Here is a 141,170-nt window from a genome sequence, read left to right as displayed (position 1 = left end):
ACTTGAAACATTATTATCTATATAGATAGATATATTTAAAAAAAAAGCGCCAGACACTCACTGCCAATGTCCTGCTGGAAGACACGCTATCTGAAAAGCACCTGAAGTGAGGAGTATATGCAGTTTAAAAGGATGTGAAATTCATTTGACAGAAATGTAGTTATGGCAGAGACTGATTATTGTATAAAACTGATGACAGTAATTTAAAGAAAGTAACAGCATGCCTTAGTTTTGGTAACTGGAGATCACACCTATAGTGGTGATTAAATAAGACAGACTTGTTAGTACTTGCTAGTGAGCGCACACACGCATCTCACCTTGGTCTTTTCTCTACACTATATAGTAACATGACAGTGATGCCATTCTGGGTAAAAGTTAATTCTCAGTCTTAGCCCTTAGTACAAACCTTAGCCCTTTTGCCTAACCACTCCAGCCCTCTCAGTGTGCTTTGAAAACCTCTGCAAACACAGCAGTAAACACCCTGTTCAAATAACTTAAGGACCAGAAATCAACACGTCTATGGAAATTGGAAATCCTAGCCCCGAGATCGCACTGATTATCAACTCCCCATGAATTCTCTTAAAGAGATAAATGAGTGCATGCTATTTCAAGGGAGGAGCAAGATGCAAGACAAACACTGCTGCCATCCTCAACGTTTATTTTGAGCTTTGAAACATAGTAAATCCTGTACTGACTGAAGTGGAAGCACAGGTGAATCCCAACCAAAACACATTCAAAACCATGAGGACAACATCTCAAGCTCAAACACAAGTAAAGGTTTTGCCCCTTTGGTGCATGAAGAGGTGGTTGTTAGTCTGCCCAAAAGATACTGAGATGAGTAAAAACTAAGGATGCGGTCTGGCTTGAGCACTACATTTTCTGAGCAGCAAGTTATTTCAAAAGCCATAACAGCACTCCCTTCCCAGTCATGTCTTCTTTTTAATTCATGTGTGTTTTAGGGTGGTTTCAAGGATTCCCGAGAAGGCGAACACACACACACTGACTATAAGGGGAAAAAGCAAGCGTTTATTAACTACAGATGTGCCTTATGCTAAGGGAATCTTGTAAAGCAAATTAACGTACCGGCCCAAGGACTGTGAGGAAGACGGACCATCCATACATTCTTGTGCCATCTTGCACCGCGAGCTCAGCCCAGCAATCGGTAGGTGTCAGCTTTACGTGGGCGTCCCCACAGAGGCAACGGTGGCCTCGCCGTACACTAGCCCCGATGCTCTTTGGAAAAATCCTGGTATTTATACATTTGCAGAAGAATGGGTTTCAGCACACATGACCAGTGGGTGCCAAAACACGCCTCAATTGTAACATACGGAGCCCATGACACATGGGCTCGCTGGCCAGGCGCGCTGCATGAGCCATAGCCACCCTGTCCATCGGTTCTTGGGCTTTGTACATGCAGCACATTGTCATCATCCAGCAGTCACGCACTGACCATGCTCACAGCCCGTCCTCCCCCAGTATTGCTCAGCTCTCATCTCTGTGGTCAACATTCCAAGCAACAGGCAACAAACCATCCATTTTCTGTGCTGACTGCATTTTCCTCAGCTATCTACCTCTCCCCCAGTGTTCATCCACAGACCAAAATCTCATCTTTTAACCCATCCGTATACCATGCATTATATTTATTTTCACAGAACTAGTCCGAGCCCATGCTACTGCTGAACTTATTAAGGTTGAAGACTTACATTTGGGCGCTACCTTTCTCAAGGTGTCAGGGACAATTTCCAAAGATCTTTTGGCACCTGAAGATTAAGATACAAGGTTTTTAGGCATCCCAAGACAGCATCTAATACCCACCAGGCACTTACCAACCCTAGAAGCCTAAGTATATGCTCCCTCACTCCCCAAGCCCTCCCCAAAACACCAGGCAAAATTATTTTTTTACCCTAAGCCAGCCTGGCTAAATAAAGAGGTGGGTTTGGGACTTCAGCTGATCACTGGTTTCTTCATATGGCTAACTTAGGGATTCATTACCTCCTGAACAAGATTATTCCTCTCCCTCCCCAACAGGTATCGTCATTATTATTGAGCAAGACAAGGAAGAATTTTCTTCTGCTGACAATAGACCATGCTTCTGAATTCCCATCCCTTTCCCTAAGCACGCACCCAGCATTAGAGTGCATGAGTGGAAGTTTGATTGCAATTGTTGGAAAGGATTAATCCTTGCCCAGGCAGCCGACTTCCCCAGTGCAATAATTAAGTGGAACCGTTGCGCAAGATGAAGCATGAGGAAGAAAATTAGAGTATGCCATGCAAGGGTTGTTTTGTGCTAGAGCTGTCCCCACATGGGTTTGCACTCCATCACGCTCACTTTATGCAATGCTGTCAAGCATCTGGACTAATCCATTATCCTAGGACGAAGTGAGGAGAACACAGGGCCAATCTCTTCATTCTTCTATGTAACTAATTGCAGGAGACAGTGACTTGCTATTGTATGGGAATGGAGGTAGAGAGACAGAGCCCACAGGCAATCAACATGAGAAAATCAAACCTGAAAGTACATAGAGACATCATTCTTCGGTGACAAAACCTGTGCCTTCCTTTCAGAAAAAAAAAAATCAGGCATGAAATTGCACAGCCAGAGAACATTTAAAAAAAACAACAAACAACTAGGTTACAACAAACGCATGACAAAAAAGTATGGAAAGGTGGGAAGCCCTGATGAGCAAAGCACACATAAAATCCTGCCACTGTTCAGTAAAGCTCTGAGTTAGGTCAACAAGTCCTTTCAGAAGCAGGAAGTCTTGGCATGTCTAGCCTAACGCTGACACAGGGCCCCAAACTGTAGGTGGAGTGCACTGGTAAGAACCCCCTTTACTTGAAAACTCCAAGAGCATCGAGGAAGACTTGTAAAAGGCATGAGTCCCCCGCTCTCATCCTAACTCAGCACCAGTTCATCCCAAAAGCCCTCTTCACTACCCAAAGCAAGAACATTTCCACTGTTTGGTAGAAAGATAAGGTTATAAGGTACCCCCCAGCCAATTCATTGCACAAGGATGTAACTGGGGGGGGGGGGGGGGGCAGCAAACCACAAAACCCAATAAACCTTCATGCAGTCGTCCCTTAAAGACGGGACTGCTTAGCAAGGAAGTCTCTTTCCTGCAATGTATTCAGTATGTGGCTGGATTAAGGCAACAGCCTCAAGGTTCCAGAGCAAATTTCCTTTAGATTTCTGTGCAACTTACTTTTACATGACACAGCTCTGGAATTAGCAGGACTTAAAATCTTAAGTACTAAGACAAGACTCATATTCAAGGTATAGCTAAAAACCTCACTCTTGAGATCCATTCTTGTTTTAAACTGACATGACTCCAGTAAAATGAACCAAGTTACACTGGGGGAATAGCATCAAGACATCACATGGCAGAGCAATTCGCAGAAGTTAAGGGTTATTAATCTCTCACAGTCTTTCTGAAATTAAAATCCCTTCAAAGTTAGGTCCCCAAGACATGCTGTGCACACAGAACATCATCTGGTGCATGAAAAAAAAAACCCAAACAACTGGATGTAGTCCAGCCCATGAGTTGTACACTACCATGGCATAAGGACATGACAGTCACTGCTGCTGATGGGAGCACTGGAAATGTCCTGGAATTCAGTGGGGCCAGGTCCAGGCCAGGTGGCCCTTCTCACCATGCAGATGCACAAACTGCAACCCAGCTACTGCTAGCAGAGTTTCCACCCCTGTGCCATGCCTGGCCTACAGAGGAGAGGTAGGAAGCTGGCAGGGAGATTTCTCTCTACCTCACCATTTTGTGGGGCAGCTCCACACTCCCTTATCCCAAATGTGGTCTCATCACCAGTTGGAAAACTGAGCCAAGCACTTGCCCGTCCCATGGTATTTAACAGAAGTATCAGTCTTATCTATGGAACTATCATATCTTGCGTCTGTCTTGTATTTAAAAACAGTATCATTTTTCTTATTAGCTAAAGGGTAAGAAGAGGTCACACAAACTGTTATAGAGCCTAAAAGCCTGATATTAATTTTGAAAGACTGTAATAGCTTCATGATCTGTGCAAAAAAAAATTTAAAAATCACCATCATTCCAGATGATGTCTTACATGCACTGACTTCTCTGTAAAATGCATTTACCTTTTCATTATTATTTACTGACTGTGCTTGTATTTCATTTGTATGGATTTTATCCAGCAAATTAGGGGAAAAAAAACAGCCTCAGAAAATCTAATAAAAAGATGGAGACAGTGAACAATCATTGGAGTCTGTATCTTGACTCTTGAGGTCACATTTCTGCTTTTTTTATTACGTTCATTTTGGGGAAACAAAAAAAAACATGCTGGATGAGAACAAATCAGAGCTGGTAATGGCATGGACACATTCTTCTGGAGCAGCAGTTCCAAAAGGCACAGCTGTGACAAAATCAAGACCTCACTGTCACTGTAAGGCTTGAACAGCTAGTGTGTCATCCAAATCAATATTAAGTGTCCCCAAGACTTTTTAGCAGCTTCCTAGTCCAACTACATACGTTTACACATGGCTGAGTCAAGATCCATGTTTTGCAGCACATACTGGCCTACATCTATGCTCCAAGTGGTGTCCCTCAGGGGGCTGTATTAGGACCAGTACTGTTTAATATCTTCATCAATGACATAGTGGGATCAAGTGCACTCTCAGCAAGTTTGAGACAACACTAAGCTGAGTGGTGCTGTTCACATGACTGATGGGACAGGTTGCCATCCAGAGGGACCTAGACAAGCTCAAGAAGTGGGCCCATGTGAACTTCATGAGGTTCAACAAGGCCAAGTGCAAGGTCCCACACCTGGGTCAGGACAACCCCTGGTATCAATACAGGCTGGGGGACAAAGGGATTGAGAGCAGCCCTGCAGAGAAGGGCTTGGGGGTACTGGTGGATGAAAAGCCGGACATGAGCCATGAATGCACGGTCACAGGCCAGAAAGGCAATTGCATCGTGGGCTGCATCAAAAGAAGCATGGCCAGCAGGACAAGGGAAGCAATTCGGCCTCTCTACTCTGCTTTGGTGAGACCCCACCTGGAGTACTGCATCCAGCTCTGTGGCCCTCAGAATAGGAAGGACATGGACCAGGTGTCCATAAGCTGGAGCAGGTCCAGAAGAGGGCCACAAAAATGATCATAGGAGAGGTGTTCCATCTCTCTGAACAGGCTGAGTCAGGGTTGTTCAGCCTCAAGAAGGCTCTGGGGAGACCTTATAGCAGCCCTCTGGTACTTAAAGGGGGCTTATAAGAAATGAGACAGACCTTTTACTATGGCCTGTTACAATAGGACAAGTGGTAATGATTTTAAACTAGAAGGTAGATTCAGACTAGATATAAGGAAGAATTTTTATGATGTGGGTGGTAAAACACAAACAAGTTGCCTATAGAGGTGGTAGATGCCCCATCCCTGGAAACATTCAAGGTCAGGTTGGACAGGTCTCTAAGCAATGTGATCTACTTGAAGATGTCCCTGGTTACTGCAAGGGAGTTGGACTAGATGACCTTTAAATGTCCCTTCCAACTCAAGCTATTCCATAAATCTATGAAAACACCATATTATACCACAACTTCAATTAGAACTTGCAGTCTAAGTTGAGGCACAACTGCATATAAAATCAGGATTCCTTAGCACTAGTACTGATAAATTTTTTGTTTATCCAACAACTACTTACATCCAACATCCACCAAAAAAACAATGACTAGGAACCTCCTTCTAGGACATTAGTACTGGTACCTTGGACAAGGCTTCATAGCTGAAGTCTACTTTCATCTTAGTTACGTGTCTTTAGGGTGTTCTTTGGCCCCTTCTCTAAATACCTCAACGCCGATTAAATCCTTTCCATTCCTCAAGGAAGAATTTGCAGACTGGGTAACATCTGGACTATCCAATTCTTGAGAAGTACTAGTCAAAACAAAGAACAGCAGGAATACATCACATTTGCCAGCCTGGTGCTTAAAGTCTTCTACAAGTTATATTAAATATGGGGGGGGGGGGGGGGGCGGGGGCAAAGACCTAAATCTTAACCAGAAACCTGTATCAATCTGCTCAGTAGTGGAGAGGACAAGGACATTAAGTACCTTACATCTCAGGGTAAAACAGTTTAGATTTTGGTCAAGGAGCTTTCAGAGTCAATACTGAGATTTTTGTAACAAGATTCCAAGGACTCTCAATTTGAGTATTTTCATTAGTCTTCAATGTCAAGCATGAGTTTTCTATAATGACAGCCTGCATATGTTTAATGTATTTGAGGCAGAGCAACTTAACAGGATACAAACAGAACCCTTGGCTATACCCACTGTGCTCAAGGTAGAAATAGCATGAAGACTTCAACAATAGGAAAATAATTAATGACATTTGAATTGGACTCCACCATCCTTAAAACCAACTACCTGTTTTTTTGCCAAAGCCACTGAGGAACATACATGTTTTGTCAGACCTTGAAAGGGGCCACCCCTTCTCTAAACTCGAAGGTCTTCCTCTAAATCTAAACAAAAATAGTATGTACTTAGGTCCTTAAATAAGAATCAATGTTTTATGTGCCCAGCACTAGGAACTAAGACTTCAGCTGCTGCATGGATTTCTTGAGCTGTCTCTACTGATCCAACCCAATTCAGCTGCAGTATCTCCACATCTGTCAGGGGAAAAGGAAGAAATTGTACCAAAAAAGCTTTCCAAAGGCAGTAGAGAGTAGCTTAACTGGCACTGAGCCAAGTGGTATCTTCTATTCACTGTCCTTCTGTTATTAGCCATTGTGGTTCACATTGCTGCTCTATAAAAATACTTCTCCAAAGTTAATAGACTCATTTCCAAACCACTCAAAGAATGCAGATCTTGCATCTAATTTGGAACATGGTCCAGAGTCATCTATTAGTAGTCACCACTGCTCACACAACCTCCCTAAACACAACTTTTTCAGAGATATGAGAAGTCTAGGGACACAATGCCAAAAACCTATCAAGTCTTGCCAGGAATAGAGTCAAAGAACAAGCATGACAACATTTTGCTTAGTAAAGATGTATGAGCAACTGCAGCTTCAAGAAGCCTCATCAGCTTATTCATTCACCCACATCTCCTCCACTCATGCAGCAATTAACTGACTGAACACTGCCTCTTCTCATGGCCATACAGATATACTCAAGCAGTCCTTAGCACCACTCATACAGCTAATCTACATGTTTTCTTGATAAATTCTCTCCAAAATAGGGCAGATTTTGTTTGACAATGAGTTCAGTAGAGACTATTTGTAAATCTGTTGAAGTCACAGATTCTAAAAAAGTCACAAAACTCCATTTGGCTTGCCAGACAACATTTCATTACAATGTCATTGTATTACCTTATTGTCATCATCCTTTGACTTAGCAGGGCTTTTTGCCTTAAAATCCAGTTTTGCCCTAAGCAAGAAGCAAACTGTAGTTTTTGGCACTTCTCCCCAAGCTCACAATCCTGTTGCTGTAAACATGTGTGCCTAACAGGGCATCCCAGTGAGCAGCTGAGATTTCAAAAACCACTGCAATTCAATTACTGATGATCAACTCCAAAAGCAGGAAGAAAGTAGACAGACATCAGTGCATAAATTGACTGTGAAAATACTCTTGGGAATCATATTTAAGCCTTCACAAAAACAATTCTGCTCCATCTACAGAAGATTACATCACAATCTATACCTTAGAAGAAATATTCTATACATATATACACACACCAATATTTATACATAATAGATTTTTAAATGTGCTACCTGAATTGTATTTTATGCATGTATGCATGTGTGCACATGCATGCATGTTTTTAAAAAGATAAGTTGTCCTTACAAAGCTTCCTACCATGAGTGCAATCCAGGAAAGCTCAGGCTTGCAGCTAATATCCATAAATTACAACAAACACATTACTTAGCCAAAAGTTTGCATACCAGTTCATCTTAATAGCAATAATATAACTCGGTTCAAAGTTGAACTAGGTTCACATTAAGCAAAAAACCTTTGCTGTGTCTCACTTGTCTTACCACTCTAACCCTTTTAATATAATCAATTTTTTTCTTAAAGGCCTGCTATGCTAAGCCTGAAAACATTTCTCTAAGCACTCCTTCCCAATGTTTCCTTCTAAGGTCGCATACCTCCAGCAGGCTTCACAACCAGATTTCCAAGACAAAGTATGATAGGCTGCATGCCTATATAATATTCAATGAATAAATCTATTTGTCCTTGTGTAAGTGCATGGACTGAGGAATAATGGAAAACAGATCAGAAGCCATTTTTTTGGGACACAATGTTCTAACACATTTTTAAACTTGATTATCAGCTGTGGAACAGTACTTCTTTTTTGTCAGCATTAAATTGACAATATCTTTGCTACAGGAAAAGACTACTTACAAATGAACTCAGTTATAAATTTAGCAGCTTATAATTATTTTCCAGTTAATTAGAGATTCATTAGTTGAGTCTCCCTGATGTGACATCATGTTGTAATTTCAAGTTCAGAAGTTCAGTCTGCATGAGTCACTCCTACTCTAGAAAGGATAAACACTAAGCCATATATATTCCTTAGAGTCAGGGGGCGGCACAGAAAAAAGTCCAGTTAGAAATCACTAAGAGCTCAACTACAATTGGTCCTTAATGTCACAGTGACTGAAGTTTCCACAACCCTAATTTTAAGTTTTCAGGAACTATAACTGTTTTATTTACACACATTTAGAGAACAATATAAATGTCACACAAGACCCATTAGAAATATAGAATTTATTTCTCTTTACATTCAGACAGCAATATATTGTAGATTTGAACATGCCACGTCTTGTATCATAGGTGACTTACAGATCCTATGTTTATAGTTGTGACAGCTACTGCTAGCCCAGATCAACACAAAATGTGTTTCTGGAGTGGCTCTCTTGAGACCTTTAAGCCATTAGCAGCAATTTTTGCAGAAGGGTAGTCTTGAAAAAACACTTCATAACTCATCTGTCATAGTCTACATTATCCAGCTGCTTACCATATCTTACCTTTACAGCTGCAGATCTCAAGAAAGCAATTTCAACAGTAGCAGCGGACAGGGAGATTGAGGACTTGCCCCTTATCTTCCCTCAGGTAGCAGTTCTCAGTAAAGGCAATACCATGTTATAAGGCCACCAAATTCCTCATGTTCCGTGAACTGTGCTTTTAGCAGGGCAGCTCCTTTCCCATCCTTTAGGGACTGCAGCAGCCCTTGCTTCCCTTCCCTCCTTGCACATCCAGGTGCAAGCTAACCAAAAGAGTAAGTCTTGCAGTTTTGATAATATCCTAAAACATGTTAAGTCATCTACAACTAAAAGTCTGCGAGCAACAGAAAAAAGACAAAATTTTGTTATGTTTAAAGCCTCAAAGTACCATGAACAAGAGGTATCTTCACAACCAGTGTCCTGAGAGCAGCTGTTCAGTGTACTTCCCTTCATCCTTACGAACACAGAAAAATCATGGTGCTTTTTTCCTTTTGTCTCTTAACTCTCCACACATTCAGCTCAAGAACACCAGGAGCTACAGTGCATCATCTCATGAAGATGGGGAGGGGCAGGAGAGTGAGAAGAGTAAAAAGGGAAGGAGAGATACAGAGACACTGCTCTTGGCAGGCTCTGCACCAGCCATACAGAGAATATGCATACACATGAGAGATTTTGTTGCTCCAGTTTTTGTGGGTTTTGGGGTTTGTTTTGTTTTGTTTTTGTTTTTTTAATTAAAAACCATTATTCCTGCTAAGGCTGGTTGTGCAAAATTAATTCTCAAGAACCACCATTCAGTCTGACTCTGTTCCTGTAGACAGACTCCCTATTGATCCATTTCTCACTAGCATCTTGCTGTAGTTTTTTTGCTGTTCTTCTCTGAAAGTATCTTTGACTTTTGCTCGTTTCAGACCTCCATCCCTGGAACAGAGCAAGAGAGAAAAGTAACCCATCATGATTGTTAGTACTATTGTTATCGAACTATGTATTATATTAGCTATCTTGGTCAACTCTAGAGTCTTAGCCTAAAAGTGGTTTTTCTTCAGAACTTCTAGAACATCCAAGTTTAAGCATGTTTATTAAAACATTTACCTTAAGCCATAATGCTTATGCAGTCCAAATTTTGAGTTTAGCCCATTAAAGCAGCCTACTCATGTTGGTAACAGGTTGCACCTACCACAGAAATCTTTGCCAATCTGGGATGCTATTTCCCTAGACTGTAGAGGCAGTCAATCTTGTGCACCACCATAGTTGTCTCCTGCCTTACGTCATTCAGAGGGCCAGCTGGGCATCATAGTTGAATCTGTTTGCCCATTCTCTTCATCAGAATCTTGCTCTCAAGTTTGTTTCAGACAGTCCTACGAAATCTAGGCTTTATGCTGTTACTTACTGAGGTAGGACATGAGAAAGTTGGAGTAGAAAGCCTCAAGCCCTGTGTTTTTTGCCAAATAACTTCACTTCTGCTCCTTAATCTCAGCATGACTCTCAACATGAGAAACAACCATGAAGGGACCCTCTTCAAAAGCATCAAGTCTTTAGGTGAAACTCACTGCATGAGAGCTACATACTCCAAAGACTTTATGCATGTTTTTTATTTTTACTTTCACATACACATATGTGCTCCCTCATTTTCTCCTGCGTGGAATAAAGTTATGTAGAATGTTATCTGTCACAAAGCTAAGGGAGAAAGCACCTCTCAAACTAACAACAGATAGTCCATGAAGCCTAACAAGGATGGCATCACTCACCAGGGAAGTTCAGTCAGTCCTCCTTGGCGAGCAATGGCTGACTTCACTCTGTTGGCAAACTGAACAGCATCTTCACCTTCCTTCAAGGGTCATAAATTCAACGTAATCAAAGCAGAGAGAAGTGCATTGAACAGACTTCCATAACACTTTTCATCTGCTTCCTCATTAAATTCACTCACTGCCAAACAATCCACCCCTTATCATGCCAACACAATCTGATGTTCCAGTGTGATGATAATTTAGCTCATTTTTCCCCTAAAGTGATGAAATTAGGGGAAAATTTTGCTCCCACAGGATGGAACATTAACAGCATTGCTACTATAGTTACTGCTATCCTTTACATATTTGATGCACTATTGATGGTACCAAGCTGCATCAGAAACAGCTAAGTCCAGTCATACAAAGTCAACACTAACAAAAGTCCAGTATAAAACTCTGATTTGGAGACATGGGGGTGGGTAGGGGTTGGGGCGGGGGGGGGGGGAGTAAAAAGAGGCACTTGCAGACACAGTCAGGTTCTTCAATAGCAATCAGTCAAACAGATGCTAGATTACCTTTCTAACCATTGGTGGCATGTACCACACATTGCAAACAATGGCCCAGCTGGTCATTAATCGCAGTAGATAGCTCACAATGTTATACTTGCTGCTGTTCCAGAATGCATCTCCAAACTGAGGATCATACTGTAAGGGATCACAACAAACAACTGATAAAACCCTTTCCCCACAGCCCATCACAGCCTGCCTCAGATCTGAGGTAGATGCTTTCAGTCACATGTCAGAGTAAGAAAAAATTCACAACTGACATGTTTGCTTAGAATGAGGCTTTAGAAAAAGTAGCCTGTGCTTATTAGCACTGCTTGTGATTACATGACAGAAGCAGCAGCAGATGTCACCCATTTGCCTGAACAGCCAAAAGAGCTACATCTGGTGCAAGCTCCATGCTTCTCTTCCCTTCAGCACTGGGAAGGACTAGCTGGATCTCCCTTCCTTCCAGCTTTCTGGAAGAAGCAACTGACCCCACCAAGGTCCTACCAACCAGGCTCTATAGGCTGAAGGACTTCACTTTCTCATTTTGGCTGGTTATACTCTACAGCATGTAGCCAACTGCCAGAGCTACTGTGCTTTTGTTAGCAGCTGTGCTGAGACAGCTTCCTACCACCTTGACAAAAAATGGATCCCAAACTTTGAAATTCAGCAGCCAGCTATTTCCACTTACTTTGATTGCAACAGGATAGATTGTCCCTCCTATTTCAAAGCTCCCCTTCTTGAACATCATCACAGATGTGTTGTTTATGCAGGTGCCTGTCAAGAAGAAAAACTGTAGTCATTACTTCACACAGCCTACCACATTTCAGTAGCAATACTACATCACTGTACATGTCTTACGCTCACTGAGGAGCAAACACAGGCCCTTTATGGGTAAGTTAAACATTTCTCCCCTGCTTACTTTCATTCTTTGTCCTGTGACTGACTCCCTGAATGAAGCCAGAACATGTATGAGACAAAAAGCACAAGGCTGAAGTTACATCTGTAGGACAGTGAATTGATATTCACAGGGGAAAAGAAACAATCTTCCCATTCTTCTGTCTTCAGCTTCTGCCAGGAGACCCAACAGCCAGGGACAATATTGTGTTGTCTTTGTGTAATCTCATATAAAAGATGAAAAACAGGAATGCCCTAATAAAATCTAAGCCAGAGGTGAAGATACATTTAAGCACCAGAAGCTATGAAAAGAGAACAGGGATGACATCTACGCTGAATGGACATAAGGAGCAGTTCAGCTTCTTACCTTCTGGAAAAATTAAGATCGGGAGTTTGCTTTTATCTGCCACATGTTCCCTGAGCCTGTGGAAGCAGAAGGAAAGCTTAAAAAACAGCTCCTTTCCACTCTTCTTCAGGCAGATGCATTAAAATATCTTTATGCATAACACATTTGTTTGAAATCAAAACCTTTTACTAGACACTGATTTGTACTTGCTTTTCTGTTTCTGACAAACCTGAAGCTTTGTGCAAGCCATCCCTTAGGCCCTTGGTGCATTACACTGAAGCAACATCCTGTTCCCTTTCCTCCATATTATTTTATTAATGACTGTCAGGGAAGTCAACAAATGTATGCCGTTAAGTCAGTCCAACTAACTATGATCAACTCAGCCTGCAAGAAATTGCCTACATAAGAAAAAAAAAAAAAAAGTCTTGTGTAGTGGTCCATCCAGACTCTGCTTACTTAACATTTCTTAAAAAGAGGACTCCTAAATGCCCACAGCTTACACTACTTGAGTAACACTTGGATGACTTGGCAGAGCTGTCCTGCTGGGCAGAGGCCAATGAGGTGGTATAAAGAAGTTAACCTGACAAAATTAGCCTAAAAGTTTTTTAAAAATTAGGAAGAATTAAATTTTAAAGAATTAATTTTAAAAATAAGGAAGTACAGAATACTGTACTACAGTATTCATGGGTATGCCTTTGGTGATATTCTGCAAAAAACTACCTTTGTAAGCAGCTCAGTTTTATAATTAGACACATTTTTGCCCCTCACCCAAACAAAGCTTGTTATTTCTAGTGGCTCACAATTTCAAATGAAGTCGAAACAGTTCATGTCACAGAAAGCCCATTTTTTCATCAGTACTTCTCTTCAGGAGAAAATCCCAGAATTTGAAATATCTTCACATCCTTTCAAAAAGTATACCTGAATTCACCAGACATTCATTATTATGCTGATGGATACCCAAATGAGATGTTTTGTGACAGTCTGCTGCAATCCAGACCTTACCAGGACCTTTGGTCTGAACCATTTCACCCTGTACAAACTTTTCAAGCCTTCCTTGGTAACATGGGAACCTGACATTTTGACCACAGTCTACTGTACCAAAGCCCACACAAGCAACCATATTCAAGTCATTCTGAACGATCTGATTTGCTGCATACCACCCCTCCAACTCACTCCAAGATCTGCTGTTGAGCCACTACCATACTGACTGCTTCTATTCCCACCTACATCTTTGCAATACCCTGCATCATTCCAGCCTACAGTAATGTGGAATTACAGATAACTCGTAACCCTGTGATTAGCATTTATAAGCAGCAGTCATCATTTGGAATAAGACAACTAGATATAGCTCCTGCTAAAAGAAGATGCTTTTGCAAGTCAGCCTTTTGCCCTCTTGAGATCCCAATGTTCGAAGTTCCCCGTTTCGCATTGCAACCTCATCAGCTTCTTGGGCTTCTGTCTTTCCAAAGCTATAATTCTCATCAGGGTCTTTGATTGTTCAATGACTCTTTGGAGATTACATACCCAGGCGTGACCTCTCAGACACTAGTAGGTACTGGAGTTACATTTGCACTGCAATCCCCTGCTCCAACCCACTCCTCACCTTTTTGTCACTAGATGGCGATCTTTGATTTCCGAGCGTTCAAACCAGACATGAGGACAGGCCTTGACTGTGGCTCTCTGAATAACTCCCATTAGTCCACCGTGAACCTGGCCAACCTGCAAGCCCAATAAGGTACGTCAGCATATGAGACACCTGAAAAGCAAAACTTCCTCTTCTGCATTCCCCTCAAAAAAGATCCAAACATACCGGAGACTGCAAACCAGGATTGGGCAGTGCCCACAAAAACTGTTAAAACGCATTCACTTGAAAGGATCGAGACACATGCATGGAAGCATATCTCAAGCATATGGAAGCAAATATCTGTATTTCACCAGATGAAGAGCCTAGCATTGACACTACCAGGACAACTTCACCAGCATGTAACTTGTCAATCAACTTCAACACAATTTATACTTTTCCCCACTGACTAGTGCTCAAGTTTACTTTCACAGTAGAGATGTCGAGTACTCCAGAATAACCAATACCCCACAATCTTTCCTTTTCCTGGCCTCTCCCCCTCTGCTGTGGTCATCATGGATCTCCTCATACCATTGCATAGCATCCATCATTTGTCAAAATGATCGCATCTATCGGTGATGTGTGGTTGGCAACACAAATTCCTCCTTTCTGAGGTTTGTTTTCCCTGCAATTACATTAATTTTTTGTTAGACTACTAGTGCACTACATACCACATTACACACACAACAGTTCCATAAAGCTGTCAGGGGAGTCAGCGTCTAGTGTGACATTAACCTGCAGGTCAGGAAAGAGCTGCCCCATTTCAAATGGCATACTCACAACATGGAGAAGAATACACGGGCTTTTGCTATCATAACATCAGGTCACTCACTTGTTATGGTAATGGATAGTACCAGACAGAGCTCTGACAAGGATGCGGGAGCATGTGAGGTGGACCACTTCACTCAGATAGTTTTTCACACTGAAAGAAATCACAGGCATCTGGAGCATCCTGGAAAGCAGCTAGACACACATGCAATATTCTCCAGCCTACTCAACACAACTCAGGGCTGAAATTTTCCTGGTACTCTGGAGCACAGAGGGATATACCCAGCTCTACAACTCACTTGCTGCAGCAGCTCAGCCAAGACATGTCACAGCCTTGGTCTCACTTACCTAGACAAGGCTGTCATCTCCTCACTAAGTATTTTTTATCCCAGCACCATTATCTCCCATCCAACACTCCCTTTGAGTCTCTCATGACAGCAAGAGGAGCCCATGCAAAATCACCAACCTCAGTGCCAAGCCTGGCAAGAAGCCAACCTCAGCCCAAGTTCAAAATGCCACTAAAAGCAAGGGCCCAGGTTTGTGGGTGGAGTGGACTATCAGTAGTCTATCACTTGTAAAAACTGTCCAGTCCTAATCTTGAGCTGTTTGCACTGATGCAAGTTGGCAAGTTCATTCCTCACACACCACATACAGTACCTACCTGCTGTTTGGCAGCTGTCCTACCATTGTTGTCCCCACAATCATTGAGGTAATCCCAATGGCAGCAAGGGTAATGCTACAGAAGAAATAGATGTTATATCAGACTAAGTTTTGCTCATTTTAATATCACTTTCCCCTTTAAAATGGAAAGGGATTGCAGGAATTCAATTATTCCTCAGATACTTGAAATACCCAGCTCTCTAACAGTAATTCCCTGACACATCGCTCAAAATCATGGTCTAGCAAAGGCAGCAGATTCAGATACCCCAATGCATATAGTTTTAGAGCTCACCCAACTTACACTAACGCTGTCAATAGACATGACTTAGGGGAAGAATTCACAGAACAGATGACCACTAGCCCTAATCTACTCTCCACAGTAAATGGCAAGATAAAAGTGTTCTGAATGGCTTCTTAACTATTGAAAGGAGAGTTTAAGCAGGTTCATCTTCTGTATCTCCTAATGCTGCTTTTGGGTTAAAAAAGCTGAGATGGCATTTCCCAAGAAAACACAGCATGTTCCCAGACTGACAAAATCCCTCAGCACCCATAAGCTTACCGTAGGGGCAGCAGGAAGCAGTACCGCACTATAACCCCAATGACCCACACAACAGTCAGCCTCAGGCTGATGTAGTGGAAATTGACATTAGTCCGTGTGAGGAGATTCCAGGAGACCAGCTCTTCAGAGGAAAACCTTTGGGTGACTTCATCTTCCACAATGGCCTCAAACCCTTTTCTGCAGAAGTAGAATATGTCAGAGAATTCAAAGTCCACTCGATGCAGATGGGCAATTTCTTTCTCCATAGGCGTTTCATCTCTTTCAATGATACCTTGGGACAGAAGGGGTAACCATATGAGGAAATTACTCTATACAGTAACAGTCATCTTCTAAATCTCTCGCCGCTCTGCATTACTCGAGGAGACAAATTTACTGTCAGAGCCCCTCCTACAGGTAGGAGATGGGTAGTTGAACATAGCATACTCTTCAGTAGGCCAGTTCTAGCTCCCCTTCCTCACATAAACACCTTGAGCAGCAAATATGTCAAGTTCTGTTCCTACTGAAGGTGAAACAAGAAGGCAAACCCTTTCCCACCATCTGACAAGTCCTCAACTCAGCAACTTTATCCAAGACCATCTTATGCTTCCAGAGGAAACCAAGTGAGACCTTGGCCTTCCACTCCCCTCTCCTGCTGCTCTGTGTATTTAAGAGCATTCGGTCTCCTCCATGAAGGCTTCCCTGTTCCCTAGGCCCATCTCTTGTCAGACATTATGGTGTCCCACAGCCACATTGAACTGAGACATGCTCTACTGCTACCTGCCAAAGCCCCAGACCGCAACAGCTACCTGACATCTGTGCATGGACCTTTGAACCAAATGCACCTCCCTCCCTTCACAGCACAAGTCTTTTCTATAAGCACAGACTGGAACACACTATTGTTTTATTTTAGTTTAAATCAAAGAAAGAAAAACCCTCCAAAAAAACACAAAGAAAGTTGTGCCTAGACAAAATTTAGTTCACCACTAAGAGTTGTGTTTCAGTTGAACTCTGCCCACATAATGCCTGGCACTAGAAAAGAAGCCTGGAGAGTTCAGAATTGCAGTACAAATAGCAAGTATTCCCTCTCCTCCCCCCTTTTCATTTCTTATACTTATGGTCTGATAAGCACCAATTTCTCACTAGAGCTTTCAAAGGCAAGGACAAATTGTGTAAGCTAAATATAAAGATCAAGTAGCTGCTTTCTGGTAAGCAAGTCTGGCTTCAGAAATTGATGACTGAAGAAATCTAGAATAACATTTAACCAGAACCATCCCCTGAGACACTCAACTAGGATTACAGAGGTCCAAGTTCAGATTGCCACTCTGTCAGACACCCTCTGACAAATTGCATAATCTCTGTGCTTCCATGTTGAGATAAAATGAGAAAGGAGGAAGCACTCAACTGTTTCAAGCTATTAGGCACTTTCCCACAAATACACATCCCACAATGTGGAAATATGCATCCCAAAGAAGTCTTGCCAGCAGAAAAACTCTGTGAATGTATTTGCTGTGCAAATCACGTGCAACATTTAAATTACAAATGACATGGAAAATCTTTGTATTGCACTGTACCATACATACAGGATAACACAAGAAGCTCCAAGATACAACTCCTTCAAATCACTGAGGTAAACACTAAAGAACAACATGCAAGAGATGTCACACTGCAACAAGACCTATTAGCACCTTCAGCTCTGAACTTGGCAGCCAGGACTTGTAATTCCACTAGCAGACCATCTCAATACATTGTCCCATCACAAGCCTAGAAATATAAATGGTTAATATGGCACACCCAAACACCTGCATGCCCTTCGGGATCTAAATTGTACAAACATGCATCACATCAATCATCTAGCAGGATGGACTACACTTGTGTCATATTTTAAACCCAAACCAGAGCTCCAGTTTGTGGTTCAATTTTTCTCTCAGTCAGTCCCTTAAACCTCTAAGCTGTGAAACATCCAGCCCACCTGTCTGCTCCATGCTGCTGCTGGGGTGGGAGACAGGTTGTAGCCAAGAAATTGGCCAGGGGAATTCTCCAGCACCCATCACACAAGTACCACTCTTCTCTCCAGTTCCCAGGAGAACTGGGAACACTTCCTCCTTATCCAGCCCCCAGTTCAGCATCACCCAAGCAGTTGGCTTCCCTGGCTCCTACTTCTTGGCTGAAACCAGCCCAGGGTTCAAATTTAACACACTGCTGGCACAGGCTAGATAGCACAGGTGTAATGTCTTGCCTCACCAGCCTGCACTGTCATTGTCACATGACACCCCCATGGACAAGCTGCCCTGCAAGCCTGGGACAAGCTACTCCAAGCCAAGATCTCAGCAGCACCTGAAGGTATTACAAACAGAATTAAAACACATGCTGCTCAGGTGATGTACTTAGCCTTGTAATCAGAAGGAACATTCAATGGTCTTTAATCCCTTGGCCATGGGCAGACCTGAGTTTGCCAAAGATAGCTAAAAGGCAGCATTATGCAGGAGCACAACAAATATCACTCTTAACCAAAAAAGCTGTAGCCACTGCTTTACTCAGTGTCACAGCACAAGCCCAAAGCCTTCAAGCTCACATACTCTAGTCAGCTAATCATACCAGGCTCAAATTTGACACTATCTATTTACAGTCACATTATTTGCATAAGCTTTTCTTTTAGTGGATGTCACTTTCAAAACTCTGACTACACAGCATTTTTGTGTTTTTTAAACCCACCAACTTGAAGAGGACTGCCTTTTGACACAGCTAACACCCACAATGACAGCTGAGAGCTGGTTATTCAGCTGCAATGAGATAGACATCTAGCCTCCAAGTATCTGCTGAGCCAAGAGCTAGCATTGGGCCCAGCACATAAACATGCTGCCCTCTAACACAGAAGGACCTTGAGGTGACAGCACCAGCTAATTCCCCACATAGCAACTACACCACCCAACATTTTTCTTGGGTCTACTCCTTATCATACAACCAATGCAGGGGCACTGGCTGCCATTTCTGCCAACAGATGTGAAATACACTGGATTTAGTACTGCAGAGAAAGGTGGTGTCTCCTCAGTCATGCTCCCTCTTGTCTTTCATATTGAGGGACACTGGATTAAGGTCTTTGGAGAGGACTATTTTTGCTCTGCCTAGGACAGGAAAACTTGCCCATGCACATGCATCTGCAATGCTCCCTCCTATCCTGACCTACCTACTAGCGAGGACTGGATGGTCAAGAAAGATGGAAGAAGTGCTACACATTCCCTTTCAGCACTTAACACATATGTGTATACACATATAGACACTTAACCTTTAGCCTGTTTTAATCAGCTACTCCATAATTCATTATCACTGTGAACTTCTCCCTCAGTAAATATTGTGTAATACAGTTGGGCCTCTCCACCTGCTCATGTTTGGTCACCTCAGGGGATGCCAACTTACACACTGGACTGTTAGACCTACACCTGCCTTGGCCCTCAAGTACTTTCACCTGCATACAGGAACCCACACTCCTAATCACAAGTCAGTCCTATGCTTAAAAAGCTCCCAAGAGCAATATACAGAGCACAGCTTGGCACTGCAGACACCACATTTCCCCTGCTCCCATACTTTCTCAAGTAAGGAATAGTTAGACTCCAGCTTACTGCAGTAAGAGTCACCTACAGTGGGGAAAGGTTTTAATTTTAAATATAAAAAGGACATTAAAAAGTGTGCTTCAGGCTACCATTGTGATTGTGTATCCCTATCCACAAGACTGCTTGGACATAGCCTGCATGCAATCATCTATATGAATTTACCTCAGGCCATTTTTACTATCACTAATGCTCCAGACAGTACAGCACACTCAGATTAGTCCAGGTTTGAACTACAGCACGTATTAGCAGTGTACACCCCTCAGTCACACGTACAGGGGAATAGGTACTTGTAGTTTTATGGAAAGATAGCTCATAGATCATGATCTACCAGCCAGGCCCTCTCTCCCTTTACCTTTCTTTTCTAGAGAACAAAAAACTACATGCCAGAACAATCAGACATCTAGGAAGACAAGAGCTCCTACTGTGCAGCTAAAGCAGCATAGTTGGATCTCTTGCCCTCTCACTGACCCATGACATGATAGGACACTATCAGTCTTACAGGAAGAAAAAGAATATCTTGCTGCATCACTGACAACCTGTGAAACATAGACAGCAGGGCACTGATATGATTTGGAAGGATCACTCACTTTGCCTTCCCCCCACCCCCAAAAGAAAACCCCACAACTTTCAGGACACTGGTGAGTGATACGGGACATACTTTCTCAGCCACTTTAAAATCAGCAATTAAATAAGACAAATTTTAACCTGTTTTAAGAGCTGCTGTGCAGTAACTCCAGTTTATTATTACAGATGTTAACCGACAGTTGGATCTGCTACCATCAGAGCCTGTTTCATGCCTGGTCTGCAGATAGTACAATGCCAAAGTTTACAGTATTTTTAAAGATACTCCTTTGGAGGTGAAATGTACACGACCAGTTCAGCAGTTCATTCCCCATTACCGTATCATGTTCACATGAGCTAATTCATAGAATTAGGAAACAATTGACTTGTCTACTAACTGGCAAGCTAGTCCTGTTTCCAGCTGTGCTGCCTAATGAGGGAGCACACAGAAAACACTGACACTGCTGTCCATTGCTGACAAAACCAAACAAATCAACAGCAATACCGAGGCAGTCAGGAACCAGGAGAAAACAGAGCACTAGCTGCAGCACCTTGTCAGCCTTCTCCTATTTCCTGGGCAAACTCATACTGCTCTCACTGCACTTACAGCTCCAAAGTCTTACAGCCAACTCTGACCTAGTACAGCTTATCACGACATATGCACAATATGGGTTAAGATATAGTAAAAGAACTAATTTCAAAATTAGGCTAAAGGAAGAAATATGAAGCAACTCTTCAGCTGTCATTCTACAGATGAGTGTAAGAAGTTCATCTGGCAAACACTGAGGTAGCCGCAGGGGGCAAAAGGTGAATAGCAGCGGACTGAAAAAAAGCAACAAGTATAACACCACACACTTCCACCCAGCAGTCCTACAACAGAAAAAGCACCAAGCTTGGGAAAGAAAAGTGCCATCCACTAAACATTCAGACCTCCTCAGAGATTATTAAGTGTACTCTGATGCTGTTAGGACTGAGACAGTTGGCCAGAGCCCTGCAAGCAGGGACCTAAAGACAGATTTCAAGACAAAAATCAAGCTCATAGTGTAACTCAAAAATTTCCCTCAACTGAGGATAGTCTCCATTTTAAGCTCTACTTTGTTTTGTTAAACTTAATGTTATTTCATACCCTTCATTTAATTTCATTTTCCCGATATTTCAACCATTCAGTACAAACCAGTAAAAGCAGCATGTCAGGAACAGTTCTTGTGCCAGTAGCATCGCAAAACAACTAGATGTAACAGTTAGCTTGTAACCACCTCACCTCTTCTCCTGTTCTCTCATGCATACATCTAACTTCTCCATTTGAAAAGGACTCAGTTCCCCTACTTCGGAACATTAGTCTTATCAATTTGACTTCATCCCAAGCTCTCACCATTAGCAGCAGGAGACTTTAGCATCTGTGGCTGTGGCTTTTTGACACCTTTTTCTATCCGTATAGTGGCCCACTGTTGAAGAGAAAGAAAACATTAATTTCACAAATGTAGTATTAACTTAAGAAAAAATTCACCTAAAAAAAAGCAACAGGTAATCAGACAGGTTGTGATTTTAAAAGAATATCTTCACCAGGTAATCATCACTCATATTCCTCAGATGTGTCCACAAACCCATACACAGTTCCTCTAAGGAAACACTGCCTCAGCGTATCTAATAACCAAAAGAGCCACTCAGGGCTAGTCAGTCTTTCCTAACTCTGCTTGCCAGTCTTCAGAGAGCCAATTCAGTGCTTCACAGATGTTTCAGTTCCAGTTCAGATACACAGCTACCAAGAGCCTGATAGGCCTCCATCAGACTTGCTACTTGCACACCAGCCACTGAGTCATGGCTGCATGGGAAGCTCCAGGAGCTGAGGTAGACAACAGCCCCTGAGCACACAGCACATGTTCACAGAGCCAACAGACACATCACAACTCAGCTTGTGTTCTTTCAGAGTAGTTTCATCATACTGAAGCAAAAAAAAGTCCTAACTGGGTTAAGTCAAACTGAGGCCTGCACACAGCTAACTCCAGTAAAAACCAAAACAGCATTTGCAGTCATGGGAAGTCTCATTTAAGTTCAGCCTCAGTCCAAAGAGGATTGCACACAAGATTTTTCCAAGCTGAACAAAACTGAAATTTGCCTTGACTCTGCAATTGCTCATTCTTGGCATTTCAGAGCTCTGAGCAGGAAACAGGCTAAATCACTGGCTCTAGTGTACTGCTGTAGAAAGCCCCTTCCCCTGCCCTTGGGAAGGGCTGCCAGCTCACTGGGGTTAACCTGCTCTTTTCTAGTGGGTGGGCTGGGAGAATGAGATTGAAATAGGTGATAAAGTAAGCTTTGCTCTCCGACAAGTGCCAAAGCTTCCCAGCAGCTCTGCTCCCTGCAAACCACAGTGGCAGAACAAGAGGAGACTTCCTCTCATTTCCAGCCCCAATGGGACTGGAGCCAGTTTCACATGTTCTTGGGCCAAAAGGCCTTCTTGACCTTCAGCTGACTCAGTTCCACGCAGTGCTTTTAAATAGCCTTTCTACCTCCTACATCAGGCTTCATTTTTACTGGGTTAACAATTACAACTCCTTTGCCACCCCAAAACCTGCCTGTGATGACAGTATAGCCCTTTTGGCCTGGATCCTTCCTCTCCCTATGTGGCAGCTTTGCAAAGGGATTGAAAGCTCAGCCAAAGAGGACTGACTTCGTGGCTCCCCATTATGCACATTAATTCCTCCCCCACAAGATTTAATCCTATTTCTAGGAATACTGTTATAACAGGCATTTCCAAGACAGACAGGTGACCTGGCAGAAATGAGCTCATATCAAAAGATCAGGATATTACCCTTTTCAAACCTTAACAACTTAAGAAGTATCAAAGGCATACTTTGTTTTAACAGAATATAGATGGTCCTCGCTGGTCTGCACTGAACGGACCCAGACCAATGCTAAACCATGCACTTTCCTCCTCTCCCCTCCAACAGAGCTGTGGGGCAATCAGGGATGCAGTTCCCTTTTGAAGGGTCAGTATCCTGACTCATGGCATTATCTCCACCACACAACTTCCCAGAAACAGCTGGGACTGCTTACTGTATCAGGTCTTGCTGAATCACAGCCTACCCTGCCAATATATTCACTTGTTTTCTCAGTTCTGCTGCTGCTAAGGCAATAGCTGTTCCAGGAACTAATTTTACCTGTAGGAGTAACTCAGTACTTTCTGGCTACACATCATCCTCAGCAGTTCTATAGCCATAAGAGTTCTGGGAAATACCAAAACAAAACATTGTTCAAGGAAGAAACTATTCACAATACCTCAATTTCTTCTACTAAATTGTTTTGGGGGTACATGCAGACCAGCAAATACATTGACACAATCATTCTCTGACCAGACTTGAACCACTGTATTCAATGAATTAAAATGTCCGTAAGCAGGTAAGTCACTTATTACATGGAAGAGTAAGAACATACTTGGCTAACGGTCTCAGCCACATACACTAGCTGAGAAAGTAAGTTTTAATCTTCCAAATCCTCTCAAACAGGTAATCAAAACCTAGCATTGCCATGCTTTGCAGAACCTGGAAGAAGAGTTTCTGTTTGGTGCACAGAAAGAGCATGCAACACTCCCTTCACAATGCTCTTGCTACAGAAATCCTGCAGTTTCAAGTTCATGCTAGACAGTGTCAACAAGTTTAAGCCTCAGCACAAGCCATGAGGACACAGGCTATTGAGACATGCCTTTGTAATGCTCAGAAACTTGCAACATCCTACTGTATCTTTTGACACTTTGCTATGCAAAGGAGGCAGTGGACTCTTCCCAAAGCAGCCAAATTGCAGGGTTGTGTAACCCAAGTAAGTTTCTACTGCTTAGATGATCTAGTCTATTCAGAAAAGTACATTCCTGCTTCCAAAGTAGTCTGACCATTGGTCCACAGGTTCATCTAACTCCAGAAAGCTGCAGTACCCCACCTGGGGGATGGAGAAGCAGGGGCAAAGTAGGATAGTTCACTTTGCCCTCTACCCATGCCTTCCCAGGAGATGGGAGCACAGCCACAAGCTTGACACCAGTGTGGCATCTTGTACAAAGGTTGCACAAAGCATTCCAGGGAACAGCTGACTTGTTTTACTTTTAGTGCCAGATCTCCCAGGGGAGTTAAGCATGCTTCATAACAGCAGCAACGATGAGACCAGCTCCTCCTCTTGCTCCCCTCTTCGCCAGGAGCCTTTGGGCATTCAAAAGGGCCAATGTCTACCAGATGCTACAGCAAACCAGTTTTAAATCCTGTATGTCAGCTTTCTTCTTCCCTCAATCCATCATATTTTCAAAAACTATGCATGTTCCAGCAACCAAGCAGCAAGACATTTTTACTTAACTTTACTTAATCTAATCCTTCTACTTACTCTCAGACACCTGAAATAAAGGCACTATCATCAAAGCCAAAACTTGAACTTTGATCAAGTGAAAATCTTGTTTATATTCAGTTTGGAAAACAAAAAAGCCACCACATGCAGCAATGTGAGTCATTTCCCTTCCTTCCTGCTAGCTAAGGATTTGCACCATCCATCACCATTTCAGCTGGTTCCCATGCTAAAGAACACCTTTATGCTACAAAGAGCTATCACAAGGTAAGCTGATCCATCCCACAGAGGGGAAAATAATGTGTTTGTGTATTAGAGATCAAAAAGCATGAAACAAAATTATAAGCCATACCCTCCGTTCTACTCAGAAGATGAACAAAAAGCAGACTGGCAGGTCTTTTGGATTTATCACTTATCAGTAACACTGACACAAATCTAAGTGGCTTCTCCCAGCTTGCAAGCTGGTGCTGAGCAGGCAGCCTCGAGTACCTTGGTGCAGACCTAAGTCTTTAACAGGGATTCCTGAAGCAGTTTTGGGGAATCAGTATAAAACACCAGGCTCCTGAACAGATTAAAAATAGTTCTCCAGCTGGGGCTATCCACTGAACTAACATGTAAAGTTAGAAAGCAGCATGATCACAGAAACTACACAAACACCATCACAGGTCTGATTTTGAAATGTTGGTATTCCAACTGGTCAAGACAAAATAGCTTGGATGCTTCAATCACACAACGTACAATCTGAAGATACCACACTTTACTAGGCAATGAAAACATATCAACCTTTCCCTGAGGTTTCCCTCCTCATCCTCATATGAAAGACTTCTAATTTGTCAGCACATTAAAAAAAAACTAAACACACAGCAAGTCAACAGCCTATACAAAATGGCCAAAAGATCAATTTCAGTTATGCATCACTAAGCAATGCCCACATATATAGGACCTATGCAGTACTTGAGAAAGATCCTGTTAGACTTCAGAGGCAAAAAAAAAAAAATCACACATTATTTACAAGATTTAAATGTCAAAAAAACTTCTTATCTCCAGATATCTCCAAAGCCAAGCTTGACATGTTGTTTCATGAAAGCACATCTTTGTTAGGATCAATGACAAGTCAAGTTATTTGCAACAGTTCAGGGACTTGCCCTGTCTTCCTAACAGAGCTTTGTGTTTCACACCATTTATCACCTTTACATCACTTCTGGCTTAATAGCAATGCTTGACAATTATTCAGAAGAGGAGAGAACTACTGACAATGACTGAAATCTGCAGTGATATGGAGTTAGATCACTGGTGTTCCCCTATTTAAAGGCACTGCCAGGTCATGTTCAAAGCAAAAGTTTATATACTTGTGCAGGTGAGCACTCCTCCTTGGAGGCTCTCCAAACCTCAGTAACAACAGAAAGATTTCATAGCACCTGCCATGCAATGCTACATTGTTAACACAGCAAAATCTGCATGCCAATTATTTGGTGGTTTTATGCAAGGAGGAGAGGAAAATACAACCAACAAGAGAAGCAACCATTACCAAGTGAGGGCAAAAGGTCCCCTAGTCTCCCATGCCATCTTTTCATCATTCTGATGGGATATCCTTGTCACTGCCTCCAAGCAGCTTTCCAAATTCTTCTGCACACATGAGTTGTATAGCAAGTCCTTCCTGGTGGACAGGTATCCAAAGAACAACAAAGAGTCCAGCTTTACAGGAAAACACCAAGGGCACCAGCAACAGAAATGCCAAGCAGCTTCTTTTACACCAGCTTCACAAACTGTTACTTTAAGGCAAGCTCTGAATACACCTGCTGTTATTTAACAGCATTTGCTTATCAACAGTATCACAAATCCCAGTGTTCACATGCTGCAAAGTTGAGAGCAGTTTCAAATCAGAGTTGTTGACCAGAAAGGTGCTGTGTTAATTAGTGATGCAACCCCAGCAGTGGGTAACCACCAGTTCTTCCAACCTTACCTATGTGCAATGAGCCTTGATTATTAAATCTGTGGAAAACATACATAATAGCCTTTATAGCACTGGGGTCTAGGTGGATACAACCCAGGGATTTACTTCAAGATTATGCAGCAGATTTGCTAAAACACTATTCCAAAAGTCAGTCCAAGCCCTGTAAACAACAGTACGCCATTCACATCAGGCACATCTCCAAGACATGCTTCTTGTTAACATCTGAGCTGGCAGTCTTCAGAGTTACTCTCTCACTTCAGAGCTCTCAGTTTTTCCTCTGCCCAGCAGTCCTTGAAGGACACCAGTTACACAGATAGAGGCCTTTGCTGACTAATGTCGTTGTGCAGTGTCAGTGAAGCTTGCTTCAGAGGGCAGTGACTTAAAGAGGAAACAGTCAAAAACCCACAATGATTCACCTATTTATTAGCACGCACAGTCTCCTTCTCCCTTCCCTGCCCTTATACCCAGCACCACATGCAATCCTGATGGTGGCTCAGGGGAAGAAGCTGCAGCCTGGCATACTTGGGACAGGACACAATAGCCCATCCCACCTACCCTGCACAGCCACCACCTACAGTTTGACCACAGGCACCAAAAGGTCCTTTCTCCCCCACAGGTATATTATTCTCAAGTTTAGGTCCATTCACATTGTCAGGATCATCTGCAATGCAAGTAACTTCAGCTTCACCTCCTAGCTACTGAATAATGTTACACCCTTGTCTAGCAAAAGCACATTCACTGCAGGGTAACATAATAAGCCATTAGAAATTGCTTCTGTTACAAGGGGCCGCTATTCACCCCAGATGGATCAGTTACAGAATGTGAAAAAAACGTATGACTTCAAGCATCTGTTGTGCATTACAGCACAACCGGCAAAACCAAGAAATGCTTTCTCTGCTAACTGCAAGCCCCACAATCAAAGAGCCTCAAGAGATCCGGGGTGGGGCAGGGGGCATGCATTCAAAGAGCTTGCAGGCATCAACAAACCATTAGCCCAAAAATATGGAGTAACATGATGTTAGTTTATAGCCGGGCTGCTTCTTAACACAAGTGTGACTTAGTAACTTTACTTCCCTCAGGCTAGCTCATTTCTTAAATATTTCACAAGTAACACGCACCACACAGTTTAAAAATACAAAAAAAGTTTTCCCATTAGAAAGAGCAAGCAGGACAGTCTGTACAAGCGTTGCTGACAAATCAAGCCTACTGTCTCGGGGAGCTAGGCACATCCCAAAAAACCCCAGCAGACTGGGAAAAAAAAACCACAGAGTATTGGAATTAGTTCTTAACAAGGTGAGCTACCATCTGTCAAGAAGAGATCATGACTCAAGGGGGCTCATCCCTACTGCCAAATGTATAGGCACACAGTCTAAAGTAGTCCTCCAGACTTTCTACAAATTTATGGAAATAAACAGATTGCTCTGTGGTAGTGGCTGCTCTGTGGGCCTTAATGAAAGACAAACCACCTTCTGAAAGGCTGGATTTCTCTGCTGCTTGGAAAGAAAGCTCAAATGGCATGCTTGCAGGGGCCTTATCAGTCCCAAATCATAGTAGAGCTTATAAAAGAGGCAACAGACTAAGACAGAGGAAAAGTGAGACCAAGAGGTAAAGATGCACTAAGTTTAAAATTGGAAGCCACCTGATGATGTTTCAAAACAAACAGGGAGAAATGCAGCACACTGATCATTGCAAGAGGCAGTCCCCAGCATTCCAGCAATAGGAAAGATTTCTGTGGCAAGTGATTTCACAAGCATTAGCATGGCAGGTGACTAGCCCAGACTAGTTCCTTGTAGGAGCAAACAGCTGCTGGAGATGCTTTTGTAGCAGTAATCCAACATTTAAAAATCCATGCTAACATGGTGCCAGGGATCCTTCTATTAACACTAAAAGGGAAGCCACAGGCAGAAGTGAGCAGTTTCCTGAAAGTTTGCTTAGTTTGGTACAGCAATTCAGAAGCAATTACTTTAAGGAATACCTACGTGATAGGGGATGCAGGTTTTGTAATAGCAAGTAGTCTGCCTGGTGTACTGCATTCCTCTGGTATTAGCATAGCTGGTCATGCTTTTTTGCTCTTTTTCCCCTTAGCACAGAGGAAAAAAATATAATCACATAGGAAAAAAATATGCTTACATACTCCATATAAAGCTGGTGATCCCTAGTGCAGTACTTAAGGGTCAAATGCAACCCACAACGCAAGCCAACAGAAGGATATCGTCAACACTGCTGTCTGTACATGCAGCATTTTGCTCAGAAGCATGCGCCTTTCTGAGGCAGACCAGCATAGAGAAAAAGCTATTGTGCACCAACTAACCTCCCTTGTCAGTGATGTCAGGTAGTCAAAGTACAAGAACATTTTGTTCCTAAAAGGAGCTTTTCCCCTCCCTTTTCTCGGGCCATGCTTGCAGCACTGGAAAGAAGCTTCTGCCCTCCTGAAACAAGTGGGAACAAATTTATTTTTATTGGCAGGAAGAAATTCAAGCACAAGTCCAGTATCATCTGCAACTTGCTCCATACCACAGCCTAGATGACAAGTGAACACCACAGACTCATTTTTATATGCCTTGTTTCATCTGACATGACAGCGGACCAGCAGACGTACCACAGCAAACTGTAGACTCTCCATCTACTTAGTCCTTGGACTATGGGTGCCCAAGTTGACAGATTTGGACCCTCACAAACAGGTTAGCTTTAATAAAACACATGTTATTACCTGACAATATATGCTGTGTAGGAAACAAACCTCATAGCCACTGTGTCCTCCCACTATCCAACATGTGGGATATAAACAGGCAAAGCCAAAGAGCAACTTGGTATTCTGCTGGGGTGCTCAAACACTGCCACTTTGCAGACAGTTCCTGTGATCTAGCCCATCAAAGAGGCAACCAAAGCAGCAGCAGCACCATCCTGACCGAGCACTCTGCAGGCCAAAGAGCCTACCTGCCTGCAAAGAGGCAAGGGAGACTGCCTGGAAGATCCAGAGTGGGAAGCCAAAGAGGAAGCTCCAACGAAGCTATTAAGCCAGCCACTGTGCTGAAAAAGGTCACAGACATCAGAGACTGCAGCATCCTGTGATTCAACAGAGCCACAAAAGAGACTACTGCTTCTCAGGAGAAAGCCTGCATACTCAGGAAGTTTCAGACACCCGGGCAACTGCACAAGGCTAGCAGCTATGTATTTAACATTTCCCATTGTTAGCATGATTTCTGACAGAGAAAAGTCAGGTGCGACAACACATATCTTCAGGGGCTCTTGCATGTGCTGCTTGGAACTGACTGGCAGACTATCAGCCTGTCTGTCTCAGGCTGCTAACCAAGACAGACCTGTAAGCCAAAGAACAGGAGACATTTCACAACAAAACACTTTCTTTTGGGGATTCTCCCCATGAAGGTATTCTGAGGGCATAAAGAATTCACAGACAAAGCAAGGCCAAATTGAGATAAGTAGATTACCTAGGTGGCTTGAGCTTCTTCACTCACCTGCAGCAAGCCCAACTTAGCAGACTCTTTTCCTCAGAACACTTCCCAATTTGTCACTGCCTTTTCTTTTTTATATATATAATATTTTATATATATAATATTTATGTACAATATAATTGTGTATTAATAACATATATTTTAAATATAATTAATGGCATGTAATTCCAGAAAGTATTTCAGGCAAAAGTAATGGCACCTCTCAAGACAAGTCATTATTTCCTCCCTTCTGCATCAGAAGAGCTCTTACAAGTCACCATCATCGATATGTCATCAGCTGCTTCTCCATATTTCTGCCCAAGACATTTTGAGTCACTTCTTGTCACAACACTTGATGACACTAAAAAATAATGATTAATGATCTAAGAATAAAGAATGTAAATTGTGGTTAAGCACAGGTGAAAGCAAGTCATCCAAACAAGACTATCTCACTAGGCCATCTGGATTGCTCCCTCAGGCCAGTGTGACCTTTACCTCCTCAGCTTCTGCTATCCAAAAATTTTTTTCTAGCAACAACTACATCTTCTACCCTTAACAGTTATCCTGATACCATTCAGGACCCCAGAAAGTACTTCAAGCAGGTTCATTCTCATCAAAAGCCTTAAAACACTTAAGATGCACTTAACAGATACCGGTTTTATTAGGTGGCTGGTGGTTTGGTTTTTTTAGCCGAGCATCAAAGAACTTGAAGGTATTACAGTACATAAGCCAGGTTTGACTGAAAACCTCATAGAACAAAATGAAATTAGACAAAACCTACTTTCCATAGTCACATACTGATGTATATTGCATTGCCACAGACTATGCCTTGCATCATTTTACTTTTCCTCCATACAACTGTTTTGTTGGTTTGGGTTCCCCTCCTCCTTGCAAAAAGCATAATAAAGAGTTAAACCAAATCCTTTCCACCAGCCATTTTAAAACGCTCTTCCTCACCACCACTATAAGCTTCAAAGAGAGTGTTTTCACACACACACACGAGCTATGCCCCATCCAGACAGCAGTTCCTTTGTGAGAAACTTGCTTTCCCAGATAATTTGGGGGAAGATGGCAACTGAGGTTGACTCAGATGGGAGTCCACATCTCTGAGCATCAGCACTCCTGGCACTTGCCATCGCAGGCACTGGGCATGCTGCCAGACATTTATACCCTCCAAGAGCGTGACCCAGCACCATTTCTCTCAGGTGGGGAACAGCTGACACCAAGCAGAGACAACCGCGCCCAGGACACGGTACAGCCACAAGTAACAAGGTTTATTTTGCGCTCCTGCAGGTTCAAGGAGGGCACACCAGTCTGCACAACCGCTAAATTCACACAGATCCAGGTTTCTGCCTGAAGGCTTGAACTCCAAAACTACAAACGGACACAAATGATGCCAAACAGGACGTAACCTACCCCCTTTCCTCCACAGCCCTCGCTCCCCAAGGCGGGTGGGGGGCACAGACGCTTCTCTGGGCTCCCCAGCCCTGGACAGGGCCTCAGGGGCCCGAAAGACCGTCCCCATCCCCTCACACCTGCCTGCGGGAACTTGCCGCCCGCGCCGAGGGCCCGCCACCGCCCCGGGCGCGGCTGGAGGCGGCGGAGCGGTTACGCTTCCCCCGGCCGCAGCGAGCCCTGCCCGGCCAGCGGAGCCCGCCAGGTCTCCCCCGGACGTGGCACAAATGCGCCGGCGCCACCGGGCTGAGGGGCGCCGCCGGAGAGGAGCAGCCCAGGCCGGAGGAAGGGGAGGCGGGCCCAGGCCCCCGAGGGTGCCCCCCGCCTCACGCCGGCCCCCGGGCGACACCTCACCGGGGGCGCCATTTTGGAGTCCCCCGCGGCGGCGGGACGGGCCCCGCGGGCCGCCCCCACGCCCCGCGCGGCGCGACCCGGCGTGTGAGAGAGGACACCGGGCTGAGGGGACGGCGGCCCCCGCCTACCTCCAGCGTCTTCACCAGGACCCACATGTAGGCCTCGGAGATGCCCAGCGACACGCCCAGCGCCGAGGGCAGGACGATGAGGGCGAGCACCAGCGCTAGCCACACTGCGCCTACCCACGCCACAGCCGACCCCACGTCCTCCATCGCGGGCAGGGCCGGCCGCTGATACCGACTCCGCCACTGAGAGGGCAAGCGCCACCTCCCGCCGCCCTAAAGCCCCGCGGCCGTCCCCCGCCCGCCCCCGGCCCGCCCCGCTCCGCCCGCCCGGGGCCGGGCAAGGGCAGCGGCGGGGGTGGCAGCACCGCCCCGCCCCGGCACTGCGGGAAGTTGGAGGGGGCTACGGGCATTGAATTCAGGAGATGTTTCGACAGCGAGTGTCTTCTTGTAAAGGGGAACAGGGGGTGCTCCTTACCGCACACGTCCTTTTGGAAGCACAGGGCTAAGGAGATGGGGCTTCGCCTTGGGAGGCGGTGATGCTTGGAGTACGGAAAGCAGCTAAAAAGAGGCTACGTCCACACCAAAAACTCCTCGTGTGGGAAAAACGGCTCCAGCGGAGCTGGACGGGAGGACGGCAGCAGGGCCACAGCGACCGTTGTTCTTCGTGGCAGGTGCATGGGTGTCGCGGTTTAACCCCAGCCGGCAACTAAGGCCCACCCAGACACTTGCTCACTCCCCCCCTGGTGGGATGGGGGAGAGAATCGGAAGAGAGAAAGTGAGGAAACTTTGTGGGCTGAGGTAAAGACAGTTTAATAGCTAAAGCAAAAGCCAAGCGCGCAAGCAAAGCCAAAAAAGGAATTAATTCACCACTTCCCATCGGCAGGCTGGTGTTCGGCCATCTCCAGGAAAGCAGGGCTCCATCATGCGTAACGCTTACTTGGGAAGACAAACGCCATCACCCCAAACGTCCCCCCCTTCCTTCTTCTTCCCCCAGGTTTATATGCTGAGCATGACATCATACGGTATGGAATATCCCTTTGGTCAGTTGGGGTCAGCTGTCCCGGTTCTGTCCCCTCCCAGCTTCTTGTGCACCCCCAGCCTACTTGCTAGTGGGGTGGTGTGAGGAGCAGAAAAGGCCTTGGCTCTGTGTAAGCACTGCTCAGCGATAATTAAAACATCCCTGAATTCTCAACACTGTTTTCAGCACAAATCCAAAACATAGCTCCATACTAGCTACTATGAAGAAAATTAACTCTATCCCAGCCAAAACCAGCACAATGGACAGGAAAGCCATAGGAAGCCCAAAAATAGCAGCTCGGGAATTAAAAGAGAAAAGGAAAATTGGGGAAAGTTCCTGGATCTGTGAATAGTACAGTAGATAATGACAGCTAAAAAAGCAAAAAGGGACAAGGTCTGCACTTCAGCCAGCAGCACGCTGGCCCATCCGTGTTGTCTCTTATGCCTTGAGCTGGGAAGAGAAGGGATTCACTGAGGGACCAGCCTGAGGGTACCCAACCAGGCACTAGACACATGCCAAGAGAAATGAAACTTCATGGAAAACAGCTAAAGGAGGGTTTATCTGCCTGGGCCTGTACATGGCAGTCATATAGCACTTGATACGATACAATCTATACCAAGAAAGCGGTGTTAGCAGAAAGAGGCTGAAGTGGAAGAAGGGTGGCCAAAGCATCCTTGGGGAAAGGAAGAACATTTTCCTCCAGGAAAAAGGCCTTCAACCTAATGTCCACATGCATCTTTCATAGGTGTTTCCTAGAAAAGGGACATTTGATTTGCCTCCATAATCGAGAGGTCAGAAATATATCTATGACCCAAGTGCCTAGGATCCAAGGAAAAACTTGAATTAGACTCCAAGGTCTTAAGAACTATTTCCAGGAGAGTCATGTGGACAAGGACATTGCATTCTGGCTCCTATTTTTGGCTCTGGCACTGCGTCATCTTGGACAAGTCTTCTCTGCTCTCAGCGTCTCACCTCTCCTCCCACTCTTTGCCTCATCTAGTTAGATAATTTCTCTGAGGCAGAGAGAGGATGATCCCTGATGAAGCCACTGGGCACAAGAACCACAGAAACAATGATCCAGCTAGATCTGAGGTTGCCAACCAGCACTTCAGTGTTTTCATCCCTGTAAGTGTTTAATTGTGATCCTGCCCAAAAGGCCCAGTTAGGACTGAAGGCCATAGTGTTGTGGTTTAAGCCGAGCTAGCAACAAAGCACCACTCACTCCTCACCACTTCCCCCTCCAACTCTTCGGTGGGATGATGGTGAGAAAATATAAAGAAATGTTTGTGGATCAAGACAAGGACAGGGAGGGATCACTCACCACTTATGGTCACGGGCAAGAGACAGGCTCAGCTTGGGGAAGAAACAAAATCAATTTAATTTGTTACCAATCAAATCAAAACAAGAATAATGAGAAGTAAAACCAAATCCTAAAACACCTTCCACCCAGCACACCCTCCTTCCCAGGCTCAACTCTACACCCGATTTTTCTCTACCTCCTCCCCCCCAGCAGCACAGGGGGACAGGGGATGGGGGTTGCGGTCAGTTCATCACACCTTGTCTCTGCTGTTCCTTCCTCCTCAGGGGGAGGACTCCTCACTCTTCCCCTGCTCCAGTGTGGGGTCTCTCCCATGGGAGACAGTTCTCCACGAACTTCTCTGGTGCGAGTCCTTTCTGTGGGCTGCAGTGCCTCAGGAACAGATTGCTTCAGCGCGGGCTTTCCCATGGAGTCACGGCCATCTTCAGGGGCATCTGACTGCTCCGGCATGGGGTCCTCCACAGGCTGCAGGTGGGCATCTGCTCCATCGTTCACCTCCATGGGCTGGGGGGGGACAGCCTGACATCTCACCATGAGCTGCAGGGGCATCACCTCCTCCAGTGCACTTCCTCCCCCTCCTTCTTCACTGACTTTGGTCTCTGAATATGTGTTTCTCTCACATTCCAATCTCCTCCCCCGCTGCAGGTTCCACTTCTTAAATCTGTTCTCCCAGAGGCTCTACCACCGTCACTGTTTGGGTCGGCCTGGGCCAGAGGCAGGTCCGACTTGGAGCTGGGGAAGCTTCTAGCAGCTTCTCACAGGAACTACCCCTGCAGTCCCCTCCCCCGCTACCAAAACCCCATGACACAAACCCAAAACAAGTAGCCCATCAGTGCCATACACACATTAATGTAAGAGTCCCTACTCCAAAGAGCTGTACTACAAGTGGTTTTCAAATGTTGCAGGGGTGTGGTTCCAAGTCAATTAAAAGTGCCCAAAGTCTGGAACAGAAGCAAGAGAACATTACTTTCTAAACTGGGCAATATTCACAACACATCCACCCGTGGGTGGCTTATTTTAAATTTGTCTTTTGTCCATTGTTTCACAAGCAGAAAGTGATACAGGGCATTTAGTACTTGCTCATGAATTTTTATCTGGGGTGCAAATGGCAGAGGCCAAAGGCTTGGTTGGTTTGTTTGTTTTTACCTGGCATTAAGAAGCAGAAATCTCCATACAAAGGACAGATGTAGCCCAGGTAGCAACAGTGGATGCTGTTTAGCTCCTGAAGAAAACAATACGGCGTTCACAGTAACTTGTCATACAGATTTCATCTCCATTACAATTCAAAATCTTCATTTAGATAGTAACATCTAAAATTGACATCTGAAGCAAGAATTGCAATACAGATAATCCTGTGCAAGGCAAAGCTTTTTGTGTTTGTTGACAAAGCCTTGAAAACTGAAAATAAAAAAATTGTTTGACTTAGTCCACGTGCTTCTGCTTTAGTTAAATGCAAAAAAGTCTGACTCAGCACAGCATATGTCAAATTTGGTGGCATACGGCAGATTCCTGAGTCTCAGAGGGCTGAAATCTATCAGTGTCCCTGAAGCATCAAAAGAAAATTCTGGAGACCTCTACTTGTAATATTCATCATGTGGAATTAAGGCATTGCTTTTCTGCTGCAATAGGGTGGCTATTAGACCTACTGCCCGTGTCCACAGCCTCCTTAAACAAATAGTAGGAAATGAGCCGTCTCTACCAACACTGGTTTTTCAGAGCAGGGGAAGGTGACTGGTTTGATCCTTGCTGTCATTACACACCAGTGGGGCAAAAACACTGGTGAAAAGGTATTTTGAGAGGAGGCAGTTTTAAGCACAGATGGCCATTCTGTATGAGCTGAATAGAAGCAGGACAGAGACAAGACTCACATGTAAACAGAAACTCTTATTTTATTGCATCCAGGTTTCCCCTCCACACTTGCATGAATAATTCACAAAGCCATTAATTTTTCTATGTTAAATTGGAAAAAAATATCAATTCTGTTCTTGAGCTGCTTGAAGAACCACCTTCTCTGCATGGTACAGCAGGGAGGAAACATGCCTGCTAACCTGACAGCCTCCTCCTAGTGATAGAGCTGCTGGCAAAGTCCTATCATGAACATGCTGAAGTTCATCCTTTGCAAGTATCTTGCACTCTCATCAAAGAATAGCTGGCTGTTAACTGCAAAAACTGTTGACTTGTCTAAAAAAAACAACAAACAGCTTGCTCTCTTTGCCAAGTGGCCTTTGTCTTTTAAAAACATGTAGATGTTATAAACCACTGATCGCCTATCTACTGATAAATTTGTTTCAAATTAACACCATCATTACATTTTGTTTGCTTACTTTGTAGTCTGCGAGAACATACAATTTCTCTGCCTCCCTTTACCAGTAAGCCTGTTTTCCTGAGAGGAGGACTTTTTTCTTTCAAGCACTAGGACCATACTTCCAGAACAGGTAAGAGTATGATTCCACTGAAGACATGGAAAGAGTGCTAGTTTTAACAATTTTCCATGCTTTCGTTTTTTGAAGGCCTATTTTATGTAGAAAGGCTATGAGTAGTCATGCTTTCTAGTGGAGTATTTTCCAGTTAAAAGTGCAAACCATGAGAAAGAAACATCCCATGAGAATGTATCAGAGTTGATAAACTTGGAAGAAAACATTTTCATATATCCTTATTTTTCAATTTATTTCACAAAGTACTGTGCACACAAAAAAGCTTCAGTTGAAATTATACGCTTCAAGTTTATCTAAACCAGGTGCTCCAAATGGATCCAAAATTTTTGGTTTGTTTTTTAACATCATGAGAAGTTACCAAGATTCTTAATTTTTGTTTTATCAACACCAGTAATAATGTATTTTTATGTCTGTAGTAAGAATACATTTACATTTATTGCCTTAATATGCATGGCTATGTAATGTAATGCATGATTTTAACAGGGGGTTGGATTGAATAAAAGACTGAGAAACAGCATGTGTAAAATTCTCATCAGTCTTACCACACTGCTTTTCTGAATGATTTATTTTTACGTTCCTTTGGCTATACTTATTTTATCCTGCCTAATTATCGGAGCATATCAAGTTTTGATGGTGTGGAGCATGGCTGCAAAGTTGGTTTCCAGGATGAAGGAAATCTTGTTGAATGGACTCAGGAAGAGAGCCTGGATGGTGTCACCTCGTGGCAGTCACACTCTTCCTTTGCTAGGTTTTCATTTGTCTCCTCTCACTGGAGCCAGGCAGCTTCAGAATGTCAAACAGTTTCACCTCATGTAAATATCTGTATTTTATTTGCAATAAATAGGGTCAGGGTAGTTATCCTAGTACTGCCTTTTATCTTCTGCCGTTGAGGAATGGCAGGTAGCCAGCAAACCACTTGGGGGAATTCTGCACTCTCTCGTCTGTCTTCTGGCTGCAGGCAGGTCATGATTTCTCTCCACCACTGTATTTGCTATAACTCACTGTAAAAATTGATACCCTTTATACAAGGAGTCAGATGTTTTCAGCTTCACTTTGTATCTGGGAACCTAAGTGGAATTTTACCTTCTGCTGTCAGAGACCTCCAGTTCTTATTACACTAAAAATAAACAGGAGTAGCCTGGCTTCCACATACCCTTTAAACCTAGCAGTATGTATTGACAGAGCTGCAGCCTTGTATGTTGTCTCCAGCAAGGATGAGGGCTCATAAGCACTATGTGCTTCATAAACACAGCACCCAGGTGTGCCTCACCTCAAAAAATTTAACTTCTGTAATTTAGAAATTTAGGTTTCTAGGAGTTCAGCAATCCAGCTACGACTAAAACCCCATTAAAAGCCCCAAGCTTACTTTCTCCTTACACTGACTGGGCAAATGTGAACACCTGAGAAGGACATTAACAGAAGCAGGCAGAAACAGGGGGGATTTTAGCCAGAACAGCTAACAAGGAAACACACTGCAGTGAAGACAACTGCAGGCCGCAGAAACTGCACGTGTTCCACACAACCTTAAGTGTCTCAGAGGTGCATATGCTGAGGTGACCTGGTGAGAAACTGAGTTTTTAATGCTGGAGGGGGAAGAGGGAGGAGAGAGATATTCTCTAATGCAATGGTCATATGAATAAATCCTAGAGGCAAATGTTCCCAGGTATTCAGCATCCAGCACTTCATTTCAATACCATAAGCACAGGCTTTGTGGTCATGTGGCCTCCCATCTACAGCAGGATTTTATCACTTGGAGCATAACAGCTGAGGCTCCCTGTTAGTCTTGGAAACAGGACCTTGAGACCTTTCTAGCAAGCAATACACTTGCACATTTTCAGGGAGACGTCTCAGTGCTTGTTCCTGCAAGTTGCTAAATATGCTGGCCTTTATACAACAAAAAAAAAACCCAAAACTTAAGTGCATAATTAAAGCTTGGTTCCGTAGTAATAGAGGAGCATCAGAAGGCAATTCAGCAATGGTCTTCCCTTCATGACCTTAAAAGCATCTGTGCGCAACTGACCAAACCACCTAGAAACCTTTACCACTGTGGTAACATGGAAGGGGTTTTGTGAGTATCTGAGTGGTTCTATATATCAAGCACAGGAGGACATGCAGATACCATCTTCGGAGTAAAAATGCCACAGACAACTTGGCAGACATGCAAGCATCTGCGGCATCAACGCGAAGAGCACACCACAAGGATGGCACCTCCTTTTACTGTCTACCATGACCTAAGGCCTGGCAGCCTGGCTTTCTACTACACTTGGAGAGGAGAAACAGTGAAGAAAAAACACATATGTATTACTCCAGAACTTTATGATCTCTTTAATGACCTAATCTTCCAATATAACAAAATTACCACTTAAAATTACACTGTACTTTTCTGTTCATGCCAGTATTTTAAGGAAGGACAAAACATGCTGTTGTCCAGTAAATAAACTTACCTTTTAATCTTTTTTTTTCTTAAGTGATATTAAGGCTTGTACTTCCCAAAACAGCATTAATAAGGTTCTAGCTGCCACCTCCTGGTCCCACAGCAAGAGCCACCCGTCCCCATTTGACACATGAAGCAGACTATGCAGTGTAATGTATGCACTTGATGCACCCACCAGATTCCCATGTCACACGTACAATGCAAAGGGTCAGGGTGCAACATGCAAAGAATAACTTAAAAGGCCAAATGTGCAAGACAGTATTTGGCTAGAAATCAGCCTCAGCTCAAATCTAACATAAATGTATTTTTAACATAGGTATCTCTCCTTATAACCCCTTGTAGGTATATTTCATAAAATGATATTAATAAAAAACAAACTGAATGGAGCAGTTATTTGAAGTATAACATAGAGTTTATTTTATTGAACATGTGTACATACTTACATCTTATGTAAAGTTATAAATTATATGAGTAAAGGTGGCAGTCCATAGCCATATATGATGAGCAAGTTTTTTACAAATCTATTATATAATTGATAAACACAGTATTTAATGTATGAACAAATGAATGCTTATGATGTAGTTACAAAATAAGCTGTTTAATAGATGTCTGTATAAACTTAAAAGGTAGTATTTAATAGCTATCCCATATAAAAAGAAGAAAAATACCTTTCTAAATTATGTAATAACCTATTTCTTAAAAGTCTGATATGCAAGGATATATTATTTTGCCCAATATTATTCTATTTAATATCCACCATGTAGATATAAACTGTTTCACCACATGTGTCTTTCATATAGTCAAATACAAATACCAAGGGATATCAACTGATGTCAATAATCTGCAACTGCACACAAATCATGACTACTGATTAGTAAAGCAATTATCATATTAAAAGAGTTCAACAGGGCTCAACATACTGTAAAATTAGAAATCAGTCAATACCACGGCCATTATATAGAACATCATTGATTGGATGTACTAAAAGCTAGCCTTGATGGCCATTGATCACGATGAACCCTGCTCTCAAAGGGGTCTGGTACACTAATTGAGGAGCCATCGTTAAATAGAATAATGAATATAAGAGGAGGAGGGGAGAGGAGAAATGGCTACAAAGCTAAGGACCTTCCTGTCTGTACAACAACAACAAAAAAAGCAAAGAGCCAGGAAGGCCTCTGTCTCTGCTGTATGCCCACTAACTTCTAATCCTATTTTTCCAAAACCAAATGAATCTGTGAACCCCTTGCAGGTCATCTCCACAATCTGCACCACAGCTGGGGAACATGCTCAAAAGAGCCTGAGCAACAGGTATTTCACGTCAGCAGAAATATTTCCAAAAGCAAATCCCACAGAGAGGCTAGAAAGCCCAGAGGTGCCATCTGTAACACATCTGTGACCTGTCTCCATTGGCCTGCTTGAAATCAAGCCTCAAACTGAACACATAACCAAAATATGTTCCTTAGAGTGCCTTGAGGCTAAAACAAAACATCAGGTGAAGAGCTGCCCAAGCTGCTTTCCTCACTTTCATTCAGGGCAGGCTGCACAAGGAAGAGTTTGAGTAAAATGCTGGGTCATCAAACTCGGCACTAACTGCTCGCTGATCTTACTACAGCTCAAGGAAACGTGCCAGTAGAAGACAAGTTCAGAACATCTCCTTTATCTTCTGAAAATATATTTTCTTCTGAAAGTGTCCCCAAGTCCCAGATCAGGAGCAAAGAGTGTCAAGGTACTGAAGAAACTCATCACAGCAAATGCAAGTGTCATACTGCCTTCAGAAACATACCAGGCTTGCTGTGTCTACTGAATTTTAAAATACAAATAAAAGCTCAGGGGTTGGACCCATACCTGATTTTGAAGCAACTAAAGGACAGAAGTATTTCTGATTTTGGTTTGTCACAGGGAAGAGACAGTCTAGGGAAACCCCACACAACACAGGCTGCTGAAACTTAAATCGAACACAAACTTTGCTGGTAAGTACACCATGACTGATAATCAAAGATCCGGTGTTTGGTGTGCAGAGTTATTTCTACGTTTTCATGGTTTCCTAGAAATGTAGGAGAAATAACAGGTTCATTCATCGGAATTCAGGGCAACTCTGCGTTAAATGAAACGTTGAGGCAGCTGTGCAAGGAAGAGTTTGCTACCACTAACTAGATGCCACTAGATGGCAATCTTTGCACAGCTCTCATAGTACATGGCTATACAATTAATGCAACACGTCTTCAAACAACAGCTAGTCCGGAAAAAAAGAGGCGCCTCCCAAGAACGCAGAGCAGGTCAGCAGAAGTCGGAGAGAGAAGAGCATTTTAGACATCCCCAAAGATAAGACACAGCTGTAGAAAAAGACACTTGGAGTCAAGAGAATAAAGGACTCTAGCTACATCAGTCTTAACATGCAGGTACATTACAGTGAAAGACTCTTAAATGTTTTAGCAAACTCCGATTCAGTTCTCACAGAGTGCAAGAGGTCACTATGTTGCTTATCACTACATCTTCTAATAATCTGTAACGTTCCTATTGTGATAATTAACTCCTTTCTGATGTCTGTGCTATGCTTCTAATAGGTGGTAGGCACTTGGGCATCCCTTTATAAACATACAAATTGTGTGTGTGCATATATACACACACTCCGAGAGAAAAAGATATATATATTTAAAAAGAGACCTCAAAACTTTTGGTCCCATCTTGTATTGGAGTCAAATAAGTTCTTGGAGGCCCAGGAAATTCAGAGAACCTGTCTAAAAAAGCTGGCTCAAAAACATTAAGGCAGTGACAGTCATCTACACAGAAGTTCACCTTACCCTGCTTTAACACTGCATAGTTACAACCTGTTTCAGGTTACTTTACCCTTTTAGCAGAGCAGCACAATATACTTTAAACTTGAATAGTGATAATGTCCAAATAACCTCTTCTTAGGCCAGAGATGAAAATCCAGAAATATGAGCCAGATGTTGAAGCTATCTCAGCCTGTGCATTTAGCTTAAAGGGGCCAAAGCATAAATCATCTTTACAAGTTCTACTCCCAGCCAAGGAAAACTTAGGTAATAGTAATGCAAACATCCAAAAACATGCTTTCAGAGGACTCCTTCTCAAGCTCCGATTTTGGAAGCCTGCCTGAGGAAGGAGAGGCACATTAGAGTGACCCAGTCTTTATGGGATTCTGAGAGCTGCCCTTACTTATTCAAGGCGTCAGGACGCTAACTACAGGGGATGTGGCTCCAGCCTTCAGCCCAGTGCAGAAGCAGGATAGTGCCCAAGTGGCTTAAGGTCCTGGACCACCCCAGGACCCATGCTGTGCACAAAGCTTCTGCACTGCACCTTGGACATGCTGTGTGAGTTTTATTAAGGACTTAAAGGTAGAATTTAATAAATATATCTGGTTTTCCATCCACACAGCTGATCAAACAGTGATGTCATCAAGTTAGCATAAGCAGCTGTTTTGCTTCTCTGTCTCTGACTCTCCCACATAGCAAGAGGGCCTGATTTTATTCACCATTCCAACATACACTTATTTTCAACTCATGGCCCACTGCCTTAGGTATCGCAGAAGTTCGGGATGAATGCACCTAGGACCGCTTTGGTTTGTTTCAGTTTCATCAACATGACACAGTAGTGCCACAGCAACAGTTAGCATCAACTTAGATGCTTCATACATAGGTAGTAGCCAGCAGCGCCAAATTACAAAGCAAGGCTATGATTTACAATGTAGGTCTTCCTGATGCTGATTAGCTGTACCAGAAAGCCCTCATACTTTATTTGGAGAAGAGGCCACCCAGTCAATTAAAAGTGCAAGGCTCATTGGGTAAGGAGCTGAAGGGCAAATACATTAAATAGTAAACAATAGAGGAAGTTTGTGCTCTTGAGGAAGACAGAGCTGCAGGCTTCTCCAGGATGATGATTTATCTTGTCTGTGTAGCTTGCACAGCCAGCAAGTAAGAAAAATAGAAAAAGAAAAAACATTACTTACACTGACAGATTTTTTTTTTTAAAGTTTTTGTTTGTTGTTTTTTTTTTGTTGGGGTTGTTTTTTGGGTTGTTTTTTTTTGAGTGCCTGGTCCACTGAAATATTACTTCTTTTCTATCCAAGCCTACCTATTGGCACAAGCTAGCACAAGACTGTGCTGCATTTGATCCTGCAAAGGTATGGAATGAAAAAGGAGCTCAAACAGTTTAGAAGCCTGGTTCCTGCAAGGCCAGTGGATGATAAGCAAAGAGGAAGTGTAACACAAGTGTGAGTTCTTTGATTGTGAAAAATAAGCTGTAGTTTACCAGCTTCCCACTCACATGTTATCATGAGAATGTGTTCTTTTTACTGTTACCATGCCCTCCTGCTGGAGGAGGAAGACACACGTATCTGTGGTGTCCTTTTGGAAAACAATAAATTTTTCCACAACCTCAGCACTCTAGGGGCAATATACCATTTCAGTTAAAAGCAATTGCCAAGGCCACTGCTGATAAATGCAAACAAAATACAGAATATCAAGAGAAAGGGGGACATGGAAGGTAGGTAAAGAAAGTGCCACCAAAAACCAGAAACATTACTTCAAAGCAGAGCAAGACAAAGTAGTCTCTATTTCAAGTCAGGTTGGCATTTTTACCAGCAGCTAACAAAGCACACCTCACTCTTGTCATTGACAAGTTTGTGGGTTCATCATTTGCTTTAAATTTCCCTATTCCATACATGTAACTACTTACTTCACAGTTTTTAGCTTTTGTCAAAACAGCCAAAAAACGGCAGATAAAATACAGACAACCATTCCCCCCACAGCTCAACAGGTGACATGTAATACTCATACATTCAGAGGTCTGAGCTATATACTTTTACAAGACTTGGAGTCATAACTATAACGAGGATCATGCATCCAAGGGCTCTTCTCTTGGTGAGCTGGGGAACTGTTGCAGGACAGGAAAAAAGGCATATCATCTCCTAATCTCTTACAGAAGCAGACCCCAAATGAGAAAATTTCTGTTCCAACAGTTCTTCATCTTCCCATCTTTTCCTGTCTCTGGCCCTTCTTGCCTGTTCTGTCTCCCCTTTTACCACTAAGCAGGAAGAAGTCACAGAGTAGTGTGGGAAGGATGCTTCCAACACTTGTCTTAACCCCTTGCATACAACTGCAGTCTCCATTAGCAACTCTCAGACATCAGTCACACAGAAAGAAAAACTCCCAATTTTAAACTCTGGCACACTGAAGAGAATTAACAGTTATCAGGATAGTCTGTCACATTTCTTCAGATTTTTATACTGAGAAACTACATCAACAGCTTCAACAGACATGGAAGTACAGCTTGCAACAGTCAGGAGCAAGCAGACCTCTTTCACAACAGGAGAGCCTGAAGCAATTTTCCTCTGTAGACATACTGCTAGCACTCTCCCTACCTGGGTGGCTCATAGCTTTTTAAAAGGGCAGTTTCTCCTACTGCTTACCTATGACACCAAAATTTGGACTGACTGATCCACCAAGAGAATTCACATACCTGTAGCAACTAAACCAAGGGATGATACACCAGGCCAGGCCACAGAAGGAGAGCTCAGTTCTATGCTACTTCTGTGCCATGCAGCCTCAGGGCAGTTATCACTTCTGTTAGCCCTTCCCCTGAATATTAGTTTTCTAGACTCTCCAGGATAGGCAGTGTTATATCTGCGCACATGTCTTTCTGCACGGTGTATCTGTGCTCACCACGACAGGTCCTCCATCTCTGCTGAGAACTCAGTCAACAGGCTGCTGTCATGTTGTTGTGGTTTAAACCTAGCCAGTAACAAAGCACCACGCAGCCGCTCGCTCACTCCTCATCCCTGGCCACAGTGGGATGAGGAGAAAATATAAAGAAAGGCTCGTGGGTCGAGACAAGGACTGGGAGGGATCACTCACCACTTATGGTCACGGGCAAGAGACAGGCTCAGCTTGGGGAAGAAACAAAATCAATTTAATTTACTACAAGTCAAATCAAAGCAAGGATATTAGGAAGTAAAAACAAAATCTTAAAACACCTTACCCCCACTTCTCCCTCCTTCCCAGGCTCAACTCTGCTCCTGGTTCTCTCTACCTCCTCTCCCCCCCGGCGGCACAGGGGAACAGGGGATGGGGGTTGGGGTCAGCTCCCCACACCTTGTCTCTGCTGCTCCTTCCTCCTCAGGAGGAGGACTCCTCACTCTTCCCCTGCTCCACCGTGGGGTCCCTCCCACAGCAGACAGTCCTTCACAAACTTCTCCAACATGGGTCCCTTCCACGGGCTGCAGTCCTTCAGGAACACACTGCTCCAGCACGGGCTTTCCCATGGAGTCACGGCCATCTTTGGGGGCATCCACCTGCTCCAGCATGGGGTCCTCCACGGGCTGCAGGTGGGCATCTGCTCCATCATTCACCTCCATGGGCTGGGGGGGACAGCCTGACATCTCACCATGGGCTGCAGAGGCATCCCCTCCTCTGGCGCACCTCCTCCCCCCCCCCCCCACTTCTTCACTGACCTTGGTATCTGCATAAGTGTTCCTCACATTCCAATCCTGCTACTCACTGCAGGTTCCCCTTCTTAAATCTGTTCTCCCAGAGGGGCTACCACTGTCACTGATGCGCTCAGCCTGGGCCAGAGGCGGGTCCAATTTGGAGCTGGGGAAGCTTCTAGCAGCTTCTCACAGGAGCCACCCCTGCAGTCCCCTCCCCCACTGCCACCCCCCCCAACCCAAAACACATGTAAACCTTGTTAACTGTCCTAACAGACTCATCTGTCTTAAAGCAACTTGGGCAAAATAACAACTATTTGTGTGTGCTTCATTAGTGACATTCAGATCATTAAAGAAGCGAGATTCTTCCATGTGTGAGCTACTTAACAGGACCGCAAATATTTTATACAAAGAAATACTATAGGTGACAGAAATATTGCCATCTTAGATTCTTTAAGTGCACTTGCTCTATTTATTTTTGGAGGGTGGGCTTGTCAAGAGGGCAAATCAGTAGCCTTCATATCAAGTGGTAACACAATCAGGTGGCTATCCAGAAATAATTGCAACAGAGGATAACAGAGGTCGTGTCATAGGTTTTCTTTAATTTGTGTAACGCATTCAAACAGACACAGGAAGGGATATAGCAAAATCAGAAGACACAACATAATTTAAAAATATGATATATTTTTCTATGACATTGTCCTTGGCTGTAACTAATTTATCCCAGCATCACATGCTCAGGCATCAGGGATGTGCTGCCCTGGACACTGTTCTGCTGTTTGTCAGTGGGACCCTGGAAAACTTCCTATGTTGCCGTCCCTGGTCTTCTGACATGGAGAGGAAAGTCAGCAACTGCCTCTTTCCCTCTGACATCCAACACTTCCTCTCCAACTTGCAATTTGGAAAATGTATTTTGGTGAACTGCTTAATGTCTGTTGACATCAGATCTATCTCTACAGCAACACAGTGACTGTGGCTCACAGGAAAACTGCTAGTCCAAGCCATTGACAGAGGCTAGGAGTACAGAATTGTCTTATTATGAGTTAAGAAGTTACCATTTAAGTCCTCAGGGTAACTCAAAGATTTAAAAAAACAGTGCTTTAATGAGCCTGAGTATTTTTATTGCAGATTCTTCTCACTCAACATCAGAGAGAATTTTACTAGCATATTGTAAATCTTCCTATTTATAAAATGATATCCTTATTTAATAAAAAATACTATCTCTTTATAGTTTCCCTGCTGTGTCATATGCAAAATATCTTACAGGGACAGAAGGAAAATATGTTGGGTTTAGTATAAAAAATAGCCCATTTTCTGGTGGGGATACATCATGGAAAAATGAGATAAAATAAATACTATCTAACAAACATTTCCATTTCCCACAGTTCCACTTTCTATTACTATCTGGCAATATTTATTCTGTTGCTCTTCCTTGAAAGACTCTTTGATCTTTTTCCTTTTCAGTCCCCCATCCCTGAAAGATACAGAAGAGAAACAGCCTTGAGCTCACTTCAGGGTCAAGGCAGAAAAACATTACAATATTTAGACTACATATTCAAAGCAGTTTTCACCCTAAATGGTGGCTTTTGCAATACAATGCTAAATGATCTGTACTGCCAAGACTTAGCACACAACAAAAGTAATGCCTTTCCTTTAATCCAGCATTTAACAGGCAAATAATTCATTTTCACCAAATAATACCTGCTGGCTAGATCCACCTGTCAGCTCCATTTCTCTTTTTATACTATATTAGTCTATTTATTCTAGTAGAACTGTCCAAGGAATAAAGTAGTATTTTCTGACTCAGAGTCAGTAAGGGTGATGGACTACAACCCAAGCAAAGCAGATCTGGAGGAAGTTTTAAAAGATTCCAGGTTAATGTCTCAGAATACAGAACACCTAAACATGCTTTAAACTCAACCTCAAAGGTGCTGCTTCTCACCAAGGAAGCACAGACATTCCTCCCTGAGCAGCAATGACAGCCTTGACTCTGTTGGCAAAGTGAACAGCATCTTCCTCTTCCTGAAAAAAATATATGAATGATTTGCTTTACAACTTAAACATTTTCTCGATGTCTCACTTAAAGACGTACTTTTTGTCAGACAGCAGGCACTTGGGTTTATGCCAGGCCTACAAGCCAAATGTGACCTGCAGAGCAGTTCCAGCTGGTCCTGGGGAATGCTGCCCCGTTTACCACCATTCAGTGCCAAAAAGAACTATGTGGGAGGCTCTGTGGTTTCTGGGGCAATCTCAGACAACATGCAGCATGAGGCCACAGGTCTGGCCAGAGCAGGGGATGCATCTGCTCCCAGTACTTCAGTATCAGTCTGAGGCTGGGAACACACTGACAGGATCACCTTGGAGGAGATGGGGTCCCTTGAGCAGGGTTGGGGCCTGGTGTATTTAGGATCAGTGAATTATTGTGAGTTCGAAGAAGACTGCCTGAACTGCAGAGGACTAAAGATACACACACTACAGCAGCTTCCCTGCCAAGACTAGGGCTGAGCAAAGACTGGGGTAGGCAGTACCAAACTGGGGCATTGCTGGAGCAAAGGCCTCAACCACTTTGCCAGCATCAGGTCAGTATCCAGGGGCAGTGGGCTGAGAGGTTGTGCCAAGTTGTGGGGTAAAGCTGCTGGGCAAAGGATTAGCTGGATATTCTGCAGGGCTGAGAAACAAGGAGGTGGGTGGAAGCTGTGCAGATGGAGGTAAAGGGGGGACACAGAAGGCAGAAGCACCCCGGTATGGAGTGAAGAGAAGGACTAAATCTATATATCCCTTCTGGAGTAAAAAAGGGAGGTCGGTGCCAGGCTGAGAGGCAGGAATCCTGCAGCATAAAACCACATTTTAACATCTCTTCTAGTCTCCGGGACCAGAGGAAAGCAAGGCAGCTGTACCCAAGTAAAGAAGCTGTTTGGGAACAACAGGGAACATCGTGCAGAAATGTCTGAACCTCTGCAAGTGTAGTTCTTACTTGAAGATAACTAACCCACATAAATCCATGCTCAATTAATTTTGAGGTTACAGTATTGCTTTCTGGCCTTTGTCCATAAAGTTGTCAATAAAGATTCACAAACGTAATGGCAACACGCCGTGCGCAGTAACGCAGACTTCCTCCCAGACAATGTTTTATGAGCATTTGCAAAACATGAAAGCACAAATAACTCTTTGACCATTGGTGGCAGGTACCACACATTACAGACAATAGCCCAGCTGGTCATCATGTTAAAAATATAGGTCATCGTGGAATACTTTGTGCTGTTCCAGAACACATCTCCAAAGCAGGGGTCATATGGGAAGACAAGAATAAGTGAAAGGGCATGATCTGCTACTTTAGTTTAAATCACGAAAGCTGCTCTTTTTTTGGCCACAAAGTCACAGTTCAACTTGTTAAATCAGGGTCAAATCTAATCACACCTCCTAAAAGCAGCAGTAAATTCAGAGTAAAGCTCCACATTTCAACATTTATTAGAAGTTTATAACAGTTAACCTTTACAATCAATGCAGGACCCCAAACTGTGACATCTCTACTATAATCAGATAGATCTACTCAAAATGTAAAGACTTGTCATCTACGGATGTGCTGACTACAAAGGTTTCCTTGAAAACGCTCAAACCAGTTTTAACTTCCGTAAGATCAGGCAACATTATAGTTCCAGAAAAAGTAACTAACATATCTAGAGCTAGGGTGACTTGGCAAAAGCTACTCAGAAAGCTTTGGCAGTGCCAAGAAAAGTGCCTTTATCCCCAGAGCACACAGGAGCCAGGACCCCTAGGACAGAAAGAGCTGGCAGGACTGAACACACAGTATAGCAATTGCCAACTGTGCTTTTCAGGTTGCTCCTAACCAGTTGTAAAAACACTCAGTGAAACACTGCCCATACTGTACTGAACTGCAAGACAGTGTGCACCACGAAAAGATTCCATTTTCTCAGGGCTTATTCAGTACCTTATTCACACAGAACAAACCCCTTTTTAAGGTTTACACATGAATAGCTTCTCTGACATGAGAAGCTTCTGCAAATAATCCTTCCACATTTGGAAAACTGCAGATACATTACCTTGATTGCTACTGGATGGATGGTCCCTCCTACCTCAAAGCTTCCCTTCTCAAACATCATTACTGATGTGTTGTTTATTCAGGTACCCGGCCAGAATTAAAACAGATGAAGAGTTTAATCCACTCTAAGAAAAGTATCACCAAATGGATCCTAAACTGTCTTAAGGAGACTTAAGTTGCTAAGGGAGAAAGTAAGCTATAGTTCTGAAACAATCCCAGAGCCTGTTCTCTCTTCCATTATGCTATATGCTAAAGCAAACAGACTGTCATAAAACTGTTGTAAAATATTAGAATCTGATTTTTAATATCTCACAAGAGCTAATTAATTCTACAGAGTAAAAACAAACACCTCACTTGTAAAGACTGGGTATAATAAACCGCACTCAGTGGCAAGAAGTGAGAAGAGCAATAAAATCAATATAGTTGTTTCCTACCTTCCAGGAAAATTAAAATGGGTAATTTGGCCTTATCTGCAATGTGTTCTCTAATTCTGTGGAGAGAAAATAAAACTTCAGTGTATACTTCATTTTCATAGAAGACTCATATTTGTATTTGGCCAAGAATCTAAACATCCATTATCTCTTACATAGGACAAGAAAAGCACTTGCCCAATTGCCCCTTGCCAGTCAGTAGCCTCAGCCAGGATATGTGCTAGTTTCAGGCCTTTATCTCAGAGGTTATCTCTTGCTAATTGCAAAAGTAGGTTTTCTACAAATCGGTATACAGTTTTATTTCACCATTTTAACCCAATTAACACAAAGCCAGAGAAAGTGGTACTTGAATCATGTAAAAATCACTTCCCATTTATCTTTGGCAGGTTCCAGCTATGAACACAGTCAAACTTTTGACTGAAGTATCTTCCATATTTCAAGTTTTCATGCCTTCTAGGTTCATAATATCATTTTTATATATATCTAATGATTCTCCACACCTAGTTAAGAGATAGGCCACTATTTCATTACATTTGCTGTATCACTTAAAAACAAATTTATTACCACTAAGCAGATTACTGACACACAAAATCTGTTGTTTCATGAGACACTTGTCTTTCCTACGATTCAAGAGCATGCAGTTCCTCTTCAGTCTGCATTAAAGAACAAAAACAAAACATCGGATACCAAAAAAAGGTAAGAATGATCCAGCATGGGGGGACCTTCTCCATTTTTCTAAGGACAAACTGTCATAGACACTTACTTAATGTTAGCTGCATTGCACCCTATTTCATGAAGATTTAGGATGACTAAGAGCAGTCTCTGTAAACACCTGAGAATATAAGAACTGCCATACTGAGTCAATCCTGTTCATGTCCCTAAAGTCCAACATGCTGCCTCTGCCAGGAATCAATACTGCAGGCCTGGAGAGCACTATAGGCATTAAGCAAATGGGACACTTCTCCAGGACGCTCTTTCAGCTTCTAGCAGCTAGGTGGTACCTTAGTAATTTTTTTTTTTTTCCCTACTATCAGCGTCCCTTTATCCTGTACTCACAACAGATACAACCAGCTTCGATGCTTGGTGCTGATGAAAACTGTACCAGGGGAAGGCATGATCTGGGAAGCAGATGTGCTGACAGAACTCCGATTTCTGTCCTGACATCCCTGAATCATCAGCCTCAAAACTAAATGAACAGGCTCCTGCCTGTGGCAGGCAGGGTGATTGTGGCAATGCGGAAGTTCCCAGAGGTTACAGGGCAAATGATCAAAAGTTCAGTAGATGATTGCTACACCCTGCACCTTCATTGATGGAGCAGTTCCAAACCTTACACTGATGACAACCTACAGCTGCCCACCAGAGATGCAGAGTGAGAACAGTCTCAACCCACACTTGGACCTCACAATTACTAGACCTGAAGGACAATTAAGCAAACACCTCACTACCTTACTTCTTCCTCACCAGATGACGGTCTTTCATTTCTGAGCATTCAAAAAAAACATGCTGACTGGTTTGCATGCAAGATTTTTGAATAAGCCCCAAAAGCCCTCCGTGTGCTTGGCCAACCTGCAAGCCCAAAAGAAACTGGTTACTATGCAAACAGACACCCACACTTAAATGATAAGATTCTTGTCCTGGTTTCAGCTGGGATAGAGTTAACTGTCTTCCTAATAGCTGGTACAGTGCTGTGTTTTGAGTTCAGTATGCAAAGAATGTTGATAACACTGATGTTTTCAGTTGTTGCTAAGTAGTGTTTAGACTAAAGTCAAGGATTTTTCAGTTTCTCATGCCCAGCCAGCGAGAAAGCTGGAGGGGCACAAGAAGCTGGCACAGGACACAGCCAGGGCACCTGACCCAAACTGGCCAATGGGGTATTCCATACCATGGGACATTCCATCTAGTTTAGGAACTGGGGAGTGGGGTGGGGAATTGCTGCTCGGGGACTAGCTGGGTGTTGGTCGGCGGGTGATGAGCAATTGCACGGCACATCATTTGTACATTCCAATCCTTTTATTATTGCTGTTGTCATTTTATTAGTGTTATCATTATTAGTTTCTTCTTTTCTGTTCTATTAAACCATTCTTATCTCAACCCACGGGTTTTGCTTCTTTTTCCGATTTTCTCCCCATCCCACTGGGTGGGGGGGTAGTGAGTGAGCAGCTGTGTGGTGCTTAGTTGCTGGCTGGGGTTAAACCACAACAATTCTGAAGACAGACACATCTGTTTCTAAGCTCATTCACAAATTATACCAATCCTCTTGATCAAAAGTGTGCCTGTGTCTATTATTTTGCAGTCCTAAACACGAGTTTGAATGCTATCAAATCCCACTTTTTCTACCAGTAAGTTTATCCTCTTACCCAACACTACATCTACGGACATCTCAACATTACCAATATTTACCAACTCTCTTGTTCATACCAAGGAATAGCATCCATCACTGGCCAGGATTAGAACATCTAATGGAGATGCATGGTTGGCTACACAGATGCCTCCTTCCTGCGGTCTGTTTTCCCTGCAGTGACAACCATAAAAGTAATTACTTAATGTTTATCCTCCAGACTACAGGCCCCAACAGGTCACCCATCCAGTGAACATACATCCACAACTGAGACTTTCAGTGACAAAAGCATTTCAGGCACACAGCTCATCTGCAGATCTGCAGAAAGTAGAACACCACAAAACATTTTAAAATACTAATATTACTATGACACAAGTTAAAACTTCTCGCAGTATATTACAGCAGGTAAGTCATCTTTCCTCATACTTTCAAGAGTCCCTTCACATTTCAGTAGTTTTGGCATTTCACGAAAACCAATTTCCTTCCAGCTGAGAATACAAGACTTGCCTGGAGTAGACATTTTAGCTGCAGACATTACCATTCATAGAGGTATATATCAAAGACTACTTGGACACTAAAACTCTAAAAGCAAAGACGCTACAGCATGATTTTGCTTGTTTTCTAAAGCACACACACACACAAAAATTCAGAAACCTCCATTACATAAATTTCCACCAGTAAGCAAGCAAGATATTACAAAAACTTACTGAAATACCGTCCATAACCTACTTTAGGAGAGATTGTGAAGAACTAGTTACCGAACAAATTGGCTAATAGAACAGTTGAACATTTTATGGTGATGTTCTTGCATACGATTATCAGACATTCATAGCAAACATTGAGAAAAATATCTAAATGTATATTTAATCAAGAACACAGTACTACTCCACCTTCGCATACACTGCCAATACACAACAGAAAACACAGTAGGGCATGCCAACATCTTGACAGAGTCTAGATGATCTAAACAGCCTCTTGGATCAAATTGCACCATCATAGTCTCTGTGCAGTAATGGAATAAGAATCTTGCTCTGAAACTTGAGACATTGAATACTGTAAGAAATCAACACCAAACCAATGAGAGCAGGGTAGCACCACTCACCTGTTGTGGAAATGAACAAGACCACACAGACATCGGACACCTAATTTGGCACATATCATCTGAACCTGGTTGCTCAGCCAGCATTTAACTCTAAAATAAATGGAGCCATAGATACATTTCCAGTTCTGAGTAGTCACTCATAGAACAATGTAATGTCAACTCTCGACATTACTCCCAATAGCTGTTATTACAAAGACCATACTAAGAAGATTCAATTGCACTAACAATGCCATGCAGGAGGAGCTTATTGGGTACCAAAGATATTCTTGGTGCATTCTTCTACTGTAACCTATTCTAAACCCACCAGATTCAAAGCAGAGAAGGTAATAGGGTTTTGTTTTATAGATTTTCTCTGGAAGCAGCTGCTATTGACTCATTCATTAATATTAATTAAATATAAATTTTTTTGCTGGTGAATCATGTTTGAGGCTTTTTTGCACTGACAGGACATAACTATCTCACAGTATTAACACGGAATTGCTCAGGATACATGATTTACTTGCCCTATTTTGACTCAAGTAGAGCACGCTCTTTATTTTCCACTCTAAGACATGCTTCCATCAGTATCTATCATCTGGCTTACCTTGCATGTCCACTTTCAGATGCCATTGCCATACTCTTTCATAGTGCTCTATGAGTTTACAGTAGAGAAAAAAAAAATCACCCCCTGATAGTTCACATTAATCCTCCAGTCTCAAGCAGATTTATATTCCAACCCACTAATTCAAATCCTTAAAGAAATAAAAAGGAAATGGAAAGAGCCTTCAGCAAACTCCTACCTGCCATTTGGAAACTGTCCTACTACTGTAGTGGCCAAGACCAGCAAGAGGATGCTGAAAACAGCCAAGCAGACACTACAAAGTAAAATAATCTTAATTAAATGCTAAAAAGCAAAACTGGAAGAGCAAGCAAGAAAATCTTTCATTTAACCCTTTGATCGATTTCACAATGCTTCCCTCTACAATTAATAGCATCTAATTAGCAATACAAACCAGTTAAGGCCAACAGGATAATATGAGCATGTTTTTACTCAATCAGTCCTGCACTGAGTACAAAACCTTGTGCTGCCTGGAGCCTATCTTCCAAAAAGCACCATGCCTTGATCTGAAGCTATCACATGGTAAAGAAGCCACCATGTTCAAAGAGGATGGCAAGTAGTGGCTAGGGTTCTTCAATTCAGGTGAGATTTCTCAGTGCCAAAAGGGACCCATCATTTAATTTTTAAAAATGTATCCAGAAATTTCAGTATGTATTTCCACCCCAAGCAGTAAGCTACTATATAATCATGAGAATTAAACATCATTGGTTACTAATGGCTGAGCAAAACCAATATTGAAGCCATTTCTACATAAACGTTGTCTTCTTAAGCTGCATATCTAAGTTTACACATAGGCATATGTGCTCTCCTATGTGACTGACTGGTATGAAATCCTTCTATGCACTGCAGCTGTGTTTTGAATATACGGTACTCCCATCAAAGGAATAAGAAATTTTAAAAGCTCCTGCTCTTTACAAAAACACATAAATATTTGTAACTGTTTGGTCAATATGATAAAAGGCTGGTTTTGCTTAAAAGAAAAGTTTAAGAGTCTGAAAATTTAATACATTCCAAGTGGATGTCTCTTTTTTACATCCAGCCCTGTGCTCCCAGAACATTGGCTCTGCTTCAGATCCCAAGTGTTCAGCATACAGTCTCTCTGTCTCTTATTCAGACAGGCAGAGCCTGATCCTTTCAGTTGAAACAATTGTTACTTTATGTAACAAAAAGATCTGCAGATCATTTCTATAAATTTTTGCTGGATTTTACAAACAACTTAATTACTAATAAAACATATGGAACATGAGAAATGTACATCTTCAGCACCTCTTTTTTTTCCTTTTGGGGATATTTGAGTTTTAATGGCATCTTGTTGTGAGAAACTGAAGGACTAAATGTCTCAAACACTGTGGTGGGGCAAGTTCTACTTAACAATGAACTCAGTCTAGCAAGGAACCACAGGTGAAAAGAAGCCCACCAGCGCTCATCAGCAACAGGAGGGGGAGGGCGTGCTGGAGGGTGCACAGCTCCCTGTTCTGTTCTGCTGTTCTAATATGCTGAACAGGGCAGCTCACCATGTATGGCTAAAGATCATGTCTGCAGGGAAGGGGAAGCTACTCCCCAAGCCCATGGCCCAAAGGCTACCTAATTAGCCTAATGAGTTCGAGTGCCTGCCCAAAGGAAGGGCAAGGATGATAAAAGGACACAAACTGAAGCCCCTTGGGCGCAAGCCCACTGGAACCAGACCCCTTGGCTGACTGAACCAATGCTAGATCCAGAACTGGTGACATCTTTCTCTTTTTTCTCTCTCTCTTTCCCTTTTCCATAATCCCTGCACCTCATCCCTTTAGACATAAACTGTTGACCAAGTCTGGGACTAGGAGTGGATTCAGCCGCCTCTAGGCTCCTCACTGAGAAGGAGTCTAGAAATCAAGGGGGTCCACTCTGAACCTTGTGACTCAATGGGAGGGCTCTCCTTATTGTCTTCCCTGAACTGATCCCCAAATAAGCAAGCCCTGTAGTATATGTTTGGTGATGTATGGTTAGCACATGTTGCACTGTTTACTGATATAGTTTCATGCTAGTTTTTGTTGTGAGCATACCAATTTTGGTGGTGAGCATGCCAATTCTTGTGAGCAAATAAAAATTGAGTTTTGTGAATTAAAGGATCCCTGGTGTCATTTCAGCTTAATCCTGACCTGGGAATCGGCAAACCTGAGTCATCATCCTGAGAAATTGGGACATGACACTTGTAAAACAAAGTCATGCCAAGTTCTCCTTTCTGTACTAGTCAATAGCATATTATTTCACATCTTTTCTAAAAAGTAATATGAAAACTGATCCCAGCAAATTATGTCTGGCTCACTGAAAAGGCATCAGTAGACAATACCAAATTAGGATCCCAATGACCCTCACAACGCTCAGTTGCCAGCTGACATGGTGCAAGTTGGCATTGGTTCTGCTGAGGAGAATTCCAACACCAGTTCCTCAGAGGAGAACCGTTGGGTGACTTCATCTTCTGCAACTACCTCACATCCCTTCTTGGAGAAGTACATAACATCAGCAAGGTTGAAGCGTCCTCAGCACTGGTCAGCAATGTCCTCTTCCATGGAGGTTTCCTCTCTCTGGATGATCCCTGCATGAGGAAATGAGTCTTCCTTCCACACAGTGGAATGGACAATATGGATTCCAAAAAGAGTAAAATACACATGCTTTTTAGAAATAGCTCTCCTCCTACTCCAAGCACCATAATTACATTGTTATGCCTCATTTACATACTGGCATTTAGTTCCACAAGCTATTTCTCTAACCCTTTGCCATATAACACCACTAAATTGTTGAAGAAAGGAGAAAAGCATTCAGAGTAAGTTGCAAATAAAACCTTGAGCACAACACCTCCTTCATTGTCATTTACCAAACAACATACGTACACGCACCTAGAAATGTCAACAGTGCACTGCCAAGATTGCAGATCCCTCCTGGTGCCTTGACTCAAATTGAGGCAGTGTTTGTATAGTTGTTGTTCTTGCTGCTGTTGATTAGTTTTACTTTTTCCCAGCTGTAATGAACACCTTCCTCTGGTATTTTTTCTCAGACCCTTCTCCCTTCCCCCAACTCTTCTCATTTAAGGGTCACTTCACTACCAAGAAACTTCAAAGTGTCTAGATTTTTCCCTGAGATATACATAGCATAACACAGAAGCATTGTGCAGGAAGAATGACAACACATTCATGCTCCCTACCTGTAAAATTACACCTCATAGGATGGCCACACAGCAAGTCTCAGTGATGTCTGCTGAAGTCACTCTGAGACCAGATTCTAGTCTCAGAGTAATAGTGCTGTGTCACTTTCATTCAGAGATCTTACCAGTGGAGATTAAATTTTCAAGTGCCAGCACCTTCCGTGTTTTTACTCCCTCCTCAATCTGCAGGGTTGCCCACTGTTCCCAAAACAAGAAAAGTAGATGTTGATGGTTTTCATTTTGTCATTTCCAGGCATTCTGTAATCATCTTAGGTGAACTGTCTGAGCCTCTTTTATTGAAGCTAGGTCTTAGATTTTAATTTTTCAAATTCAGCCTGAATGCTGTCCCACATGCCTGTTTCATTTGTTACACAGATTACCTTTTGCCATTGTCAGGAAAAATAGTTTGGCTCAAACTTCTTTTCAGGACACAGGCAGTTGTTTTTTTCCTGGGGCTTTTTGTTGCTTTGTTTGTTTCTTTGTTTGCTTGTTTGTTTTTTCAAACCTTGAATCTCACTTTTGTAAAAAGGTTTGTTTTGTTTCTAAAAAGCAAGTATCTAAATTCCTTGAATTTAGAAGCAGCAAAGGGTATGAATTCCTTCCATGCATAGATTACATCTTGCCCATTTGTTCCAGTCACTGTTCACACTGCTAAAACACTTCAGTGAAGTCAGGAGATCAAAATTACTTATCTCATCATATGCCACCATTACTCATTACTTCGTAATAGATCTGGAAACTTGGGCTTTATCCTAAAACACCTAGAGCTCCCAGCAAATTCAGGAAGGGCTACAGATATGCTTTCTTTGAAAACACAACTTTGAAAAAAATACCTTTTGACTTTAAAGTCCTTGATTTCAGTCTCTACTCTTATTTTTCTCAAATTGACAAAACATGGAGGAAAATAAAACATGTTTTCTCTCTGCCTCCCAATTTGCGTAGTCATTTAAAGCTCTAAGAAGCAAATATAAACTGTTCTCAGGTGAAAATTTTTCTATTAATTTTGCTAGTCTACATAACAGACTAAATCAAATGCAACACAATGGAGAATCCAATCATAGTGCTCAAGGTTGGATTTTTGGTGAAACATCAACCAGTTTGGTACTTCCTAGAGCGCTGATGTTCCTGCAACATAGTCAGTATTGTGCTAATACATGACTAAGCATCTGCTCTTAGTGTTTCCAGCATAGCTATCTGGTAAGGCATCCTATTTCACCATTCAGGCTAGCAACAGGAACCAAGGATGGTCTTTGTGCGTTATCCTGTTAGCAAGATCTCAGGTAGATAATATCACGGCTAGAAACAAGTCAACACTTCAGTAGGCTATCAATGTCACGTTGTTCACTTTTTTGAACATAGGGCACATAAGCCTGCTTTAAAGCTAACTGTATTCCAAGCAGCAATTTCAGCCATATTTTGGTGATAGAGCCCCAGGACTCCCAGAAGAGGCCCAGCAATTGCATGCACAAGCTTTAATCCAGAATTTCCCAGCCCTACCCTTACTTCTGAAGAGCCAAGTGAGCCACAGCTCAAGCAAAGGGAACCTAACATTCCTTCCATCCTCTATCCCTCCCATTTCCCGCCAAGACAGCTCTTAGTTACTCTTTTGGCACAATGAGAAGCATTTGAACAATACTTCAAAGAAAACAGCTGAAATTAATCGTAAGATGAAAACAGAGGAAATTCCTTTTTTGCCCACAGGACAGTTAGGGAACAACTTTCAACTAAAGAACAAAACAAGCCAGCCCAAACTTCAGTACCTGGAGCTGTACTCTTCCTGTTATTAGCTGCCGTGGCAATAGGGAACTAGACATAAAGGCTATATCTGATTGCATTAACTTAATTACTTCTTTTTTGATAAATTAATCCTCCACTTTGTGAACACAAAATTGTCATGCTCATAACCTGTTATGAAAACTGTGGAAAGAAAAACATTTAACGTGCTTTTCAAAAGAGAAGTACCTTCCTACATTAAGCGCCCACTGAGAGGGTCAAATGTCCTTCAAAGTTGGGAAATGCACAGGGGGAAAAAAAATTCAATAATTGTTTTAATGTCTGCCAACTACAGCAGCAAAGCTGTCCAAAGACCTCCTCAGGTTTGTGTCTGATATGAGAGAGCCTGATGAAATCAATTCCACATACAAGTGCCACGAGCCTCTTAGGGTACCAATAAGAATTTAATTAGCATACCACTGGCTGATAAAAAAAAAAAAAAAGTATCACATATAAAAGCCAATATTACATATAGCCACTGCAGGCAGTGTTCACTGCAAATGTGTCAATGTGGCTTCAAGACTAAATCAACGAGAGAATATGGCAAGAGACCAGGAGGCAATTGCTTCTGCACCAGGGACCAACTGGTTGAGAAAAGTTTTGATATGTTCGGATTTTCTTTCATGGGGTGGGCAACCAGCCTTCTCCAATCTTTAATAATGCTTGTAGTTATGATTACTGTAATCTATATTGCAATAAGTTCTATCAAACGCTTGGTAGTGAAGCCTGTACTAACAATTAAGTATACTCCCTTAAAACTGTCCATACACTGAATATTCCTGTGTTCGATATTCCACTTCAATTCTAGACCAGAAGGGAATGATGACCCACAATGAGCGTCAAACTCACCAAGCTGCACTCCCTCTTAACTTTGGAGGCAAGAGGTGACTGTACCACCACTCCAAAGAAACCAGTCAAATCACGACTGTGGTCACAGGGTGGATTGTGGCTGTACGTTCCCCTCCCCCCCTCCTTCCTGCCAGCAGGAAACAAAACTTCTCCAGGAAGGGAGAAGGGGAAGGAAACCCTGGAGGCTGCAGGTTGAAATTTGAACTGGTCAATCGAGATGCACCAGGTACACCGAGGTGACCCTCCTGGCCAATAGGATTAAATGACCACAGGTCAGATTCGACAGGGCTATAAACGGGGTCCCGCTGGAGGACATGTGGGAATCAGTCCTCCTCGGAGCAGCGGGTCTGCAGTCGGGGACTCCCCCTCGGGTCGGGGCACCACCCGAGGTAACTCCTCCAGGGAGAGAGCCCTCAGCTTTTAGGGGAGTGATATGTGCGTTTTGAGCCATCACTTTAAATCTTGGGGATTCTTAAGTCGGCCGTGTAGTATTAATTCTCTTTACATCATCGAGCCTGTGGTTTTAGAAAATGTTACCGGACTTCTAACTAACTTTTGCTGAAGAATAAATCTGAGTTTTAACTCCTGTTGGATTTGGTTAGTCGTGCATCCGTAATATTCATGTGATATCATGACATGCTTATTGTGTCATGAGTCAAGTAGCTTTTGTATCTTCAGATTTACTGCTGAATGCCATCCCTCAGGTCTTTGTAACTATATCGCATCTTCTTCAGCAATCTAACTTTTCTTTTGCACCTTCTTTTCATTATTTACCTGCTTTACCTTCTCTCCCCTTGCTCTTTCTGAGCCTTCTGTGCCTTCTACAAAGCCTTGTTGGTTTGTTTTTTAATTGTTTCTGCTTTCCCATTACTCTTTCTTTCAATGGCAACCTCAAGCTCCCTCACTCTCTTATTACGCCGCTGCTGCCAGGCACACCATTACCCACTATTTCTCACCTGCCTCACCAAAAAGGCTCTTGCTCTAGGCTTCTCCAGGAACAATGTTTCATTGTTTGTAAAACAGCTTTGCTCACCCATTTCTATTTAACTGCTGTTCCTTACGTTCTCATTTCTGGTCTCTTCCTTGAGTGGCTTGCCCTGCTAATACACATTCCCTAAGGTGGCATATGGTAGGCAGCTGGATGAGCAGGCATTGATCCTCTGGCACAATGCAGCACATGTCTGAACAGTTACCTTCAGCCTTGGCACAGGGGATTGGCATGCATGTCATCTGGGTGCTAAAAACTTTGTGGGCGGGAGGGCAGAGGTAGTTTCTGGGACCTAATTTGAGGCAGGAAAGGTGGGCCAAATGAAGTATTGATAACACACCAGGAAGTAACAGGAAGGTGTGGTGACTCTTTTAATAGGATGCCACAGCAATAAGCCTAGGCACATAGAAGAGGAATCATTTCTTAAAAGGAGAGAGGGAAAGACAGACTTCCCTACCCCAGGGGGACTAAGAAGAGGTTTCCTCTCCTGAATGAGGGAGAATTGTTTTCCATCCTGCAAGACCTTGTCATTTGCACTGCCTGTCTAACCCTTACAAAGTCATATTGCCTGCCACTCTAGGAGCACAGGCAGACACTGTAATTCTTCCCTGCCACCTTCTAAAAAAACAGAGAGCGAGTGAACTCCTCCATCATGCTGAATGATGGGACTGCAGCCCTTCATCAGCTATAATTTTCCCTGGCAAACTACTCAGTCCGAGATATCTGACATTTTCTGGAGGCTGCTGACAGCTATCACAGGCATATGCCAAAAAAAGCAGAACAGGTTTGGAGGGGGAACAAATAAAACAGAGAGGCTCTGGGAGTCTATTGCTTTTCTCCCAACATGTCACATTTGCCACACAGCAAAAGACAATTACTATATGCATTCCACCCAGTTTTCTCCTGGACATGCAGCACTACAACAACCCACTGTGGTAAAAGCATCACCTTGAATTCATGGACCAGCCTGGAGCTCCAGCCCCTTGTAGGGCTGTGAAAGGTGAGGCCATAGGGATGGCATTCCCACATAAAGTGAAAGAAGAGGAAGAGTTGCTAGTAGCCCCCCTATTGAGGTGGTCAAACTATCTAGCCTAAAGGCACTACAAGATACATATGGCCAGGTCTCTTCTTATCTTTATTCTCTGCTTTATCCACTTTGTACCTCCTGAAATGATGCAAAACATTTCAGTGTTCTTACCATTCCACTGCAAACCTTTAACATCACATGGTTGAAAGGTAAAAAAAACAAACCACAAACCAAACACCAAAACACCCAAATGATGAAGTACCCTACATGTCAGGAAAAGTTGCAAGACACTTAATGTGCAAAACTCTCTCTTCATTTGGAAGAATGAAATCCAACTTAGAAGAAAGGCATGCTGGTGACACACAAGGAATTCAAAGGCTAAGCTCTCTTTAATGTAACAAATCTCAAATTGACACCTGCAAGCATAAGAAGTTCACTTGAAACAATGAAGATATTCCTGGTCTCCTAGGGAAATGAGAAGGAGATGGAGTGACTGTCAGCTGCCTACTCCTGGCTCTCGATCCTTATGGTCATTCTACTAATTTCTTATTATTAGGTAATGTTTTGCAATTGCCTGAGGGAACTGGGATTATAACCTATTTGTTTTTTCACAGCAAGGAGAAGCAAGCAGAGCACTGACTTCTGCCTACCTGTAGCACCTTATATGGGAGGATTAAATCCGGTATAAACAGCCTTTTCCTGCACAGGAGTGGCTACACAGCAGTCATCTTTCAAGCAGGTGCATATACACCGTGAACAGATAAAAACTGCAATAGCACATAACAGCTTTCAAAGAGCACCACTGTGGTTTTGCCCTCCCTTTGATATATTACCTACCATGGACATAGACTAGAAAGAACAATTTGTATGGCTTCTAAAGAGAAGGATTCATGCAGAAATTTTGGGAATCACTCTTTCCAGGTATGCCTCTGTTGTGGTTTAACCCCAGCCAGCAACTAAGCACCACACAGCTGCTCACTCACTACCCCCCCACCCAGTGGGATGGGGAGAAAATCGGGAAAAGAAGTAAAACCCGTGGGTTGAGATAAGAACGGTTTAATAGAACAGAAAAGAAGAAACTAATAATGATAACACTAATAAAATGACAACAGCAATAATAAAAGGATTGGAATGTACAAATGATGCACAGTGCAATTGCTCAGCACACGCCGACCAACACCCAGCTAGTCCCCGAGCGGCAATTCCCCACCCCCACTTCCCAGTTCCTATACTAAATGGGATGTCCCATGGTATGGAATACCCTGTTGGCCAGTTTGGGTCAGGTGCCCTGGCTCTGTCCTGTGCCAACTTCTTGTGCCCCTCCAGCCTTCTCGCTGGCTGGGCATGAGAAGCTGAAAAATCCTTGACTTTAGTCCAAACACTACTTAGCAACAACTGAAAACATCAGTGTTATCAACATTCTTTGCATACTGAACTCAAAACACAGCACTGTACCAGCTATTAGGAAGACAGTTAACTCTATCCCAGCTGAAACCAGGACAGTCTCCTTCCTGTCCAATACTAACTATTCCAGTGACTCCAAAAGATACCTAGAGGGATGTCATAGAGGAGAGTTTGCAGCCAATACCGGCCTGCCTTTCTTGTAACTTCTTTCTTATCAGACTACCAGAACATCATATGTCCCTAGCAGATACTGTTCCAAAAGAGCACTGACACATCAACTTCAGCCTGGTGCTGCTTCAGATGTTGAATACATTCCGTCCAAGTTAACAAAGAGTTATTTCTACCTGAGGCAAATGACAGGAGGCTCCATGACTATCAATCATGGTCAATCTTCTATCAGTTGATCTTTTTTTTTACAACAAATATACAGGGTACATTGTTTACCTGTTTTGAGCTGCAACATGATCAAAAGCTGCTTACATCTAGAAGTACACCCTAGCATTGTCATTAGGCACATGAAGGTGCTACTATTGCTAGAATTGTTCCTCTGACTCCAACTGTAGGGCTCCTTGGTATTTCTATGCAAGTTTTGCCATGCTACAAAGACAGCAAAACAGACTGTTCTACTTAGAAAAGTCAATGACACAAAATCAAGAGAGCAAACCTGGGCTGATTTCCCAGCATCTCTTAACAACCAGGGGTACCGGGATTATGTTTTTCAGGATAAGAAAGTCTTTCAAACAGGACTGACCAGAGCATTCTGCACTCCAGTAATTCTGATGTCTGCACTCACACATGAAAACTACTAAGAATACCTCTTTTTCAATTAAACTTTTGCCAGCTATAACCAAAAAAGCACCCTTTTGGTTTTTGTTTATATCTTCTCAATTCTCAACCTCACATTCAGCAAACTCCTAACCTGATTGCTACTCAAGGGTGAAATAATCTCTGGTAGTTTTGTTTCAATTTTTATCAAGACCGAGGTTCACGCTTCATTTGTGAAAAATCATCCAAAGGCCAGAATAACCTTAAAGATGACCTATTGCATGGTAAGCAATGTCAGGTGCAATATTTATTTATGGGAACCACACTGTCTTTATGCACTAAAGTGCAAATATCCACTCCTCTGCATTTATACGCTAACTGATCTATGTCTGCTGCTCTTTAGGTCTGCACAGATTCCACCTACTTGACTAAACAGATCTGTGTTTATATCTGACCGCAGTAATATTGTCCTATTTAGAGTTTATCTTTGGCCATCAACAGTTGAATTATGAAAACATTGCAGAATAAGTATTGTATCCCTCATTAGGATAACTGTAACACATTTAGCTCTGACCACACAAGCAGTCTTGTTTCCACACAAGATAAATACCACAATTACAGAACCTCATTTATCATATCCTGTAGCTTACAACAGGCTTGTGTCTTTGTATCACAAAAGCAGGAAGTCCACTATATGTTCTGACTACATTTGTTTGCCTCAGCAACATATAGATGCCCATCAGATGTGTAGGCATTACATGACTGTCAATACATATCTCATATATTGTCAATATAAATCTTGTATATGGTTTGCATGTCATCGATGCTGAATGCAATAGAATAATTTGTCAATGCCCGACATTTATTGCATTGATTAAATGCATAAAATTTTCTCACAGTTCTGGCTTAGGAGTGACTGCAATCACAGCACTGGGTCCTTTGGGGCAATTTCTGAAAGATGTCAGTATTCATGTTTGCTTTCATAATTTTCTCCACAATCGGCTATGGAAGCTGGTCATATCCATTTGTTCTTGTTGCCTCCACCCTGGCAACTTGGTCCATAATGGAGTAATTTGTTGCAATGTATCACTTCAGTTGTGTTGTACTTCCTACTCAGGCGTTTAGTACCATGTATTCTGCACTGCAAGAAATGCATACTAGCTCTTTCCCATTAATCTTGTCAAACATTCTGTATCATCTGGAGACTTGTCACCCCCTTATTGAGAGATCTAGATTATTTATGAGTGTGTTGAGAAATAAAAGTCTTAGCTGCTCCCTCTCTCCACTGTGACAACAGGTAAGAATCACAACAATCTTCCTCTTCTAAATATTGGCACCATTCACATATTTTAAATAATCCATAAGGAATTTTATTTAAATGTGATTACATCAGAACTAACCATTCTCCTTCTAAATCTTGCCAACAAGTTTTAAGGAAAAAGAAATTGCACTAAAAACGTTAATTTTATATGCAACCTAAAAATATATGTGTGAGATCCCAAAATCATGGAAACACCTCTTGAAAGACCACAGGAGCATACATCCTATTTCAGGAATCAGGAAATTAATGTCTAAGGCTAAAAATACACTTACCTATAGTGCTGGTGAGGGATGAAATCAAACATTTGCTCTCCTGAAGTGAAGGGGAAAAACTCCTGTGGCCTTTAGACCGGATTACTGACCACATTTCAAAGAATGCTGTCACTTTTAACTCTCCCTTCCTGAAATGTTTTTCTAGAGCTTTCTTCTGGCTGATATGGTGAGGAACACTGTTAGAATGTGAAAAAATATGTTACTAGAAATATTTAAAAGAAGTAATATGTGACTACTGAAAAAGACAAAACATACATTCCGCAAACTCAGTCTATACCTTAGGAAGACGTGGTAAAACTTATTGCTGTCAGATCACTGTTTAGCACTATCATTTTATTACTTCCTTATGACAGTTTATTACGTTATTAACTCAGAAGATTCTCACCACGATCCTCAACAGGACAGTGCAGGTCCAGACATACTCAGAGCCGCACGTCCTGTTTCAAAAGGTACAACCTTGTTACATACAGGAGCTCAGGCGGCGACCTCTGCCTTTTCACGTTGCAGGCCGGCATGACACAACCCTCCCGCTGCGAAGACACGAGTGTAGCTTGCTCCACCCACACTGCTAGCCGGATGATGTGGGCCAGCCAGCTCGGTTCAAATGCTGTTTTGATGCTTTACTAAAGCTCTTAGTACGATCAATGAGGTGCTTCTGTAAGCACAAACCCTGACTTTTGGCCTGGAGCTACGTCAGGTCCCAAAGCGCGCAGGCAGGCATCACGGAGGCCAGGACATCTCACCTTGCCCTCGGGAACAAGCCCTTGCTGTGGCGCCTGCAGTCCCTTGCTCCAGAAGCCACCCATGAAACGCGGGGGACCCGAACAGCCTTCCTAAATCGGCGCATTGTTTCACCTTAAAGCCAAAAACAAAATAGGGATTTAGACTTAAGAATTACACCATTTAAGGCAAACCAAAAGGGCTGGGTTTGGACTGACCCTCGCCGGGCAGGAAGCGGGAAGAGGCCCGGAGAGCGAGGGAGGATTGAAGCGGGCGCGGAGGGGGCGAGGGCTGACGCAGAGCGAGGAGGACGGGCGGCTGAAGAGACGGGACAGGCCGCTGCCCGGGCCCCAGACGCCTCCTCCTCTCTCCCCCGCCGCTTCCTCACGGGAAGGCCATGGGCCCGACCGGGCCCTGCCCTGCCCTGCCGCCAGCGACCGCTGGGGGCTCCCGCCGCCGCGGCGCGGCCCGCCATTGTCGAGGGCATGGAGGGCGAGAGCACGTCGGCTCTGCTCTCGGGCTTCGTTTTCGGCGCCCTCGCCTTCCAGCACCTCAGCACCGACTCGGACACGGTGGGTGCCGCGGGGCCCCGCCGCCGGGAGGGGACGGGACGGGACGGGGCGGGGCGGGGCGGAGGGAACGGGCGGGGGGAGCGGGGGAAGCGAAGGGAGGGAGGGAGGGAGGGAGGGGCGGCCGTTGGTCGCGCGGGCAGCCAGCCGCCGCCATGGCGGAGCCCGCCGCCGCCGTCGCCCCCCCCCGGCCCCGTCAGGAGGGCGGCCTGCCTCCCACCGCAGGCCCGCCGGCACCCCGCTGCTGGGGAGGGCCCCACGCACGTCCAGGCCCTGACTGCGTGCTGTGCTGGAGCGCGGTTTTGCAGTGTATTTCCCTCCCCGCTGCACCCTGCTGCAACGGTGGTTTCTTTCCGTGGTCACTAATGGCGGGAAATGGTGGGTTTTTTCTTTTAAAAACGAGGAGGTGTGGGCTACCGGACGCCTGGTGTGGCAGCAGCAGCACCGTGCCTTGTCAAGGACTGACCAAAGTGCTGGTCAGGCCTTCTGGCCTAAGCCCTGGAGGTGAGCATCACCTGTACAGCCACAAACTGTTCACTTGTGAATGAAAACATGAGGAATGGGAAACAGCTCTGTACACATTCCAACTTCTTTTTTCCTTAAATAGGTTTGAAAAATGAGTGAGAACCTACTCTGTTTAAAAAAAAAACAAACAGTTCATTTTGACACCTCTTTTCCTCTCCTGAAGACAGCATTTCCACTGTTAATATTGGACAAAGTCTTGTTCAATGCTGCTGTTAATGTGAACTTCTTCTTTTCTCTCCCCCCTAAAGGAAGGGTTTCTCCTTGGAGATGTGAAAGGTGAAGCCAAGAACAGCATTACTGACTCACAAATGGATGATGTTGAAGTTGTTTATACAATCGGTTAGTCTGTCCACATTTTTAATACCACGCTTGGTTGCAGGCAATATACAACTGCTTACAGTTTTGAATGAGGGCGGTCAACACCTTACAGCAAGATCAAAGCTGCTAGATCCTGGGGACCACCTTGATGTAAAAAAAAAAAAAAACAAAAAACCCACCACCTGGAAGGGTTATTTTGTAACATTTTAATTGATTTAAAAAATTACAATTTTACAGTAGAAAATATAATAATTTAATAGAAATACTAGTTCTTACTTCCTTAAATAGCTCCTCTTTGGCAAATATTTTGTCACATTGAAGGTAATTTAAGGCTTAGACTCCTTTGTCTTGGCCATGTCACAAACTCTCCTGGACTAGAGTTGCACTGGAATAGCTTGGCCTATTTCAGTGATGTGAACTAACACTAATGTGTTAGCCTCTATTACCTAATTTGGAGCTTATAGAATACAGTGTGTGAAGGCTGCAAGCTATTTATGTATTTCATTGAGCAGATGCCAGATGTATTTTTCTTTATAGTCTTCAGGGGATTGAAGTGGATGTGCATTTTATACTAGCCCTTAACAGAAACATATGTATATGTGCACATGCACACACATTTAACTCCCTTTAAAATGCAGTTACACAAAAAAGAAAGAAGATAATCCAGTTTCTTCTTTCCAATCTTCCTGACAATATGGTAGGGAGAAATTGCTTCCCATTTTCTAGTTTTACTCTAGGATACAATCAAGGTGTAACACTTTCCTCCACTGAGTCTCACAGCTGAACCAAAAATATGAGGCATTTTTTGTGGTGGCAATCAAGTTACCCAGTCTTGTCATCACATGCTCATAGGCAGAGTTAGTTGCTCCAAAGTTTGGTGTGGGTTTTTTTTTTTTAGTTAACTCATGAAAATGAAAGTAGTGAAGAATTTAGGGGGGAAAAAAAGGATTTAGAATGCCATTAGATCACCTACAGTTTTTTTCTAGTAGTCAGTGTTCCAGTTCTCATCATCTACCCTATGGGTTTCTGTTCTCCAGCCTCATCTTTCTTACTAACAGGATCCATGCCTTGCTGCAGAGTAACTCAAGTGAAGTCTTTCATATTACATAGTACTCCTGTACTCAACAGAAGGGAGGGAAAAATAAAGTGCCCAATTTGATTTTTCACTTGACAAAACAGAAAAATGTGTAAAAAATACAGTTTATATCAGTGGTTCCCTTTACATTTGAAAAATGAATTAGAATCTTTTTTAAAAAAAAAATCCTTTCTTAATCTTATTTAATTAGATGTTAATGCATTTGATTTTTAGAATTCCTTCTCGGTTCTTCTAGCAGTTTAATTCTGATCATAGTAGATAGAAGAATATACATCTTGAACTGATGAACCCAGAGTAATATTACCTTCTCTTTCCAGATATACAGAAGCATGTTCCATGCTACCAGTTGTTCAGGTAAGAATCTTACGTAAACAGATATGAAGAAGTTAAAATTAACCCTAACTTGAACTCTTCGAGAGTAAAGCTTTTATTACATTACTGAGAAACTCACCTGGCTGTAACTACAGCAGCCATATCAACCCCTTGGAATAACAGATACAAAATGCCTTATGTTATTCCTATTTTGGTTCTTCATGTCCTTTTTTAGTGTTTGTCTGTGTATATAAAAATAGAGATATGGCATACTGTACCTTCTGATGAGCTATGATACCATATGAACTACAGAATAACATCAACATACTGAACAAACAACATTGCTTTTTTAAAGCACACATCCCAACCCCTCACCCTCAAAACAAAAAGAAAGAAATAAAAAGGTAGCATCAGCCATAGGCTTCTAAGTGGGTCAGAAACACTTGTTAGCCTCATGGCAGGAGTAATTTCAAGGACTAGTATTTAGAGTTCCATCATAGACAGGAACACAGCTGTGCGGGTTTGCATCCCTAGAAGGGGAGAATCACAACACAAATTTCCTTCTCAAAACTTTCTGAAAACTAATAAACCCAGATGTTACTAGAAAGGCATTTCATATCAAATTGAAGGCATCTTTCTATTTTGTAGTCAAAAGGATATAGATGCTACCTTTAACTTGTGTCCCAACAGCACTGAGGCCAGAACAGCATCTAAGCTGTACAAGACCACCTACATATCTGAGTAATGAAATTATCTGCACTGTCCTAGCAGAGCAGCTGTATCAGCATATCTTTATGCTTACCAGGGGGAAAAATAGCTATTAAAGTGGGATGACTGCCAGACTACTAGGGAATAATTATTTCTACAGTAGCATTTTTTTTTTCCTCTAATTGTCCTAATTTTCTTCTAGCTTTTATAATTCTGCAGGAGAACTGAATGAACTTGCCTTGAAGAAAATACTATCAGGCTGTAAGAAGGTACTTTATTTTCAAACCTAAACTATACCAAGGAGCTCACTCAGATTTTGGGGGCTGTTCTGGATACCTCTTGTATCAAGTTTTTTTTTCTCTTTCATCTTTTTTTATCTTGTATCTAGTTCCTCACACTGCTGGTCAAGGCAGCTGCATCATCTTTCCCCCCTAAAAGAACAGTTTATGTTATTTTTGACTGTGTTTCCCTACATATACGTCACAACTTTTTTTTCTTATTTATTTCTCAAGCAAACAGTTCAAACATCCCAAAGGGATTCTACTGATTTCTAGCTTAAGATCAGTTGACATCAGCTCACTCAAGTGGTTAAGTGCCACTTGACGAAAAAAACTTACAGTCTTCTCCACAGAAGAAAGTTTCCCAAGGGGAGGTAGACGCTGGAAAGAGCCAACCAGCAAAATAGCAGTACCAAGTTTGCAGAGTTTCACCTTGAGCACAACATCAGAAAACGGGCCAGTTCAACACATGGTTTTGAAGGAAAGAAAGGAGTTGTCATACTCAAATTAGACTTAGATGCTTTAAGGGTTTCACGTTAACTAACTACTTCAATATATACACATCACTGAACAATTCAGATTCATGACTTTGTACTGAATCCTCTAGCTTGCTTCAATATGACACACAGGGACAGCACAATTCAAAAGTAATAATCAATCTTCTTCTGCCTGCAGAGTGTAATAGGATGGTACAAATTCAGGCGTAACACAGACCAGACCATGACATTCCGGGAAAGACTTCTTCATAAGAATTTACAGTCTCACCTATCAAATCAGGGCCTTGTATTCCTTTTGTTAACCTCTAGCGTGATGACAGAAAGTTGTTCTACTTACAGACTGGAACATGCCTTACATCGGCCACAAGAAGGGTAATTGGTTTGTTCTCTACTTTTAATAAAGCAATAGCACAGCACGTGCTATAAGTTGGAACAGTTTGGGTTTTTTTTGTTGCAATTGAACTATTGTTGACACTGTGTATTTTACCCTTGAAACTTACACATTAAATAAGATAATTTCTTATATTGCTGGAGCCTCGTTGTAATCTTACCCTGGAATTCTGTTCGGGGAATTTGCCTTTATGACTATCTGTAGTGCCAGCATCAACAGGCAGACGCTGTCAGTTCCTTTATGCACATAAGCTGTTCTTGCTCAGTTTGGTTTTGTGTCTAGGACTTCAACTATGCATGGTGTTCATCTTCACATATCATTGAAATACTTAAATTGGTGGTAATTTTCAGTTATTTTCAGAAACATGCTGCCCATAGGCTAGGCATAACAAGCAAGTATTGATTTATTGCAACTCACACCCAGAAGTGGGAAAATACTAGAGGCATTGCTCAGAGTCTTTTTGCTCTTGTAGTTTGCCTTTAGCCATAAGAAGTTGTCTATGGGTGATAGGATACATTTAGCAAGAACTAACTATGCTGTAAACCTCCATCTGGGATGCTTAATGGTCAAGAACCTTTAACTAAAGAGAGGCCTTTGGATGTTAATAAATCAGTTCTCATACTTCTGCTTTTTAAGTCTTTTCCAGAAAGTTCCTTTGGTGGTTACCAACTTGGGCATGGCAGAACAGCAAGGTTACAGAACAGTGTCCGGTTCCTGCATATCTTCTGGTTTTGTGAGAGCAGTAAGACAACACAGGTACAATACATGCCATATTTACTGATAGCTCTAGCTTTCAGTTAAGTATAGTTATCTTTCTATAAAACTTTTTTTTTAAGTGCTTTTGCAAATGCTACAGCCATACCCAGCCCACTTGTTGACCTGTCTCCTACAACTATTTACCTTCCCAAGGTACTCAGAAATTAGTGAAGTCCCATACTTTGCCATGAGAGCAGCTGTCTCTCTCAACATAGGCACCTGGTGTTGAAGCTCAAAATGCTTCTTTATTCACTATACTCCTACTAAGTAAGCACTGGGATCATTAACTTGCAATTATATTCTTGGTTGACAGTTCAGAATTCTTTTACGAAGATGGATCCTTACAAGAGGTTCATAAGATAAATGAGATGTATGCCACTTTGCAGGAGGAACTGAAGGTAAGTCAGGCATACCTGCCGATACAGTTACTTTCAGCAGTACTACAAAACCAAGCCGAGCAAAGGGTATACCATCTTGCACTAAATAAGAAACAAAGCTGTGCCTTGGAAGCACATGTTGAAAGATCAGGGAGTTCCATTTACTGTAGCTGTACACTAAGTTCTCAAAGTTGAAGACTTAAGTTTCCATTTGATAAAAAAAAGTACAGTGATAAATCCTCAGTTCCACTGATAAATTTGCATCTTGCACCTCATTCAACACAAGGTTGAAGTTATCATCTCTAAAATCTACCTCAACCTCATTACTTAAGCATTTTAATACTTTGTGTCCAACTTAAAAAGTCATGAGTAACTTTAAGGATTTTGTAACAAGGTTAAAGTCAGCTTCTGTGAATACTGTTAATCCCATCAAATGTTCTTTTCCTTGCAGAAAATATGCTCTACAGTAGAAGCCAGTGAACGATCTGTAGAGAAGCTCTTAGCAGAGGTGAGCCAATTAAAAGAAGAAATAAAGAGGAAAAAGCAACAAAGTTGTTCAGGTAAGTTAAATAAATGCAATGCCAGTCTTACTGACTTCCAAAGTTGATTGATTTGACAGAAGCACAACACACTTCTGAACTTGAGGCAGCCAAAACAGTAGTGGTAGAAGTGTACAAGAGGGACTGCAACTCTAGCTTTTTTTTTTTTCCAGGAGAAGACAGGGACTACACAGAAGAGCCAAAGGAGAATGTCCTCCTTTGCCAGGCAATGCAAACATTCTTCCCCAATTCTGGACTTCAGACATGTATTGTTTCCTTCAAAGGCCGACAGATATTCAAGAACTGCTGTAACATTGACCATAATATTAATGTTATGGACAAACTGACTCTCATGGTAGAGGAAAGAGACTTCACTGAAGCTGAAACAAGACACCTAACCAAGCGTAAAGTCAGAGGGACCACAGCAGGATCAAAGTCATTCAAGAAATCCAGATCACTGCAGCTTCACCAAAAATTACTTCAAGACCAAGAAGACAGTGACCAGGAAAGGAAGCTTATGCTGAGTAGCACTGAAACAGATGAGGACATGTTGGAAAAAATTAGAGACACAAATGAATACCCACACTCTCCTACTTTCTGATCTGTTAGCAATTTGTCCAGATGACCTTGCACCAAAAGTTACTGCCAGCATATTCAAGTGACACAACAATTTATATCACTGCAGGGATAAAAAAACCAGTGCATTTTTGAAAGACATACAGGTTTAGGGTTTTTTAGTTTTGGGGGGGGTTTAATGCAGGAATCCCGTTTGGCATAGAGACAAGTCCAGATGACATTCCCTCATTTTGCCTTCCAGAGTTAAATCTGTATTCGCTCTCTCAGGGTTTAAAGACTATGCTAGCAGGATGTTAGCAGTCATAACTATGTCACATACTGCCTCAGAGTAATACAACTTCCTGTTGTAGTACTGTTGAAGAAGCAGCACTACCCTTTCCTCAGCAGAAGCCGAGGCAGGGAGCATCAAATGAACACAGGTAACATGCTTAACAGAATTAGCTGTCTACATAAATTGCCACAGTTTAAATACTTTAATTCATCCTTACCTATCAACTACTTGTTTATTTGTTCCCCCCTTCCAATCCAGCATGGGAAAAACGGACACCTGAACTTTAGCAAGACCTGGGAGCAGAGGAAGTGGTCCATACAGTTGCCCATTTCTACTATTGCTTTCACTTCCTTCACACAATTTTAGAGACTTGACCATAAAAAAAGCAACTGACATCCACCCTTCAGTCAGTGATGCATTATGCTAGCCAACCACACTTCCAGTAAAAAAAGTATATAAACATGAAAAGCAGTTTTATTGTTTATTTCTTCATAGTATATTACTCTGGATACTTGATATTACATATCTTGGGGTCTGTGAGAAACGATGGGTCCTTAAACATAACTGGCATAAATCCTGTAAAAAGATAAGATGGAGGGGTTTTTTTAATAGGAAAGTAGGCTTGGCTTAAACTCAAAAGCGTAATCATACTTACCAAGTACATGAGCTCTTTTAATGGCTTTTGTAATTTCCTTCTGTTTCTTGTTGCACAAGCCTGAAGAGAAAAATCATTTTCAGTCTCCTAAGTCAACAATAACCAAATCATTAAAGGGTAGAAGTGCCATTACTGTCAATTCCCTCTAGCTTTGTCTAAGTCTTCCTAGAAAAATGCATGTCTGCTTATACTGTTAAATACAAAAAAAACCCATATAATTAAGGGATATATTCATTCCTTGATGAAGGCTACTAAGTCAGAGGAATACTATTACAAAATGTATAGAGTTGGCAGTAATTACTTTTGGAAAGATAGCTGATACACAGTTACTTGGACTCACAAGAACATTAATATTAGCCAGTAAATTATTTAATTTGATACTTCACATACCTGTTATATGCCTGCCATAAATGCAGCCAGTATGCGGAGAAACAAACTGGGAAAGAAGCTATTTAAGAAATCCAAAGTCAGTTTAAGAACTTTTTAGAGAGCTTTATTTTACTACTTGCATTCTATTTTTCATTTTTTGGTCTGTTTTTACAAAAAACTCAGTTCTACCTGGAGACAAGAAAAAGTATAGCTTGGAGTTAGACAATATTTTATATGCCATAATATTTAAGCTGTATGACAGTGGAATTAGAATAGAGGACTCTACTTGGTAAATAACAAAGTTATAACACCTGCACATAGGACTAGTAGATTGGACAGCTTATCACAGCTGCATTATTTGGCCCTTGCCTGCACACATTCTTACTCTTAAGTTTTAAGCCCCTAACATATGTGAATGATTTTTTCATTTTTTATTCTTGTGGACTTCCTACACACACATTTAAAAATAGCAAACCAGTTACCTTCATCTAGGGACAGGAATTTTCTAACTCACCTGCACATTCTTGTAGTCCACACTTATTCCACACAAGACACATTTTTTAGGAGGCTCTTTATAGGGGTTCTCCATTTGTATGGGCTGAAATTAGAGAATTATTAACATCTGTAAGCTTCACAAGAAATAGGGAATGTTTGTTATTTTTATCCTTTGGGCAAAATATGCCTTGAAACCTAAAGAGGTATTTAGTACATCACTGAAGTTTTTCAGTAACTTTCTTATCTCTGTTTCTCTAACACACAGATTGGTACCTAGCAATCTAAAAAACTTCTCACAGCTACACAGCCTTTTATGTCTTAATGACAATGTAACAAGTCACAGCAATCAAGAAAAGAGTGCTTACACCCTTTACTTAGAAGGCAATACCCACAAAAGCTGGTAGTAAGGTAGTTGTCTGACAAGTCACAAGAGACTTTTTTTGAAAGTAATTTCAAAGCAAGTGGCCTGAGGGAGCTCCTGTCTGCTCACATGCTTTAACTGAGAGATTGCCAAATATCTCCCAAGCCCTGAAAGGCTCCTTAAGCTTCAGAACACACCCTGCACCAAATCATTTCAAGATACAAGTGGAAGAAGAAGTTTCATTTTTGCAGACATCGGTAGAATTTGCGCAGAGAAAGACTATTTTTAGAAGTTTTTGCTGGTGCCAGACAACACATTTTTATGACCTAACCACCAGACCTAGTGCATTCTCTCAGCTATATACAGGAAATCAGCGCTGCCAAAGTTTTTTGCACCACATTCGAGCTGCCGAGACGGCTGGTTGAGGTGACAACGCTTAAGATACCGTATATCTACAGCGCCTCAACTTCAACGCCGGGTCATCTCCTTCGGCGCTGCCTTCCTGCTCTGCAAGGAATTCCGGCTCTCCAGGAGCCCGAGCTACGTAAAGGCCCCAGCAAAGGGTTCTCAGACGCCCCCGCTGCCTGACCGGAGCCCCTCCCGGTAAGGGCGGCAGCGGCCCCGGAGGCGGTAGGAAGCGCGGAGCAGAGCGCGGAGCTCACCGCAGGCTACGCCCGGGGGGAGCCTCACCTGGTCGGACGGGCTGGGCCGCCCCTCATGCTGCAGGCGGCGCGGCTGCTCCCACAGCGGCGCTGTAAGGGAAAAAGCGACGGGATTAGTGGCGGTGGAGGAGGAGGAGGAGAGACCAGCCACAGCACGGCCGCCTCGCTGGAAAGGGGAAAGGAAGGGGAAAGGAGGAGGAACGCACCGGGCACCAGCCTCCACCAGGGACCTCGCGCTACCACAGCCTGCGCCGCCATATTGCGTGCCGCCTACAAACACCGCCACTTCCGCCTCTGCGCCTCTACTTTGCGACTACAGCTGCCGCCCGGACCCTCCCGCCGGTACAAACGCCCTTCGCTGGCCAATGGGGCCGCGGCCTGCCCTACTTGAGGCAGGCGATTGGCCGCTGCCTGGTTATGGCCTCTGTACGTTAGAGGCTTCTTGACGGAGGTGGCGGCGCCGGATGGCCGCTCCCTCATGGCAGTCCCTCGCCGCACCCGGCCGTGACCGTGACGGTCTCCGCACCGCTTTCTCGCAGTCCCGGTTTCAGGGCGGAGACTGACATCCCCCCCCCCGGCTCCACAGGCAGCGGTGATGGCCGAGCCTAGTCTCGCGGTGCGGAGGAAGAGCCGCCCCGGCTCTGTCAGCAAGCGGAGCCGGGCCCCGGTGCAGCCCAGCGCCGTCTGCTCGCCGGTGGCTCGCAAGAAAATGAGCTCCGGTGGCGAGGGACCCCCGGCGGAGACCCCGGTACGGGGCTAGCGGTGGCGGGGGGCGGGCAGGCTTCTAGGGCTGGGTATTGAGGTGGGGGGGGACTCCGTCTGGGAGGGTGGTTTGGCCCCGGACTGAGCCTGCGTGATGTTTATCGGGAAAGGCCTTGCTTTGTATGAGGGGGGGATGCGTTTTGGCTTCAACTTTAAAAAAAAAATTATCGCTACTAAGTAGCTATGCAGGCATCAGGTCTACTTGTAGGTTAAGTTTCATTGAGTTAAAGCATGTGTTCTTTAGAAGTCAAGCTAGATTTTCTTCACAAACACACTTAACTTTCTTGTTAAGTTGGGGAAGACTTAAATGACTTGCATGTAATGTGTGTGCTGTGCAAGTTATGCTGCCTTTTTTGTTGTTACTTTGGAGTATTAATACTCTGTTATTTTTTTTTACAGTGTAGTAATGAGAGCGAAGAAGATATGTTTGGTGACCATGACAGCTTTTATGGAAATGATTCTTTGCTAGCTGAAGTTGATGATATAGAGAAGAAATACCTGCAGGATAAAAATACAAATATTAAAGTAGCTGGAGAAATCATAATTGGGAATCAGTCAGGAATTCACCAGAAAAAACAAGATAATTTTTCTAATTCAGAAAATGTGGTTGTTCTTAAAGCTGACAAAGAGGATGCTTTCCAAATGAATGAAAATGACCCAGTGGATAGCAATGAAGAACTGACTGAATCCATTTTAGATGACTTGCCATCATCACAACTTTTGTATTTTGAGAAAATGGGCGAACTTTCTTCTGGTTCTAGAATATCTCCAGTCTCAGAAAGGAGGAATAAATGTGTGAATTTTTCCTTGGACAAAATCAGGAGTCCATCTTTTTGTCCTGATACTGAACACAGGAACAGACCTACTGACTTTTCCTCAGAGTCTAAGTGTGATTTATTTAAAACTGAGAGTCTTAAAGATCATCTGAAAAGTGCTATGACTGGAAATGCTAAAGCCCAGACTCTGCAGGTTTCTAAGACCAAGCAGCTTAAAGAAGCTGTTTTATCTGAAGAGCTTTGTGTTGCTAGGAAAACTATTGAATCTTCTTCTGTTGATATAGGCCCTTTTTATGGATTACCTAGCAAAGTTAAAGATCTATTCAGACAATTTCGAGGGATTGAAACGCTTTATGGTAATGTAACTAATGGTTTGTTGAAAAAAAAAAAAAATTGCTGGTAAAGTGTTGCCCAGGTAATATTTAATTTAAGCCATGTTGGAAAGTGATTGTTTTGTTTATTAAGTTGTTTTTTGGATGGGTGGGAGAGGTTGATAGGGCTTATAGAATACTTTGGAAGGCTCAATCACTGGAAGCTTTTAGTGGTTTATTGAAGAAAAGCTCTCAAACACTAGGCTTGAAGTATTCTATATGAAACATAGGCATTTTGGTATTGATTAACATGCCCCTGGGGGTTGCTAATAATTCCTTTTTAATTTTGCAGAATGGCAGCATGATTGCTTAATGTTAGAATCTCTACAGCAAAGGAAGAATTTAATATACTCATTGCCAACCAGTGGTGGGAAAACGCTTGTAGCTGAAATAATAATTCTCCAGGAATTACTCTGCAGGCAGAAGGATGTTCTGATGATCCTGCCATATGTTGCCATTGTTCAAGAAAAGGTCTGGATACAGTGTTTTTGATACTGCTTATCTTTTCTAATATGCCTTGTTACTTGGCTGATTTTAACACTAATTTTAGCAAAGTTCATGATTTTCATAAATATATGGTGGGAAGTGAGTGACTTCTCTCCTAAATGCTGCTATGAAGGCCAGTAATTTCATAATAAAACAGACCTAAATTATGAGCTGAAGATGCTGAGTTATAAAGTGTGCTGAACTTTGAAATAATAGCTTTTTGCAATGTTACGTATAGTTCTGCAGTCTTAGAGCTGTACTGCCTGACTTGTTAAAGAAATGGTCTTGAAATAAAAGCTGGTGGTTTTTTGATGTAAAGGAAAAGTTAATTTTAGAGAACAGACATAACCCAAGCTTGATAATATTTGTAAACACTTTAGCTTTGCAAATGGAAAAGGTAGTCATAGATAATATGTTTTTACCAATTCAAACAGTTGATTGTGGTGTGGTTTGATTATATGCATGTTGAATTGTTGAGGCAGCTCTGAAATCCAAAATGAGCATGAGTTTGTTCTCCAGTTGATCTCTTTTTTTACAGGTTAGGGGTTTATCAAGTTTTGGGATAGAATTGGATTTCCTGGTTGAAGAATATGCAGGAAGTAAAGGAAGATTTCCACCAATCAAGAGGAGAATAAAAAAGTCTCTTTATATTGCTACTATAGAAAAAGGACATGCTCTAGTGAATTCTTTAATTGAAGCAGAAAGAATTGATGACCTTGGTCTGGTTGTAGTGGATGAGGTATGCTACAAGACTTACTCAGGTCTATAATATGCAATTTTTTGTGTCTATAATACATAATTATTAGCAGAGAGCATATTTTTTGATTACTCGGTTTTGCTTTGAGTGTTTATCATGAAATTATTACTACTCAACTAAGTTTTTTCTACATGGGTACATAATTCTGTAATACTGAAAGTTATTTTTCTTTAACTGGAGCATTTGTTGTTATATCAGGACAATAGTTTCTATATTGAGAGACCTGCTGTGTTAGTGGTTGATGGTGAATTACTTAATAACTACTTGTCAATTAGACATCCCTAATGGATTAGAAAAAAACATATAATTTTAATCATATGGCATGTATCTTATGAATCCCAGAACTGAAATCCGAAATGTGAAACCATGAGACTTTGTGTCTGGTATTAATAATGATTAAATGAAACATTAAAAAAAAAGAAAAAGAAAAACATCAAGTAACACTTAACTGAGAGTTGCCCCTTATTCTGCTTTCTAGTGGTGTGGCTGAGTTGTGCTGCTAAGGGTTGTGTTGTAACACCTAACAGGGATGTTTAATTCATGGAATGCTTCAGGCTGACTGACCTTACTTTAACACAGTAGCTTCTAAACAGAAGGCAGCTTAAGAATTAACTTCTTTTTCTGGAAGTAGCTGGCTGCTAGAAATTTTTTTATATGAACTTCTACTGTAAGTGTTGCTTAAAACACAGTTTGTTTAAAATTGCTTTAGGCTGGTGAATACAAAGATCTCCACCTTGACTGTTTACTGTCAGGAGTTAACTCTTTCTGTCAGTTATGGTCTAGTTAACTGGAAGGTAGATCTTGTTATCTATGTTTGCTCTTGGGTCAGTTTTTCTGTGGTTCTTAAATGTTGTTTCAGTGAGGCTATGCTTCTGGAAGGGAGCTTAGCAGTCAAAATATATCAGAGGGATATCATGAGGAAGTCCAGCAAAGACATTCCTGTAATATTTGTTTATGACTACATAATTTGGGGTTTTTTTTGTAGAAATACTCTTAACTCAGTAATATTCTTAACATTTTCTTTTTCCCTTCTTTGCACAGTTGCATATGCTTGGTGAAGGAAGTCGTGGAGCAATACTGGAAATTACTCTTGCAAAAATTCTTTATACTAGTAGTAAGTCATGGCTGCAGTTAATGTTATTAAAATATTGTAGTGATGGCATCTCTAGAGAGAAGTCACACTTTTGCTTTCTGGATTTATGGCGTTCTGGCCACTTTTGAAAAACATGGTATAACTCCATGCATTAACAGTAACATTAACCCATCTAAGTGTTAGTCAGTTGATGCTGTGTCACGGTTTAACCTGAGCCAGTGCCTAAGCACCATGCAGCTGCTCACTCACTTCCCCCCGACCCAGTGGGATGGGGGAGAGAATCGGGGAAAAAAGAAAAAGTAAACCTCATGGGTTGAGATAAGAACAGTTTAATGAAACAGAAAGGGATAAACTAATAATGATAATAACAATGATAAAAATAATAAAAGAATTGGAATATACAAAACAAGTGATGTACAATGCAATTGCTCACCAGTTGCCGACCAATGCCTAGTTAGTTACCAAGTGGTGATCCCCCCAGGCCAACTCCTCCCAGTTTATATACTGGACATGATGTCACATGGTATGGAATACCCCTTTGGCCAGTTTGGGTCAGCTCTCCTGGCTGTGTCCCCTCCCAGCTTCTTGTGCCCCTCCAGCCTTCTTGCTGGTTGGGCATGAGAAGCTGAAAAATCCTTGACTTGGTATAAACAGTACTTAGCAACAACTGAAAACACCAGTGTTATCAACATTATCTTCATGCTGAATCCAAAACATAACGCTATACCAGCTACTAGAAAGAAAAATTAACTCTATCTCGGCTGAAACCAGGACACCCTGTAAGATGGGCTGGGAGGTTTTGAAGCTTTTTTGATACTTCTCTGAGAAATCTTGAGTGTTGTTAGATGTCTTCCATTTCTTCATAGGAGCCCCTTAGCTATTCCAATTAAATGCTTTATAGAGAAGGATTCCTTTTTTTATATTTGTCTCAGGAAGTATTTCTTAGCAACATCCCCCTTAAAACCTGCTACTTTGGCATTTAAAAAGACTAATGATGAGGAAGCAGGCTTATGGATTAAATACTGAGGAGAAGTGTTAAAAATTGCAAATGTGCAGTAAATTAATCTCAACTTCTGTTTTGCAGAAAACACTCAAATCATTGGAATGAGTGCAACTTTAAATAATGTTAGAGACCTGCAGAAGTTCCTACAAGCGGAGTACTATACTAATAACTTTAGACCGGTCTGTATACAAGATACCATAAACTAGTACAGAAGATATTTGGCTTTAAAATTATAGCAAATCTGTTTAGGATCATATCACAGCTTTTATGCTTAATTTCATGGTGTAACTTAATATAATGCCTTCTACAGCTTGCAATTTTATCAGTATGATAAATAGCACTATGCACTTGTAAATGCACAAATGCAAGTACATTTATGTTGTTGTGTTAAGCCATTTGTGTCGTTTCAACTCAACCACTACAGTTCATTTGATGTAATTAGAATCTGTACTACTAGTGCTTGAATGCTGTCATGGCAATGGTTTATGAATAGCTCATGGGATACAACATTTGTCTTGTTCTTCGTTATAATTAGACACTTTCTTAAGGCAGATAATTAAAACAATTAACTTTTTAAAAAATTCTTGATGGGGTGGAATGTGTGGTTGTATGTGTGCAACTATGTATATGAAATGTGATGCTTAGAAAAAAACATTAGCTGTACATCAATAATTGTTTAGAAACAAACATTAGCTGTACATCAATAATTGTTTAATATTTAGAGAAGACTTGGTAATTTAACTAAAGTTTCTGTTTATGGCTTGTATCTCCCTAGGTAGAATTAAAGGAATACGTGAAGATACGAGACAGCATTTATGCAGTTGACAGCAAAACAGAAAATGGCTTTACTTTTTCACGTCTCCTTAATTTCAAGGTAAAACCAAAATGCTTACAGTTTCTTTGAACTATAGTTATGAAATGTATTGTTTTACACTGAATTGTTTACAGAGCTTTTACCAAAGAAATTACTTAAATATGACTGTTCATTTGTAATACCTATGAGAAAGGAAAATTATAGGCTTTTGGGAGGAAAAGGGCCTTTAAAATGCTGAACGCTTAGTTTGATTTTTCACTTCTTCACTGCTCTTTAAGGTAGACATTTCTTCAGTACTTTGTGTGAAGAGCAGTGGGTTTGATTATTCCAGATACCCAATGCTTTGTGGTTTTGGGTAGATTTTTGTCAACAGTTGATCACTCTTAGGCAATACTGAAAGAAGACATCTTTTTTGTTTTTTTCTCGGCTTATTACTGCCTTGTGGGGATTCATGCAAATGGGATTATTCTAGCAAAGGTTGAGGACAAGTATTGAATACTTAGTTTATGACTTAATTTCTAAGTTTGAGTGTTTGTCAATCTGCATTTTTGATAGTATTCTAGTAATCTGGAGAAGGCAGATCCTGACCACATCATTGCACTGGTTACTGAAGTTATTCCTAAATATTCCTGCCTAATCTTTTGTCCCACTAAAAAGAACTGTGAAAATGTGGCTTCAATGTTATGCAAGTACCTCAAAAAGTAAGTTTCTGTCATGATTTTTTTAATTATATATGGAATAATTGGTCAGAACTTAGTATTTATCTTTACTAGTTTGCAAGTGACTTTACCTGGTGATCAGGAGTAAATACATGATTCCATATTCAAAGTAAAGTTGCTAACTGCATAAATGATAGTAAACTGCTCAAGGCTCATTAAATAAATGTTTTAACAATAAAAATCTTATTTTTTAAACAAACTAGTTGAAAAAAATGGTTATTAGAGGACAAATAATAAAGAAAAAAGGAAAAGCATACTAAATTAACCTTGTGTCCCTTTGGCACTGATCTCTGCAAGCTTAGAAAGCAAATATTTTCCTCTATAGCCCGGTATTTAGTCGTGTATGTTACTAGTTGATTGAGTATCTCTGTTCCATACCCACTTTGTGAATGTAAGTTGTAAATTCTAAACCAGGCTTTGTTAATGAAGAAGAGTAAGAGTTACATGTGGTTTGATTTAAATGTGATTTAATCAACTCATAATGGTCTGGCAAAGTTAAGTTTTATGTAGGAAGAAATTATCTTAAAATAAACATACCCTCCCTTGCTATCAAAATTGAAACCATTTTTGATGTACCTATAATCTTCACTACCAGCTGATACTGGCCCAATTTCCTTTCTCCAGTGCACTCAATACTCACACCCAGTCAGTATTTGATCCCTTCTGTGCCTGTGCTTACAAACGAGAAAAGAGTTCTATTGCAACTTAATCGATCTCCTGTGTATTGGTATTTTAATGTTACTGGAAATAACTGTTTCTCCAACCTAGATGTTAAAGAAAGGAATGGATAATGAACAGATATAGATAGTAAGCATGTCTATTTTTTTTTTAGTTAATGATTGATCAAAATCTAAAGAAATGCTTTTCCTCTTCCAAGAGAATTCAGAGCTCACAGGGAGAAAGAGAAACAAGATCTCATCAAGAACCTAGAGAATACTGGAAATGGAAGTGTCTGTCCTATTCTGAAGCAAACAATTCCATTTGGTATTGCCTATCACCATAGTGGCCTTACAAATGATGAAAGAAAAAGTATAGAGGAAGCATATTCTACAGGTGTCCTGTGTCTACTTGCTTGCACAGCTACTTTAGCTGCTGGAGTCAACCTGCCAGCTAGAAGGTTATTAACTGAAACATATTTAATTGTTGCATTGATTTTTTTTTTGCTTTGTAAAAAAACTTCTTTAAGTTGGAAATATTGTTGCTATTTAAAGTATGTTTCTGTTTTTACTAGCAAATTGGAAGTGTAAGGGATTTTGTATTCAACTCAGGACACAAGACTGTGAAGTTTTTACATAGGAAATGTGAATCAGTAGCAAGTGCCTCAGAATGCATAGCTGAAGAGCACTTAGCTAAGCAGATTAAGGAAATTTTAATAAACTGAGGAAATGCTTCAGTATTTTAGTAATGTTATCCAGAAGAATAAGGAATTCATGGTGGTTTCTTTAGCTATTGTCCTAAGAACAGTGTTTAAATTATAAAATAAATCTCTTCTAAGGAGATATAGTTTGAATATGTTTTAACACAAAAATGTGTTTTCCTTTATTATAAGTGCTGATGATATGGCTGCCATACTCTGTATGACCAAAGACTGTTTGCTAAGAATCCAGTTTTGTGTGCCATGTATGTTGGAATTATGCACCTGAGGGGAGAAAAAAAATTCATACAGACAAATGTTATCTTTCTAGCATAACTGATGTATGGTCAGTGTTGCTTATGTTCTTTAGAAAGGTTTATTTTATATCTCAGTGATTTTCACTCTTAAATTCAGGCCTTCGAGCGGATGTAAAGAGTAGTTCCAAAGGTTCTGCAAAACATAATAAACATGGCTTATCTTTCAATAAACCTTAAGTTGTTAAATGTTTCCCTGGTTGATTTACATATCTGTTCAAACAGGTGCATTTGATTTTTATTAGTTACTAAGAAAGGGCATATATAAAGAATGCATTTGTAAAATTTTACTGCTGCTTTAATAATTTTAATATAAAGCATAACCTACTAAAGATGTTTTTACAGGGTTATTCTCAGAGCTCCTTATGTTGCTAATGACTTCCTGAAGAAGAACCAGTATAAACAAATGATTGGCAGAGCCGGTCGAGCTGGTATTGATAGTGCTGGAGAAAGTATTCTCATAGTGCAAGAAAAAGACAAACACTTGGTAATTTTTACAAACCTTTTGGTAATTTTAAATTTCTGGATTAGGCTGGTGGGATAAACAGGAGGAGCTGAGCTGCCTAGCTTAATTTTTATTTGCTTCTTAAATTTTCAAGTATTTGACATATGTAATACCTATAAACTACCTTTTTGTGGTTTGTTTTCAGACGTGACCTGTAAACTTTAAATGTCTACACTTTCTTTATAAGCTGAATCATGCATATCAGTATTTTTAAAAGTGTAAAACTAGTGCATAAATATTTTCCCTGAACTAATATATTTCTTGCTCTTTTTAGGTTCAAGATTTAGTTAACAGTCCTTTGGAGAACTGTTACAGCAGTCTTCTGCTGGAGTTGACCAAGGGAATGCAGAGCCTGTTGTTATCTTTGGTTGGGCTGAAGGTATCAGTTAACTCTTCTCTGTGAGTAACTTAAGTGCTTGGGAATGCAAAGAAAAACTTACCTCTTGATTCTATAAAAAAAACAGACTTTTTAAACAGATTGGCTTACTAGTTCAGAACAGCTTCTAATCAGATAAAGACAAAGGTTTGATTAGTCTTTTTATTTAACTCAGCTATCAAGTAATCACATAACATGATAATTTCATTCTGTGTAAAAGTCAAAATTATATCTAACTTATCATAAATTACAGTATTAATAATATTTCAATTTCTGATCCTTGATTCAAAATACAAAATAGAAACAGTGGAAACATTAACATGATGCAGTAGCTAGAATAATAGAATAGATGGAGAGTAGTCCCATCAGATCCATCACAGACTGTCTTTCATTCTATTTTTTCTCATCTTTCTATAGAAACACATTAACAGGATATCAGACTGCTTCTCTAGTCAGTAAATTTTTTTCATATAGCTTATGAAATGTGTTATGTGAAATGACACCTTTAAACAAGCTAATCACTTGCAAAATTGATGCAGATAGCAGTTACCCATGAGGAAGTCAACAATTTTATGTGCAGTACATTGCTGGGTATTCAGCAGCAGCTGCTGTCTAAAGAGAAGAGCCTCACAGAGATAATTAAAGATGGGCTAGAAGATCTAATAGAAAAAGGACTTCTAAAAGGAAGAATATGTGAGAAGGACCACAACTCCAAATGTACACTAACAATCACACCATTGGGTAAAGCTACATACAAAGGTGAGATTTTTTTTATTCTTATAATCTTTATTTCAACAAACCCTTTCATCTCAGCCTTACCTCAATTTGATATGTTTTCCTGTCTTCAATCTGAAACTGCAATGAAAAATAAGTTGTAGAGAGACAGGTTCAATTGCTAAATGATGTGCTGGACTGAAAATGGGAATGAACAAGTAATGCATGACTGAACATGATGGGAATGAAATGTAATAACATTGTTCACAATGGGAGTAAAACCAGAAACATACTGCCAAAAAAGTGATTTAAAGATTTGATTTAGTGATTGTAATCAAAGTGACTCATGACCTCGTTTTATAATTGTTATGAACAGATATTGTGAACAGCGGGATTTCTTGACCTAGAGGGAAGCTTAAGAGGGAAAGGAAGTATATAACATGTAGATCAAATGTAACAGAGTATATCAGGAAGTTCTGTTTTCCTGTCATAGCATAAAGATAACAGGGTATAGAATGCAATTGGAATAGGATGAATCTCTGAAAAATTCCTTCAATCTACAAGATTGTTCCAGCCTTTCATTAAAGCCAAGGCAATTCACAAACACTCCAAAACCACGCACAGAATGGACATACATGGAAATAGGTGACTGCCTTTCCTCAGTTCTATTTCACTGCTCAGGTTAGAGCAGTTATTCAGGTTACAGTCATTTCTCTTCAATTCAGATGGCATAACAAGCTTTTGTGGAAGATGAAGGAAATACTGACTCTATGTTAAAATCTATTATACTTAACTCTGTATGTTTAAAATTGTGTGCTTATTATAGGGTCTATAGACTTGGCATACTGCAATCTTCTTTACAGAGACCTGAAGAAAGGTTTAGAAGGGCTGATTCTTGAGAGCAATCTTCATCTTCTATATCTGGCAACTCCATATGATATGACTTCTAACTGTAGCCCAGATTGGATGATATACTTGAAACAGGTGAGAATTTACTAGCAAACATGCATTGGGGCATATAGTAATCCTGCTTAATAAATTTTACAGAAATTTATACAGATAGGAAATGTAGATGGTGGGGTAACAATTTGAGCAAAATCCGCTAGAGAATGTCAAATCTTAATCTTTGTTTGATTGCTGAGTCTAATGCTTAACTCCAGCCATGATTGTAACTATTACACTGTGACCAATACCTTCCTACAGACTACTATACTTATGTCAGCCTTAGCAGCACAACCTTTATCCTAGTCTTGCACACTCTGTAAGATCAACCCATAATTCAACTACTCCCTTTTCTGTAAAGTGTTGTATACTAGGGGTAGCACTAAAATCTATTTAGTTTTGTTAAAATGTGGCATTCAGAGATGGACAGTTCCAGATAATTCAAACAAGTAGGCAAAGAAGCTGCAGATCTGTCTAGTGACTATAGTACTAGTCTAGTGACCAAGTACTACATAGAGATCTTGAAAAACATTGTTTTGCTTTGAGTAATAGACTTGTGTTTTCTATAACATTAAGAGAACTAAATATCTGAATAGCCTTTATAAAATCTTATTCTAGTTCAATCAGCTAAGTGCAGCAGAGCAAAAAGTAGTGGATATTGTGGGAGTACCTGAAAGCTTTATTACAAAAAAGGCTTCTGGTCAAGCCATCAGAAAGGTATGTTGGAGATTTCTCATAACTAAGATGACAATTTAGTCATTTCATTTGATTATTTACAACTTCTAGATTATTCTTCTGCTAGTGTTCTTTATTACTGTTCTACTTATTAAGGTTCTTTTAACCTCATTGGTTGGTGTTATTGTTTAACCCCAGCCAGCAACTAAGCACCACACAGCTGCTCACTCACTACCCCCCCACTCAGTGGGATGGGGGAGAAAATCGGGAAAAGTAGTAAAACTCGTGGGTTGAGATAAGAACAGTTTAATAGAACAGAAAAGAAGAAACTAATAATGATAATGATAACACTAATAAAATGACAACAGTAGTAATAAAAGGATTGGAATGTACAAATGATGTGCCGTGCAATTGTTCACCACCCACCAATTGACACTCAGTTAGTCCCCGAGTGGCAATCCCCTGCTCCCACTCCCCCCAATTCCTATACTAGATGTGACATCCTATGGTATGGAATACCCCGTTGGCCAGTTTGGGTCAGCTGCCCTGGCTCTGTCCTGTGCCAACTTCTCGTGCCCCTCCAGCTTTCTTGCTGGCTGGGCATGAGAAGCTGAAAAATCCTTGACTTTAGACTAAATGCTACTTAGCAACAACTGAAAACATCGGTGTTATCAGCATTCTTAGCATACTGAACTCAAAACATAGCACTGTACCAGCCACTAGGAAGACAATTAACTCTATCCCAGCTGAAACCAGGACAGTTGGTTTTCTTAATGTTTAATGTCTTTGGGTATAATATAGACATGTTTTAGAGATGTGAAGGAGTACAGATGCCAAGAATTTCCTCATAGCAATAACAGAATATCTTGAATGTGATATTGGCTCTGAATTCTAACTTGCTTTATTCCTAGAATGTGGACAGTGCTGTGGTAAACAGGCTCTACCTGTCTTTTGTCCTTTATACCCTACTGAAAGAGACCAATATATGGAGTGTTTCAGAGAAGTTTAATATGTCCCGAGGATACGTGCAAAATCTCCTTAATTCTGCTGCCTCGTTCGCCTCCTGTGTTCTACATTTCAGTGAGGTAGTGTGTTTAAATGGATTCAATAAAATCTTTGGGATTGATTTTGAAAAATCTGGAGTTTTGTTCTCTTAGGTTAGAACTGAACACAGATATTGTATTTAACCTTTCCTGTGCAAAATTATTTTTCCTGTTCAGAAAAGCATTCTTGTACAGTTATATTTCTTATATTAAAAGTAAGCTTTATGCTCTAAGAATGTGAAAATATATGAATTGTACAGGCCATTGATCAGTGTCAGCACTGTTGGTGAAATAATTGACAACTTTACCTTTCTCTTAGAAAGAAGGCCATCTGGTTGTGGAATGTCCTCTCAGGGAAAATAGCTGAGTTGGCTTATTCTCTTGTTCTTTTCCTCTGTTGAAATAATGCACTGCTTATCCTTCAGAACTGCCTCAACTCTATTCAGCTGAAGAGTGCTGAATGCAACTCTGCAACTAGCTGAAAGGATAACTATAAATAATAGTGGTTCCCCTGTCTAAATGCCAAATATATGCTTGTTGCTTTACCAGAGCTCTTATCAGTCATATCCCCCAAATACAGAACTTAGGATCTGATTTTTAGTGATCTTTGTCTCTGCAGGAATTGGAAGAATTCTGGGTTTATAAAGCCTTGCTGACAGAACTTACCAAGAAGTTGACATACTGTGTTAGGACAGAACTCATCCCTCTGATGGAGGTAGCAGGGGTTCTAGAGGTTAGTAAACCTGGCTTTGTGAGATTTTTCAATGTAAAGTTTGCTAAATGTTGCTGTGCCTTTCAATTATATCTGGAAGACCAAGCTAGGCTTTTTATTGAGAATTCAGCATAGTGCAGATATCCCATAACAGTCCTGGAGGTTGGGGAAAAGTGGTTGGTTGAGGAAATGTAAGCTGGAGCCAACAATGTTTTCCTTTTGGCTGCTACCACAGCAACAGTGAAAATGCTGTATTTGGACAATAATTTAGCTGTAAATTCAGTTGGAAAACAGAGTCCAAGTTTCTTTTGTGGTAAGGATTCTTCAGTTCATGGGAGTAAAGAGGAATAAGAATTTACATATTTAAGTCAGAAGACACTTGCAAAAAATAAGTGAAGTCATGTTGGGAACTTAGGTTTTACAATCACTTGCAGTGCTGCATGTATTTTAAATGAAACATATCTGGTCTCTGATGAGGAAGACTCCTATTAAAATAGAAAATCTTTGGGAGCTTCAGTGCAAGGTTATAAGTAATCACTGGACCTCTTTGCAAGATGATTTAACTTGCCTGTCAAGCCTATTGTAGAATCAGTTTGTCAGCAAACCATTGAATTTAGTGGCAGTAGGGTTTTATTCTGAGAAGCTAAACAATGATGAAGACTTGGAGTCTAATGGTTTTTTGTATATATCAAATTTTCTGAATTGGATGTAAAAGGTAAACAGTCTTTTTTTCATGGCTCACTTCATATGGGAGCATTTTTGTGGAAGGGCAAAAACAGCCTGGACATTGTGATTCTGCTGAAGTTGTATTTTAAAGATGACTCTTCAAAATTATTGCTATAACCGAGGTACTTCTGCTCTGGAGTTAAAACTATACTGACAGCTGATATTTAAAGCAGGTAGACTTGTATCTTGAACAGATGTGGTCTGCTTAGATTTCTGTGGAAGAAATGATAAAATCAGTCTTAAGGTTACTGTAGCAAAAGAAAATTATTTTCTGCACATTTAGTTGCACAGTTTTCAAAGAGCAATCTAAAACCTTTTCATGAGATTTAAGTCATTAGTGGGGAAAGATTCTGTGTCATCGGTCATACTGTGCATATAACAGCCAAATGGAGCACAGAAAATATTTGCTGGTAATTAGTGGTTATTTCTGGTGAAATTGACACCTACTTCATGTCAATGAACATGCATAGTCCTCAGTTACTATGGAGGAAGATAATATATTGTAAGCTGTTACCTGTTGGATGCTAAAAAACCCCACCATATATGCCATCAAATAAATATCTTTCTATTCCTTGTTGTCTTTACAAGAAATGAGGGGAAAAAACCAAAAGGTAATTGATCAAATGTTTGGAGGTGTAACACTTGTTCATCAAATGAGTATTATTTCATAACTCAAGATACTAAAGCCTACTAAATTATTCCACAACTACTGTAGAAATGCATTTTAATTTGAGCTTTGTAAAGTTCTAGCAGTATTTGTTTTGCAAAATAAATATTTGCCCAGAGACCCTCTATTAAGCAAATACTGCTTGGCTACCTCACATAGCAACAGGATCAAACCAAGTTAAGAGAAGCAGATAATGCACACCCCCTTACCTTGGTGATAATCAAATTCCAGAGAATCTCTCCTGTGATGTGAGCTCACAGCCAAGACTTTGCGCAAAACTAGAGAAATAAAAAAGATGCTGTGATACTAAAGGAAAAATTATAAGACTGAAACAACGAAGTGCGGTCTTTTATGGAATTTTGTAAAAGCCCTGTTCTGTGAAAATTGTGGGGGAAAAAAACAATTGGATAAAATCAGCCCTCCTTTTACTTAGACACCTCCAAAGAATGCAAGACAGTGACAGTGAATGCAGAAAACAAGATAACAAAAGAAGATGGCAGAGTCAGTATCATCTAGGCTCAGAAAATAATGAGGAATGGGTTCCTAAGAACTGGGTAAGATTGTATGGGGAGGTATATCTTAGCAGTAAAGCTGTATTTTTGGGGAGTAAAGATTCTCAGTATTCATGTTCTTAGAAAGACAAGTCAAAAAATTGGATTGATAATGCGAAGATGAAATGTTTGATATGGGTGTAGAGATAGGCACTTAATGGTAATTCTTATTGCCTGTTCTAATAATCTAACACAATTTTGGACTTGCAGGCACGAGCAAAACAGCTTTATAATGCAGGGTACAAAACTTTAGCACACTTGGCTAATGCAAATCCAGAAACTCTGGTCAAGACAATTGAGCACTTGTCACGACGTCAAGCCAAACAAATTGTTTCATCTGCAAAGGTAAGTTAGAAACAAAGTTATAAAAACCTGCTTCAGAACTTCAATATGTCAAAAGCGGATGTTTGAATGACATTGTGATCCAGATACTGGTCTTTATTAAGAATATATTGAAATATTTCTTGACGATATCATTTATCTAAGATGGTTAAGAGTAATGAATCGAGCAATTGCTGACCTTCATGCTCCTGAATGACAGGCAAACTTAAACTTTTCTTAAAACAATTTGTTACATACAGGATAGTGGGAAGTTGTGCTCCTTTTCAGAGAGGAAACAAAGGGCAAAAATGTTGGACAGCTTGTCTGATGAAATGTGGGAATTAAATGACTACCTTGATCTCTGTGCTGAGTCATTGTAACTGAAAATGCTCAATTCTGCCAATACCTCAGGACTTACCTTACAGAAATTCTAGTGGTAGTTGTGATTACAGAACAGGATTTTCAGGACTGTAGAAATGGAAACCAACAAGGTATAGGGTTAAACTCACCTATTTAGGCTGCTTTTGTTGTGCCCTGTTATTCTTTCCTTTGGAATTGTTTTCCATTTTGAATATGCATCATGAGAAGGGCCTTCACTTAATATCTGCCTCTAAGGCACACTTAGCGCCTTAAGTATACAAATAATCCAAGGGAAAGGATCTGTAATAAACATTGAGTTGTGCCTAAATAAAAAATACAGAAAGTATTTATCAAGTAGTAGTATTTTCTCTCCTCAATCTCTATTAATCTGCTGTTGCAATGACATCAGCTTCATGTTTGATTCTGCTAAAATAGAAAGCTTTCAGTAAAGTGAGGGAATGCCTAGAATAAATGAATAGGTGATTGGTATAAAAATTATGCAGTCAATAACAAAAGTCTTGGTTTGTATATTCTCATGGAGTAAAACTACTGACTTTGGAGTTTATGCACTTAAAAGGTCGTGGCCGTTTAATGTTGGTGTAGGCTCCTTACTGCTTTTTTGCTGCTCTGTGAGCCAGAAGAAGGGGATATATGCAGATTCCTCATCTAGATGAGTGCCAAATCCAGCAGCCTAGCTTGCTGTCGTGCTCAGATGTTAAACTGGTGGAGTTTTCTCACACTGGTGGAGTTTTCTCACACTGGTGGAGTTTAACTGGGAAGTTAGAAGGATGCTTGCATGTTGTTACACATGCTGCTGGGGGACTGTTATACTCCAACTGCCAGCAGCAAACAGTTCAGGTAGATTAAATGGTTGCTAATATTGGGGGTCCTATATGTCTGATGTAAAATGCTGTAGAAAGAAATTTTGTATAAAGCAAGAAATTGGCAACTTGGCAGGCACAACTTACAAATGTGTATTCCAACATGGAAAATAAATGTTTAGTAATAAATGTTTAAGGTTAAAAATGCTCTTGTTAAGTTCTAGACAAACTGTTCATATTCTGTTAAATTTTGTGTATTATGTGATGGCAGAGCTGAGAAAACGAGCTGTGTACTGTGTAAATTTTTGTGTTAGTGTTTTTCATGTGGGTACACACTAAACAGTAAAAAATATTGGTAGTAGTAGGTGTTAGTCCTTTGAGGCAAAGGTACTGTGGTCCTGTGAGCAGCAGCAGCAGTTTTTTATAGATCAGATGAAAGTTTGGAAAGAAATATTGGTGTTTTAACCTAGCAGGTTAAACAGCTAATGCCTCTGTTCACTTCCTAATAGTTTTTCTTTTTCCATTATAGATGCTCCTGAGTGAAAAAGCTGAGGCTTTACAAGAAGAAGTTGAAGAACTCTTAAAGGTGCCTACAGATATCCCAGGGACCTGCTGACCAACTGTCCTAAAGAAAAATCATGAATCCAAAAACTGGGATATTTTTTAATTTTTAACTTTCCTGTGTAAAGCTGCTGTAATTATAATAAATATTTAATGTCTTTTTTATACCTCAATTTTGTGCAAGTTCTGAGTTAAGAATTTCTTGGAAAGTTGACTTCATTTGAAGGTTTTGATTATGAACTTCTTGAGCAATGGGCTAGAATCAAAAGATGTAATCTTAATTCATTCCTGGTTTTAGACATAGCCCTAGGAGTGCTTTGGGGACTGGACTAACTGTCTGGTGTGTACTTCTGCCTAGAGCTTAGGGTGATAGCTGACTTATCCAATGTAAAGGCATTATTTATTCCTTTTAGGACATGCATGTGAGTGAGCTGCTCCAAAATTCCTACTTGCAGGGATCTCTGTATTCTAGGTGTAGCTAATGGAAGGAGAGAAACTGAGTTGCAATTCATAACAAAAGTTGTCCCAGAGTTGTGTAAGAAATTGTAAATGATGCCTAGTTTAAGACTTGTTAAAAGGTGTGAATATCAAATTCATGTTCAGCCTCTGGCAATTACCTGAGAGAATTATTTCAGGATGTTCCTGTAGCAGTCTTCCAAACAGAAAGTTTACTTTTTTTGAACGTTTTTAAATTTCTTGCTTAAATGTGAAGACTAATAAAGACTAAGGGTTAAAGAACTGATTTTTGAAAAGCAATTATCAAGTTCTAAGACTCCATGGGCATGTGTCAGTCACACTAGGTAGGACTTTTAAAGGTATCTGAACCAGATTTGCTCCAGCAAAAAGTTAAGCTTCATGAAAGTAGTTCTGAAGATGCCTGAAACTTCTTCAGTTGTGATACAGTAAACTCCTTTTTCAAAGCTGTAATGTACTACATGACAATGTTAGAGCACTGCACATTAAGAAAGACTTGAAAGCTGTGACAGACTGCTGGGTTAAATCATGGCAGCCACTATACTGGCACACTTAAATATGGCATTTCTATGTAAAATCAGGTGTCCCTTCTCAGTAAAGGAAAAGTAAAATAAACCTTACTTAAGCTGTCTTTTTTTTTTTATTCAACTTAGGTTAATTGTGTTGGGATTCTAGAGACAAACAGGAATATTTTGAAATCCAGTGGTGTTGCTAGAGGTTGAACACTTGACTGAAAGGGGTTATGGTGAAAAACAGATGAAAAGGTTAGTATTTTAATGCTCATTTTGTTGTTGCATTAGAGAAATCATAGGTAGCAATTTAATTCTTTATAGGCCTTCACCTAGCAGAAACATGTCTCTGATATCATACTTGTGATATTTCATAGTGGCTTACAAAGTTTGGATAAGTGAAATATTGGAGTGCATTCAGTATTAAACCAGGTCAAGAATTTAAAAACAGCAGTTTTCAGAGGCAGCATGATTCATTTCCACTGCTAGATTCAGTGCCTGCAGGGGAATCTTGTTACTGATACTTAAGTGCTTAAGGCACAAATGGTTTTGGAAACATGAGAACATATTAAGTTGGCTCTAACAATAAGGTATAATTTGCCCTCAAGTGCAGAAGCAATATTTGGCATGACTTGAGGTTATCCAAGCATGTCTCTTAATGCCTTGCCCTTTTAATTGAGATATATTTTTGATCAAATGATAGATAATAAATTCTCTATTGGTTTATTTGCATTACCTTCAAAAGACACATGACGGTCACTCCAGCATAAATGTGAGTACATATCTAATCAGTTTATGTAGGATGCATGTAGGAAAATTTTAGTGATGCCTGTAAGGCCTAACCAGTTGCTCTAAAGGTTTATTGGTGCTTGGTGGTGTTCCTCCAAAGTCTGAAACAGTCTTGTGTGGATTTAGGGGGAAGAAAACAGCAAATTACTGTAAAATTATTCACTCTAAGTACTGACTTATTGCAATAACTGATGTTATGGAAATAATCCATTAATTGCTACAGGAGTAGTTAATGAGCCATTAACCTCTGTCACAATACTTTCCCTGATATTTGTACTTGTATGCTAATCAAAAAAGTGTACATTTTTATTTTTATATTGTGGAGGGGAACAGCAGGAAAAAATTATTTCTGGCAGCTGTCTGTTGTTGGGTTGTTAACTGCCCATCCTCACACTTGTACATCCCTGTAACAACCAACCACCAAGATGAGATGTGTGTTTAGGAATGAAGTCAAGTATTCCCTACGTATGCTGGAGCAAAAACTTGTTTGAAACAAGTGGATGGTTTCAGGTCTACATGAAGCCAGTCTGGAAAGAAAATGAGGTTGACATTTGTTGTCTGCTGCTTTGCTTATACAGGCTGTGCTTTGCCAGATGGAGGAGTGCAACTCCCCCAAGGCTTTCTCTGTGACCTTTCATAACATCAGAAGCAAAATGCACGAAACTGCTGTGATTCGCACTAAAACATTGCTATATGTAGCTTGTCTTATTTTTCTGAAATCAAACTTACCAAGCAAGGCAGTATACATCTTTCGCATTGCTTTTTTTCTTTCTACAATACGTATTAATGTATGATTAAATGCTTTTCACAGGAAGCTTTTTTTTACCTGGGCTTTTCCCATGGGTGGAGATGGGAGAGGGAAAAAAACCCCTATAAAACAGACGTTGATCACTATTTTTGCACTGGTGGATGATGCTGAGGTGCTTCAGTGTCAAGTACAGTACTGGGGTCATAAAATGCAGTGTAGCTTGCAGATGTCAGAATGGGTATACATTGGCTTGGTGAATGTCTGTTAGGTTGTGCTATGGGAAAGCTTGTGCTAAGGATGGGTTCAGGATGTTTTGGAAGGCAAAGATTTCTCACTTGCCTCAATGGGATGTTTATATCCTAAAGCCTGTGTTAAAGGGAAAGAAGCAACAATGATTAGCTTATCTATGTGAAATGATGATAAATGCTTCAAAGCTAAGGTAGGTTGTAAAAATATTCTCTACTGGATGTTCCCACAGATTTCTTCATAATGCACAGTAAATTGGACCAGAGTTATGGTGTGTGTATAAGTCTCTTCAGGTTGCAACTAGTGCAGAGTAAGTGTTCTGACCAAAAACTTTGGAGCTTATTTCTTAGTTGTTATGCCTATTCACTCCACTTTCCAACTTGCTTGCATAGACCAGTTGTGTTTGTGCGATTCCCTTCCCTCCCTTCTCCCAAGTCTGTAATTCTGTACTTTCAGGAATCCCTATGCATAACTTACTGAAAACTGTCTCTCTGGAAGGACTGGTAAGAGAGTCAAGCTTAGGTTAATGTTTAGCTGTTAATTTTCATTGTGTGAACGAGACCTATTGTGTTCCTGTGTTCTGGAAAGCCACTTCCATGTGAGCTCGTCCTGCCTAGGCAGCTCTCGTTTTGTCCTTCCTTTTAAAGCTTCATTTCGCCTCGTTCAGCATGGTGGTCCAGCACTGAGTATCAGTGTAATGAGAGCCAAATATTATCACTTAAAGCTTTATTATGGTTAGAAGGGAGGCTGAGTGATTTTGCAGTGCTCTGTTTGGTGTGCTGGAGCTCAGCAGCTCCCATGGTACCTGAATTTGTCAGCTGCAGACTCAGTGGAAACAAAGTCTTCTAGCAGTATCTGTAAAGCTGTGCGCACTTTAAAGAGAGCTGCTAAAAACTAGACCCAAAGTGTCATTTCCATCTCTGAATAAACAGAGTGTATGCCATCTGAGAGTCTCATAAGCAGCTGGATTCAGAAATAAAACTAGCTGAGAGCTGTGTGCTGTGTCAGGACAACGGGTGGCTGGGGTTTTGGCGGCAGGGAGTAAGGATAGCTTACAAAAACACCTCGATAAGCATCTCTCTGTGTTTTTACAGTTTCCAGGCTTTCTTGGCAGCTTAGTCTTAGTGTCATCTTCCTGAGGCTTCTTATATAGAAACATAGATCAAGTGCTACTCTGACACAGGTCAGTTCTGTTCATCCACCCAAACACTGCTATGTCACAAGAATTCTTTGCCTTTTGTACAGACAAGACTTCCCTTCTGCATTCTCTTAATACACTGTTATGGGTTTGTGTGGTGGGGTTTTCTGGTGGCGGGGGAAGGAGGCCGCAGGGCTGGCTCCTGTGAGAAGCTGCTAGAAGCTTCCCTGGCTCCAAGTCGGACCCACCTCTGGCCCAGGCCGACCCAAACAGTGACGGTGGTAGAGCCTCTGGGAGAACGGATTTAAGAAGGGGAACCTGCAGTGAGTAGTGGGACTGGAATGTGAGGAACACCTCTGCAGATACCAAGGTCAGTGAAGGAGGGGGATGAGGAGCAGGGGAGGAGGTGGATGCCCCTGCAGCCCGTGGTGAGACGGCAGGCTGTGTCCCCCCAGCCCGTGGAGGGGAGCGGGGGAGCAGATGCCCCTGAAGGTGGCTGTGACTCCATGGGAAAGCCTGTGCTGGAGCAGTGTGTGACTGAAGATCAGCCCGTGGAAAGGACCCACGCCTGGGAAGTTTGTGAGGAACTGCAGCCTGTGGGAAGGACTCACCTTGGAGAAGTTCATGAAGGACTGTCTCCCATGGGAGGGACCCCATGGTGGAGCAGGGGACAAGTGAGGGGTCCTCCCCCTGAGGAGGAAGGAGCGGTGGAGACAAGGTGTGGTGAGCTGACCCCAACCCCCATCCCTGTCCCCCTGCGCTGCTGGGGGGAGGAGGTAGAGAGAACCAGGAGTGGGACTGAGCCAGGAAGGAGGGAGGCCTGGGGGAAGGTGTTCTCAGGTTTGGTTTTACTTCCTGATATCCTTGTTTTGATTTGCCTTGTAGTAAATTAAATTGATTTTGTTTCTACCCCAAGTTGAGCCTGTCTTTTGCCCATGAACATAAAGTGGTGAGTGATCCCTCCCAGTCCTTATCTCGACCCACGAGCCTTTTTTTATATTTTCTCCTCATCCCACTGTGGCCGGGGGGAGGTGGGTGGGGAGTGAGCGAGCGGCTGCGCAGTGCTTTGTTACCAGGTGGGCTTAAGCCACCACATACACACAGGTAAAGCACTGAGTTATAGAGAGATATATATATATATCTGTTCTTGGTTCTTGCCCAGGAACAGCAGTGGGGTCACTGTTGGCAATAACATAGTGCTACTGCTGTTGGACAGTTGAAATTCCTGGAAAGTTTTATTTTTAGTTCTTCCTAGTTGTAAAAACCTAGTCGGCACAGCGCTTCTGCTAAAGGCGTCGCTGGTGTGGGAAAAGCAGAACTGCCTGATAGGAGCTGCATGACGAAAGCATTTGAATACCACAAGGCAGGGGCTAGGCTTTCTGTGGCGTGAGGAAGTGGGATGGGGTACTGGTATGGAGCTGACTTCAAACAACATGCAAGTGGGTTTAAGCCTAGTCCTCGTTCTCATGCCCTCCCCTTGTAGCTCACAGGGCATCACTCAAATTCTGCCCTAATTTCTATGAAAGTCCAAATACCTCTGTATTGATCTCCTCTACTTTACAGTATTTTAAAATGGGTATAATACAATGTGAAAAATGCCTAGGCACAAGCTACTGATTCCCATTTAATACCTGTAGCTCTTCCAGGTAGTAATGCTGGAAGGCATTATGTTCAACCTACAAGGTTTTGCAGGCTGCTAAAACATAACATGTGCTAGACCTTTCGTACCCACATCTGCACACAGTGATTGAATCCAAAACATAGCATTGACCATTTAAAATGCATACCTTTGTGCCTCTGCTGTGAGAAATACAGCATAGTGGCAAATGACACAAAGTGCCTCTCTCCAAAGGAGCACGTTGAGGAAATGAAGGGCGAAGTAGTGAATTCCAACAGAGATAAATCGTGTGCAGGCTGTGTCTCACCTGATGGCTAATAGCAGTTTCTGTACCTTAGTAATGACCTTACCCTGGTTTGCAGCAATGATTTGTCATGCATTGAGCTGCATTCTTAAATCCTGGGTTCACTCGTGGGGCTGGGTAGTTTGTGTGGTGTTCCAATCATCTGCTGATAGATTAATTACTCCTCTGGCAGATAGTTACCCCAGCCTTTCCTGCAGGCATAGGCATATAATTGGTGGTGTGCCCCCTGAAACAGGAAGCGTTACACTGACAAAGATACTGAGGCAGTCAGGAGTGTCACTGATGTTTCCTTTCTGGCAGAGCTATGGATGTGTTTATCAAAAACAGAGTTAATTTGCTCTAGTTCTTCTCGTTCTGGTGGCGAGTTACTTAATAGTATAAAAATGTAGAGCAAGCAGGAACAGGAAGGCCCAGGCAGACGAACCCCTGAGCCCTGCTGATTAATGCCCCCACTTCAGTGAGCATGGGAAATGCTGCACCCAAGTAATAACAGATAAGAACTGAACAATTTGCAGTGTGTTCCAGCAGGCAACTGTTCCAAAACCAAACTTAGTAAGAAACGTGGATGCTGCAGGATGAACTGATGCAGATGGGAAATGTAATGGCGATGTTAAGTGTCGTTTAAAAACTCTGCAAATGTTTCGGTAAGTGTGCATGTTAAGCAATACCTGCCCAATGGGTGCAGCTGGCTGTTACCCAAGAGGGTTCCCTGGCAAGGCTACCTGTTGCCAAAGCAGAAGGAGTTTCAGCACAGGCTGGTCTCTGCAGGGAGCACACGCGGGGCAGACCCAGAGCATGCTGGACTCTTTTGTAACAGCAACTCCAAGCTGCCTGTTGCCTGTAATTAAACAAATGCCCTTGTTGCAGCACGGGGAAGGTGGGTTTCAGCCTGAAGCAGCAGGCTTGCCAAGTGGTGCTGGTCACAGGTGTTATAAACGCTCGTGACAAATTGGAGGAGCCAATTTGTATTGGATAAAAAAATCGAATTTATTAGCAAGCAATAAGAGAGCAAAACAGCGCTGGGTGGCTGGGGAGGCAATGCTCCGCCACAGGCTCGCAACTTTAGGTTACAGTTACATTCCTTATACATTTCATGTACCCCTTTCTTGTAAGTCTCTGCCTTGTCCTGTTTCTTTCTTCACTTGTGCAGGTCTGTTACTATGCAGATTTGGTAGATCTTCTCAAGGATGAGTGTCCTTTGATGTAGAATGTCTTTTGATGTGGAGAAATACAGTCTTGGTAATTGCAGCTGTTGTCCTTCCTCTCCTTATCTAGTGAGTCATAGCCATTACTTTTTTCCCCCTTATCTAGTAAGTTATAGCCATTACTTTTTTCCCCCTTATCTAGTAAGTTATAGCCATTGCCCTCTTCCCGTGACCTTTACGCATCATTTAAGCAAGTCTTGTTATTTACACAAGGCATATGTTAACTCTCAATATGTCTCTTCCCCCTTCTCGATTTTATGAACAAAGTTAACCCGTTCATTACAACAGGCTCGCTGCGCGCTGCTGCGACTCCGTTTTCCTGCAGCGGAGGCCCGTGGCTGGGATGTCAGGTTGGACATCTCGCCCCTCGCGCAGCAGCAGCGGTGGCGGGGGTTCAAGGCCGAGCGATTTTCCAGCCTGCTGGTTTCGCACGCAGCTGCCCCGGGGGTGGCATGGGCAAGGCAGAAAGTTGGCTGGCCAGCCGCAGCGTGCTGCGGTGCTGGAAAGGTCTGAGCAGGCAAGGAACCGGCTTGAAACCCAGGTTGGTTTTGTAGCGGTTGGGGCCGTCGGGAGAGCACGGCGGCGAGGCTCGAAGAGCAGGGCTGCGCTACGGAGATGCTGTGGCAGCCCGAAGGCCCTTTCGCAGAGTAAGGAGGCTCTCGGCGCTGGCTGCTCACGACACCCCTGTCCTTCCCGGAGGGAAGCGGAGGGCTGCACCCCCGGGCCGGGCCGGGCCGTGCCGTGCCCGCCCTCCGCGGGGGTGGTGCCGGCGGCGGCGCGGCGGGCCGGGAGCCGAGGATGCCGCCGCTGCTGCCGCTGCTTCTGCTGCTGCTGCTTCTGCTGCTACTGCCGCCGCTAGCGGAGGGGCGGCGGGCGGCGATGCTGCGGATGGGCCTGCGGGGCAGCCCCCGCGGGGAGGTGAGCCCCGCTTTCCTCTCCCTCACCCTGGACGCCAGCCTGGCCCGGGACCCGCGCTACGTCGCCTTGCTCAGGTGAGCCGCCTTCCTCCCCGTTTAGGCAAAGGAAAAAGGGCCCGGGGGGGGGGGGGGGGCGGCAGAAGGGTCCCCCGGAGCGGCGGGGAGAGTTCCCCGGCAGGCAGACGGGTCCGCAGCCGCGGGGAGGGGAGTCCGGGCATCCCGGCGGGGAGTCGGCGAAGGCGCTGCTGCCCGGCGTGCTCCGGGGGGCAGGGCGGGGGAGCGAGCTAGGGGGAACGGAGAGACCCCATCCCTGGAGCTGGGGCCCGGGGAGGCTGCTGGATTCCCTCTGCTTCGGGATTCACCAATTTCATCCCCCCCCCGGGGTTAGCAAGGCGGTACCTGCCGTGGGTGCGAGCCGCGCCGTTTCGCTGGTGCTCGGGGAGTGAGTGGCAGGGCTGGGTGGATGGAGGGAGGGCGCAGCGCGGGTGGTGCTCCCTGGAAGCAGCACGGGGGATAAATCTGGGAGAGGAGCTGCTCTGCGAGCAGAAAAAAAGAAGGAAACTGCCGAGCAGAGGGGTTACTTGAGGCAGGGCTGGGGGCTGCTAGCCCTGCTGCTCCACGAGGTAAAAATCATCAGTCCTCGAGCAGCTTTGCAGACATTTGCTAGAGTGCTGTCAACATAAAGTCAACTAAACGCTGAGGAAGGGCTGTTACTATCAAAGCTGAATCGAGAGATCCTAAAAATGAAGCCTTTTTTCCACCTTGGGTAAACACTGAACAACTCTGGGCTGCCAAGCGATGGTGTTCCCTGCCTGTTCTTTCAGCTCTGAACTCTCTCTTGCCTTTTCTTCCCTGCTTTTTCTCTATTTTTTTTTGTACTCTGTTCCTTTTGATTCTACCTTTTTTGGAAGCTATCTTAGTTATTTCCTTTTCATCTGTCTGATCCCGTTCTTCAGCCCCATGGTATTTCTCCAGTCCTGATTTCCCTCCTCCCACCTCTTTCATCTTTTTCTCCTCACCAAGGTGAGGAGAAAGGTGACATTAGCTTCATTGGAAAGTGCTCAAGTCTCCAACTTCCAGCCCCCACCACACACCTTGGGGTTCAGTCTGGGGCCGGCCCCACCACCACAAGGAGTGGGAAGTACTTGGTGGCCTCTAATCTGCTGTGTGTCACCACTGAGCAGATAGTGCTTCTGCGCCCAGCATCCTCCGATGCCTCGCGGTTTCCCTCAGCAAAGGCCGGGTGTCGATGTTGCACATCCTGCACGTGGTGTGCGCAAGTTGCAGAGGCAGAGCTTATGTTATTTTATAAACCTGCTTTGCTAAAGCTAACGCTTGTCCCAGCGTGGACTCTTAATCTCAATTGGGTACAAAAGCAATTGCTTTGGCTGTCATTGATGGAAATTGGGACTGAAGGTGTAAAGTTCCTTCTCACAGGACTGGTATATTAGTTCTGTATGAACGAAACCAAAAAATCTAGGGGAGAAGGGTGCTTAGGACAAAAAAATACCTGTTTTGAAGTATTGCCTTACTTTGCGCCCAGGATTTGACTCCCTGTCCACGAGAGTGTTCCTTGAGGCACGTCTCCCCCTCGCTGCCTTGCTGTTGCTCTCCTGGCCCACTCGGCTGGCAGTGTCTCTGCTGCATGGTGCAGAGGGCTGGGGCGCACATCCAGTGAGGGGACAGGAGTGCCCCGAAGCTATTGGGTAGCCCCAGGTCACCTAATGCAACACATCCCTCCGAGCAATTGCCATAGTCTGCATGAGTGTAATGTTTCTTCTGTTTCTTGACATCCCTTCCTCAGCAATCCCAAACTGCGTGCCCTGGCGACGGCCCTGTCCCCAGGCTTCCTGAGGTTTGGCGGCACCCAGACGGATTTTCTCATCTTTGATCCCAACAAGGATTCAACTTCGGAAGAAAAAATTCTCTGGGAACTTCAGGCCCAGCAAGGTAAAATGGACATCAATGTGTTAGGCTCAAAACTATCCTGGGTTTAGGAGGTGGCTTTAATACAGGCTGGGGATGCCACGAGGGCATGGTGGCAGCACTGGGGGTCTTCCACAGGGTCAGCATCGCTCTCCTCCATGGAGAAGAGATCTGTAGACCTTCAGCACAGCGTGTGGAAGGAGCTGTGCCAGCCATGAGAGAGGGAGGAAAGGTGCGGTGAACCTCAAGTCCACCCCAGTACCTGCTTGGACTCTCCCTTTGCTGCCTTGTGCTCCTCACAGCAGCCTCAGAAGCTCCCCTGCTGCCTGGGAGGCAGTCAAGGTCAGCTCAAAAGTTGTGGTTTCATTATGAAAATTAAGTAAGAGATGAAAGAAATAATGTGATGAGAACAGAGTGTCTGTTTTCTTTATCTTGGCCAAAGCCAGAGCTAGGCTGGGGGCACAGCCTTGCCCTCCTGTTGCTTCGACGTGGTAAGTGCAAACCCACCAGACCACTGCTAACTGCTCGAGCTTGGTCCTGGTGCGTGAGGTTTCCCTCTACATTAAAGTCCCTTTCTTCCTTTAACTCAGCAAAAGCACACAAACCCTTCTAGAGGTGTTTCAGATGAAAAAAAATTCCCAGCTGTTCCTGTGGTACATAGCACAACGGTGCAATTGTACATCACAGTACAACTGGTGATACTCAGTTTTGAAGTCAAGTGGTACTTTTCCCCCTGTACCGCTTTGCTGAGCGGCCTCCTCGTCTCTGGGTAACTGTGACTCTGGCTCATGCCTTCATGTCTGGTTATGGCTTGTTCCTGGTTTGCATGCCAAGAAAAAACATGAACTTTCAAGAAAAAGTGTCTTATAACTCCTGCCAGCATTGCTGTTGGAGCCACGTGGGGCAGTCAGAGCTTTTCCCTGCATGAGATGGGCAGCGTGGGAAGCATTGCCCCGTATCTGCCCACAGCAAGGCAGGCCAGGAACCCTGCCGAACTGCTGCATGCCGGGGTGGCTTATCTGCTCCTCGGGTGTTGCAGCCTGCGCTTTGTCAGCTCACTGGAACGAGGGTTTCCGTATGGTGCTCCAGCTAAAATAGTTTATTGGGGTGTGACCACCATGATATCAGCCTCCAGAAGCACAGCTCAGTCTTCCCCCACCCCCCTCATCTCCATCACCTTAAATTGGGAAATATACATTATATATATAATATATATATTTAAGCATCACGCCAGCCCTCTTTTTCTATGTGGTTAATATTGCAAAAGTAGGGGTGCATTTCACAGAAGTGCATGACAGGCTCTCAGCCTGGCACCAAGCAGTTGTGCTTCCTCCTGAGGGATGCAGCCCTTTGTATGCTGGACCCTGACTGTGAAGACGAGGACTTAATTGCTATCAACCTTCTACCCTACAGAGGCTTGTGGCTCAAGGCCTGCATTTGCTGCTGTTGAGAAGCTGCTGCTGGCCCAGTGGCCCAGCCAGGAGAAGCTGATTCTTGCAGAACATAACTGGAAAAAGCACAAAAACACCACCATTACAAGTAAGAGTTTGATGGATTTTTCTGCTAGGGTTTATAACCAGGGGGGCTGCAGATCTCTGCCCTGTGGTGAAAGGGTGGTAGGCTGTTAGGAGCTGTAACCACTGAAAAAGAAACATTTCACCCACTTAGAAAAATATTCAAAGAAATCTTTTTCTACTGTCTACCACCTCATATTTAGTAGTATTCAGCTGCTGCAGGATTTGGGAGGATATCAACACCTTGCAGGATGGTGTGTAGTAAGGTCTGGACTCTTTTGTCTGGCTGGGAGAGCTTGGCACATCTGCAGCACCAGGCTAAATAAATACAGGCAGTAAAGATTGTCGCTTGGCCAGAGCACAACCAGCATGCTGTAACCTTGAGGTAAACATCCTCCCTTTCTGCTCCGTGCAGGAAATACACTGGATATTCTCTACAGCTTTGCAAAATGCTCAGGGTTTCATCTGATCTTTGGACTCAATGCCTTGCTGCGGAAAGATGGCTTGCAGTGGGACAGCTCGAATGCCCGGGCGCTGCTGGACTACTGCGCCTCGCAGAGGTACAACATCTCCTGGGAGCTCGGGAACGGTAAGTGCGAAGCCTGCTTGTGGGCCAGGGCAGTGGTCACCTGGAAAGGTACTTATGGGCTGGTAATTTTGCATGTTTTGGATGATGGCCCCTAAAGGCAAGGTGATGTTTTATTGGAAAACATTAAGGTCTTAATCTGCAAGGAGGGATTTCACAGAAGGTCCGACAAATGAGCTAATTGAGACGATATTGCCACTCCTACTGCGGCTCTGAGATGAGGTGAACAATGCCTCACAAGATGCAGGTCGTCACCTGTGGGGACTGGCCGGGACAGAGTGCTGGAGAGCAGCAGGCTGCATCACCCAGGCTTTCAGTTTCATGCTCGTCGCCTTCAAATATCTCACCCGTACTGTGCCAGATCATGTGAAGCCATAGGGCGCTGGTACTCCCCAAGAGGTATGAGCTGCCCTATTTTGTGCCCCAAAACCAGAGCAGGATGCTGATGCACGTGTGTCTTCCCCAGAGCCCAATAGCTTCAGGAAGAAATCTGGCATCTACATTGACGGCTTCCAGCTGGGGCAAGATTTTATTCACTTACGCCAGCTTCTGAGTAACTATACGCTCTACCGGAATGCGAAGCTCTATGGTCCCGATGTCGGGCAGCCCCGAAAGCACACGCAGAGACTCCTGAGAAGGTAGGGGTGTGGGGCCCTGGCAGCACCACCTGGGGTGCACAGGTGTGGATAGCGGTGGCTCGTCTGCAGCCAGATGGAGGGGGCATGAGGAGGCATCTGGGCAGAGTTTTAAGGATTTTCTGCTCCAAATCAATAGTAAGGATGTACAAATGGATGCATGCAGTCTATTTAAGAACTAATTTCCTGCGTTTTTCCTTAAATTAGAAACATGGGATTTTTTTTTTCCTTGACTGGGGATGACTGAAATCTTACCTGCATGCAGGACCTCAAGGCTTAAATACTCAGCCAGTTGAAACCAAGATGCTAGAAGTACTTCAGTGATCCATACACCTTTCAACTGAGCACTGTCTCTAGTGCTCTGTTAACAAGGGCTTTTCACACTAGAAATCTCCACATCTTACACAAACATTAATTCGTCCTCCCAGCAGCCTGCTGAGGCAGCCAGGCTGCCCAAAGCCCATTTAAAAGCCATCGCAAGTGTGGCCCCAAAGCAGTTCACCATCGCTACCGAAAGATGGGGGGAGAGGGGAGGGTTGTGCATGGCAGCTCACTCATGGGGACCACAACCCTTCACCGGTACCACTAATCCCCTGCTCTCCACCACATCCCCTCTGGTTGCAGCTTCCTGAAATCGGGAGGGAAGGTGATTGACTCTGTCACGTGGCACCAGTAAGTACTGCTCAGATACCATCGTCACTCTGCTTATCGGCTGTTTTCTTTACAAAATGTCAATTTTAACATCTCAACAGGAAGTAAGGGGTGAAACACCCCTTTCAGCAGTTCCTCGGGTGCCTCTCTGCAAAATCCTCTACTCAGAATAAGAGAGGAATTGAGGGAGCATGTTACAGAAATGCAGAAGGTCTCCAAAGAGGCTACTTGGTGCAGAGACCCAAAAGCAGTGGCAGGGGTTTGTAACGTAGGTATAGCAGTGGGGATTGCAATGTGTGCAAGACCGTCATTTTGCTTGCTAAATATGTGTGCTGAGAAAAACAGAAGTGGGATGGCATGGCAGCTTTATTTCTCAAAAGAGCACGAGGGGATAGGTCACGGCTCTCCCTCGCACGAGGAGAGTTTCTGCAGCAGTTGAGCCTTTTTGCATATGCTGTGTTTCAACATGTACCAAAAGCTAGTGAGATCTGAGCAGCCGTCCAGGTTGTCTCAAAGCCTCAAGTTGCCAAACATTGCAAATAAAATGCACTTTCCTATGGCAAGAAGAAGGTGTCATATAAAAGGGAAAGAAGGTACCTCAGACTTACTCAGCAGAGATGCCTCTGCTGAACTTCTGCAAGAGCAGAAGGTTTTTAACCTAAGGTATTAAATAACCCATTGGTGGCTGGGCTTTGAAATGGAGTCAGTACCCCTGACATTGGTGCTCTTCTTGGCATTAGAAAGCCTGAATCTGCTTGAGTGAAAGCTTCGCTCCCTAAAAGCAAATTCAGAGAGTCACAGATGACCCTGCTGGCAAATGCACCCAACTCCTTGTAAAAAATGCAGCAGAAGCCTTGTTAGCTGATGTGTTACATGCTGCCTTTTTTCTCTATTTATCTCTGTTTGATAAAAACTAAAAGCCCTGCAGGTCTGGCTGACCCTTACTCATCGAGAAGTGCTAGCAGCTTCTCCCGCTCCCTTATGTTTGCTCTCCAAGTCAATTCAGACTGTGCATGGGTAATTCACCCTCAGACCCCACTCGCAATGCAAACAGCACCAGCACAGTCCCATCTCTTTGCTCTTGTGCTGTGGGTTAGGGATGCAGTTTTAAAGTGCTCAGGAGGGCAGTGGGGTAGGTTGGCCCCAGGGCACCTGCCACGAAATCCACATATTTGAAAGTGATTTCCATGTGAAGGTGGTTTTCCTTCTGGAGTCAAATGCAGCACAGTGACATGCAGCAGTCAGGTAACAGCAGGAAAAGATGCACAAACTTATATTATATATATGTATACATATATGACTTATCTATGTATTTTGAGCTGCTGGCAAGGCATAAAACATGTCCTTTCTCCTTCCTGGGCTGTTCTTGCCCTGTGGCTGCCTTTGCTTTAAATGGGTGTGTGTTATTTTCTTTACTAATTTAGGATTATCAGGTTTTAGCTTCCTCTTGTGGCTGGAAGACTTCAGCTACTTCTGTTAGGACTGAGTGATAGCGTGATGAAATGGAAAAAACACAGGGGTCCCAACTTCGTGTTCTTTGTTCAGACAAACCAGACTTAAAAGCTCTTCTGCTCATGGTGGAGGGCAACCTTTATCCCACAGGGATGCCTCCATCCAATTAACCTCCAGATAGCCGAAATACTGCAACAGCGGGACAGAAGCTAGGATCTGATATTTTTAATATATAGCTTGATACAGTAAAGCAAGTAATCACATAGGAGTGTCAGACTCCTGAGCAAGAGAAAACTTGCAGAAGCTGGCTCTTATTCAGTGAATTTTCCTCGTTCTAAATGAGTAGATGCAAAAACCCCCTACTACTTCTGTTGATCAAAATTTCTGTGATATCCTGCCTCCATTGAGGTAATTATACCTGATAGTCCCTTAAATACAAACAACATACCTACACATTTGGAAAACAAAAAAAAAGAAAAAGAACGGGACAGAAAAATAGTGCTGTGGATAAATGTATCAAGCAACTGGGTACTTTTGTTGGTATTTTGTACCAGTGGTGGTATTTTGGCTTAATTTTGGCTGTGGCATTTTTTTTTTCCATTTCCAGTTACTATGTGAATGGACGAAGTGCAACAAGGGAGGATTTCTTGAGCCCTGAAGTGCTGGATACCTTTGCCACAGCTGTACACGAAGTCCTGGAGGTGCCTTGTTCTATTAAATCATTCCTGTGTTCAGTTTCCAGGGGTTTAGCAGAGAATCTGGAATAAAGTACAATTTCTCACTAGCAATAAACAGGGATTCTCAAAGCTTGGGTGCTGCTATCATTGTAAATTAGAAAAGAAAATTAACTATACTAATAATAAATGAGTTCCAATAGTTTGCCATGCAACAAGCATGGTGCCAGATACATCACAAACCTACAACATTCTCATTTATCGATGTAGTCATTACCCAGGGATGTAAATTATGGTCATACCCTCCACCCCAATTTCTTTGTATTTTGAGATCCAGAGAACAGCATAACTTAGAGTATGCCACTACTCAGCATGAGAATACTTACAGGACCTGGCTTTTAGTGGTGTTTGCCTTGTTCTACATGCATAGATGTGATTTTTTGGAGGGGGGGGATATAAATCTGCTTCTAGTCCTTTTGATCAAAATTTCTGTGACATCCCGGCTCAGTTGGTGTTATCCCTTAAATGCAAACATCACGCATAGGCATTTGGCTAAAGCACAAAACTTTGATTGCCCATTATTTCAGTAGTCAAAAAACTTAACTGTTGTCTCTTTCTCTTCTTCCCTATGCCACACCGGCCAGATTGTTGGTGGGACCGTGCCCAACAAGAAGGTCTGGCTAGGAGAGACGAGCTCTGCCTATGGAGGGGGAGCTCCCAGGCTGTCCAACACTTATGTTGCTGGCTTTATGTGAGTACCTTGTCACAGGTGTGGGAAAATTACACATTTTACCAGCTGAAGGGAGTTGCATACATGCCCCATGGGAGAGGCAGCTCCCTCAGGCTTCCTGGGGAGCGCAGGCAATGGGTGGGTTGAGGACCACAACCGTCCCACCGCTCCCTGTGTGCTTCCCCCATGACTGAGGTTCAGTGTAGGCCCAGGTAACAGCAGATTCCTGTGGGAAATGGGTGATGAGAAGCATGAGAAGGTTGTATTTCTGCCCTCGAATCTGCAACGCTAACTCCGTCCTTTTGTGTGGATGGAAAGTCATTTATGAGATGGGTGTCTTTTTCCAATGTCATCCTTCGGCCACCATGAAATAACTAACCAAAGGGAAATTTAGTCATGAAAATAATTTTCCCCAAGGACTCCAGTTGTAGCATTTTGTCAAAATAAAAGAATTCAGGCTTTTCTTAGCACTGTTATCAGTTTGTAGATTTAGCGAGATAAAATTTGCACGGGAATGTGTGGTTCATGTTTTGAAAATTAACGAAAAACATGGTTGCAATGTATTTTTTTCACTCCTATAAGGCACAATGATGCTTTTCATCAGGGCCTGGTGGGTCAGCAACTCAAAGCCTGGTAATAGCAGGCACCCTTGTCACTAGTATGATGATTTCTCTCAGCCTTCAGGCTCTTGGCCAGTTCAGGAGCATCTGCTGCTGCTCCTGGTTTCCACCACCTGCAAACAGGGGAATGGAGCAACTGCTCCCACCAGCTTGGACCTCCAGAGGTGGTCTGAAATTATTTTTTAAGGTAGTCAGTGCAACACTCAAATTGAAATTAGTTGTGTGATTTTAAGGAAGTCAGCTTCATGCCCTAATTCTTGCTTTCCTACTTCCTTAGCTGGTTGGAGAGGGGCAACAGTGTGCAGTTGAGGTTGGCGATTTCACCTGCATGTTGTTTGCCTCATTTTTTGGCAGGTGGTTGGACAAACTCGGGCTTTCAGCCAGGCAGGGGATTGACGTAGTGATGAGACAGGTTTTCTTCGGGGCAGGGACCTATCACTTGGTGGATGCCAACTTTGAGCCTTTGCCGGTATGTATGCAACCCCACTAACACCGTCTGAATGCTGCATGTATTTCTGCACAGGCAACACTGGATGTGGAGATACAAGTCAGCCATTTTAACAGCGCCTTTTTTTTTTGTAGGATGGTCACAATTATCCTTGTACCTAAAGTTAGCTCATGTTTCATTATGGGTTCATGTATTATATATGCAAGGATACAAGGTATTTACTGCAACTGCAGGGATGCAGCTAGTCTTCATCACAGCAGAGATTGATTTCTGGGACGTGATGCTCTGATTTGTATGTAGACACTTCTGGAGTTCACAAGACTTTTCTGGATGGACTGTTTTGGTTTGAGTACTCCTCAGCTGAATGATGAGTAGGTTTTAAACAGAAGTGATACACGGTATTATAATAAATACTATCCCAAGTGAAAACCAAACCAACGTGAAATCAAGACTCAAGCCTTTCTTAGGTTATGAGCATATTTAGCCTTCAGTAGTGACTGAAGGATGATTAGCTGAAAACACGCATTTAGTATAGTTGGATTTATTAGGAAATAACATTCTCCTGTGATGAAACATCATTATTTGAACTATACATTGTTCTTGCATGTACAGCGTGTTTCTTTGTGCTAGTAGCACTTACCTTGGGATGAGAGGATAGCTTCTTTCTTTTTAGCTTTACTCTCATTTTTCTGCTTCCAAGTTGTGATTTTCACAAGCTCATAGAGACCATCTGAGAGGAAACCCGGCATACAGGGTTTTTCTGTCCTGCCTTTTCAGCTGGTCCCTATGCCAGGGACTGCATTGTCAGGCTTGTTGCTTTGGGCTTTTTATTTCCTCATTTAAAATAGATATAATTTGGACTGAAAGGATGTGCTTTGTTCCTCACCTACAGGCAGTACAGATGCTAATCAAGATAATAATGCTTTAGAGGGAGGGAAATTGAAACCCAGGTCCATCAGTTTTAGTTAGCATGGAAATGAAGAAGCACAGCAGTGCCAGAAGACTGCACCTCCTTGCAGAGGGGCTGAGCATGCAGGCTGATAGGAAAAGTCACTTCCCCAGGCTCATGATGAGTCAGGAGAGAAACGCGATTTCCTAGAATCCTTCTAGGAAAACCTCAAAGACAGACAGACAGATGAGCTGGGAGAAGCTTTCTGAAACCTGTGAGCTGGAGCACGTCCTTCCCTGGGGCTGTGCTCAAAGAAGTGATGCTGTAAAATGCAGCCTGCCTGCAGCCTCCTCGCCCCAAAACACATCTGCACAGACCACGCGCTTTATTTGGTATGGGCATGGACTTCACAGAGGAAAAGTAGCTGTCAAGATGTAAGAAAAAGCAGACCTGGAAAAAATGAGTCTGCACTGGGCATCACCTTGCTCTCAGGCATTGTTGTGGGGTGTAAGAGGGTTTACTCATTATTGGCATTCAGAAATTAATCTTGAGACCTGTTCAAAAGCACAATGCTAGTGAAAGGCATAAAAGTTGTCACAGGCTTCTTCCCAGCATTGCACCTGTGGATTGGGCACAGGCTTTCCTGCAGGAAGGGTAACTGATCCCCTACACGTTCAGCCCTCAGGTGCTCTGTACCCTGCAGAAGGGCTTTCCAAAATGCAAACAGTCTCTCCCCCACAGAAAGAGCTCTGAGATTTGCATATGAGGGGGAAAATTACTCTAAGGTACCTTGCAAACACAGCTGCTCTGCAGCCTGGAGGCAGGGTTTTCTCTTTAGCGATGCTGTTTGTGGGAATTTAAATAGATAGGGTGAAAAACTTGGTAAAGCAAAAAATTATGGGGGGGGGGGGGAACCCTGAAATTACTGGCAAAATGAACGTTATGTTAAACACCATGTGGAGTACCTGGCATGTACACAAGTGCTTACGCATGTTTTTGTGCCTCCCAGGACTACTGGCTCTCGCTGCTCTATAAGAAGCTGGTGGGTACCAAGGTGCTGCAGGTCAGCCTGGCAGGAGCTGATGAGAGGAAGCTCCGTGTCTACCTCCACTGCACAAACACCCTCCAGTAAGGCTCCAGAAAGGGCGAAATATCCGAGAAACTGAGCCCATGGCCACCCCCAGGCCAACAAAAGCAATCTGGGACACACGTTGTTGCTGTGAAACCTGTTTCTCTCCTGATCCCAACCATCATCTTCTCTTGCCTTGGCAGCCCAAAGTACAGAGAAGGGGACGTGACGCTGTTTGCCTTAAACCTCTACAACATTACCCAACATTTGCAGCTACCAAATTACTTATTGAGTAAGCATGTGGATCAGTACCTCTTACTGCCTCATGGGAAAGAGAATATACTTTCCAGGTAAGCATGCAATTCCTACTGTCTCTGTAGAAAGGATGTGAGTAGGGTTAGATAGCCTCTACAACCTCAACTTGTTCAATTTGCAAGGCAAGGAGGAAGAGGTTACCATTCAGTCATCTGGGGTTTTTTTTCAGAAAGGTCTGATTTCTGTTAAATCAGGTCTCCTAAAATCTAAAGCTGAAAGCTTGCTAAGGTACAAGGACGCTTATCTGATGTTAATTGGGAAGCTTTTTCCTAGCAGGCTTCAGGGCTCTGGACCAGCTACTAAAGTTCTTTTTCTTTTGCACAAGCACAGCTATATTGCTTTCCCAAGTGCTGGCTCCTGATCTACAGCAACGTGTTCAGGCTTTGTACGGTTTCTTTCATTGTTACTGCTAATGCATCAGCATGGGAAGGATCTGGTCTGTGGGCATAGAAGATATCTTAATATTTGCAGGAGGAAAACCAATCAAAATTGGTACTTTTCAAAGCCTCTTCTGCTGTTAACCTCACTAGAAGAGTAAGAAATGTACTTTTCAGCTCGCTTGTGCCGGTACTCTAAAGGAGTCCTTGCAGAGGGAGTGCAGCAGATGCTCTCTGTGTGTGCACACACAAACCCTGAAGGGAAGTTTAGTTTGGCTTTGGGCTGAGTTTATGTTTACACTCAGGTCCAGAGCTGTTTGTGCTTGATGGCAAACAGAGCACAGCTGCTCAAACAGTCTCTCTGTCCCTCTCCAGGTCTATTGAGCTGAATGGCCACGTGCTACGGATGCTGGATAACAAAATGCTGCCAGAGCTTACCGAAAAACCCCTTGGTCCTGGCAGTGTACTCGGCCTTCCAGCCTTTTCTTACAGCTTTTATGTTATCAGAAATGCCAAAGCTATTGCTTGCATTTAAATGGTTAATACACATGCACAGGATAAATGTAAAGCACTTGGCTAGTAGGAAATGTAATGCTAGAAATTCACGTTTCTACCACAAGTTTTAATTCTGGCAAGGGATGCAAATGTGGCGGTACTGGTACAACCTGTGGGCTGGGGAAGACATGAGATCCTGCTGGGTAATTTGTACATGACAGATGCTCGTTAAGCTCCTGGGAGAATTATCCAGGTAGGGCAAACCCAGGCAGGGGCTGGTTTTGCTCTCGGTCCAGCCTGGGTTGCTCCGCTTGAGCACAAGGCAGCTCTGTGTGTGGCATAGAGAAAGGCATCAGCTTCTCAAGCTGCACTTGTGGTTCTGCCAGCTGGGAGCTGCAAACTCCTCTCTCCCTCTCATTTCTGCCAGCATAGCTCTTAAAGCTGTTCCTTCAAAAGCTTGCCTTCAGAGAGGATGAGCAGGGCGTTTTATTTTAGCTGTACAGCTGTGATTTTACTGCATCGTGCGGGGAAGCCCGAGGAGGGGTTGTGGTTGCTGAGGGCATTTCGGGGTGGAAAGCGGGGACCCACAAAGCAAACTGAGGTCGGGGTGCCTGCAGGGGAAAACACCTTGCTGAGAACCCAGGTCCTCCATGGGATTTGGGGCAGCGCCGCACATTTTTCCCAAGCTAGGAGAGTTCAGTCGCAAGATGGAGCTGCAGCCACGTGCTTTCCAAAGGCAAGTTTTTGCCGCAGGAAATGCAGGCTGTTCCTGCAGGGTGGTCTGCCTCCGCCCTCACACGTTTCAAACCCAGGAGGGAAGGAGAGGAGGCCACCAGCACCGTGGTCAGTGGGCTGCAAGGTCAACCTTCACCACCCTGCAGGTGGTTCAGCTGGAAAGGACTCCCCTGAACCTATAGCTGCAGGTGGTTCAGCTGGAAAGGACTCCCCTGAACCTATAGCTGCAGGTGGTTCAGCTGGAAAGGACTCCCCTGAACCTATAGCTGCAGGTGGAGCTCTGCTTTACACTCCCTAACTCGCTCAGGTCCCTTCCGTCCTCCAGGAAACGGGAGAGTAAAAGAGACTGAGCAAACCACCCACCCACCCCTCGACCACCAGAAGGACATCAGGGGCCTTAGAGCACCCTGGGGACAAACCTGCCAGGCCAGGCTGACATCCCTCCCGCTGGGGAAACAGCCATTTTGGCCAGAAATCTGTGTTGGTGGTGGCTTTTCTCCCCGGCCACGTCGTCCCCGTGCGGGCCCTGCCGCATGCAGATCGGTCTGCTGCTGGCACGCAGGCTGCCAGTCTGCAGCGTGGCAAAATGCCTCAGAGAATACCTGTGGTCTCCCACACATGTTTATTTGCATCGCCTTACGATATTTTGAGCACAGTAGGGGAATACGTCACCACCACACCACTCTATTTCCCTTTTTAAGCTTTAAAAGGATGCTACCAGCTACATGGGGTTTCAACACAGGACGGGGGGGGGGGGGCTTTTTTAATGAGAAGACTTTAAAAAACAGATGTACTTTTGAAGCTGTGATGGAAAACTGCACAATAAAAAGGTTATATTTAAGTTCGGTGTGTCAAGGAAGTGTTTGCATCCACAGCGCAGAGCATAAAATGGAGTGGAAAGTCTTACATACAGTCAACATAACATTAATAATATGTAAGTTACAACTAAGACATGAAAGTTATTGTTTGCCTGGTAGCTTCTTTTTAGAACTTTTCTAACAGTTTTGTTTATTCCAATGCTTGTGACTTTTGTATTTGAAGATTTTAATTAAAGTGATTTATACCAGCTTTTGGCAATCTTCCTTTTTTTTTTAAGACTCCTACATTTCTTTTGGTCATATATCATCTGTGCTTTTTATGATTTTCAACAAGAGTAGCCAAGTAAATAAAAATTAAAGAAATCATAGCCAGGTTGGTGTGTTTCAACTGTAGTTGATGACCAGTTCAGAAGCCCTCCACCCCACTGACTCAGACACAATAAGTGAGCTGATGATTGGCATGCAGGAACTACTAGGAGGGGTACAGGGATGTCTGGACGTGCAAATGACAGTTGTAAGAGTGCAAATGACAGTTGCTCTGGCTTCACCTCCCAGCCACGTCTCCTTCTCTGAGCACACGGCCTGGTTCTTCATATGGTGGGGAGGTGAGAGGTGTGATTTACAGCTCACATACCTGCTTTCAACTTAAAAAACTCTACACACATGCAGATGACTTCTCTTTACAAAGTGTATATTAAGCTGATAGCTGCTGTTAGGTCTGTACAAGGAAAGCAGGAGGGAGAGCGGCGTAAGAAACAAGATACTAGATCCCAGTACGCCAAGACAGGTACAGTCAGAACCAGAGATGAACATTGCCATTGCAGGACCCATCTGCACCAGCAACTCCTGCCCCATAGGCACCTTATCTCTAGGACTTTGTCCTCTGTGAATGTTGTAAACCTTGGCATCTCCACCTTAAATATCAATATATATGCACATACACACACACTTATCTGAGACCAGGAACAACGATTCTCTCTCGCACAAGTTCCAGTTTACTTTTGCATTTTTGATTCTGGAGCTTGGATTACTCACCTTGGATTTACTGTAAATCAGTTCCTGGAAGGTGGAGTAAGTTGTGTCATGAGACCTTTGTACAGGGGATCATTTAATGTATGCAAAAATACAGAAACTGATAATCTCCTTAGAATCAGGGCAATTTGACCATCAACTTAGATTTGAGTCAAACAAGACAGTGGGGCCTTAACAGCTTTTGGTGATTTTTCAAAGTCTGAAATGTGCTATGCCCTAGATTTTTTTTCAGAGAGGGTCCAGGCCACCTTATAATGAATATAAATCTAGTGACAGTAAGTTTGCTTTTCTGCTTTACTTTCATGAGCTCCTTAAAAATTGTCTGCAGGAAGTCCAGAGTTTGCTCACCACATCACACATAAAAAAAAACCCACCCAAAACCAAATGCCCACAGTGTCTGCACAGGAGCACCCACTCAGTGAAAATCAGAGTATTGGAGTTCCTACAGACACAGCACGCAGAAAGGCCATGGGTGCGTATTGCCGGGACTTGTTTGCTGCCCTCCAAGATGCACTGGTCCAACACACCTTAGGCACTGGTCCATAACTGAATAAAGCCCATGATGACCGACCTTGTCAGCATGAAACAGAGCCAAGGTCACATTAGTTACACTCCATCAGAGTTGAGCAACTGTTTCTTTTATGATCCTGTGCAAATCCTTTTACTGCTGTCGAGTACTGCTCATTAAAACAGCGAATGGGAAGATGCGAAAGTCACTTCTCTATCACATTGATTTTTTACTTCCCCCTGGTAGTTAACATTTAGGGAAATTAAAGTTCAAAATGGTTTCCCTTGGTTTTTGTCAGTGTGTCAGTCGTTCAAGCTGAAGGAAGTGTGGAATGAAACAGAAGTTATACACTACAGGGACACTGAATTCTCCAAGGAATCTTTCAGCAGCACATCTGCGGACATTTTATCACTGAAACCGTGCCATGCAAGACAAAGTTTTTATGGCTCTGTGCAAAGCTCCCCTCCCTCCCCAGTTTATGCAATAATTCACATAAGATGGTGGGAGAACTGAGTGAATAAGGACAGAGATCCAAAAGCCATACATGAAATCATAAATTTTTATTAACTAAAGTCTGGAAAGGTTTGGGAGATGAGGCACATGCTGATGCATGAACATGTATGTCTTGATATGTTTGATGACATACAGTCACCTATGGGATTTCAGCAAATAGCACAGAAGATTTTGAAGAAATTTAGTAGTAAAACCAGAACACATGATTTTAGCGAGGTGCTGAGGTAAAGTAACTAAAGATTACAAAATTTATTCAATTTGTGCATCCTGTTGCTTCGCCACTGGTCCCCCTCGGGTGTTCTGTCAGGACTCACTGCTCGAAGCCGACGGCAGGCGAAGCTCCAGCCTCCCTCACACCCCGTGCCTTGGCTACGCTCCTCAATATCCGTGCCAGGACCACGGCAGGCCGATTCTTCCTGATACCTGCCGGGCCCCGCAGCCTAGGGGGTCACGGCTGCTTCAGCGCCGCCGGGCGGGGGGGGGACTCCGCCCGGCCTGAGCAGCGGTTTCGATTCCCGGGAGTGAGGCCCCAGGCAGCAGACTCCAAGCCTGGCGGAGCGGCGGCGGCGATGCCGATGCCCGTCCCCGGCCCCGACCCCGTCCCACCTCAGACCCGTTCCCGCTCCCTCGCACAGGTAAGACGAGGGCGCTTGCGCATGCGTGGCGCCGCGTGACACCACCGCGCCGGAAGCGCGGCGGCAAGATGGCGGCGCTCCTGGCGCTGCTCAGTCGGGGCGCCCCCGGCCTCCGTGTGGCCCGCCTGCCCTTCGCCGCCTCTGCCCCGCCGCTGCGCCGCCCCTCCGCGCCGCCGGGACCCCCGCGGCCGCTCAGCTTTTCGGCGGCCGAGCTGGTGCGCGCCGCGCCGGGCCCCCTGCGGCCCTACCTGCGCCTCATGCGGCTGCACCAGCCCGCCGGTGAGCGGGGCGGGGGGTGGCGCCCCAGCCATGGCGACGCGGTAACTATGGCGACGCGGCAGCCATGGCGAAGCGTGAGGGAGCGGCGGTGTGGCGGGGTAGGGGGGGGGGGTCCTGTGCCGGCGGCCTCAGCACCGCGCCCCGGCCACCCGCTCCCTTGCTTCGGGCAGAGGGTCTTGCCGAAGAGCGACGCCGTTCCCCGGCAGCGAGCCGCCGCCCCGTCCCGCGGCCCCCCGCTCCTCGTTTCCTCCCTCGCCCCGCTCACTCGCGGATTTTGTCTTCCCTCAGGGACGTGGCTGCTGTACCTGCCGTGCACCTGGAGCGTTGGCTTGGCTGCCGAGCCGGGCTGCCTGCCGGACTGGCACATGCTGTCCCTGTTCGGCATCGGAGCCGTGCTCATGCGCGGAGCCGGCTGCACGATCAACGACATGTGGGATCGCGGCTATGACAAAAAGGTAGAGCGCGCCCCGTGGGCTTGCAGAGACCTAGGGAAGCGAATTGCTGGTTAATTAACCAAGTGCACGTCCAGTCGTCTCCAACATCGCCAGTGATCCCTTGCTGAGGGCAGGCATAGGGCGCCAGGTTCAGAAATTCCTCCGTGTTTCTATCCGAGAAGTATGCAATTAATTTGTCTATGTTTCCTCCTACAATAGTAGAAAGCATTTTATTTTGTGTAACATTTCTCTGTCTAGGACTGTAGTAAGTCTTCTAGAGTACTTAGCTCTGCGTAAGATGAAATATACCTTGTCGTCAGCTGTAGGTAGTACTTGATCAAGATTATTTTTGAACTTTGTTTTGCGTGACAGAACAAAAAAAACCCCACTTTTTTGCGACACTTGCTAGTTATGATCTACCCAAGAATGACTTTTTTTTTTTTTTTTTTAAATTTTCAGGAGCAGGGTTTCCTTGAGTATTGTTAATTTCTTCATGAGAAGGGCTGTTAAGACTATCATGCTCAACCCTGAACCAATCCTCTTCTATTATGTTGTATTCTTCATCTCCCTTTTGCTCAGAAGAGGGAAATAAGCAAAAGGCAGTGCTTAGTGTCAGATGTTGAAATGTGCAAATGTATAGGCTTGGAGGGGAGTATCCTAGTGATGCGTCACTGTTTGCTTGTCCTGTTTTCTGTTCCTACACTGTTCCTCCGTTTTTGAGGTTTGGATTTCGGCGCTGGCAAGAGGCAGGATAACAAGCCAACCCGATATGTTAAGTTCTTCTTACAGTACTGTTATATTTGTGCTGTTGGGAAGGCAATGAATCAGTACAGGTTTTGTGGCAGCTTTGGGTGGTTTAGGGTTTGGAGGTTATTAACAACTACATATGCTAAAAATATTTGACAGGGTAAGGTGTGTGATTAGAAAGGTGGAATTTTCAGTACAGTGAATTCATTTATGCATTAATGTCATGTGGTTAGATCTAAAGTTTTACAAATTCCCGTCGCAGCTCACTGTTACGTATCTTAAAAGGGTATCTTCAAAACAAGTGTGATACAGGCCAGGTCAATAGCAGGATGTTGTGTTGTGTTGGTGATGGTGGTTTGGGGTTTTAGATTTTTTGTTACTGATTATTTGGTAAATGTTTGCTTTTCTTGTCTTTAAATGAAACATCCCATGTTTAGTTACGATGTGCAGTGGAATTGGTCACAGATATCTTAAGCACATGTTTAAAGTGCAAAAACAGTATTTGACATTCAACGTAACCTGATACGGGGGAAGAACAAACTAAAAGAGCTTATTTAAATTCACATTATTAAAGCATTTGCGGAACACTTTATACATACATAGTTTTCTGTAAAAAGTTGGCTTTCAAACCTCTTTGAATAGACTTTATACTATTTTCATCAACATGCAAAACTTTTGTCTTTTTTTTTTCTTTTGGCAATCATCACCTTTGGCAAGTTACCCGCCATACATTTCAATTTAACTTTTTTCTGATATTTGTTTCTTCCTTCAGTTCGCCTTGTATGGTTTCTTGTTCCAGACAGAGTTTCTAAACTCCATTGTATCCCAACTAGGCTTAAATTAATTGTCCTTTCACGGTTACTAAAAATGGTTAGGTGTGCTAGAGAAGCCCTGCATCTTTACAGTATTTTACATGGTAATCACTTAAGCACAGAAGTGCTGCTTGAAATTGGGTTAGCTAGCTCACAACTTTTTAAGTCTGATCCCCATCCCCCAAGGTAATAAAATTCATATACAAGATGTCTACAGTGTTTCTAATCAGCCTCTTTGCACACAAGTGGCACTTTATTTCTGCTCTAGTTTTTAAAGCCTGCATGCTTCTATTATAAACACTGCTGCTTAGAAATACAGCTTTTGTCTGTGATTATATGCTAGGTTTTTATCATTGAAGGAACTCCGTCTCATACATTCTGTGACCTGTTTATTTTTCTGCTTATATGCCAATGGTGTGGCTTTTAGTTTTAAGATATATTGGAATGTGTTATGTTGGATTTTATATTAACATTATTCTGTTCATTTTTAGGTTGCAAGGACAGCAAGTAGGCCTCTGGCAGCTGGAGATATCTCTACTTTTCAGGCCTTCATTTTTCTTGGGGGACAGCTCAGCTTGGCACTTTGTGTGCTTCTGTCTCTGAATTACTATAGGTGACGTATAAGTTATCTTTTGGTTTTTAAACTTTGATTCCAGGTCCAGAGTTAAGCACAGAGATTTTCAGCAGAAAAGGTGTTGGGGCCAGAGGGAGGAGGTTATTAGTTGTGGAATTATATGTGAAAGTAAAAGAATTAGTTCAGTACTATGTACAGCTCCTGTAACGCTGCGCTGTATCTTATGATCTTTAGACTGGCAAACAATAAACCTCTTGGTACTTTTTCCAGTATTGTTCTGGGAACAGCCTCTTTGCCTCTTGTGATAACCTACCCCCTGATGAAGAGAATAACATATTGGCCACAGTTAGTTTTGGGTGAGCTGGAAATACTTTTTACTGTTTTTTTCTTCTGATTGAGTTTTTGGGGTGTTTTACAAATTAGTAATTGAACTTAAGCAATCTGATTTTTTTTATAACTTTAAAGTAAAAATACCATATAGACAAAGTTCTGTTGTGCCAGAAGCTCCTTAAACAATTTATAACACATATAAGAGTTAATGTCTGGGGTTTTTTTGTTAAAAACAGTTCCTTATTTTGACAGAGTGAGGGGAGGGAGGAAAGGAGGGAGAAGATAAATATTTGTCATTTGAGAATTGGCTTTAGTTTTGGGGTTATCTCTAAACCTTTCTTAAACATGCATTTGTCCTGCATTTCAGTCTTTAGCCTCTAATATAACTCCTGTGCAGACACTGATGGGGCTTATATTTCAGGTGTCTTTGTATCTTGGCCTTCACATTCCAGCTGCCTTCAGCCTTTTCAACCCAAATTGTCATTTTCAGCCTTGAAGTACCATAGCTGGCTGCTGTGCACTCTTGCAGTCAGTTATACCAACGTCTTTTTTTATACTAACATCTAAGCGTCTTAACTTTAGACCCATTGTTTGAGTACACTGGAATAGTTCTGTGCAAATGTTTCCCTATGCTAGTGAAGTAAAATTTAAATTGGGGAAAAATGCGTGGCTATACGTATTTATCCTTGTATGTCCAGGGTATTTAATGTCAATTTACTTGTATTTATTACCTGCCTGAAAATAAGTGGTAGAAAAATAGAGATGCCAGTGTTGTACAAAGAGCTGCTGTTATGATACAGCCTGGAACAAATAATATTTAATTCTATACATGTAATTTAGATTGCTCCTGGAAATCTTGTAACTTCTTTTCTTTTTTTTACTCTCTTGATGTTTTTAGGACTTACATTTAATTGGGGAGCCCTTCTTGGCTGGTCTGCCATCAGAGGGTCATGTGAGTGGTCTGTGTGTTTGCCCTTGTACTTAGCTGGAGTAATGTGGACGCTGGTATACGATACTATTTATGCACATCAGGTAGAGTAACAGTGGGAAGTTTTAGTTATCTGTGTATGTTTGTGTGTTTAATTTACAACTTTGTTGTCAAACAGCAGTACTAACCTGTTGCAGTTCTTCATGCTCAGCTGAGCTAAAACAGCACCAAAGAAACCTCAGCCCTTGCACTTTTTATTGCTGTTTGCAAATGTTTTATGTATCAGGTAGAAAGCTGGAAGTATAATGCACTTTGTGTGCCTACGCATTGGCATTGTGTAAATAACTTTGATGTTGGTATTAGCTCTTGGCTGCTAAAGCAAGTCTAAGGACCAACCTTCTAATTTAAATTTTAATGTAGGGACCTAAAAATGCTCCTAAATTGGGTTCCCAGTAAGAAGCGTTGGAAACTTAAGCAAGGCCTCCCTTCTTATTTTCCTTATGAAGTGGCAGTTGGATTGTGGATTTTTTTGCTAATTCATCCCTTCATTCTAGGATAAGAGGGACGACATCATTATCGGTGTGAAGTCAACAGCATTACAGTTTAAGGAGGACACGAAGCAGTGGCTCGGTGGCTTCAGCCTTGCAATGCTCCTGAGTTTGTGCATAGCAGGAATGAATTGTAACCAGACATTCCCGTATTACTCTGCTGTGGCTGCTGTAGGGGCTCACCTAGCACACCAGGTTTGATGGATTTATTTATACTTTTTCCATGTGGAAGTTCTTGATAAGAAATCAGAGTGCTTTTCAACTCCCATCAATTCACCAACTACCTAAAAAAAACAATACCTGTAAAGAGAACTGAAGTCTTCTGACAGTAAGCTTGCTTCTCTTAAGTACCTTTTGCAGACCTTTCATTTGAACAGACCTCCAGCCATCCACAGATTGTACAGCATTGTTTTTCAATCTGTTCCTAAACAAAAGAACTGCTTCGTGTAAAGCTGTGATCTCAAGGGAATCTTGCTTCCAGTAGCAGCTGCAGCTAGATCCACCTCAATGTCCTGCAAGATTGTGCAGTTTTTACTGTTCTGATGCAGCTCTTGCTCAGCACATACAATCTGAGACTACAATTGATGTACATTATTATCATTCACTTCCTTTAAAAAATTGTATGGTCTACAGTATCAAGGACACATGCAGGCTTTTTTTTTTTTTTTAATAACATGCTGTACAGTAGCTATGTGAAAATGACTGTTTTGTCTTCTGTCTCTTAGAGATGGTTAATTTTACATCTAAATAATTATTCTGTATTGTGGTCTCGAGCTTCAGTCTGGGATCTGACAGTATAACAAAATTTTCTGTGGCTTGTACACTTCATCTACAGCAGATGTTAATATTATAATTTTATGGCAATTGACAGTTCTAATTCACAGTTCTTTTTACAGCAGAGAACAATCCAGTTCAGTCTTGTAGTTGTATTAGTTTAGAAATTTTAATGAATAACAGAAAGAAAGGAAATAGCTTTGTCAGTGAAAGAAGCAGATAGGATCTTGTAACCCTGTTCTTTCTGAATCCTAACAACTGTGTTGCCCAGTCTTGTAGTGACCAGTCTATGTGAAAATTAATTGCTGGTCTTGATAGGTGAGTGATAGCAAAGAGGTTTGTGCATTGCAAGTAGTAAAACCATGGACAGTTGGAGAAGTTAAGTCTGTGGTTAATGTGAAACTTTTTAAAGTACATTAGACTCATGTTACACTTTAATGGGAGGAGTGCATGCAGGTGATGGATATTAAACATACCTCTGAGCAAGAGAATTCTTGTGATGATGTCATCTGGTACTTGTCAGCCACTGCTCTTCATAGTAATTGTGCTTGGAAATCTATGAGGGAAGAATACTACATTCCACTATATAATGGTTTACAGTTTGAATTGTCAGAGAGGCCTTACGTTGTAGTTTTGGCACAAATGGAAATGACTTTGCTGCAGGGAGGGTTCTCATAAGTGAGAATGCAGCCCTACTGAATCTAAGTCATGAAGAGTGCAGAACAATTCTGTAGGCTGCTAAAGTCACAAGAGCAGCATTGTTCCGTGTACCACAGAGTAGCTTCTTTTTGAATGATTATTTTAATATTAGTTCTGCTTAAACATTCTCATGCTTATCTTCTTGCTCAAGATTTCTGAACATGTGCTTAACTACCTGAGTTTAGAACGCTGAGTAAGACATATGAGGAGTAGGTTTTCCTTAATTCATTGAATTTGTGCCTGAGACAGAGGAATTTGGGTCATGAAGATGTCAAACTTCTACCCCATTCAAGAAGTTCACTCATAGAAAAATAACATCTTTTATTTGCTTTGCATTTCTGAAGGTGTATCTCATGCTTTGGCTGCTGTTAGGTTTTATTTGTCAGTTCAGTGTTTTCAGCTCCCTGTGCTTGAGGGCCTGACAGGTTTTCAAGGGTGTGGATAACATTGTGTCTTAGAAGCTTGTGGACAGCATTTCAGATTATTTGATCAGAAACCAGCCCTGTCACCTCTGTACAACTGCAAATGGCAGAGGAACAAGTCTCTCAGGGAAAGTTTCAATTCTTTTAGTTGAATATGTTCTGACTCCTTCAGAGGCTGAATTGCAAGGTTTGAGGTTTTGGGGTGTACTTTTTTATTAATCCTTTCACTTGTCTTGCTTAACATTTTTTCTTGTCATCCTTCTCAAGACTTTTGCACCAAGTTTTGTTTCCAGGAATATTGTTCAGTAACTTTGCTCTTGCTGCACTGTGTGGTTTTTTTCACCTTTAGTTGTGACTCACAGCAGATAGCTGCCAGGCTGGGCAAGCCTTGCGTCTAGCTGTTGTTGCAGGTGTCCTGGTTCTTTTTTTTGCAAGAGAGTTGAACAAACATGGCTGAGAGCAACTGGACTAAACCAGTACTGTGTGACTAGGCAGGGCCGGGCATCTTCCTGTGAATTCCAGTTAGCCTGGTTCACTGCTGGCTCTCCAGTGCCTTGTCTCTATTGAAACACGGAGCAACACCTTGCAGCAGAGATTTAAAAGTGCAGGCAGGTTTGGGGGATTTTATTTTTATTTAAAGTTCCCACAGAAGAATTAGGTGGCTACCTACTGAGGAAAATCTCAAAAAGACTTATTTACATGCCCAGATAACTTTGCATTTTTAAATGTCAAACCAGTCCCACCAGTATCTGGGCTGTTTATACTGTCCTTCATTGAGAGGGTCCAGGAATCATGTTCATATATGACCCTTGACTTTTCTGCTATATGTTGAATAAATCTGTCAGGTAACTAGAGATGCCAGTTATGCAAAAAATCCTTTGTAAGCACAGAGTATTCCTGTTTATTGTGGCGGTGAGGGTAGACTTTGGAATTTGAGATTCTGTTTTTGAAGTTCTGTGTCTGTTTGTGATGTGTCAAATATTTATGAGTCTGTAGAATAATAATCCTAGAATGTTATACTGTGCTTTTGCAGATTTACACTTTGGACATAGACAAACCTGAAGACTGTTGGAAGAAATTTGCTTCAAATCGTACTGTAGGAGTTCTGCTCTTCATAGGGATTGTGTTTGGAAATCTGTGGAAATGAAAAGACTTAAAAAATGTAGAAGAGCCTTTAGAAAACAGGTAGTTGAAATTAATATAAATACTGATATTTTAGTCCAGCTAAAGTGTAAGTACTACATAACTATAGCTGTTTTATACTGTTTATTTATAAAAGCTGGTGAAAACATTCTTGTTTCTGAAAATATGCAAATGAGATTATCCTACAATGTAAGTTTTGATTATCCTTAAATGACTTCAACCTTCGTAGAAGCTTCAACAAGTGAAGCTGCTCTGCTGGTCCTGTGTAGTACAAGAAAACTTCTATCAAGCTCTCAAGACTGTAAGCCCAAGATTTTATATGACACCGATGTCTCTTAGTGAGAGCATGTGGGAAAATGCAAAGTGATTTTAGAATGTAAATAAAATCTGGCTGTACATGTTTGGTGTTCTGATTTATTACATGAATAATTTTCAGTTTGAGTTGGAGCTTGTTGCATGTAAGAATTGTAATAACAATTTTTATCCTGACATGTCTAGAAGCAGTCAGGACTCTGAGAGTGTGTGAGGTCCAGAATAAGAAGTCAAGAGAGAAGTATTTAAAATTACCTTTTGCTCTTGCTGTGATTGCTGGCAGTGGTTTCTTTTTATGTGAAAAGAACAGACTTCTGCAGAGTTGCCTGGACGAAGTGAGCTGAGCTCTAAGTTGCCTGCGCAGAGTGAGCCCAGCTTGTTTATCAAAAAATTGAACACATACTACTGACTTAAACCAAACACAGAGCAGCCCAGAGCTATTGCCAAGTCTGCATGACAGGTGGTTGACTCTGAGCTACAAATTCATCATGCAAAGTGATCCTCATTTTTTTGTTGTTATTTTATTTGTTTTGACTCATGCCTACTGGTTTTATTTGTAGTCTTACAGGAAGAACTTGTTTACAGGAGAATGCCTATGAACAATACAAAGAGCAACTGCAGGCTAACAATTACATTGCTCCAAACCATTCATGTTTTCAACTGGTTAATGCTCTCAGTTACAGGATTTGCATGGTAGTTAACCTTTTCTTTGACTCATGGTGTTAAAGAGCTTGTATGGCACATTCTGGAATTAATTTCTGTGGAGGAAGCAACAGACAGGCCTGTTCCAGGAAAATGATATGGTGGAGTTTACCTCAATTTACATACTGGTAGGCAATGCAAGCATGCTTTTCTCCATGGGTGGCTTTGCATCTGCCTGCATGCAGGGCTGTGGTTCAGTGATGCAGAGCGTTTGGTTGCCAAACTCATTATAGTATTCCAACAGCCTTTCCTGATGACCGCTCTGGTCCTTGAGTAATGGGTCATAACTGTGCGTGCATTTGCACCTAGAAATAACGCTGCGTACTGCTCCAGCTGTGAAGATGGGTGTCGTATTTTAAGGTTATTTAAACCGATATGTCTGAGAGACATTGCAGTCCAGAGCCATGTGTTCAGGGTTTGCTAACTGTGTAGTTTTGCATTACTGATGATGGTGAACAGGCAAATAAGTTCCTGTTGCAGGGCAATGAGAAAGCATATAAGGAATCAATGGCTTTGGTCACAGGAAGTCCTTTCTGGGGCTGGAACAGACTTCTGTTGGTTCTGAACACTTCTTTTTAATGTACGCCTTGTAAAGTTTTGGGTTTTTTTTCTTTTACTATTTAAACAGGTGATGTCAAATATATTTTGAGCAAATTAGGAACAGTAGATTTTTCAGCCTGACTGCATGTAAGATAGAAATATGTGAAAATGTTAGGAAGCATAACTGCTTTTAGGGCCCTCTTGGTCCTTATACAGAAATTGTTCTTAAAAAGGGTTTATAATTTTGGGGTGGAGAAAGTATTAAGTTGAAGAAAAGCAGTATAAAAGCAAAGAATAGTGAGTTTCTGAACAATTATGTGACAAAGTTGCATTTTGTAGCGGGAGGATTGGATGCATGCAACTTCGTTTTGAACTTTGCTTATAAGGCATTTACTAGTAATAAAAAAGTCTTGTGATATAATTAGTATGAATCAGTTTCTTAATACTTGTAATATTACCTTAGAGAGGTTGTGGCAAAAGTTATTAATCCATTTTTAACATATTAAAGTGTCTTTAAGTAGCTTAGATTTGGGAAGAGCTCACACTTTATAGTGCCTTTGAACCTACTGGTGTCTTTTGTCTGGTGACAACTTGTCACAAGCAAGTGTTCATCTTGTAATGAGAGGAAAAAGAAGGTGTAGCTAAGTAGAGTAAAAATTCAAGTTTCAAAATAGTCCTTGTGTCCTAAACTTGAAAATCATTGCGTGTTTTCAGTGGGAGTTTTCCAAATTCATCTGAAAATGCATTTTACAAAGGTAAGCCATAGCTGTATTTTAGGTTCATTGCCTGAAAAATGAAGGTTTAGGTTCTAGGCTATAATACTGAGAGTGCTGTTTGCATGAGCGTTTTATGATTAATACACAGAAATAAGAAATAACTTTTTAAGTGCAAAAGAGACAAAGGCTGAACTACTTCCTCGCTAAAACCCTGTTTGTATCTGCTGGCAGGTAGTATCTTCTCTTCTTCTTCCATTCCCAAGCTATTCTATTCCAAATCTTCACAAGGACACTCACTGCTGTGTTTAGAAACAGTCCATTAAAAAATTCTCAAATACACCTATCTCTAAGCAGCTTTATTATTAGCTAGTGTGTTTTTGCAGAAGTAAACAGTGTCCTCTGGAAGCTTCTCCTCCAGTGTCAAATGTTGCATTTCAGTTCCCCTTCCTTTTCCAAATGTTCCTCCATCGAATGTTGAGATAACAAATGCTTTTGGAGGCAGCAGGAAGATCAAATGCGCCTTGCAAAGGCAAAAATGAAACACCAGCAGTTGCTCAGCAAAACAGAAAACTCTGTAACCAACACAAACACTTGCCTTTGTGTGCTTCCATTGTACTTTGTAGAAAGGCGTATCAAAGCAACACCAGCTCTTTGTCCAGGAGTAGCTGTACGTATGTAGGGGTGCTAGTTCCTGCGGGGATATGGGCAAAGGTTGCCAAGGCATCAGCAGCCCTTTGTGGTGGGTCTGGATCTTTGACTTAGAAGCCCACTTGGGACAGTGGCACATGGGAGCTTTCACACACCTTTGCCAGGGGCAGGGACTCACGATAGGGTCATCCAAGGCAACTTGTGCCTGGTGTATTTCTTGGTAAATATGGTCTTGTTAATGCAAGGGGGGTCAGATTTTTCCCTCCCTCTAATTTCAGGAAAGTATGCGCTGCAGGCACCTAGCTCAGGAACTGTGGTGTGCTAACAGCATGGGCTGGAGGACGTGGGACAGCCAGCGTGGCTGGAAGGGAGTCCAGCTGCAGCAGGTCACCAGGTCAGTAGGTCGGGCATAGCACCAGACAATGTTAGCATAACGTGGGAGTGAAAAGGTGGCTTGACTCAAAGTCAGGAAGGTGTTTCAGCATATGGAAAGATCAGAGCATCCTGTGTGCTGAAGTGACTAAAAAGCAGGCTGAAAAATTAAGGTAACCCATCACCTGTACCAGCACGACATTGTGGTCCTATAAATCCAAGTGACTAAGAGGAAGAGTGCCACCGCGGAAAGGGTGGTGAAAAATAACAGCCAAGTGTAGGAAGCAGAAGCTCAGCCAGGCTGCGTGAAACATCCTGTGACAAACCTTTGGCCCAGCCAGCATAAGACTGCAGGTAAATGTGAAACCACTTCTACTACTTTCCTTTGGGTCTGACATGCTGTGAGCTGCTGCAAAGCAGCTGACACCCTTGGCCCCAGCCATGAACTCCCCACTGTGCGCTGGACCTTGTGTTTGGGTGTCTGTGGCACGAGGGGTTCAGGCAGCTTGCCTAGGTGGCAATGCACCCCCCCCCCAGCCATAACCCCAGTGCCGTTTTCTGTCTGATCAGCCAGCTGAGTGGACCCACTTCACCGTGTGAAGTGTCCCTGGCATGGGAGGGATGAGGGACATGCAGGCGTGGGCAGGGAACAGCTCTCTTCTTGTACCAACTGCAGTGGCTTCAGTTTCAGTGAGATATGAACCTGACCCTTAGCCATATTTCTAAGGGCTGTGAGAATTTCCCCTAGCACTTTGCTCAGCTCCTTTTCTCCTCCAGCTTTTATAGTTGCAGGTATTTTCCTTTCACCTGAATCATTCCAAGTTGTGGGAAGGAGGCAAGGTTTGGGGGAGAGGTGCTCTTCTGTTGAACCAGCTGAGACATCTGGGAAAAAAGTTCAGATGCAGAAGCCCTTCTCCATGTCTGAGACAAAACCTGTTGAAAACCTGAGGCTGTTGCTCCACCTTTTGAAAGGGCGGGTGAGACCAGAGCTTTGGAGAGGCCCCCAGGCACCCTCCTCCGCCAGGCAGCCCCCCCCCCCCCCCGCCCCCGAGACCTGCACACCAGTGGGCTTACAGTGGACCCTCTGTAAATGAACCCACTTCTTGCCACTCGAGGTGCCAGGGTTTGTGTAACTAGAGCATGAGGCAGCGTACTGGGGAAGATGGCTTTGCTCATTTGTGGTAGCGTTTTAAGTTGTGTGATGGAGTTGTTTCACATAGTTTGGAAAACGGGAACGTTTGCACGTGGATGGTGTTGGCGTAAAATGGAATAAACTAGTTTCTGGTTGCCATTTCTCTGTAAAATACAATGGTAGAGCATGTAATTTATACTTTGTTCTTTGCAGAGAAAGCAAAAATGTATTGAGGGAGGTTTTTTTTAACCTCTACTCCTGAATCTTTATTGAAATTGTATTTACTGTAATACACATTAAATTGGTGAAAATTAATTTCAGCTGAATTTTTCCACTGTCTCCTTGGAAATAATATTTTATTCTTACCACGTGGAAAAAGTCATTACAGGTTTGGTTTTGTTAGCACACTTCCTTTCTTCTTAGCTATTGAGACATTTTGCTCTTTGTTTCCTGGCTGTGGCTGAGAGGTGTGCTCTGCAGCTGACTGCCTGTCTTCCCGCAGTGCCACTTCACAGATCCAGAGAAGCCGTACACGAAGGGGGCTGCAGGCCCTGTGGTGAGCTTTGGCCAGACACCATGGCAGTTGTGACGGGAGGCAGTGGGCACTCCTTGTGAAGGAGCTCTTGGTGAAGGGAATGAGCTGAGGTAGGTGTTTATGGTGGTGTTTTCTCAGGGTGACAAAAGGCAGTTACATCTGATGCACCAGGATTGCGGGTAGAAGTGGGTTGCTTTTCTGTGGAAGAAAAGCACTTGCAGGGCCTGGTTGCTCAGTCAGTGTCACCCCAGCTCTGAATAAAGGACAGACTGTTAAAATCCTTAAAATGTTGCTGATGAGCTTTTTTTTTTTAATGTGTTATCTCCCATACTGACTGTGCATTTCAGCTTCCCATTTCCCTTCCTCCCTCCCCAGCGGACTCCTAGGCTAGCTGGCATTTTGTATGAGCCTAATATAGCCAGCTGGTGGGATGTAAGGTATGTCCTCTTCCAGAAAGCATCTTCTGAACAACTTTTTGCAAACCTGAATTCCCGCAACCTCTTGCAATGTTTTTGAAAAACAAATGTGTGTTTTTCAATGTTTTTCAATGCCTGTCAGCCAGGCAACCCCGTCATAAAGAAGGGAAAGCTGCGGTTAAACTTTGGAGCTGTTGGAAGTCAAGGGGAGTAATTCAGGGCACAGATCACTGTTATCTCAGCAGCACTATTGGTAAAAAGCTCCACCTAATTGGACCGTAAACCCTGGTCTGATGACAAACCTTGTAAGTTACAGTTTAACTCAAACTTCTCCTTTCCCCCATCTCGATGGCAAGAGAGAAGGGGAACACACCATTAGCACTTCACGTGGGATGCTTTGAACTTGCCTTGCTGGGCAAGCAGCTGCTCAGACCCACTCTGCTCTCTGCACACTCTGTGCATAACGCTGGGAAACAGAAACCACTGTCCTGGTGTCACAGCTTCTCTGTGAAATGCGGAATTGCATCCAAAACTGTCAGTGACTTGCACAGAGTGTGTGCAGTTAAATGCTTGGGGCATGTTAGGGAAGAAATAGTAAATATTAGTATCTCATAGAGGGAAATGGATACATGTATGGTAAGGACTCAGTTAATTTTACAATAGCTGGGCTGCATGGCTTGTGACAAGCACTTAGGGGGAATCAGCCTAATTTTTATAGAAAGCCTCCACATGGGGTGTATTTCCTAACTCAGAAATGAAAACCCAAACGCATCCCTAAGAAGGAGCAGGGAGCACACTTACTGCAGATGGAGGAAAGGACTAAAAGCAAAGGTACCATCATGTCCTGCTGCCTCCTTATCCAGTGCTGAATGACAGTGGAGGAGGACAGTCAGGGCTGGGGCTCCCCCCCATCACAGTGTCATGGCACAGGGTGCTGACCTGCAGGGAGCCACCCCCTGATTTTCTTTGGGAAAAAAATGTTGGAAAAAGGTCTATCCCAACAAATGCACATCATTCAGAGCTGTTCCCCCCCGAACAACAACCACATGTAGACAGTTAAGGGAATAAGACAATATACATGAAACCATTTTTAAAAAAGATGAATAGCAGTCTATGATTTAATTCTGGGAAAAGGAAAAAGCAAAAAAATGTTGCTCTCTGCACGTGCATTAAGCCTGTAGTCGTACAGACAGGGCACAGCTCCTGACCTCCCCCTCCAGTTACCTCCCACCATTATGCTTGCTCACTGCTGGCTGCCAATAAAAGCCTTCCAAGAGCGAGAAAGTTTAGTTTCATCTTCCCCAGAGCCTCTCTGTGCAGGACCCTGGCAAGCAACGAAGACTGACTGCACTGACACAGGCTGCTCGCCAGAAGGTTGGTTCTCTTAAAGCATGGAAATAGTAAAAACTTGTTAGCCTGGGAAGAGTGGAATAATAGTACAAAAGTAGAGATTTTTTTTTTTCCTGCTCAGCACATAATTTAAGCAAAATATAAGGCAAATACTACTGGGGGGGAGGGGGGAGATGCGGACTTTTAAAAAGCTATACACAAAAGCTGGATTACGGAGAGGTTAGTATGCCTTTGCTGCCTTCTCCTGCTACCAGAACTGTATAACTGCATTAAAGAAATCTGGCTGGTACTTCGCTCTTTGTTTAAATTGGGCTCTCTCTTGTCTACACGGATTCTCAAGACCAAACTCCTCTTCGCAAGGCTGCTTAGCTCTAGGTGTTTTCTGGTAGGCTTTGAGGATGTGCTGGAAGTAGCTGCTCTCCTGCCAGAAGCTTGGATGTCAGGTGCTTTTATATGCTGCTGCCTGGTCTCCCTGTGTATTTGCTATCCTTTTCAATGGGGTGTGCTATTGGTGACAAGCACCTTAACGTCGCAATTTCTTCATTAATGTTTGCAGCTAAGAGAGAAGAAAGCATGTGAATAATACTCGTATACAGAATAAGGTGCATTTGTTTCGGTGTAGAAAGTGGAGAGATTTACCATGTGTCGGTAGTATTGCCGTGGGTCGACAGAGGGAAGCGCTTGGAGGCAATGAACGCTCACGGTTTCTTTCTGGACATGAACCCGATGGTGCCTCTGGCTGCATTCACACCGGGCTCGCAGGCTGGCATGTGCTGCCAGGTGAAGCCAGGGGTGAGATTTCTGGAGGACTGTGCGTTGCCCCAGAGGGTGGGGAAGGGAGGGTGCCCCACTCCCACGCCGAACTTCGTTTCAGTTTCTGTCCGTGGCTTTGGAGCTCACGGGCGGCCGCACGGGGAGGAGCCTCACCACCCAGCAGCATAGTGCTGCCTTTGCCACGCTGCAGGGAATTTAAAAAAAAAAACAAACAACAACCAACCCCAATTTGTAGCAAAAAGTCTTAACAAATGTGAGCAGGCAGGTGTGGTGGTTTTTTTTTTCCTCTTCCCCTTTCTTCTGTTTGTGCATAACTAGAAGAACTTGACCTCAGAGCAAAACTTGCTTTTAATTGTTATCTGAGAATGTTTTGTGCTGTCTTTTGCTTGGCTGGGTGAATAGGAGGAGCACAGAGATTTTGGGGTTTTTTTTTAGACCTGAGGCTTTACTGGTTTTCAAGGTTCACTTGACTGCTTAGCTGTAGGAAGGCAAGGACTGGGGTTCAGACTTGGGACATAGTGTTGAGTTTCTGCCTTTCTGGCTCTCTATGACAAGAAACCAGAGATACTAGTTTTCTACAGTATCTCACTTGCATGGAGCCTGGAATTACAAGGAAATGCAAGACCACAGCTGCTTCCTGCATGCTTTGTCCGCATGCCAAAGTAATCTTGTGTAAAATATGCCAAGTTCAACAACCTAAATGCCCAAGTCACTGGCTTTAGCCTAGGTTCACCGCCCAGCCCTGCCTGGCACAAGGGAAGTTGGTGAACTGTGTGTAAGCGCTAGCGAAGCCTTTCTGGGGTGGAGTGGGGAACATCAATGGCCTGATGCTATTTTGAAGGCTGGACAAAATGGCAGAAAATGCAAAAACCTTGAAAAGACACAAATGCAGGTAAGATTTGGTTACACTTTGTCACCTCCAGCAGCAGCAAGGGAGCTGGGCGAAAGACCACCTGCTGAAGAGCAATGGTGATGAGCTCAGTTGGGGGATCAGACCAACCACATTTCTGTCACTAACTGTCCCGTTCCCCTCCCATCTCTTTCAGAAGAGCAACTAGGAATGGCCACCCCATCTGTTGTGACGATCCAGCCGCAGTTCGGCATGGCTGTGCCCGTTGTCTCTAGCAGCATGTGGCAGACAGGGCTGATGGACTGTTGCAGCGACTGCAGCGTCTGTGAGTGCCTTGGGTGGTCCCGTGTCTCGGCTGTCAGCAGTGACATGCTGCGGTCAATCCCATGCCCTCTTTGGGACACTTTTCTTGCCCCTGCCGCTCGGGTCGGTGGTGCAATAGCTACAGCCATGTAGCCTTGTCCTCCCAGTTCCTCCCCCAATGCCGGCGGTGCTGGGTGGGTAGGCAGAGCCTCACCCACTGCTGTGTTTCTCCCCCTGCCAGGCTGCTGCGGGGCATTCTGCTTCCCCTGCCTCGCCTGCCAAGTGGCTGGGGACATGAACGAGTGTTGCCTCTGCGGGACCAGTGTGGCCATGAGGACCCTCTACCGCACCAGATACAACATCCCGGTCAGTGGTTAACCTGCCCCCTCACCATGCTGCAAGGCTGAAAGACAAGGTGACCCCGAGGCACCTCACTCTGTGTATCAGGGATGAGCACAGGGCAGCAGCGCTCTCTGCTCACCCTTTTTTTCACTTTTGTATCCTGCATGATGGCAGGAGCACAGGACAGGGGTTGGGATGCCCTTGGACATGCTGATCCCTGGGCTGGTGTCCAACAACGCACATTAACCAGAAACAGCTCCTTCCCAGCACCCTTCGCAGGGGGCACATGTCCTGCCTTCAGCTGCCACTGACCGCTGTGGCTCACAGAGCCTCGGCTGCTGCTTCCCATTGCCATCCCCAATCTTTGAAAGATGGGAAAGATTTGAGATCATTGTGGGCAGACTAAAGAATAGATTAAGTCGGTTACATAGATAAAGATCCATAATCAGATGCAGGAGAAAGGTGGTTATTCGCATACAGTACATATGTGAAATGGTTTCTTCCCACCAGGGCTTAGTGCCATCCCCAGCGCAAACCATGGGGGCCCAAGTCCAGTTTTCCCAAACTGTCTCTTTCTGTATTTGGTTTCCCCCCCCAAGTCTTAATCTCAGAAGATGAAAGATAAGTAGCTATGTGCAGCCTGCCAAAAGGGCTCCCTCCTTACTTTCCATAGTGTCGGGGATACTCCAGCCTCCCAAGTACCAAAACCTCTGGTTTTTAGTGTCTGCTACTTAGGATGCTTCAGCCAGCCAGGAAACAAAGGGCGCACTAAGTGGAATGTGATTAACCTTTTCTTGACTGAAACGTGCCTTTTGGGAAACCTATGTCCCTAACCGACTTCTTCCTAACAGGGGTCCATTTGCTCTGACTTCTGTGTCACTCTGTGCTGCCCCCTGTGCTCTGTTTGCCAAATTAAGAGAGACATCAACCGGAGGAAGGAGCTACGCATATTCTGGTAAGCTGGGTGTGCTGGTGCTGGTTTAGAAAGCCACTACTGCAGAGAGCCAAGTGGGTTCCTGGAGTCTCTCCTGCCAATGCCTGATGGAAGGCACAGGGTTGCTGTAGTGGGCGAACGGCCACGGACAGGTGACAAGAGTGACCTGTCCTGCAGCAAAATGATGCTGGGAACCTCATGCAGGATTGGGGGGAGGGGGGCAGGACTAGAGGGACACACACAGTGTGGCGAGGCATGGCCCTGCTACCTGACCCTCCTTTCCCATCCCGTTACAGATGCCGCCATCCTCGCTGCACCCTGCAGAGCTGCTGCGGGCAGGAGTTGCTGCTACCCTGGCTGTTGCAAAATGCACCATGGGGTGCTTGCCTAGATTATGGTTGATTCTCCCTTCCTTGAGTAATCTCATGAGTAAACAGCAGAGTTTGCTTTCCTGCCTCCGTGTGTGTCACTCTTGCACCACCTGAGAGCACCCATCCTTCTCCCTCTCCGTCCATCTCAGCAGCCCCTGGTGCAGCTGAGATTTCCCTGTGGCCGCTGCAGAGAAAGATATTTCACTAGTATTTTGTTATTTGCTCAGCTTTTAGAAAGCTTTTAAATATACATAGGAGGAGTTTGTGTTGCTCATCCAAGTTGTAAAATTTGGAAAAGTGACTTCTGCTCCTGATGTACTTCACAAGTGATGTACTTAAGAAGACCACAAAGGTCTTGTGAAATAAGATATCCTCTGTATACACAAGGCATGCCTTGCTAATGACTGTGCCCCTGAAGAAGAAATAAAAGACTGATAAGAAGGGAACATCCTACCCCAGGAGGCCCTGAAAAGTTGAAAAATTGTTAATAGGCACGAAGTCAGCAAAAATCTTTGATAACCGGAGGAAAGGTAAAGGTGGCAGGGTGAGATCAAGACCACCGACTCAATTCAAGACCAAAAGACTTACCCCCCCTCCTTGAGCATGCACTGTAGAATAAAAGAACACTACTTTTAATTCAAAGCGGGGAAACTTTAACCCAATAGAAACTGTACTAGATAAGCGACTACCAGTAACAGTTTTGGGGAAGAACTTTGGAAATTGAATATATAACTGAACCGTATAAATTGCTTGCCCCTTTAGGTATGAGGTATGCTAGCTTTGTGGGTTACTACCTAGCCCCCATCTTTGCGCAAACAGGAATTGGCATAAAATACCTCTGCTCTGTGTGTATATTGGCGTTTCACACACCGAGTAAACCACCCCAGTTGTGGGGCGCTGGGGCTTCTCACAGGCAGGTGGTGGCTGCAGGCCAAGTGCAGAGTTGCCCCTGCTGCCGTGGGCCCGGGTGGCCGTCCGGGGCTGCTGGCCAGTCCTACTTTTCTGAGCATAAAGCCATGGGGATTTTGGGCTGCCTGGCACCAGCCCACCTCCTGCGTTGCAGAGACATGCTCCCCCACGGACCCTGAGCATGAATTCCCACCTGCCTGCGATTAAAAACCTGATTGGGTCGTGGGTTGGCCAAGTCCTCTCCGTGGGCGAGCACGCCTGCCTGTTAGCGATATGCTCTCCGTCCAAAGGGCAGAGGTTACATCCACCCTCTGTCCACTACTCTCTGGGAGATGCTAAAGGATTTTTGATCCCTACAAATCTCCCCCAGCTTCACTCTTTAAGGAAAATATGATTTTTATTTTTTTTTTCCCTCTCTGCCTTCACCTTCATCACAAGCCTTGTAAAGGGCAGGTGTAGCAGTACATCCCGCGCCCCCCTGCCCAACAGGAAACCAAACTCTCCAGCCAGGGAGGAGAGGAAAAAAAACCCAAACCCTAGAGGCTGCAGGTTGAAAATTGAGCTGACCAATCGAGATGTGCCAGGTACACTAAAATGGTATGCATACCTAGAAGGGATAAACCAATTGCTCCCAATTGCTCCCACTAAAGGAGAGTCTGGTTAAGGTTTTCAAACTACAGCAACCTGTAAACCCTGATCCAACCTTGTTGTGTTGACTTTATAAACCTTCTCCAATTGAGGAGGGACCCGAATTCGTGGCAGGCTCAGATATGCAAGGAGTGTGGTTCACTGATGCATCTGCCCATCGAGTGGGATCAAAATGGCAATATAAAGCAGTGGCATTGGAGATTGGTACTGGGAAGAAAGTCAAAGAAGAGGGTGAAGGTAGTGCACAAGTAGGAGAACTACGGGCTTTATTACTGGCCATAGAGAATGGTGCTACCATCGTCTACACTGACTCTTACACAACCTTTAAGGGTGCTACAGAGTGGATATGTCAGTGGGAATCTAGTAAGTGGGAAGTAGGTCATGCGAAAGTGTGGAGGACAGAGGACTGGCAACGTCTCCTAGCAATAGGGAGATCCCGATCTTTAAAGGTGGGATGGGTGAAGGGACATGCTTGGGATAGAACCCCAGCTGCAAAATGGAATCAGCAGGTGGACCACCTGGCCCAAATCAGGATGGTCACCAGTGAGAGGGAAGATTGGGATAGACTAGCTGAATGGTACCATATCAAGTGAGGCCACTCAGGGAAAGCAGATCTGTATTACGAATGCCTACCTTGGGGTTGGCCAGTGTCTATGAAAACCTGTGAAGCAATTCGTACAGCTTGCCCACAATGCTGAATAAGGCTTAAGGCTAATCACCCAAATTGAGCCCTGGCCCAGCATATCAGACAAGGCAAGGCTCTTTGGAGCACGTGGCAGATTGATTACATTGGTCCTCTGAAACCATCCCATGGGAGGAAATACGTTTTGGTAAGAGAGCAGGTAGTATTACGATTGTCTATGGCGACGGCTGTTGGCACAGCTACTGGACACCAGACAGTCCAGGTTTTACGAGAATGGTTTGGTATTCTACCTATTCCCAAATGTATTCAAAGTAATAATGGGTCGCATTTTACAGCCACAGTGATGCAAGACTGGACGTGAGGAGAAGGCATCAGATGGGTGTTTCACACAACCATATTACCCCCAAGCTAATGGTATAGTTGAGCAAACCAATGGCTTGATCAAAAAACATGCTGATGTCCCAGTTATGGCGTGAGACACATGATTACCACAGGCAGTTTTTACTGTTAATGGGGAAATTAATTTAAAATGTTAAAATTTGGTTCATTTAAAACACTAATTTGGGCTCCTATATCAATTAAGAATTCTGAACTTATTTGTCTTGGACCCACAGGAATGTGTATATAAGGCTCTTTATCAGCAGATGGGGAATTACGGAAGTCCAAAAATTCAAGCATTTTGTCCTACAGTACCATTAAGGGGCAATGACTTTATACCAGAGGATCAGAGACGCCAGTTCCCACTGGGGACATATGTGGGCCAACCTGTCATGGTGAAACTGCCCTCCATTGGTATTATTCCTATGACCTTAGCAAAACCCAGAGGCTTGTATGCCTGGGAAGCCTTAGATAGGAGCAGAAAGACTCACTGCATCAGTGCCTGGTGGATAATCCTGGACATCTAACCCTGTGACCTGGTTTTAAGACCGAGGCCTAGTTTGTGCTTTCTTACAGGACAATGAAGAAATGAGCCATTCCAGTGCTTCTACTGGTAGTGACGATGGTGGCAGGTGTGGATGGTGAAGATCTGGATGACGATGTCGTGGCAAAAATGATGGATATCAATATATCGCGAGCCGTTGAGCTCACGTGGGAGCAATGTAACAATTATAGTTGGAGGTTCAAATTGGATGGGGGAGAAGGTTATACTCATGTTGTTTATAGTTGGTCACCAGGTGTGATAAATGTTAGTTTGGTATGGAACACCAGATGTGACTATATCCTCCAACTAACGCATGAGATCACGGGGTGGAGTTGGAATGGTACTATGCCATGCCCTGAAATTCCACGGGCATGACTGAGTATGGTACCCAAGGGAACACCGATAGAGCATTCTAGAACTGAGTTTACAACTATCAACTTTAGCCAATGTTACATCTGACAGTTTGGGACTCTTGAACAATCAGTTACAACATACCGATAAAATGACTGTCCAAAATTTAGCTGTATTGAATTTGATGCTACTGAAAGAGAAGGGTGTATGTGGAGTTTTGAACCTGTCAATGGACGACAGCTGTGTTCACTCCAGATGTGTCAATGTAGCTTCAAGATCAAATCAACAAAAGAAAGTGGCAAGAGACTCAGAGGCAGTTGCTTCTGCACCAGGGACTAATTGGCTGGGAAAGGTTTTGATATGTTCGGATTTTCTTTGATGGGGTGGATGACCAACCTTCTCCAATCTTTAATAATGCTTGTAGTTATGATTATTGTTATCTGTATTGCAATAAGTTGTGTCAAACGTGATAGTGAAGTCTGTATTAACAGTTAAGTATACTCCCTTAGGACCTGTTTGTGCACTGGATATTCCTGTGTCAGATATTCCACTTCAATTCTAGACCAGAATGGAATGATGAACTCCTTCAAATTCGTCAGACTGCGCTCCCTTTTAACTTTGGAGGCAAGAGGTGACCGTATCACCACTCCAGGAAAACCAGTCAAATCGTGACCGTGGTCACGGGGTGGCACGGATTATGTGGCAGTACACCCTCCCCCCCACCTTTTGGCCAATAGGGATTAAAATGACCATGGATCAGATTCGACAAGGGTATAAACAGGGGTCTGCCGGAGGACATGTGGGAATCAGTCCTCCTCAGAGCAGCGGGTCTGCAGTCGGGGACTCCCCCTCGGGTGGGGACACCACCCTAGGTAACTCCTCGAGGTTGAGAGCCCTCAGCTTTTAGGGGAGTGATACGTGCATTTTGAGTCATCGTTTTAAATCTTAAGAATTCTTAAGTTGGCTGTGTAGTACTAATTCCCCTTACATCATTGAGCCTGTGGTTTACAAATGTTACCGGAGTTCTAACTAACTTTTTACTGAAGAATAAATCTGAGCTTTAACACCTGTTGGATTTGATTGTGCATGCCTCCGTAACAGCAGGTAGAGGCACCGTCAGTGCTGCAGGGTGGGTCTGTGTGGTGGCACTCCCACCTGCCTAAACCCCGGATGGCCCAGACAGTCCTGTGGATGATCCCTGGAAATACAGAAAACTGCATTTTTAGTCTAAGAGAGGTAAAGGCCAGGAATGTGAAGAAGGGGAGAGAAGAAATACCACGCAGCCGTCTCGTCCCAGCACAGCGTGGTATGATTTCCGTAGCTGTACCTCAAGGCAGCGCCTGTGTCACCCAGTGGAGTTATGGTCAGTTCTTGCTGATGCTCAGGCTTAATGAAGGAAAGGCACTGCACCTCTGGCAGCACAGGAACCTGAAAACAAACTGTCCTTCTCTGAAAACCACTACCAAAAGCAGCGTGTCTCATCAGGGCTCTGGGCCTGTGGGATGCTGGGGTAGGGAAAGATGAGGGGGGGACAGCAGGAGCCCAGCAGAAGCAGCAGCAAGCTTGCAGCCAGCTGTTTGCAGCAGGGAAGCTGCAATTATGCAAAGCAACACTTAAGCCAGCGTGTGGTCTGTTAGAGGGAGCAGACATTTGCC

General features: G+C 43.1%; 7 protein-coding genes and 1 pseudogene across 15 annotated transcripts; 5 read left to right on the top strand and 3 right to left on the bottom strand.

Annotated features, from left to right (window-relative positions):
* Positions 1-8,958: 8,958 nt before the first annotated feature.
* On the bottom strand, positions 8,959-32,113 carry LOC142034083 (glycerol-3-phosphate acyltransferase 3). 4 transcript variants are annotated; one of them, XM_075034802.1, is made up of 13 exons: positions 31,895-32,076; positions 28,817-28,934; positions 21,604-21,676; positions 16,084-16,354; positions 15,526-15,600; positions 14,929-15,018; positions 14,628-14,721; positions 14,079-14,194; positions 12,497-12,552; positions 11,924-12,009; positions 11,260-11,388; positions 10,706-10,785; positions 8,959-9,878 (listed from the first exon to the last, which is right to left on the bottom strand). In XM_075034802.1, the coding sequence occupies exons 2-13, from the start codon at positions 28,856-28,858 to the stop codon at positions 9,752-9,754; spliced, it is 1,239 nt and encodes a 412-aa protein (XP_074890903.1). In that variant the 5' UTR covers positions 28,859-28,934; positions 31,895-32,076; the 3' UTR covers positions 8,959-9,751. The 4 variants fall into 4 exon arrangements, with proteins under 4 accessions (XP_074890903.1, XP_074890898.1, XP_074890906.1 ...); XM_075034797.1 differs by lacking the exon at positions 28,817-28,934 and having other exon boundaries at positions 31,895-32,113; XM_075034805.1 differs by lacking the exons at positions 28,817-28,934; positions 31,895-32,076 and adding an exon at positions 26,080-26,123.
* A 13,621-nt stretch (positions 32,114-45,734) lies between these two features.
* LOC142034074 (glycerol-3-phosphate acyltransferase 3-like) lies at positions 45,735-66,705 on the bottom strand (annotated as a pseudogene).
* Positions 66,618-74,110, top strand: ABRAXAS1 (abraxas 1, BRCA1 A complex subunit). The gene is made up of 9 exons (XM_075034765.1): positions 66,618-66,879; positions 67,650-67,740; positions 69,133-69,169; positions 70,038-70,104; positions 70,789-70,982; positions 71,638-71,757; positions 72,071-72,155; positions 72,586-72,694; positions 72,847-74,110. Exons 1-9 carry the CDS (start codon positions 66,793-66,795, stop codon positions 73,272-73,274), a joined length of 1,218 nt encoding a protein of 405 aa, XP_074890866.1. The 5' UTR covers positions 66,618-66,792; the 3' UTR covers positions 73,275-74,110.
* MRPS18C (mitochondrial ribosomal protein S18C) lies at positions 73,977-76,411 on the bottom strand. Its single transcript, XM_075034777.1, has 6 exons — positions 76,269-76,411; positions 76,091-76,152; positions 75,059-75,142; positions 74,566-74,623; positions 74,176-74,235; positions 73,977-74,096 (listed from the first exon to the last, which is right to left on the bottom strand). Exons 1-6 carry the CDS (start codon positions 76,318-76,320, stop codon positions 74,020-74,022), a joined length of 393 nt encoding a protein of 130 aa, XP_074890878.1. The 5' UTR covers positions 76,321-76,411; the 3' UTR covers positions 73,977-74,019.
* Positions 76,412-76,462: 51 nt separating this feature from the next.
* Positions 76,463-94,532, top strand: HELQ (helicase, POLQ like). Of its 2 annotated transcripts, XM_075034745.1 has the most exons (18): positions 76,463-76,810; positions 77,224-77,956; positions 78,264-78,442; positions 78,996-79,196; positions 80,256-80,328; positions 81,392-81,489; positions 82,086-82,184; positions 82,680-82,825; positions 83,721-83,960; positions 84,857-84,998; positions 85,291-85,395; positions 85,932-86,151; positions 86,933-87,090; positions 87,667-87,765; positions 88,635-88,808; positions 89,386-89,499; positions 91,633-91,767; positions 93,454-94,532. In XM_075034745.1, the coding sequence occupies exons 1-18, from the start codon at positions 76,658-76,660 to the stop codon at positions 93,538-93,540; spliced, it is 3,156 nt and encodes a 1,051-aa protein (XP_074890846.1). In that variant the 5' UTR covers positions 76,463-76,657; the 3' UTR covers positions 93,541-94,532. The 2 variants fall into 2 exon arrangements, with proteins under 2 accessions (XP_074890846.1, XP_074890854.1); XM_075034753.1 differs by lacking the exons at positions 91,633-91,767; positions 93,454-94,532 and adding an exon at positions 91,305-91,624.
* Positions 94,533-101,334: 6,802 nt separating this feature from the next.
* On the top strand, positions 101,335-115,611 carry HPSE (heparanase). 3 transcript variants are annotated; one of them, XR_012651433.1, is made up of 13 exons: positions 101,335-101,508; positions 103,238-103,383; positions 104,773-104,898; positions 105,289-105,462; positions 105,926-106,097; positions 106,719-106,766; positions 108,805-108,898; positions 109,516-109,622; positions 110,576-110,690; positions 112,568-112,686; positions 112,831-112,977; positions 113,695-114,737; positions 114,822-115,611. XR_012651433.1 is itself a non-coding variant. In XM_075034728.1 (12 exons), the coding sequence occupies exons 1-12, from the start codon at positions 101,396-101,398 to the stop codon at positions 113,852-113,854; spliced, it is 1,521 nt and encodes a 506-aa protein (XP_074890829.1). In that variant the 5' UTR covers positions 101,335-101,395; the 3' UTR covers positions 113,855-115,611. The 3 variants fall into 3 exon arrangements, 2 of the variants coding, with proteins under 2 accessions (XP_074890829.1, XP_074890837.1); XM_075034728.1 differs by having other exon boundaries at positions 113,695-115,611; XM_075034736.1 differs by lacking the exon at positions 106,719-106,766 and having other exon boundaries at positions 113,695-115,611.
* Positions 115,612-118,059: 2,448 nt separating this feature from the next.
* COQ2 (coenzyme Q2, polyprenyltransferase) lies at positions 118,060-126,161 on the top strand. The gene is made up of 7 exons (XM_075034719.1): positions 118,060-118,334; positions 118,623-118,789; positions 120,819-120,940; positions 121,172-121,257; positions 122,130-122,263; positions 122,714-122,902; positions 125,636-126,161. Exons 1-7 carry the CDS (start codon positions 118,124-118,126, stop codon positions 125,747-125,749), a joined length of 1,023 nt encoding a protein of 340 aa, XP_074890820.1. The 5' UTR covers positions 118,060-118,123; the 3' UTR covers positions 125,750-126,161.
* A 6,265-nt stretch (positions 126,162-132,426) lies between these two features.
* On the top strand, positions 132,427-136,684 carry PLAC8 (placenta associated 8). 3 transcript variants are annotated; one of them, XM_075034707.1, is made up of 5 exons: positions 132,427-132,492; positions 134,289-134,417; positions 134,637-134,761; positions 135,589-135,692; positions 135,968-136,684. In XM_075034707.1, coding segments are annotated over exons 2-5 (345 nt in total). In that variant the 5' UTR covers positions 132,427-132,492; positions 134,289-134,302; the 3' UTR covers positions 135,969-136,684. The 3 variants fall into 3 exon arrangements, with proteins under 3 accessions (XP_074890808.1, XP_074890791.1, XP_074890799.1); XM_075034690.1 differs by lacking the exon at positions 135,968-136,684 and having other exon boundaries at positions 135,589-135,696; XM_075034698.1 differs by lacking the exons at positions 132,427-132,492; positions 135,968-136,684 and adding an exon at positions 134,070-134,134 and having other exon boundaries at positions 135,589-135,696.
* The last annotated feature ends 4,486 nt before the right edge of the window (positions 136,685-141,170 follow it).

This window comes from Buteo buteo, chromosome 1, assembly GCF_964188355.1.
Source record: "Buteo buteo chromosome 1, bButBut1.hap1.1, whole genome shotgun sequence".
Classification (NCBI taxonomy): domain Eukaryota; kingdom Metazoa; phylum Chordata; class Aves; order Accipitriformes; family Accipitridae; genus Buteo; species Buteo buteo.
This window is presented reverse-complemented; position numbering and strand designations above follow the sequence as displayed.

Bases quoted from the DNA above. Each gene is read 5' to 3' on its own strand.
- LOC142034083 (XM_075034797.1), bottom strand. From the start codon at position 32,038: ATGGAGGACGTGGGGTCGGCTGTGGCGTGGGTAGGCGCAGTGTGGCTA. The intron at 14,195-14,627 runs GTATGAGGAGAT...TTGGGCTTGCAG, and splicing joins ATGATGGATGCTATGCAATG to GTTGGCCAGGTTCACGGTGG. The intron at 9,879-10,705 runs GTGAGTGATGCC...GCTCTGTTCCAG, and splicing joins GGACTGACTGAACTTCCCTG to GGATGGAGGTCTGAAACGAG.
- HELQ (XM_075034745.1), top strand. From the start codon at position 76,658: ATGGCCGAGCCTAGTCTCGCGGTGCGGAGGAAGAGCCGCCCCGGCTCT. The intron at 79,197-80,255 runs GTATGCTACAAG...TTCTTTGCACAG, and splicing joins GTCTGGTTGTAGTGGATGAG to TTGCATATGCTTGGTGAAGG. The intron at 85,396-85,931 runs GTATCAGTTAAC...AAATTGATGCAG, and splicing joins TATCTTTGGTTGGGCTGAAG to ATAGCAGTTACCCATGAGGA.
- COQ2 (XM_075034719.1), top strand. From the start codon at position 118,124: ATGGCGGCGCTCCTGGCGCTGCTCAGTCGGGGCGCCCCCGGCCTCCGT. The intron at 120,941-121,171 runs GTGACGTATAAG...TACTTTTTCCAG, and splicing joins CTGTCTCTGAATTACTATAG to TATTGTTCTGGGAACAGCCT. The intron at 121,258-122,129 runs GTGAGCTGGAAA...TGATGTTTTTAG, and splicing joins TTGGCCACAGTTAGTTTTGG to GACTTACATTTAATTGGGGA.
- PLAC8 (XM_075034690.1), top strand. From the start codon at position 134,303: ATGGCCACCCCATCTGTTGTGACGATCCAGCCGCAGTTCGGCATGGCT. The intron at 134,418-134,636 runs GTGAGTGCCTTG...TCCCCCTGCCAG, and splicing joins TTGCAGCGACTGCAGCGTCT to GCTGCTGCGGGGCATTCTGC. The intron at 134,762-135,588 runs GTCAGTGGTTAA...TCTTCCTAACAG, and splicing joins GCACCAGATACAACATCCCG to GGGTCCATTTGCTCTGACTT.
- MRPS18C (XM_075034777.1), bottom strand. From the start codon at position 76,320: ATGGCGGCGCAGGCTGTGGTAGCGCGAGGTCCCTGGTGGAGGCTGGTG. The intron at 74,624-75,058 runs GTGAGTTAGAAA...TTTCTTAAATAG, and splicing joins TGGACTACAAGAATGTGCAG to CTTCTTTCCCAGTTTGTTTC. The intron at 74,236-74,565 runs GTATGTGAAGTA...TTTTCTCTTCAG, and splicing joins TTATGGCAGGCATATAACAG to GCTTGTGCAACAAGAAACAG.
- ABRAXAS1 (XM_075034765.1), top strand. From the start codon at position 66,793: ATGGAGGGCGAGAGCACGTCGGCTCTGCTCTCGGGCTTCGTTTTCGGC. The intron at 69,170-70,037 runs GTAAGAATCTTA...ATTTTCTTCTAG, and splicing joins CCATGCTACCAGTTGTTCAG to CTTTTATAATTCTGCAGGAG. The intron at 71,758-72,070 runs GTACAATACATG...CTTGGTTGACAG, and splicing joins AGAGCAGTAAGACAACACAG to TTCAGAATTCTTTTACGAAG.
- HPSE (XM_075034728.1), top strand. From the start codon at position 101,396: ATGCTGCGGATGGGCCTGCGGGGCAGCCCCCGCGGGGAGGTGAGCCCC. The intron at 106,098-106,718 runs GTAGGGGTGTGG...CTCTGGTTGCAG, and splicing joins ACGCAGAGACTCCTGAGAAG to CTTCCTGAAATCGGGAGGGA. The intron at 106,767-108,804 runs GTAAGTACTGCT...TTCCATTTCCAG, and splicing joins GACTCTGTCACGTGGCACCA to TTACTATGTGAATGGACGAA.